General features: G+C 41.0%; 2 protein-coding genes across 2 annotated transcripts; both read left to right on the top strand.

Annotated features, from left to right (window-relative positions):
• Positions 1 to 21,852: 21,852 nt before the first annotated feature.
• LOC306780647 (uncharacterized protein) lies at positions 21,853 to 36,224 on the top strand (the record flags this gene model as incomplete). Its single annotated transcript, XM_079273082.1, has 17 exons — positions 21,853 to 21,902; positions 22,667 to 22,765; positions 23,530 to 23,628; positions 24,394 to 24,492; positions 24,654 to 24,752; positions 25,518 to 25,616; positions 26,382 to 26,480; positions 26,642 to 26,740; positions 26,856 to 26,903; positions 27,019 to 27,065; positions 27,340 to 27,939; positions 30,049 to 31,843; positions 32,971 to 33,147; positions 33,617 to 33,790; positions 34,381 to 34,427; positions 34,752 to 35,092; positions 35,873 to 36,224. The coding sequence occupies 17 exons, from the start codon at positions 21,853 to 21,855 to the stop codon at positions 36,101 to 36,103; spliced, it is 4,203 nt and encodes a 1,400-aa protein (XP_079129208.1). The 3' UTR covers positions 36,104 to 36,224.
• Positions 36,225 to 73,456: 37,232 nt separating this feature from the next.
• Positions 73,457 to 131,255, top strand: sema3bl (sema domain, immunoglobulin domain (Ig), short basic domain, secreted, (semaphorin) 3bl). The gene is made up of 16 exons (XM_079273776.1): positions 73,457 to 73,846; positions 89,648 to 89,808; positions 94,686 to 94,748; positions 102,994 to 103,113; positions 112,435 to 112,525; positions 115,172 to 115,288; positions 115,867 to 116,009; positions 117,326 to 117,440; positions 117,577 to 117,646; positions 118,240 to 118,384; positions 122,112 to 122,343; positions 122,481 to 122,572; positions 122,838 to 122,879; positions 122,993 to 123,218; positions 124,897 to 125,027; positions 126,369 to 131,255. Exons 1-16 carry the CDS (start codon positions 73,741 to 73,743, stop codon positions 126,879 to 126,881), a joined length of 2,367 nt encoding a protein of 788 aa, XP_079129902.1. The 5' UTR covers positions 73,457 to 73,740; the 3' UTR covers positions 126,882 to 131,255.
• The last annotated feature ends 12,924 nt before the right edge of the window (positions 131,256 to 144,179 follow it).

Here is a 144,179-nt window from a genome sequence, read left to right as displayed (position 1 = left end):
GAAAACCACGTATCTCCAAATTTGGTGATTTTGATTAGATTTCTTTGTAATAAACTGAAGGATTACGTTTTCCTTTATGGGTTGAGAAAATTCTTCTCCATCTTAAAATAATAAACTATTATACACTTCTTGGATTAGCTAAACAATGAATCAATGCATAGCTGAAATGGGATATTTGTCTGAGCCCATGAAAACTTTTGAGAGATTCTCACAGGACATGAAGACTACAAACATATGATCATATTGACTATGTTGCAATGCTGAAGATTAAACTACCCAACAGCATTAAAGTAGTTATATTGAGCACAACCATAACTATATTCAGCAGTAAAAAGGAACAGATTAATGCAGCACAAATATGTATCTAAAAGTATGATGTATTGTCAAACGTTTTTCAGTGCTTTATTTGTAATTTACTTAAGTAAAGTATCTGAATATTATCCCACCACTGTTGTATTGCCGCAGGTTGTACAGCGGTACTTCTAAGGTATTGTCTGACCTCATTGATATGAGGTCAATAAAACATCAAACATCATTAAGAGCAGTGCATTTCAACAGAAACAATAGAACATAGACAACTTTACATTTTTCAGTGTAACATTTTAATATGCAGAACAAACATGACATATGTTGTCTGACACTTTGTGTCCCACCCCTATCCCTGCCACAGCTATGCACATGCAGGTGCTATAAACATGAAAAGTATAATACAAAAGAAAAGAGGTAGCGTGGGAGGAATGTGATGACTCAGATTCAAATCACATTGAACTGTAATTATCTGTATTGAATTGAGTGTATTAAACAATATAATATACTGTTAAGACATCTACAGTATGGATATTTAAAGTATTAAGGATAACTCTCAACAGTCTACATTTAAATTCACTGTTTATTTATAATCCAGGAAATATGTAAAAAAGCTTGTGAGAAGCCAGAATATTGCACCGTTATGCATTCATGCAAAAATAAATCATAAAATCTAGAAACTGAAATGTAATTCAGGGATTTAGACAACCTGTGATTTTCCCTTAATATGACCAATGTCGACGTATTAGAAAGGCAGAAATACAACACGTTATTCTGTTCCACCGGTCTGAGGTGCAGGTCCTGTGCTCTCTTCACCCGGCTGGTGTGTGCTGCACTCTTCTTCGCTGACTTCTGATTCAGGCTGTGTCCTCTCTTCTATGTTGTACTCTCCGACACCGGCCTGAGGTTCAGATATTCTTATGTCTTCCACAGACTTTTGTGTGTCATTTGTTTGCCTTTCAGGTCTTGTGCTCTCTTCACCAGTTTTTTGTGCGCCACTCTCTTTTTCAGGCTCAGGTTTAGCGTCCTTTGCAGCTGGCTGCTGTGCGTCAGTCTCGGCCTCCGTCTTCCGACTGGCCGCTCCTCTAAAAATCCCAGCTTTGTGAAGCTCGCGGCGTATAGTTTTTACTGAGACGGTGTGAGAGAGGTGTCTGTTCAGCTCTGAGGTTATTTTTGATGCTGTATACTCAGGGTGCTCATCAACTATCATGAGAAGTGTCTGTCTATCCTTTTCAGTGAGCTTCGACTTGCGCCCGCTGTTCTTCTTTGCTGATGCTGTTCGTCCATGCTTGATGTATACAGTCATGACTCTGGAGACGGTTCCTCTTGCCACATTGAACAGCTGTGCCGTTTTTGTGACAGATGCACCAGATAGTCGTGCAGCAACTATTTGGCATCTTTCAAACTCTGTTAGGTCACTCATATTGCTTTAAAGACAGCCTCTTTTGGAGCCGACACACAATCCCAACTGGCAGGCAGGTAGCAGGCCCTGTAATTGCTCCTTAGGTGATCCAAAGTCCTCTGTCATATGATGTTTCCATTATTTTGTACAGTGGAGCAGAGAGATCCAGGGTACGTAAACATCCACCACTGTGTCTGGAAATGGATGAAAGGGATGATAATAAATACCAGAAAATAACATTTCAAGATATCACATTTGTTTGACACACTTAAAGTAAAGTAGATGTTCTGTGTTGAAAGGAATCCAGTAACGTTGACATCAGGACTCACACAACCAGAGCTAACATTTACTTAACAGCGGCTGTACGATGTAATCAAAACCATTAACACTACAGTGCAATTACCCAGCGGCCACTACACACACGTAGAGAAGCTCATGGCGTTTCTCCGGTTTTTATTGACAGTCACGGTTTTCAATCAACTCGATGATGTAATTTAGGCTAACCAGGTAGCTACTACATTAACGCTATCTTCCTTTAACAAAATACGTTTTGAGAGTGTAGTTACGTTATATGTTTACCCTTTTACTGCCACGTGAAGCACATATGGGTGTGCATTAATGACGGTGTTTTACTTACAACTAAAAGCATGCACCGCTGGCAGCCTGTCCACCGCGAACGTTACTTTGTCACCGAGATGTTTGGGTTTCACTGGGGAGAGGTGAAATAGTACTTCCGGTCAGAGGCTTTCAGAATAAAAGGGTCACGACTACAGCACATCGCTCCATGTATTTGACTTTGACAGCGTATTTTACATAAAAAGAAAATTGAGCAGTAGACAGCACTGCAATAACACTCTTTGCGATACTGTGTGTTGCACTAGAATGTATTAAAACATTTTCTAAAACTGGTGATGCAGGAAATAAGGTATTTCTCTGAGGGTCAAAAGTGAATACACGACTGGTCAGAACAGTGACTGAAAGGACAGAAGACAGACTAGTAGGAGAAGAACACAGATGTGTTTTCTCTTATTGAAACCATGTTCACGGTATACATGCATTGGAAAAATAAACAAAGTCACATATTCAGATCCCCATAAACATATACCAACATGGACCTTAGATTGCAACTAGTTGGTCACAGTCATCTTATAACACGGCTTAATGCCAGCACATAGGTATGGTCATTTCTCTCGCATTGGAATATAATTTACAGGTTTTCGTTTTATTGTATGTACATGCTACAATGACGGTGCCTTATTTAATACTAAAGACAAATCTACCACAATTCAGTGTTATTGTCTAAATGTGTTTACTTCCTCATCAATAAGTTGTACAAAAACATTTGAATGCAGCAGCCAAACACAGAGAGTTACTGTAGTTCAAGTAACCGATTCTTTAAACAATTTAAAAAAGCTTAGGAAAAGCCTGAGAATGTATTGACAGAATACCTTCAAATCAATTTTTAAGGCTTTCAAAAAAATAAAATAAACCAAAAAAACAAACAAAGTTAAAAAAGGGGCAAAATGTGGATTAAATGAAGGCGGTGGCTTCATGCAAACATGAACCAAAGTCTGAAACACAAGCACATAAGACTATGACCCCTCGTCTATGGTCTGGGATTCATGTCTCTTGCTCTCTTCATCAGAATTGTGTGTGTCGACCTCAGAGTCAGACCCTGGTTTCCCACAGGCAGCAGGTTTCCTCAGTTGCATCCTTTTAGTGTTTGTTTTGTGCCCACCGTTCTTCTTTGCTGATGTGTGTCCATGTGTGTTGTATACACTCATCACTTTGAGGACAGTTCGACTTGATACATCACATAACTGGGCAGTTTTTCTGACCGACAGACCTGCAAGTTGGGCACCAATTATCTGGCCTCTGTCAAAGTCTGTTAAGTCACTCATACTGGGAGTGGATGGGTCGACTGACTCATCTGAAGCTGGCAGACAATCACACCTGTCAGTGAAGAATATATAACAGAGCGGATGCCCCTGGAGCTGTGATACTTCAAAGATGAAGTTGGTTTTCACGAGGTGTTTCCCTTATTTTGTCCACTGAGGTGCAGATGGGAATCATTCGTCCTCGTCCTTCGTCCTCGTAAACGAAAACACAGTACAGTACAAATACCCAGAAGCAGCTATATATAATTTAGAGACGCTCAAAGGCGGTAGTTTGCTTTTTGTAGACTGTCAAAGGTTTTCAATCCACTCGACCGGTAATTCTCGGTGCTGTTATTTACGCTAGCTAGGTAAGTGAGCTAGTCGATTAGCTTCCCTCAACAAAATACGTTTTAAAGACAAATGAAACACATACGCGTCTGCACTTATTATGGTGTGTTGTAGTCTACTTACAACTAGTGTAACGTTGTACAGGTAGTCACGCTGCTCAGCCTACTGATGTGTACTTCCGTATTGTGAAGCGCGTATCGAGGCTTGTGTTGGTGACGTTCGAAGCCTCGCGAGCCAGCCGTACCACGTGACTGATTCAGGAAATGGTTCGCTGGTTTGGCGTGCGATTCGAAATATAAAGGGCAGCGAAACGCAATGGATCCCTCCTTCACATTTTGTGGACATGGGACTTTATTAGGCGTTTGTTTGCAATCTATTCGGGCTTCTTTTTTTGCGATGGAACCTGTAATAAAGAGATAGATTTCCCACCACCACCTTGGTAAAGGGTCTAAAATACTCGAGTGCAGAGGTCTTCAACAGGGGGTCCGCAGGGGTCTATGAATGGCAGTAGCATGGCCTCCCTACTCACTGTACCTTGCACATGTTTAAAATAAAAACATGAATATATGAACCTGTGTATTATTTGAATCGCTTAGTATTGGATGCACAATAAAGAGGTATGTTTATACATGGCACTAGGCCCAGGTTAATATAAAACACAATTGTATACAAAATATATGGTCGGGGGTCCCTGCTCCATCTCTCAAGCAGTTTGGGGATCCTTGGCCTGAAAAACGTTGAAGACCCCTGCTCTACATTACACGATTTAACCACTAGAGGGCAGCAGTGTTAAATATATAAATATATAAATATATATAGTGTTAAATAGTGATTTAACACTGCTTCCCTCTAGTCAATAGAGTCCATACTATGGACCATAGTTAGGACTGATCTCAAATGCCATTTGTGACATAATAAACGTGTTTTGAGGACAGCAACATCCATTGTATTTTCAATGAAAGAACCATCACTGTATTGATTCCTTGACATTAAGGAATATTGTGTTCACTTTAGAGCCACTAGAGTGCAGCAGAGGCAAAAATATGACAGACAGTTACAGTGTCTGACTAAACGCCGCCCTCATTCACAAACTAACAGGGATTATATACAATTCCTTATTTTGATAGAGACCTTTCTGACCCCACGAGGAGCCCGTCGCGTTCTCAGACGTCCCTTTGGGAAAGACTAATGAAATAAAAAGAAACAGCTCAACAACTTAGAGGTTTGTGCGTCTTTAAAGCAGCTTGTCACTACACTGGTGTTCCTCTGCAGCTGCTTCTGATGGCCATGACCCCAGGCTTCAGGTCAAAGGTCAGAAGTTCAGACAAAACAGGGCTGTACTTCTGAGGGCTGACCCATGCAGAGGGGTCAGAGTTCATAAATAACAGTCAGGCGAGGAGAACAGTGATCCCACATAGTAACAGGAGGAGCAAGAGAGAAGGGAAAGAGAGTATAGTTTTCCTCATTAAAATGTGTGTTTATATGCATTTGTTATGATTCAGCTAACTAGAGCACACATAGTGAGATGAAGTTGTGGCCTGCAGCTGGATAAATAACTTCTTTCCCTTCCATGACCTCTTCTTTTCTCCAAGGTCATCACTTCTTCGTCCCTCATCAGTGGTCTCCTGGTTTTCTCTCTGAATCGATATCTCCCCCCATCTTTTACCCATATTTATCCAGAATTCACTCTCTTCAGACATAAGCAGATACATGAAGATGTAAGGGATCGCTGCAAGCGTGCAGTTGTCATCTTAAAGTAGACTAATGTCAGTAAAAGGTCCACAGGAAAATACTCAGCTCTCGTTGACTGTTGGAATGTGCTGTGTGGATTTTCTCTCTATTTCCATCGCTCACATTCTATCTTTTGACTTGGGTCAAATACCAATCACAAGTTTCTATGCTTTGTGTGTGTGTGTGTCTGCCAAGTGTGGAAAGAGTTGTTTTACTCAAACGTTAGGACAAATCTATACATTTTAATTAAGTGTAACATTTTTATACAACATTTGAGGGAAAAGTTTACTGCAGATACCAGATAATTTACATTTTAGTTACTACAAGTACACTTCACTCAGTCATTATAATGTAGTTTAAAAAGGTATTTCCAGATGAGAAAAATTGAGAGGAGAGGAACCAGTGTTGTGCTGTGCACTGCCTTACCCTTACCCCTTAACGCACACTGACTGGGTTACATGCTGAAGCACTGCAGACTCTCTAAACAACTGATATGATATCACACATAAGTTGCTTCTACATCCATCGGTGTGGCTTGTAACAGGAAAGACTGTTTAATAAATGTGTGTCTGTGTTTCGTTTGCAAGACATGTTATCTTTTTGAGGATACAGGGCATGACGACAATGACACATTCTTCTTGTATAATCTTAAGTAGATTGGAGTTATATGCATTGGTACATTGAAAGATTAGGGCCTCACAGGTTTGATGTTGTCATGGGGCTGAAGAACAGGACGCTAGGGATGTATTGAATTGCTGCAGACTGTTACAAGAACATGTTTTTCTTACAAGCTGGGTATTGTTTTTGTAGTTTTGGCCATTATTCCTCGTTCCAATACCATTTTACTTATCAGTGACGTTGCTGAGATCTAGAGGTTTGCAGTCTCTCTGCTCCTAGAGGCATTTATCCTGTACCCGACGATAACGACGTCTGCAACATTGACTTACAGTAATACACACACTGAGGAGGTGGAGGGCAAGAAAGGTTGATCGTAAGAAGAAAGGTGAAAGGATGAGGGGAGGAAAAGAACATGAGAATAATAAAATGAACAGGGACAGTAAAACGAGGCGATGAGTACGGTAGTTAACTGAGAGCCATAACGTTGAACTTGTAAATGCCTGCTTATGTTGATTTGTTCATCTGAAAAAAATGACTCCCGATTCCTTTATTATCTGCTTACACACACGAGATCATGTACAACACCTGCTGGTAATTATTACAACACATTGGTCACAGACAAAACCAAAACACACCAAGCAATCCTCACTCAAACTAAGACAGAAAACAACTAAAACACGAAGGGATCGTGACCGCATGATTTAAAAAACAAGAACTTCCTCGAAATGAAAAGTCATTATTCCAAGTTTACTCAGGAGGGCTGCAAGGCTTTTGAACCGCCAATATTTAGCAAAATGTACAGATCATTTTTTGGTCAGCGGATCATTGAAGGGCTCTGAAAACAGCAGAGCCCCAATCTGTTCTGGGAATTGTGCATGACTAAGTGATAAAATAAAAGTCAAATGAAAAGTGAAAGTGACCTTTTCATCTGTGGGTTCCATGAGTTATTTTGTGAGTGCAGTGTTGCTCTTTCTCAAACTGTTATATTCAAAATGAGTCTCAATAACTCACAGAGCAGGTTTAAAGTTGACTTCCGTTACCATGACCTTGTATTTTAAGGTTTTCAACTCAGATTATGAATTGGGTGTGAAGCATTTCAGTTGATGATTTACTTTTTAAACATTTATTTTGGCTGCTGTAATTTTTTACTGCACAATTCACTTTTACAGCAGTAGTCTGCTTCACTGTCACACGGAAAATTATATTGTGTCTTGAGGGAATGTAAAAGTGTGTGTGTGCGTGTGTGTAGCAGACACTGATTTGCTGGACTTTGCTGGACCCGTTTCTCACACACACACACACACACACACACACACACACACACACACACACACACACACACACACACACACACACACACACACACACACACACACACACACACACACACACACACACACGCACACACCATTTTGACAATTAACTGGTTACAGACACCTGTTTTCACAAGACTCTAATGGATTTTTCACACCCTCACTTGACCAAAAGTGGGCCGACGCTCTCACAACAAGAAGAACTTTAAACACAGCCACTACTTTACATAATGAAACCTATAGAGACATGTTCTCACACAATGTTTTCCATCAGCCTTTCTTTCACTTATTAAACATCTTTTAATTTTCATGTGACAAAATTTTATGAGAAAGTAATCTAAGGAGTTTAAAGGATTAAGAATTACAAATGACGCCGGATTTAAGAGGGAACGGTTCAACTTGAGACACATTTGTTTCTATCACATTTGAACTGTTTAGTTCAGATTGATCAACATGAGGTGCAGCCTGCACCCACCAGAGAGGAATGAGCAAGTGGTTTGTTTTCATTCATGTTCATATACGGGTTTCTAGAGATCACACATCCCTTTATGTAACTGGAAATCAAGCGTATGTACAAACATGATTTTTTTCTGAGCAATCAATGCATTCAATGCTTTAATAATGTTATTATTTTGTATCACTTTTATTCGAGTATGATTCATAACCACAAGCACATTTTCTCCCATAGTGATAGAGTTTGATGTTCCATAATCGAGACAGAGTAACAGGTAGTATAGTCTGGGGAAAGTGGAAGGAGTTACAGCTACTCACATTTCACTGAACACAAAAATAGACAGGCTTCAGAAGAAATGGCTTATTTTCTCCGTAAGGGATGGTGAATGGTTTTGGATCCCTCCTTCTGTTGGGGTCTGGCCACAACACCTCATCCACATCACATGCAATATCATCCCTGTCCACTTCTTTGCTCTTGTCCTCGTCCTCCTCCTCTAGATCATCCTCTTCCTCTCGCCTCCATGTTTGCAAGGTTCTCACAAAAGAGGTGATCTATACCTGATGTCTAAAAGTTAAGGCTTTGGTGCTTTTGTCTACTAAGCATTCACTTTCAGTAAGTAAGCAATCGCAAAAATACTGTAACATGCGGCAATGTGAAGAGTGGCAGTGGTTTGGTATGTTTAGTGAGGCCAATCAGACAGTGGGTGACTGACAAGAAGAGTAATTACGTGATATCTCTGATCATAACACTCAATCTCCCTTCCTCTCTGTCATACTTGGCTACTTTTTTTCCATCCTATGCCATTCACGTGTCCGTCTGTTTTTTCCGTTGTTAATAATACTCATCTTGTCTCTCTCTCATCGCCAGTTAGCAACCCCCCTCCTCTCCTGCAGTGACAGATGACCTGGCAGCCATCGGACTGATAGGCCTGCTAGTATGGTATGGTGTGTGTGTGTGTGTGTGTGTGTGTGTGTGTGTGTGATGGCAGATTAATGGACATGATATGAATATTCAGGAACAAAGAAGGCCTTCACTGTGGGAATCCGACGGCACATCAGCCTGACATTCCACAGAGACTCCTGGACTCTGCGTGGAAACATCCACCTGACCTTTGTAAGCACTGCTGGGCGACAGCTTTGCATCAAATATCAGAATATTAGAAGAAGCTCCACTCTACATGTTTTCCCCATTTTGGCTACAGAACCACATTGAATGCCTTTTAAATCAGGTGATAACGTGCATCCAAGTGAGTTCAAGGAAACAAATGATCTTGTGAAAGTAGCAAACAAAGGCAGAGAGTGAGAGACGTGACAGAGGTGAAAGTGAAAAAGACGGATATGTCAGAGAGAGAGAGAGACCTGCTCCAGTTAACTTGGTCGATAGCAGTTAGAGACGCTTCACTCCTCACCTGTCAGATGCTGTTAGAGGAGATAAAGTTGTTATTAGCTGTTACTGACCCGATAATTGGACACACACACACACACACACACACACACACACACACACACACACACACACACACACACACACACACACACACGCACACAGGTTGAGGTCCTTATGAGGACCATCAGAATAGCATGAAAAAGTAAATTGAAGGTACAATGTCTTTTTATTTATATGTTTAATTACTTCGCAGCACTTAGCCTTTTGTATGTGTTTTCCTTTCTACTTCAGCGTGTAGCCCGTGAGGAGTACATATGCGTTTGTTGGACAGTCATATGCAACAGACTAAAGTAAAGGACTAAATTACAAAAACCTTACAATAAATAATGAAATAACAGTAAAGAAAAGTAAATGAAAATAAAATTTCACCAGGTAAATCAAATGGCACTTTTCACACTTAAAATAGTACTGCTTGCAATTTCTTAAATTGCCTTTTGAAGCAATTTCTCTTCATTCTTTATTTCATGAAATAGTTTGAACAATATCTGCATTACTTTATCTTTTCATATTTATTATAGCCTGATTTTGAATATTAAAGAAATTATATTTAGAAAATGTAATTAATATAAACACACTGTCAGTTGATCAGTCAAAAAAAAACAACAACTTTGTTATATTTGACAGAAATGATGTCTGAATGTATTTATCATTCACTTATTCAGTATAATGAGTATCTGTGTCCACCAGTGTGTGTGCGTACACAAATGGTGTGTTAGAGGCGCCAGTAGCTTCAGATAAAGCGGCTTTTAAATAACCAGCAGGCTGCCTTTCTTGTTTACTTTGAGAGAAAGGCTTGAAAACAGAGTAAACCATGAACTTACGTGACGTGGGCACAGCCGTCTGTCTGTGTCTTCAAGAATGTGCTCCTGCATAACGTGTGGCACTTACCCTGTCATTTACTAAATTAGATCAGGAGTAAAGTTTTCTACTGGAAAAAAATAATAAAGTTCACACATAGCTTCATGGTTCCTCATGCAGAGCAGATTGACTGTTACTTTAAGGTACAATTATTCTCTTTTTACTCCAAGAGTATAGTCAGGACTTTGTTTTTTCCCCTGAAGATAATACTGTTAATACTGTACGCGCTCAGATGGAGAAAGAACCGTCGTTAGATGCAAGACAGGTGCACTTCCATTGAGAATTGGCGGCTCTGCTTGACTCAAAGCAACAAAAGATGTAGCAGTCCTTCATTTTTGGTTCTTTCATCTTAGCTGAATGTCACAATTAAGTTAATCGGAGGCTCATTCAGATCCCCTGTTGTGCAGGATGTGGGGACTTGCTCCTAATTAAGAATTGAGCAGCTTGGTGCATTTCCTCTCTTGGCCAATCAGAGTGAGACGACATCCTTTCTTTGGGGCTTAAGAGAAGTGGGGAACTGCTCACCCAGGGCGTTCTGATCCTTGCTCGACGCAATGCAGATGCTTTTGGCCTGTTGGAGACTTCCTTGTTGGCTTAACGTTTTGTTATTTGAGGCACTTGTGAGATTTCTGTCACCAAGTAAATATATTTTTTTTAAGTTGTTGGGAGCTGCTTCTTGTGCTTCTTTCCAATCAGTTGAAATCTTCTCTTCTATCCACTCTTATCCTTTCATACTATAGCCTCGGTTTAAAAATTGCACTGTGTTAAAAACACACGAGGTCATTACCTTAAAATCATTCCATTTTAACTATGGTAACTACCCCCTCTCACATTTAAAAAATACAACAGATGAGTTATTTCCAGGTTTCACAAAAAGGAAGTCCCCACTTGTGTGAAGCATAAAAGTCACCTCCAGATCAGCACATACTGTAGCAACATCTGGGAGAAATTACTTGTCTTTATTTAATTTTTTTCAGTTGTCAGGAAGCATAAAAGCTAAGAAACGAAAGCTACAGCACTGCAAAAAGCATTTACAATACATGTCAAACACAAGAAATTCTGAGAAACAACCAACACTGTTGAATCATTAATTCTGTGTAAAGTGACATTTTCAGCTTTCCTGATTTTTCCATCAGACCCTTTTTTATTATGTTGATCACATCTCTGCAACAGCAAACCTTTAAAGATTCATCTACTGACAGTTATTTTGGTCAACTGTTAGTGGATTGGTGGACAATTCGTGGATTGTTGGCCCCCGTCGGCCCATTCTGCTGGCAGGCTACTCGCCTTTTTCGTTTTGTGTGTGTGTGTGTGTGTGTGTGTGTGTGTGGGGGGGGGGGGGGGGTGTTCCCAGGTGCCTGAAAAAGGTTTGAGTGTCTAAATGTTTCCAGTAGAAGAATTTAACCTCTGAACTCCAAAGGAAAGTGCTTTTCATTCATCAGTGAGAAAGTGGACACAGTCATACACGCATACAGTCACGGGCAAACACACTAACAAGCACATGTGGGAATACTACACACACATACACTTAGTAATAAGCTGCCATGATGATTCATGAGGACGTGGTGCGTGATCGTTTCCCTAAAGGCCGCACTCCGACCTTTGACCCCTCCAGCAGCGGCGTAGTACTCCCTCAGAGAGGACACATCAGTACAGTCGTCTGTCCTCTTCTTCTTTCACCTCAGTTTGTCCCATTCGTCGCTCCTCACCTTTACTTATAGCCTATACTCCAAATCTCTGGAGTATAGTATAGTAAAGGACGCATACCGAACAGAGTTGGTGAAAATGATGAGCTCCTGGGATGTGTTTCGGTTTGTCATCCAGGAATTATTGAGTTGACTATCTCAGAATATTTCTATTCTATGCCACATTATACTTGTACTCCACAACATGTCAGAGGGAAATATACTTTTTACTGCACAACATATAATTTACAGATATATAGTTAGGCCAACTAGTTACTTTACAGATAAACATATCATTTGAGAATGCATATTACTAATTTGCTTTGTCAAATGCAGCATGTTCCCAATGCCCGTTCTGTGTTTTTGTGTGTGAACACGCACAAAAAGTCAAAGTCCTTCTCTCTGGTTCCTCCTCCTGGTTGAAATTTTTTTTTTCTCCTTCTAGTCTCCTCCCAATTTGTAATGAAGTTGTCCACTGTTTCCTATCGGCTATCATTATCCCCCTTTATATACACACACTGACCAGTCCCAATCCCTACTTTCTTCCCCCTTATCAGTTGCAGCCAAATATTAAGTCTTAGCTACACAGATCACCAGCCAGGAACCGTTTCATATCTAATCTCTAATAACCATTAACAGCTGAAACCCACTTAGCTGCAGTAATTAGGGAATGGTGAAAGCCAAGGGAAATGGGCGCGGTGAAAGAGAGAAAGCTCAACAGTCTGCTAACGTTCCTCTATGCTCCTCATCGTTTTCTCCTTATTGCTCATTCAACCCCCCTTTCTCTATCCCGTCCATATGTCTCCAGCAGGCCTGGAAGACCATTAATGAAATGTAGACAAGACAAAGTCTCACCTACACATATTTGTGTTTCCCATTCATGGTCACATCATTAGTTTACAGCTAAATGCGCCAACACCAACAAGTGTACACGCTCAAAGTAGCTTAAACTCTGAGTCAAGGCATGAGCAGAAAAATAGCATATTTCACAGCACAACATGGGGTTCACCTTACTGATAAGCTTAGTGCTGTCACCATGCTGGCTGTGAAACTCTCCAGTTTGTTTGTTCTGCAGGTGGTCTAAAACTCAAGAGTGTGCTAACTTTAATCTTAATTGAATCTATTTTCTTTCCAACTGATGTTGTGGGACATAGTCTCAACATTTTAACAAGTAAACTTTAACAGATTGATTTCTGATTTCTATTATTGTTATAGATGATAAACTGCTTAATATAAAGGGTGTGAAGATGATGGTTACTATTATTCAGTGGTGGAGGAAGTATCCTTTACGATCCTTTTAAGTTACTGTGAGGCACTTTTAACTGTTTATGAAACATTATCAATTTAACACTGATGCCTCTATATGACCCACATAAGTAAACGAGACAATCAACGAGAAGATTGGCTATTTCGAAATAGTTATGTTTGATGCTTGTCATCAGTGCCACCGGGTCAGATTCTACACAAACTCAGATGAAATCATGCAGGTTCACCAGAAACTCCTTCAGCTCAGACTCCAGCAGGGTTTCCGGCTGCGACCAGTTCACCACGAACGGACCAAGATCCGCCTTTCGACCTGCAGTCGTAAACATCGTCGAGAGGAAGAGTACTCATTGCCAGAAGAGTCTCCTCCTCCAGCCACAAGCAGTGCTTTGCATTGATGCTCCGCCAGTCCCTGCTGGGAACCTACACTCACATCACACTGCTGGAGTACCAGGCCGTATTGTTGGGCCCGCTGGACGAAAGGGAGGCACGGGAGAACCAGAACCAGGCCTCAGCAGCAGACCGCCAGACCCTGCTGCTGTAAAATGAGAGGTTTTCTAAAGGGAATCTGGTGAACAGAAACACTACCATTTTTTTCAGAGGGACCGCCAAACCCAGCACAAAATTAAAGCTCCTTGTGGTTGCTTTAATTAAAAGTACTACCGCACTGAAAAAAGAAAAAGTCTTCCATTGAAAATGTTACATGAGTATAATCAGGAAAATGTACTTCAAGTCATTCTGTTACAATTAACCACAGCCCAAAGTGACATATTCACAATGCTTGTTTTGCCCAACGAACAGTACAAAAGAACTATGAATAAAATCTTAATCTGTAAAGTAACTATAGAAAAAGAAGAGTCAAGTAATGTAGAAGTATCTTGCATTTACATTTTTAAGTACAGCACTTGAGAAAATATAATTGTCTGCATGTACAAAGATATTTTTTTCAACAGATATTTTCCACTACGTTTTAAAATAAAACTGTCCGAAATTCACCAATAAGTGATTCTTTAATCCTCTGTCCAAGTGAGCAAGTTGTTTGTGAGAAGAAAAAGAACAAAAGCTGTCGCTCAAGATCATATCACAACTTCATACTCTGCCAAAACTTTGAGGACGACACCTTTTGCCACCTGAACTTCAATTAAAGATTTGCTACCACTAATAGCTATGTGTTAGTGAAATGTGTAGAGCTCCAGCTTGGGTTTGGCCCAGCCTTTTATGAGGAAAATTACATGTTTCACTTTATCTACATAGTCACAATAATACGTGTATAGAACAGTGAAAGATCATAGTCAGGGGCATCATGAATGTCTGTACACTTCATGGGAATCCATCCGATAGTTGTTGAGATATATAAGTCTGGATAAAAGGGATGGATCGACCCACGGATAGCATTGTCAACCCTGAAGCCATGCAAGTGGTAAAAATGACCTTCCTGCTAAGTGGAATGTTTGATTCTTGTTCATGAGTCATTTTACTGACCGTTGAGTCATGACACCACAATAACTGTAAAATATAATGATTAAAAAGTGGCTCATTAAAACAAATCACTCAACAAAATGTTCCACCTACAGTTCAAAGTGCACATTTAATAACCTCAGTTTGGCAGGGCACACACATTTATGTGTCTCAATTTGGATACTTCTGTTAGTACACTTGTAGTACACTGTGTACACCATTGACTTGCATTGTGCATACATTAAGACAGGGTAGCGTTGTTTCAAACCACACGGCTGTTGTGCATTTCCCAGAAATAACAATTGCAACGTTTGACCGCTTCTTCTTATTTTTTAATGGGAAATTGCTGCCAACATCTGACCGTGACCAAAATCGCCCACCAAAATATCTGCCGGATTATTTGCTACTTTGACAATTGTTAATAAAACTCAATAAAAACAAACAGGAGTTTACTTTTACTTGCTTGTGTGTGCCCCCTGTCTCATTTGCCGCCATTTTCACAAGTTTGGTGGTTCCTCCACTTCTGCTACGTAATCAAGATGGCGACCATTGAAGGCAGGGGCGGACTGGCCATCGGGGATACCGGGGGAATCCCCGGTAGGCAGACGGGGTTTGGGCCGGTCCAATACCGTACCACCTCCATCATCAACCGGCCCTCGCTCTGAGATGGCCGACCCCAACTGTATTCTATGCTTCACACGTAAAATTTATTCGAATACATAAAGCTCATAGTCACTGACGAAGATTTATACTACTCCTTGCGATCTGTATTCACACTCGTGGTTTCCATCTGCGAGCCGGCAGCACCCCTACACACACGCACACACACTCACACACCCAGCATGCAATCTGCCCCAATGAGGCGGGTCTATGAAGCAGTTTAGCCAATGATGCTTTAATGCTGATTAAAGATATAAATGAGTGAAATACAATTTAGCCAATCAGCGTTCTCAAATAGATTCAGCGGCGTGGAGCGACGAGGGGTTTTCTTTCATTTCATTTTTCCAAATTGTGTGTGTTGCGTTTGTTGTAAACTCGAATTAAAGGTAACCTGAATACAGTTAGATTGTATCGTTTCCTGTTAAAGGGAATTATTACGGTAACCCTCAAGTTATTAAAGGGAAATAGAAAACAGCCCTACCTACATGTGCACCAGCGCCACTGCGTATAACCATCTGATACTATCCCAGAGTTCAGCATATTCATCTAGCAAACGATACCTACCTTGGAGTGTTACAATAGCCAGTATCATTTTATTCAATGTGTCCATCCGGGCAAATTGGTGGATCCAAATGTTGTAAAAAAAACATATGGGCCATTTATTAGTAATGTTTGTGCTCCAAGGATATCTATATTCTTGGTGTTTAGTTATAAGGTTCCACAGAAATGTGTGATACGTTTCTGAACTCAAGCTTCAACATGGCGAAGGTCTATCGTCAGGTTCTTTTCTCCTGTAAATGCATCGGAAATGTGAACATGTTTCAGCATCCTGACTTCAGTAAGAGTTACAGTTTCCCAAATGTTGTGCAAACACACCATGCAGGATCACACCTGTAACCCTGCAATTCTGTTGGTCCTGAATGAGTCGACGAAAGTGGTGGTGAGAATTCCTCTAGAAAACCTCTCATTTTCCACAGCAGGGTCTGACAGTCTGCTACGCTCAGTCCTAGTTCTAGTTCCCCCGTGCCTCTCTTTACTCCAGCGGGCCCAGCTATACGGACTGGGTCTCCAGCAGTGTGGTGTCAGGGTTGGTTCCCAGCGGGGGACCGGAGGAGCAGCGAGTCAAAGCTCTGCTCCTGGCCAGAGGAGGACACACTGCTGCTGGGCGTGGAGCTATCCAACTCCTGCTAGAGCTTCTGAGGCAGCAGATCTGGGTCTGTCTGTGGCGGGCTTGGAGAGGGAAGTGCTTGTTACAAACTTGAGATGTGGAGTCTTAAAGATGTAGGTGTACACCAGGCACGGGGGTGACTGTTCAATAGAAACAAAATAGGATGTGTAGAGAAACTAAAAGTCAATATATCGGCTCTGCTGCATCGATTTTATACCATTTCTGTGAGTCAACTTTATGGATGAGTAATCCAAGGGTGGTACAGGCAGAAGTTTGAGGATAGCTAGCAGATGTAAAGAGACGAGGAGAGAGAAGAGGGGGATAAAGGGTAATGAGGGTTCAATGAGCTGCATGGGTAATGAAAAGACATGGAGGGGAGCAGTGGACAGGTGCTGACCATGTGTACACAGTGTAAAGGCAGTGAAATCACAAACACACACATGCTGGATCTCTGCCTCTCCCACACTCACGCTCTTGGACAAAAAGCAGCGCAGGTCTGCAGGGTCATGTGTGTGTCTGTCATTTTGTATGTTTGCATTGTGTGTACGTGGACCTCATGAGTGGCGATGCGTGACTGAGTGAGATTGAAGAGGTTCTAAATTCCTGCATTTCTATGGGGAGTCTTCTCAATTGTTTACCTTCCTTGCCTCATGCTTTTATTCCGAAACGCACACACACAGACTCTTAAAAGGCCTGACACACACAATACACTCTTCAAATTCAGCTTTGGAAACATACGTGTGTGTGTGTGTGTGTGTGTAAAGGATGGTTCTTCATTTTAGGGTCAGTGAGGATGAACCCCACCACCTTTAGAGGAGATGGGACCAAAATCAACTAATTTCATTGGACACGGCGCACTGGGATCACTTGTGGATCTACAGTAAATCATTGTATCTTATTATGAATACAATTTTGGTCATATTTGACACCTAAATTTGCCCTGTTGACCAATTGCAATCCGCTTTGAAGCAGCTGAAAACTGAAAACAATGAAGCCCAAAATAGTGGACATATTTTGGGCTCTTATTACACCATCCACTTATCACGATCTCTTGTAATTATACAGCATTCGACAAAAGAGAGGAGTCATGGTTTGCAGGTCAGTCATGAGACAGGAAGTGATGGTTCAAATAGGTTTACTTTGTTGATTTACAGAGAATCACTAACTACTTCATGGTCTAACTATGCACTCGACACACACTCTTAAGTTTACAGTTAGGCCAAAAGCATTAGTACTGCTTGGCTGAAACGCATTTGAACCTCTCTATTTTCTTCTTCTTTTGCACTTTTTTATGTGTTTTTATGGTCAAAAATAAACTGCCCTGGTTCCAGGAGAACATTTGACTGTATCATAGTGCATGTTGACCCACTAAATTCACACGAACATATTAAGCTGGTCGAATAAACAAGCAGCTTTAAAAACATACAATTTGGTCTGAAAAGAAAAGTGCAGGCGGCACAGAGTGAAAGAGACTACGAGTGAGTGGACATGCTAGCAGCACTGTAAAGGCTGGGCTTGCTGACATCAGCTTGCTAACTTGTCGACAATGACAAATCATACATGCACCTAACCCTAACCCTATTCCGGTGGTGTCGATGTAGCCCAATGTTACTATCTATAATGAACTATATTAGTTTAGTGTATGAGTGCACTGAATATCACTAAACGGCAAAAGAGGGAAGATCACAAGTTTAACATGCCCGACCACGGGACACATTATAAGTTTGACTTGATGATGATGTTGGAAAACACCAATTTCAAAGGATAGTTATAATCCATCCTGATGTGGCTCATAAATGTCTGTGCTGATTTGCATGTCAATTTATCCAATAGCTGTCCAGAAATGTCACTTAAAACCACAAATGTCAACCTCAAAGTGTGCTGGAGGAAAAGATATTTAAGTCTGGACTAAAGTGGTGGAACAACTGACCGACCAACATACTGGCGTTGCTATTCCAACAGCCATACTGCTGACTAAAAATAAGATAGGAAAGAAGATGACTGTATTCTTATCATGACAATTAACAAAACGAGAGAGCTGATGATTGCACTAGATACCAAATATACAATACATCAACTTCATGACAAAGTGAGGAAAACATTTTCTAGGCAGTATTCCTCACTTATTCAAAGTCCCAAAACATCTTCCTCCTTATTCTGGGCCCTTTTTAACACTTTTCTCTGAGGTTAAAATTTAAAATCTTCATCCCAGTTCGAGGTTGTGTGCAGACTGAAAGTATAGCTGTGTTTGGACATCATTCTGTCAAACCTGAGCATCCTCCCACTGTCACTGGGAAGCATTTCCACAGTATCCTCTTTGGTGTCATACTCAAAAGAATTCAAAAGTAATACATACTTCTCTTCTTGCATATTTCTCAAAGCCAGAGTATTTTTTAAACACAGCCCAATTAACAGCCCCGACCCCCACCCCCAATTTACATTTCAAGATAACTTATGGATTTAACAGCCAAAACATCACAACAGATTAATAGTCGTTCGTTGGATCACTTTGTATGTAAAAATGTGTTTATGTAAAACTACAAGGCACACGCAAATATATATTTTTCAATATAAACTATCCTAACTGAATATGTATGCTGGAGTGAGGTCACACAAGAGTATAAATAGTTATACGACCAAAAATACAAAACAATATCATCAATTCGATCATTGAATATTTTTATCATATTCAATTAATTTTCCATTATAGAATGTATATTTACAAGTGTTTATTGTCATACAAATTGTAACCCAAGTACCTAAGGAATTAGTACAGAAATATTCAACTAATTTGTGCAAATATTCATACTCTCATATGTATTGTAGCAGCATGCTACAATAGTCTCTGATTAACTGCAGTTTACTATCTTCAAAATGATTTAATCTCTAGAGGAAAGGTCTGCTTCCCACAGCATAGTGGCTGCACAGTTCACCTTCTAGTAACATGTTATTGGTAAGGAGAGTCAAGGAAGTTTCTTAAAACAGAGGTTACAAAGTGCTTCACATGGTTTATATGAAGACAAGAATATGAGGAAATAGACAATAATGAATTAAACACGAGGTACATGTGCTGATTTACAGAACCCGTATTGCTCATAGGCATTCATGACTTATTTCCTTATATAGTCATGTGGTTAGCTTCAGGGAGGGGAAGTCCGGTTGCTGCTTGAAATTGAAAGTAAAAGTGCCATCAGTTCTGCCATGAGCGACGAAAGAACAGTCAATGGATTGGATGCATTGTAGATGGCTGAGTGAAAAACAAATGGTTGAAGGATTTTAAAGTCACCTGAACTAGTAAGATTGATGCAGTCTGTGTACTTAATCATGTAATGTGTGTCTATTATTGAGTAACTTGCTTTCATGTTGGTTTGCATGTTTCTTTAGATAGGACAGATGTGTGGCCTACATGGTCACATGCGTGCATACGAATTGCACATCGCTTTCCATACTGGAACAAATTGCTGACGATCGCCTGATGACTTCTGAGAATGTGCTCACATCTTTGTGATGCTTATTTCCTGTGTACTTTATAATTTATAATCTACCATGTTCATCTGTAGGAAAGCTTAGTATTAAGGAAGGGCTGGAGATTTTGCTATATAGGTACCACGTGCCTTGCTCACTATCTCTGTTAAGTTAAACTAGTTTAGCTTTTAGGGGTAATGTTTGCCAGGCATTTCATCTTTAATCTTTATCACACCATATTTGATGAGTATCAAGCTACACATCAAGGTCAAAGTTAACGTATTATGTTATTAATCATTAACTGACTTTTTCCTCCCACAATAACATAGGAGAAAGTCATGAGATGCTACTCTTTAGACTTTGATCAGGTTCTGTTGATGTAGGTCAGCGTAACTGTAATAATTTCTCTGTTTTTCAAGGGAATTCTGCTCCTGTTGGTGACTGGATTTAAAGGCGAAAGTCATTTTTGTCATCCTCTCATGCTCTCGCATCCTCTCATGGTTCAGGAGACAGAACAAATGACTCACGGACCCGGGGATCTGCAGGTGGAAATCCTGCTGCGGCTGCTGGGTCCATAGTTATGGTCAGTCCGTTCTGTTATGATGTGGTGTGTTCATGGACCCGAATGCAGACTCAGACAGCAGAGTTCTATTTCAAAACCAAGATAGTTTATTTCTCTCAGTCAAGGGAAAAGACAGGGCGTCTCCACGCCTCCGCACGGTTCCAAGCCGGAAAGTGGCTAATCCTGCTGAGTGGCAGACGAAGCCGACAGGAAAAATGTCAAACAGCAATACGGAGGCGCGTCCTCGCGGCCCGCGTCCGCTGCTGGCAGGCAGGCCTGATCGTCGGTGTGACACCCGAGGCTTGACACAGGAACGCGATGACTACAGAGCTGATCTCCGAGGAACTAACTGGAAGGCTTCTTCAAACAGGTGAAAACCCGAGGCTCGACACTGTACGGTAGGCAAGTTGAAAAAACTAAATGCATCATTAGTGGCGGATCTTCAGAGAGTGAACAAATGGACTACTCACGGGTCGGAATACCAGGTAGGTAAACGGACGGACTGACAACTGGGTTGAGAGTGACAGGAGTATTTATGTCAGCTGGAGGCGATCACAGGAGATGAGGCACAGCGCCTACGGAGAGAGGCGTGGCAGTGGGCGGGACTCGTAGGAGGACACTACTGAGGGAAATACAGCAGAATTAGACATAAATCCTCACATGTGCAATATAAATCCAATGTATACACTGTGCAATATAATTAATCTGTTCAATCCACTGGGCAATATTAAAAACCATTCAGTCCGAATATATCATACTTTAGTTGTATTGTTCTTTAAATAGTTTTTTACATATTTATTATATATTACATTTACTGCGTAATTACGTATTTATTATACTTGTTTTTCTACTTATGTCTCTTGTTTGTTAATTTGCACTATCCACTATGCTGCTGTAATCCTGCAAATTTCCCCACTGTGGGACTAATAAAGGATTATCTTATTTTATCCTAAATATGTGATGATTCCATCCACCTCTGTTGTTGACAAAGTGACAGTCAAAGTTAGGTCTTAAATTAATTTAACCTCCCATGTAAAGACTGATATTAAACTTATTACTCCTCATCTGTGTGCATAGATCCACTGATGGCAGCAGCACCATTAAGAATTGCTCTGAAATGTTGCTGTTTAAAATGCTGGTGTGCCTGGGCGTTAAAATCGTTTAATTGTAATCATAATCTGTGTTAAAGAAGGTTTGAGCCAGAAAGACCAGTCTCTCCTGCACCCAGCAATGTTTCCATGAAAAGTGATCGGTCCAAGGATGATCCTCCTGGCTTCACAGAACCAAGGTAAGATGTGTTGGTTGTGTTGGATGTTTGATATAACGAGAAATTAAATTGAAGAGAATTACTGAAACAGAAAGAGAAATGTTGTAAATTACACTTCAGGACACAACAATGTTAAAGATGTTAAAAGTGTTACAGCTAGGGTTGGTCATCTTCTTCAAAAACATTTATTTAATTTCTGTTAAATTGCTTGTCTCTGGAGTCTTCCACAAGCTGCTACCTTGACAGCTTCATATCTGTTGTTTACATTCATTATGATATGTTATCGTTAATAATGATAATTTTGGTGGAGTGGCTTTGGATGGAGGCCTGAAGGGACGGGCTGTCAGTGCTCAAAACTTGGCAACTTTCTCTCTAGATTTAGCAACTTATGGAGCTAGTGCTGCTAGTTACTTTCATTGGAAAAGAGTTGGCAACACTGGACTGGGTTTTTCAGTTGGATCATTTATTTTATATCTAGCTTACGCTTAATAGTTTTTCGAAGTCAACCAACCCTCGTTTTAAATTATCTTCAGTTGATATTCAGAGCATTAATAGAGCAACTATTTGTTATGTAAAGATATTGTCGTGTAAAGTCCACCTGAGCAGAGAATGTAGTCGCTCTCCCTCCGATATTTTGGTTATGTTGGATGTTTAATATAAAGAGAAATACAAATGTAAGAGAATGTCTTACTAGGAAAGAGAAATACTATAACTTCCACTTAGAGGCTCAACAGTATTAAAGATGTTAAAAGTGTTAACATTTGTAATTATAATCTGTGTTAAAGAAGGCTTGAGCCAGAAAGATCAGTCTCTCCTGCACCCAGCAATGTTTCCATGAAAAGTGATCGGTCCAAGGATGATCCTCCCAGGTTCACAGAACCAAGGTAAGATGTGTTGGTTATGTTGGATGTTTGATATAACGAGAAATTAAATTGAAGAGAATTACTGAAACAGAAAGAGAAATGTTGTAAATTACACTTCAGGACTCAACAATGTTAAAGATGTTAAAAGTGTTACAGCTAGGGTTGGTCATCTTCTTCAAAAACATTTATTTAATTTCTGTTAAATTGCTTGTCTCTGGAGTCTTCCACAAGCTGCTACCTTGACAGCTTCATATCAGTTGTTTACATTCATTATGATATGTTATCGTTAATAATGATAATTTTGGTGGAGTGGCTTTGGATGGAGGCCTGAAGGGACGGGCTGTCAGTGCTCCAAACTTGGCAACTTTCTCTCTAGATTTAGCAACTTTTGGAGCTAGTGCTGCTAGTTACTTTCATTGGAAAAGAGTTGGCAACACTGGACTGGGTTTTTCAGTTGGATCATTTATTTTATATCTAGCTTATGCTGAATAGTTTTTCGAAGTCAACCAACCCTCGTTTTAAATTATCTTCATTTGATATTCAGAGCATTAATAGAGCAACTATTTGTTATGTAAAGATATTGTCGTGTAAAGTCCACCTGAGCAGAGAATGTAGTCGCTCTCCCTCTGATATTTTGGTTATGTTGGATGTTTAATATAAAGAGAAATACAAATGTAAGAGAATGTCTTACTAGGAAAGATAAATACTATAACTTCCACTTAGAGGCTCAACAGTATTAAAGATGTTAAATGTGTTAACATTTGTAATTATAATCTGTGTTAAAGAAGGCTTGAGCCAGAAAGATCAGTCTCTCCTGCACCCAGCAATGTTTCCATGAAAAGTGATCGGTCCAAGGATGATCCTCCCAGGTTCACAGAACCAAGGTAAGATGTGTTGGTTATGTTGGATGTTTGATATAACGAGAAATTAAATTGAAGAGAATTACTGAAACAGAAAGAGAAATGTTGTAAATTACACTTCAGGACTCAACAATGTTAAAGATGTTAAAAGTGTTACAGCTAGGGTTGGTCATCTTCTTCAAAAACATTTATTTAATTTCTGTTAAATTGCTTGTCTCTGGAGTCTTCCACAAGCTGCTACTTTGACAGCTTCATATCTGTTGTTTACATTCATTATGATATGTTATCGTTAATAATGATAATTTTGGTGGAGTGGCTTTGGATGGAGGCCTGAAGGGACGGGCTGTCAGTGCTCAAAACTTGGCAACTTTCTCTCTAGATTTAGCAACTTATGGAGCTAGTGCTGCTAGTTACTTTCATTGGAAAAGAGTTGGCAACACTGGACTGGGTTTTTCAGTTGGATCATTTATTTTATATCTAGCTTACGCTGAATAGTTTTTCGAAGTCAACCAACCCTCGTTTAAAATTATCTTTATTTGATATTCAGAGCATTAATAGAGCAACTATTTGTTATGTAAAGATATTGTAGTGTAAAGTCCACCCCGAGCAGAGAATGTAGTCGCTCTCCCTCTGATATTTTGGTTATGTTGGATGTTTAATATAAAGAGAAATACAAATGTAAGAGAATGTCTTACTAGGAAAGAGAAATACTATAACTTCCACTTAGAGGCTCAACAGTATTAAAGATGTTAAAAGTGTTAACATTTGTAATTATAATCTGTGTTAAAGAAGGCTTGAGCCAGAAAGATCAGTCTCTCCTGCACCCAGCAATGTTTCCATGAAAAGTGATCGGTCCAAGGATGATCCTCCTGGCTTCACAGAACCAAGGTAAGATGTGTTGGTTATGTTGGATGTTTAATATAAACAGAAATACAAATGTAAGAGAATGTCTTACTAGGAAAGAGAAATACTATAACTTCTACTAAGAGGCTCAACAGTATTAAAGATGTTAAAAGTGTTAACATTTGTAATTATAATCTGTGTTAAAGAAGGCTTGAGCCAGAAAGATCAGTCTCTCCTGCACCCAGCAATGTTTCCATGAAAAGTGATCGGTCCAAGGATGATCCTCCTGGCTTCACAGAACCAAGGTAAGATGTGTTGGTTATGTTGGATGTTTGATATAACGAGAAATTAAATTGAAGAGAATTACTGAAACAGAAAGAGAAATGTTGTAAATTACACTTCAGGACTCAACAATGTTAAAGATGTTAAAAGTGTTACAGCTAGGGTTGGTCATCTTCTTCAAAAACATTTATTTAATTTCTGTTAAATTGCTTGTCTCTGGAGTCTTCCACAAGCTGCTACCTTGACAGCTTCATATCTGTTGTTTACATTCATTATGATATGTTATCGTTAATAATGATAATTTTGGTGGAGTGGCTTTGGATGGAGGCCTGAAGGGACGGGCTGTCAGTGCTCAAAACTTGGCAACTTTCTCTCTAGATTTAGCAACTTATGGAGCTAGTGCTGCTAGTTACTTTCATTGGAAAAGAGTTGGCAACACTGGACTGGGTTTTTCAGTTGGATCATTTATTTTATATCTAGCTTACGCTGAATAGTTTTTCGAAGTCAACCAACCCTCGTTTAAAATTATCTTTATTTGATATTCAGAGCATTAATAGAGCAACTATTTGTTATGTAAAGATATTGTAGTGTAAAGTCCACCCCGAGCAGAGAATGTAGTCGCTCTCCCTCTGATATTTTGGTTATGTTGGATGTTTAATATAAAGAGAAATACAAATGTAAGAGAATGTCTTACTAGGAAAGAGAAATACTATAACTTCCACTTAGAGGCTCAACAGTATTAAAGATGTTAAAAGTGTTAACATTTGTAATTATAATCTGTGTTAAAGAAGGCTTGAGCCAGAAAGATCAGTCTCTCCTGCACCCAGCAATGTTTCCATGAAAAGTGATCGGTCCAAGGATGATCCTCCTGGCTTCACAGAACCAAGGTAAGATGTGTTGGTTATGTTGGATGTTTGATATAACGAGAAATTAAATTGAAGAGAATTACTGAAACAGAAAGAGAAATGTTGTAAATTACACTTCAGGACTCAACAATGTTAAAGATGTTAAAAGTGTTACAGCTAGGGTTGGTCATCTTCTTCAAAAACATTTATTTAATTTCTGTTAAATTGCTTGTCTCTGGAGTCTTCCACAAGCTGCTACCTTGACAGCTTCATATCTGTTGTTTACATTCATTATGATATATTATCGTTAATAATGATAATTTTGGTGGAGTGGCTTTGGATGGAGGCCTGAAGGGACGGGCTGTCAGTGCTCAAAACTTGGCAACTTTCTCTCTAGATTTAGCAACTTATGGAGCTAGTGCTGATAGTTACTTTCATTGGAAAAGAGTTGGCAACACTGGACTGGGTTTTTCAGTTGGATCATTTATTTTATATCTAGCTTACGCTGAATAGTTTTTCGAAGTCAACCAACCCTCGTTTAAAATGATCTTTATTTGATATTCAGAGCATTACTAGAGCAACTATTTGTTATGTAAAGATATTGTAGTGTAAAGTCCACCCCGAGCAGAGAATGTAGTCGCTCTCCCTCTGATATTTTGGTTATGTTGGATGTTTAATATAAAGAGAAATACAAATGTAAGAGAATGTCTTACTAGGAAAGAGAAATACTATAACTTCTACTAAGAGGCTCAACAGTATTAAAGATGTTAAAAGTGTTAACATTTGTAATTATAATCTGTGTTAAAGAAGGCTTGAGCCAGAAAGATCAGTCTCTCCTGCACCCAGCAATGTTTCCATGAAAAGTGATCGGTCCAAGGATGATCCTCCTGGCTTCACAGAACCAAGGTAAGATGTGTTGGTTATGTTGGATGTTTGATATAAAGAGAAATACAAATGTAAGAGAATGTCTTACTAGGAAAGAGAAATACTATAACTTCCACTAAGAGGCTCAACAGTATTAAAGATGTTAAAAGTGTTAACATTTGTAATTATAATCTGTGTTAAAGAAGGCTTGAGCCAGAAAGATCAGTCTCTCCTGCACCCAGCAATGTTTCCATGAAAAGTGATCGGTCAAAGGATGATCCTCCTGGCTTCACAGAACCAAGGTAAGATGTGTTGGTTATGTTGGATGTTTGACACGGAGCGTCTCTAAGACAAAGAAATAATTTGAAGACAATGATTTGTCAGAATGGTAAAATGAATATTTCCCACCTTTTTAAGGTCACCGTTTTCCGAGGATGATCCTCTCGACTTCTCGGCTGGGATCAGGTAGGAAAAAAACATGCCGCAAACTGTTAGTTATAACAGAGAAAAAGACAAAGTAACGATATGAGGAAAAATGTATCTTTCTGTATTGACACAAACATGTCTCGTCTGTGCCCAGTCGCACTTCAAAGGAAACTGACCAGGATGAGCAAGACATCAGGAAAGGTATACAAACAAGAAGCAACACAAAAAATTCACAAGGTTTTCATACAATCCAATTTTTCAAACCGATTCATCAAAGTTAAAGACAAAACATTTAAAATTAATATTTATATTTTCTTTATTGTCCTGCTATTTGACTCTGGGCCTTAACTGCTGGTAGAACACAATACATCATGTTACACTGTATTATATAGCTCATTATATTGCGTTGAAGTGTAAAATGAAATGCAGTAATTGCACTCTGCTTTCTTTGTCTTTATCATTTCTTTCGACAAAGTCGTGAAGAAGAGAATCCTCAATCGGTATGAAGAGCAACTAAGAGGAAATGAAAGCGACACAAAACTCTACGAGATACAAGCTGTGGAAAACACTAAAGCTAAAGGCCAAAAATGTGGTGAATTATTTCGTAACTCAAAGAAAGAGAACGTGAGAACAGTGCTGATGAAGGGAGTGGCAGGTGTTGGTAAAACATTTCAAACAAAGTCGTTCATGGTCGATTGGGCAAAAGGAAAATCCAACAAAGGGATAGACTTGATAGTTTCATTTCATTTTGGTGAGCTGAATTCAAGAAAAGAAGTTCAAAGCCTCAAAGATCTGATCTGTGATTCCCTCGATGACGATAAACACAGAGTTGACAACTACGACACGTGTAAAGTAGCTTTTGTCCTTGATGGCTTGGAGGAATGTAAACTTCCTCTGGATTTTGCAAAGAACAAGGACCTGACTGATATCCAAGAGCCAGCCTCGATGGATGTGCTGCTGACTAACCTCATCAAGGGGAAATTGCTTCCCTCTGCTCTGCTCTGGATCATCTCCCAACCTTCAGGAGTTGACAAGATTCCTTCTGATTATATTGACAAAGTGACAGAATGCCGAGGTATGAAACTATGACAGAAACATAATTTAATATATATTTATCGTCAACAACATTGTTTATTTTAAAATGTTGTTTTGGTATTGTACTATGAATAATTTTAGCTGACTATGTTCAAAACAATCACTTTTATGATACTTAAAAATAACTGATTAATGCCGCTTGTGTCCTTCATCATTAATAACTTTATTCTATTCATTCAGAGACCTCAAAGCGACGGCAGAAGCTGACCTTAGCCCTGCGAGAAAGATTTCTTCGAGAAACCACTCAAAAAGAAGACGTACATCATCCTAACCAGAAAAAAACAGAACATGTCATGAGAGAAGACCGAAGTGGTGAGGTCAATGACGAAGAGAAAATTGGACATACTGAAGCGAAATCTGTGACACGAGTCAAAACAGGATCCGACATCTTCAAAGATAGAAAAAGAAAAAAGATCAGAACTGTGCTGACCACCGGAGAATCTGGAATTGGAAAATCCTTCCATGTGCAGAAATTCATAACAGAGTGGGCTAAAAATGACAAGAAGTCACTGAGGGATCACGTCATAATTCCACTTAACCTCCTTAAGCTCAATTTGATTAAAGAGGAAAAAGTCAGTTTGATGGGACTTCTTAATCGTTTATACGAGGAAACTAAAACATTTGTGATCTCTAACTTTGAAGATTTCAAAGTTTTATTTGTCTTGGATGGTTTGAATGCTTATCAACGTCCTCTTGACTTTGACAACAAAGACACCTTGACTGATGTCAGAGAGCTAGCTTCTGTGGATGTGCTACTGACAAACCTCATCAGAGGAACACTGATTCCTTCTGCCCGAATCTGGATAACCTCCCGACGGAAGTTGCCTGATGCACGTGTCGACAGGATGACAGAAATACGATGTAAGCTTATGGGTGCGGATTCATGCTGTTAAGGGAAGTGGTTTAAATAGGAATGCAATCAAACACAGGCCTCAAAATGCTCAAATATGCTATAAAAAGGAAAACTGGTCTTTAATATTGAGTATCTGCTGAAACAGAGTCCGACACTAATATTTTCTGTTGACTAAGTATGTGTCTGACCCAGTGAAATAATAGACTGAATCTTATCTGACTCACCTTGTTTTTACCAAGCTTCTTGATCCAAATACCTGAGGTCCTAGTTCAAAGCTTTCAACAAAGTTTATCATCTTGAAGTACTGATATGATATAACTGGGAGAATTGGACTACTGAAATCGATGCAACCCGATCTGTTAGGGAGAAGACAAGTCACTTGAAGAAGATCTTTGACAAGTACAGACACTGGTTGCAAAGATAAATTAACCAGACAACAGAGACGTTTAATTTCGGCCATACGTTTCTTATGGAATTAATGTAAATTAGTATTTTTGCCACCATTTAATCGCTGAGAAGCTGCTTCCTGAATGCTGCTCTTTGCTAATAAGAAAGAGAGAGGTGAAATGACAAATGATTTTGTGTCCGAGTTTAGTAAACCTTGCATTTTGCCTACTCCACTGTCAGTCACTCGCGCCGGTACAGCCAAATCATTTTTACTTGCGTATGTCGCAAAATGTTGGCACTGTAGGCCGTGGCAAAGGAGGGCTGCGGTGCGACAGTAGAGTAGGCTACAGTAAGGAAAGGATTACAACTTGATCCACTTTATTTTAGCCGATAACAATCCATTTCCATATGTCTGTATCAGCACCAATTGGGACATGACTAGTTTTAATAGCACACGTTTTTTACATATTCATTCAGTTGCTGCCAGTCAACTGCCAGATTGTACTTTAAGGAGGAAAGCAAATTTACCATTTGTCCAAAATAAACCACCGTGAAAACAGACCAGCAGGATAAGGGGGAGAAATCAGGTTCACACTCAAACCAACAAAGTAGCAAGTGTCATGATTAATGCTCCTATTCACCCTCTTCTTAGGCTGATTCTTAAATGTTTTAAGCTCTGCTTCATTTTTAGTTTGCCAGTGTGCACCTAAACAATCAAATACAAAAACAACAACTTACTTCTTCATGCTATGGTTTATAGTTGATAAACTGCACTATGATTGCATGCATTTAATCACAACTATTGTCAAATTTCTATCCTTAATAACTTAAATACATATTTTTCTACAGACAAGGCTGATCTTGCAAGTCAACAGAAGCTCAAATCTCAGCTGAAGGAGCAATTTTCCCATGTGCATGAGGGAATCGATGAAACCTCCACTCTTCTGAATGACATCTACACAGATCTCTACATTATAGAGGGAGAGAGGGGAGAGGTCAATGTTCAGCATGAGAGCCGACTAATTCAAGACGCAAAGTTCAAACCAGTGGGAGAAGAAACATTGATTAAATATCATGACATCTTTAAACCTGCATCTGGAGAAAATCTACCCGTTAGAACTGTGCTGACGATGGGATTGGCAGGCATTGGAAAGACGTTTGCCACAAAGAAGTACATGCTGGACTGGGCTGAGGGTAATGCTAACGAGGACATCTTTTTTATGTTTCCACTTTCTTTTCGGGAACTGAATTTGAGAAAAGAGCAAGATCACAGCTTGGAGGAACTCCTTCATCAGTTTTTTCCTGGTATGACGACATCAGAAATAACGGACTATGACCAGTACAGAACCCTGATTGTCCTGGATGGTCTTGATGAATGTCGCCTCGATCTTGACTTAAATAAGAGTAAACATTGGGCAGAAATGAGAAAGCCAACCTCAATCAATGTTCTGCTGACAAACCTTATCCGCGGAAATCTGCTTTCTAAAGCTCAAATCTGGATCACGTCCCGACCTGCAGCATCTCACCATATCCCTGCTGATAAAGTTGACCGGGTTACAGAGGTGCGAGGATTTAATGATGAGCAGAAGGAGGAGTACTTCAGGAAGAGATTCAGTGATCAAGATTTGGCTGAGAAAATCTTGTCGCATGTCAAAAAATGTAGGAGCCTTTACATCATGTGTCACATCCCTGTCTTCTGTTGGATCACGGCAAAAGTCCTGGAGGACTTTGTGAACAGAAACGAAGAAGGGAGGATGCCCAAGACCATGACTGACATGTACATATACTTCCTTGTGTTACAGTGCAGACAGGCTACTGTGAAGTATGGTGAAGATGAGACAATTGAGAAGTGTGAGACAGATTCCTGCTGGAATACAAGAAACAAGGAAACAATCATGTCTCTGGGAAAATTGGCTTTTGAGGGGCTAAAGGAAGGAAACCTTCTATACACCGAAGAGCACCTGACAGAATGCGAAGTTGACATCACAAAAACTGCTGTCTTCTCAGGATTATTCACTCAGATCACACAAGAAGGCTGTGGGCTGTACCAACAGAAATTGTTTTGCTTTGTCCATCTGAGCATTCAAGAGTTCCTGGCAACTTTTTATGTCTTTCACACATTCAATAACACAGGTGAAAATCTGCTTGCCATGCCTGCTTCAACTGTTGGAGACGTGCCTGCAGACTTCTACAAGACAGCGGTGGACAAGGCTTTAGATAGCAAAAATGGAGAATGGGATCTGTTTCTCCGCTTCCTGTTAGGCCTGTCTCTGGAGACAAATCAGAATCTACTACAAGAGCTGCTGAAGAAGAGAGAAGACAACAAGGACACCGCCAACAAGGAAACCATTGGGTACATCAAAGAAAAGATTAGGGAAGGGAATAGCGATGCTGATAAAAATTGCAATCTGTTCTACTGTCTGAATGAGCTGAATGACAACTCCCTTGTAGAAGAAGTGAAAATGTACCTGCAATCAGAAACACTCACATTCGAAACATTCTCCACTTCCCAGTGGTCAGCTCTGACTTTTGTGCTGCTGACATCAGATGAGAAGCTCGATGTGTTTGTTCTGAAAAAGTACCTGAAATCAGAGAAAGTTCTTCTGGGAATGTTGCCGGTGGTTAAAGTCTCCAAAACTGCTCTGTAAGTACTTTAAAATGCTCTTTCAAATATAATTTTGTTATATTGCTATCTACTACATACTAAGTCTATATATTTATTCAAAACTGAATCCTGTTTACCATTTCCTTGAGGATCCCAAGTGGATTGATATGATTCGTCTTCTTTGGGCAATTGAACTGAGTTCAACTTAGACCCATTTTTACCTCCTCCAAGGAGGTGATGTTTTTGGTTGGATTTGTTCATTTGTCTGAAAATTCTGGCCCAATTTTAATTAAGTTAAAAAAGTGGAGCAGCGGCCAAGGAAAAAACATTACATTTGGATAGTATTTTTTACTTGAACAGCCTTGATAGAGGTCTGGGCTATCTGAATGCCCTTTATTTCTGTACCAGTTGCTCGACGTGTTGTCTAAAAGATAAGATTGCTGTCTAGCCAAATTCCCAGGTTTTACAAGACAATTCAATTTCAGTATCTTAACTCATATGAATGGCAGGGAGATTTTAACTGGAATTTTAGGTTATTGAGAATAGAACAGATTTTGTTTTGTGAATATTCAGTACAAATTTGAAACTGTGCAGAGATGTCTGAGGAACATTAAAGGCTTGATAAAGTTTGAGTTGAAGAGGTGTGAAATGTATTCAAGGCTGTGTCATCTGTCTGTGTTGTAGTGATAATATTGTTTATGTATGGTGTAAATAGTAATGGACCCAGCACAGATCCTTGTGGTACCCCCTTACTTATCCCAAAGGAGGTTATTTTGAGACTGTTAATACAGATCTCCTGTGTTCTGTCCTTAGAATAAATATATGAGTAATATAAATGGTGATAAAAGAGCACTAACATTCAGGAGATGGCTCTGGGATGATATCAACATTCAACCTATCAAATTAGTGTCTAGCAGAGACAAAGTGATGATCTGAAGTGTGTTTGTTATCGGAACAGTATTCATATCTTATCTGCCAATGCAGTGAGGTTGAGTGATTTTTGTTAAGACTTTTTCCAGTTTTCAGAAGGAAGTTGCATTACCATGACTCATAGCACTGTGATTTAGCACATTTGAACAACTTGGTCTGGTGTCTAAACATTTGCCAATATAATCAAAAATGATTCCGTGGAACATGTCTATATTTGCCTACAAATATTTTCACAGGCTGAGCTGGTGTGACCTCTCTGAGGAATCCTGCAGAGGTCTTGCATCCTCAGTTTTCCGCTCCCCATCCTGTAATCTGACAAATCTCGACCTGAGTCATAACGACGTGCTGGATTCAGGTGTGCAGATGCTTGCTGTAGGCCTGCAGAGTCTACACTGTAAGCTGGAGATTCTCAAGTAAGTGTACAGTGCATTTCACTTTACATTTCAAAGTGAACTGCAGAAAACCCCCAGTATTAAGTGCAAAAAAGACTCCAAATAGGGAAACAGCTATTAGAAACTGAACCCTTTGTAAATTTGACAAAGATAAGATAAGCCCTCTCTTCTTATGTTTAATCTCAGCTGTCTAAAAACATGCGCACAGTTCAGCTCTCTGTCTTTCTTTGTGGGAAATGGCGTTTGTTGACGATAACAAACAATAAGCAACAGCAATAAAAGAATTTGGAGAAACATTTTTCTCAAAATGTGCAGCCAATAAAACAAACATTAACTAGGAAGATAAACTTCCGAAATCCTTTTGTGCAAGGGTTAGGGATATGCTGGTACTTTTATTGTTATGGTCTCCAGGAAATTAATGTAATGTCCCAAAAAGTCATGAAAACACGGTGTGTGTGTATGTGTGTGTGTGTGTTTGTGTTGTCTGCAGTCTGTCAGGTTGTCAGGTGACAGAGAAAGGCTGCTCCTTCCTGGCCTCTGCTCTCAAGTCCAAACCGGCCTCCCTGAAACAGCTGGATCTGAGTTACAATCACCCAGGAGCTGATGGGGGGGCAATGCTTTCTGCTATAGCTGCAGATCCAAATATGAGCCTGAAGACACTCTGGTACGTTAAGATGTCAGGATGTCGTTTATATGTTGATGATATGTATATGTTGATGTGTTTAGATTTGTATCGATATAGCTGGTTCTCCGAGTTATAATAAGACTACATGTACACTGAGGCAAAATCTAAACTAATTATTTTATCTTATTAGCTAGCAGGCTAGTTACCAAACCACTCAAGATGTACCTTGGTGTTAAGAGAAAATAACATGTATTAATCCCAGGTATAAATGATAAAGGCCTGTGGATCAGATTCAGATCACATGTTAATATCAAGTGAATCTCATGGGTCAAGCCTTTTTTTCTGCTGTATTTATTCTGTGCATATCAAATGCACTTTCCCAGTCCTTGTCTTTTGACATTGAGTGAGTTGCCTACACACACACACACAATTACCGCTCCCAAACACCCAAGCAGCAGCCCTACAAAGAAAAGTCAAGTTTGGCCAAGGAGCAATTATATTTATTTCATTAGTTATATGTCTTTATTTCTTTATCATAGGCGCTTTAACATTTAAAAAGAGGCTTTTCAAAGCATTGTATTGAATTAGAAAATTTCTGTCCTTGATAACACTGTCCTCATTTTGCACAGTTTGGACCACGGTGGAGAGCATCGGTTAAAGCCAGGGCTGAAGAAGTGTAAGTTTTTACTTTATTTTTGTATTTTATTTCATTGTTTGACGTGTTATCACTTCAGTAGAGCATTCGACAATAAGCTCATGCCTGATTATTTTGAAAAGAATGTCCAATAATATGCCTTCACCTTACCTGCCTTCGCAGGTAGTATAGCTTCTGATAATGTATGCACATTTTACACTGTGAGAGTTGTTACTTGCAACATGCTTAGATTTCATATTGAATTCATTTTGTTTGGATTTCATCTGAACAACGTACGATCCATGTTTTGTAGTCTTTAAACTACATCAAAAAACCTAAATGATGTGTTCTTTGTTGCTTTTTCAGATGGTGTTGATCTGAAGCTTGATGAAAGCACTGCAAGCAAGAGGCTTGCTCTGTTTGATAAAAACAGGAAAGCAAAAACTGTAGAAAAGATAAAGGAGAAAGTGCAACGATCAGAAAATGACGACAGATTTAAGAGGACTCAGATGTTTTGTGAGGAGGGCCTAAAAGACTTATGCTACTGGGAGGTGGAATGGGAAGGGATGGTCGGCATCGCAGTGGCATATAGAGCAGTGGGTAGAAGTTGGGACGGAAGTGGTGGCCTAGGATGCAATGAGAAGTCCTGGAGTCTGCTCTGCTCGAGGACTGGATACACTGCCATACATGGGAAGACATCCAAAGATGTTGAGCCCAAAGATGTTAAGCCCAAAGAAGGGAAGACGTCCACAGATGTTGAGCCCAAAGATGTTAAGCCCAAAGAAGGGAAGACGTCCACAGATGTTGAGCCCAAAGAAGGGAAGCCATCCAAAGATGTTAAGCCCAATGACGGGAAGACGTCCAAAGATGTTAAGCCCAAAGAAGGGAAGCCATCCAAAGATGTTAAGCCCAACGACGGAGAGACATCGAAAGATGTTAAGACCAACGACAGGAAGACGCCCAACGACAGGAAGACGTCCAAAGATGTTAAGCCCAATGAAGGGAAGACGTCCACAGATGTTGAGCCCAAAGATGTTAAGCCCAAAGAAGGGAAGACGTCCACAGATGTTGAGCCCAAAGAAGGGAAGCCATCCAAAGATGTTAAGCCCAAAGAAGGGAAGACGTCCACAGATGTTGAGCCCAAAGATGTTAAGCCCAAAGAAGGGAAGACGTCCACAGATGTTGAGCCCAAAGAAGGGAAGCCATCCAAATATGTTAAGCCCAACGACAGGAAGACGCCCAACGACAGGAAGGCGTCCAAAGATGTTGAGCCCAACGACGGAGAGACATCGAAAGATGTTAAGACCAACGACAGGAAGACGCCCAACGACAGGAAGACGTCCAAAGATGTTGAGCCCAACGACGGAGAGACATCGAAAGATGTTAAGCCCAACGACAGGAAGATGCCCAACGATGGAAAGACATCCAAAGATGTTAAACCCAACAACAGGAAGACGTCCAAAGATGTTGAGCCCATCGGAGGGAAGACGTCAAAAGACGTTAATTCCAAAGACAAAATGCCCCTTTGCAAAAAAATAGGAGTATTTCTGGATTGGGAAGCTGGTACTCTGACTTATTACGATGTCACACCTGAAAAGCAGTTTCTCATACACACCTTCCATGCCAAATTCACAGAACCTCTCTTCCCATGCTTCTGGTTTAAGAAGGGCTCTGTGACTTTGTGCGAGATGAACGTCTGTAGTGATGCGCCACACTAAATTTCAATAGATTAGCAAAAGCTTACCTGCATCAACTCCTGATAGGTTTAACAACCGGAGATCATTTTCTGCCCAATGTTAATACATTGACTTTTAAATATATATTTTACATGTTCTCATTTGTTGTCCGTTGTCTTTGCATGACATATTATGTACATTTGTTTTTTCACAAATCTGTTAACTTGTATATTGTGTTCACAAAGCTATTGATACTGCAGTTGACAACTATTCAAACACTTTTCTTTGGTCACTTCACTCTGTACTCTTTGTGAGCTGATCAAAGTTTCGAGTCAGAGCAGAAGGTACAAACATACTTCAGACATATGAGCATATACAACATACAGACAGGAGGAAATGTACAGCATTTGGTCAGCTTTACTCCTGTCTGATAGATTATTTTTGCACCGATACAATTTGAAGGAAATTAGCTGCTTTTACAATTCAATATGTCTCATGTGTAAATGTGGGTTGGACTGTAATGAAAGTGGAACCTGTCATAGAAGAGCTGTCTGTACGCTAACCCACAGACCACTGAACTACTTTCATAATGTCGTCATTTGTTTATTTTTTTAAAATGTAATGTAGAGCATGTTAGAAGGACTTCATTTTTGGATCATGTGTCAATAGTGTTAAAGAATGTTTGATATGTAAAACACATTATATACTTACTTATAGTCCCTCATTCAGAATATTGCCATTGTATGTTGAACATACAAGGAATTTGACATGAAGGGAGGTGCTTAACATTTAACAATAATCAACAATCAACAATCAACAATGCAAAGTAGAAACAAATTAAATTTACAGAAAATATAAGATAAAGTAAAATATAAAATAAAGTGGAATATAAGATAAAGTGAAATATAAAATAAAGTAAAGTAGAGTGCACAAACAAACAGATAACAGGACTATAAACCAGTGAGATGTAAGTGTAGTGTGAAAGTGTCGAGCGTAATAGAAGGGATGTGCGGGGGAGTGACCAGTGGGAATTTGTCCTGGGGATGACAGTCAGTGGGGGTCCCGGGCTCTGTTAATGAGCCCGACTGCCGACGGGAAGAAACTGTTCATGTGTCGTGAGGTCTTGGTCCTGATGGACCTCAGCCTCCTACCAGATGGAAGGGGCACAAACTGTTTTTGTCCAGGGTGAGAGGGGTCGGCTACAATCCTTCTTGCTCGCTTCAGGGTTCTTAAAGTGAACAAGTCCTGGAGGGAGGGCAGATTGCAGCCAATTACCCTCTCAGCAGAGCGAATGATGCGCTGCCCTTGTCCTTGGCAGTGGCTGCAGCGTACCAGACCGCGATGGAGGAGCAGAGGATGGACTCGATGATGGCTCTGTAGAAATGCACCAACATTGTCTTTGGCAGGTTGAATTTCTTCAGCTGCCTCAGGAAGTACATCCTCTGCTGGGCCTTCTTGGTGATGGAGTTGATGTTGAGCTCCCACTTGAGGTCCTGGGATATGATGGAAGCGGAAGGACTTCACCACTTCGATGGGGGAGTCACGCAGAGAGATAGGGGCATGTTCTTCCTGAAATCCACAACCATCCCCATTTTAGCTGAACGTCACATTCCCCTGAGTTGGCTGGAGGCTCATTCAGATCACCTGTTGTGCAGGATGTGGCGATTGGCTCCTAATTGAGAATTGAGAGCAGCTTGGTGCATTTCCTGTCTTGGCCAATCAGAGTAAGATGACACCTTTTCGTTAAAGGTTAAATTTTTATTGAGATCCCTTTTCATACACATTTCGTTTTCATCAACTGGGCATTTTTTCATTGTGAAGGCAATTGTGAGACTTTTTTTCTCCAAGTAAATATTTTTTTATCAGCTCAGCTGAAATCTTTGGCTTCAGTATCGCCACAACTTAATATGTAAATATGCTAACTGATGAGATTCTGATATAAAGACATGGAAGAGAAAAAATAAATAATTACAACTTCTCTAAAACAATCTGACTTGTGTGTGTGTCTGTATATACCATGCATCCAAATCTCATTTAGTGCATTATTATATTTATTCTTGTTTATTCATCATATGGGTACGAGAGGTGTACAGACATCATTATTTGTTCAACCAATACAATTATCTGTTGATGTATTTCAGATAGAAGAACATAAGTGGGTGTATTTATACCAAAAGTCACGCTAAATCGGCCAAATATATATATTTTTTACCTAAAATTAATTCGCAATTTAATTTTGATGCCCTGAAAGCATCAAATTGATTTAATAATGGCATTTACCAAATTATGAAATGTATTTCCACATTTTGAAATGAAACGTATGGCTGATGCATACAGATTTTTACACTTTAAATACAAAATCTTTTTTCTTCTTCAATATTTCAAGTGGGTCTTTTTAAATGGAGGAAATCAATTACAGACTACAGGTTTATTTAGATTTTATATGTTTAAAATTATGGTTTGTGCTGCAGGTTGACTGTGGGGGACTCAATAATCCTTTCAATGAATATGGTAATAACTGCTCACACTTTTGGACAGTCCCTCCTGGAAGAAGTGTTGCACTTGTTTACACCTCTGCACAGTGGGCCAATCGCAGTGTCTTCTTTCTGCCTCTCTTCTCGTGTCTGTCTTCCTCACTCTGTCAGTGCATTACTTGGCCAGGTCGTCTGTCTCTTCATCCATGTCAAATATCCTGAACATTATTTAAAAATTTTAGCTCAATAACAAACACTGGTCCTTGTCCCGGGGTCCTAAACATACAGGGTGGTGTGCTTCAAATAGGCACAGGATTCAAATAGGCACACACATTTTAATATCATAGATTACAAAAGCAGTAAAAACGCTTGATTCCTACAACCAAGTGTGTGTGTGTGTGTGTGTGTGTGAGCATCTCAATGCAGGCGGTAATGAATTACACCCATGAAGGACAAGCCTAACAGAAAGCTGGAGCGCAGGAAGGGGATAACTGAGTTCTGAAAGGAAATGTCCTGGACGATATATCACCCAGCCCACTGAAGGCCTGTCTGTACACGCTGCCTCATTGTTTCGATAAAACTAATTCTTGACCAAATCTTTCAAGAAGTTGAAAAACTGAGTGAAACATTTAGTTCTGGGTCGACATCAGAGACCGCATAAAAACCACAGACCTGTTTTATTCATTCAGGATCTTTCCTGTTTCGGCGTCTTTCACTCCGTAACCATTGAGCAGCTGCTAATTGACAACACATTCAGAACGCCTCACGCTCTTTCTGTCTTGCTCTGCCTCTGTCTCTGAAGATTTGTTTTGATTAGAGAGCTGCCTGTGCAAGCCTCGGGTTGGATGAATGAGTGTTTGTGTGGGTTTGCTGAATGGGGACGAGGCACTTTGTGTGTGTGTGTGTGTGTGTGTGTGTGTGTGTGTGTGTGTGTGAGAGAGAGAATGTTACTGCTTTAGAAGTGAAACACTTTTCCTCCTTTAGCAATCAAGAAATGTTTCAACACCCTTTGTTAAAAGCTTCTTCTGGTTTTCATTTTTTAGTCATTAAGATCATTTAGTTATGTCTAAAACATAAACACAGATGTCGATGGTTTCTTACATTTTCTTAGAATAAGATTAGAGGTGGTCTGTGATTCTCACCTCATAGTGCTTATTGGATTTCTTACCCCAACGCAAGAAGAAAAAAAAATCCAAGATGTGAAAGCAACGGCTAAACAGACCCAGAAAGGGCATACGCATTCATTAGTTTGATCAGTAAAGGTAGCACAGCGCAGTGCAAACTCCACCAGGGTGAAGACATTTTTAGCAGCTGGAATACAGAATCAGTGGGTGGACTTCAATGATGGCCAATAAAATGAGCTCCTTTCATCCGTTTGATAGCATCAGGCATTTGAATGAGCCAGAAGGACTGTCCTCTGAGAAGATCTATCTGATGTTCTTCTTTGTAGCACACAACGTTAGAGGGCACAAATATACAGCACTCTAAATATGCCGATTTACAAAACCGAGCGACTGTGTAGAAGTCAGTGGGTTTTTGGTTAGATGCCTGAAATAAGGTCTAATTAACAAACGCTTCAGAGATTTTATCATATTCTTCTACAAACCTAAAAGACGCCGGATATCCCTCCAAAGAATTTCGAAGCCTTAATGCGTCTTTAAAAAGGGTGGTTGCTAAAAATAAAGGGGCCAAATGAAATGGCATCCCGACAAGCACTAGTCTGCCTTTAGCTTAGTAATGGTGACATGAAGTCATGTGACCGTGGTGTACTTTGTTTAAGCCTAACTACTTTCCACCAACATGATATAAAAGGCTATTGAGTGAAAGTCATTTTTCAGGTTCTGTCAGAAATATTAAGCTCCTTGTACTTAAGTAAAAGTATTAAGAGTGCAAGATAAAAAAAAAACTCTTGCAAGTGAAAGTCCTGCAAAGCAGGGTCCTCACAAAGATTGTGACACACTACATAAAATGGCCGATGCACGCAGAAACCTCAAAGATATAACTTTATAGCTGTGTTCTCATCCAATCCAACTCTCATTTACAGCTGCTTTCTCTTGTTTTACCTGTTTGGATCCAAAACTAAATATTTAAATGTTAAAGTTTCTGTGAATATGAATCTAAATATTCACTGAACAGTGCTTTGTGACTTAACTGTCTCTTATTACCAGGCTATTTGGTTCCCCAACGTAAACCCCATTCACCGGCAGGGTCAACGTTGTGAGGTCCCCATGATTTACATCGTCGGGAACATCAGATCTGCTCCAACAGTTCAGAAAGAAGCTGTTATGGCGCTGTGATTTAGTAAAGCGAGTGCAACTCAAGTATTTAAAATATTTCAACTCTTAACATTGTGTGAATAAAGGAAAATAGGGGCTTTCAGCACCCTTCACTTCCACTACTTCATAGATCTGCCCCGCAGCCTGGACAGACAAAGTGAATTAGACTCTGATAGCTGCTGCTTTTCAGGTATCACTTGCTTGTGTAATAATGTGTGTGTGTGTGTGTGTGTGTGTGTGTGTAGCTCTAGGGTGTTATGTCGTTTAATACTTTGGCCAACAGAAGAAACACATTTTGTGTTTGCCTGTATGTGTGAGTTGAATCAGCACAGTTTTTAGAGTTGTGCTATAGTGTGTGTCTATACTAGCTGTCATTTAATCCATCCTCAGGTTGCGCCGCTCCCACCCTGTGCGTTCACTCTGCCTCTCGCAGACCAATCACATTCCACATTCCTCCACCTTCCCAGGATCCCGGGGACCCAGGGTGCATGGCTGCGGGGCGTTACCATGGCGTTGGGGTGATGAGGTCACCCCCCCTTTGGTACTTCAGTAATTAGATGAGAGCTGATGCAGTAAGATAGGAAGGGATAAAGAGAGAGGGGGAGAGGAAGAGCAGTGTAACAAAAATGCTTTTCTTTTTATTGCACACACATACATGTTTGTCTATTGTGAGAACCCTCATTGACTTAATATTTCCCAATAAAATGCCTTACCCCAATCCTAAAAGCTGAATTTTTTATCGTTTTACCTTTTTATTTAACCAGTCAACCGGTCAATTGAGAACCAGTTCTCATTTACAATGCTGGCCAAAAAGACAGCAACAGGAGGCAAGTCAACAGAAAACAAAATCTCTGACACAAATGACATCACAATATGTACAATATATAACACAACAGTGTTCCTGAAGAAGATTCAGAACCTACTTTTAACCTTAATAACCCTAAAACTAAATCCTGACCCTCAAACAGCCTTTTCTGGGAGTGAGAGATCTCCAAAAACTTCAATACCTACCAGGGCACCTGCCTTCAATCAGCTCATCGCCTCTCCTTGTTCCACACACACCTGCAAACAATCAGCACATCAGCCCTCCAGTGTACCAACCCTTTTCTTCTTAACTTCACCTGCCTCTTTAGGTGCATCCCAAGTCTCTTAATTGCATCCACGTTTCCCTCACTTGCTTTCCCCAGAGATGCCTCCTTGCTTCTCGATCCTCGCTCCTCAAAGCAGAAATAAGAGCTGTAGGGAGCCAGAACAACTTTCAGTTCAAGGGAGGACAGAGGAGCGCGGAAATATCAAATAATAGACTGAGGGATGTAACCTTTGCCTGTGTTCTGGGTCCACTTTTTGATCACCTATCAAGCGTCATGTAAACAAACCGTGATGATTAACATCAGCAGCCATCCATTCGCAGCCAGTAAAGAGAAATGTGAGCATGTCAAAGGACAGATCCTTAAGATGGTCATGGTTTAGCTCATCGGTGTGTCTGGGGTGCAGTACTGTGTTCTTTAAGACTCAATAAAGAAGAGCTAAGTCACTGCCACCATGATTTACATTTCCTGTTGAGACTGTAATGGAACTGTTGACAGGGTAAAGGCTGCAAGATGTATTTAAGCCAATGGCTATTTCCCATATTTAGGGCTCAGTAATTACACAATTAAATGTACTAACTGAATGATGAGGGAAAATATTAGGCCACATTCTCCATCTTCCCTCAACCCCAACTTAAAATCCTTTATTTAACCAGGTAAAAGCGTTGTTGAGATCAAAAAGTCTTTCAAACAGGGACATATCACTAAAACATACATACACATACATTTGGGTATCTGGAGTGCATTGCACCCACAACCTGTGAAATAAGAAAACCCCAATCTGTTTCTTTGTGGGCTGCTTCGATCAAAAAACATGTGATTCAACAAGCCATTCAGATTTGGCTGCCCTCCCTCTGTCACACAGGCTCATTACAATATATTGGCTCCATCTGAGTATCTCCGCCCACGGCTTTAGAACTACATTTGCAACGGTGCACCATATTTATTTCACAAGCCAGTCAGAGCAGACGGATCTTGGGCTTAGAGAAACAAGGTCTGAACAGATGATAAAAGCATAATTTTTAAATAGCATATATACATGTTCTATTAGAAACCCCAAAACACAAGCATGCACCTGAGAATGAGCATGACATGTCTCCTTTAACTGGTTCCTTTTTAGTGCGAAGAAGAAGCAGTTGTGCACTGATCTCCTGATATCTGAGCTCCTCTCCCTGTCCTTGAACATTGCACCTAATGAAGATTTACTTGAGTTTTAATCAACGCATCACACATACTTTAATGTCTGGAAAGATCTATATGATGATTGACTCATAATGAAAGGGCTGCATCTGCTTCTCATCTCATTCATCTTCTCTTTCCGATTTAGTTTTAGTGTCCTGTTTTCTCTGTACATTTATGAGAGAGGTTATCACCGAGCCAACATGTGTTTCCATGTAGCAGCTCCCCCTTTCATGTGAGGCACACGCAAAGAACATACAGCAGTGACCTTTTATTTATGATCCACCATCAGCCTGTTTTCTCTCTTTCTACAGACAGACACACACACACACACACACACACACACACACACACACACACACACACACACACACACACACACACACACACACACACACACTTGTTGAGAGAGTGTTGAAGGATATATGACCAATCCTGTCACAGCAAATCCACACATAAGTTATAGTTACCAACAAACACGCACACTATTGCATGTATGGGAAATGTCATGTTGTGTGTGTGTGTGTGTGTGTGTATATGCCCCACACACCAAAAATGTGTATTTTTACTTTATATCTTTATATAAAATCTCACTTCATCTCAAATCTAAAATAAAACAATGTGGTTCATGACAATAAAATATTTGGGGACATATTTAACATTTTGTAATATAATTATATAACAACAACTGTACACGACTTTCACTGTTCATTCATAAGACACTATGTCATGGTGAGATCTTCAATGTTTACAAAAGATTTTAAAAAAACAATGAAGACTCTTCGGGAGGTTTTATTTGAGGAGCAAGGCTATTATGAAGCCTCAAATGTGCGCAGCAGTGTCATATTTATGCACATATTCTGTGCTGAGCTCGTCTGATTGTCTTTGTTGTGACTGCGCTCATTTCATCCAGAGATCTCTCACACATGGCCAAGACCTATCAGCGACCCACACGAATGTCTCCTGGGGAGAGACGCAGCATATACCGTCTGGCCAAGGACAGGGAACTCTAGAAAGAGATCACTTTAAAGTCACGGAGTCACGGAGGAGAGACGTGATGAAGAAAGATAAATGGTGCATGATATTCCAAAACAACACGAATGCACAGTGCAAGCTTCAATTAATCAGCTTGGGACCAGGTTTATCCATCAATGGGTCCATCAATGTAGTCTCTGTGTGTTCACTGGAGAGAATTGGCTTTTGATTAAATGTCATTTGATTGCAGCGTCAAAGGTTTACATTACACATATACATTATATTTGACCCTATGACTAAAGATGGGGTAGGTCACCAGCGTCTGCCAGGTGTCTTCTACCCAGACTGGAGCTTGTATCCTTCCCTCTGCTCAACGTATCCTCATACAACGGTTTGTATGATATCTCACGAAAAGGACTTTTCTTTTTTGTTTTGTGCATTTTCCTACCAATGTCCAGCAACATGAGCAATCGGTGTGCCTGTGCAAGCCCCTGCGGCATTTAGGCAACCAAACTACTTGGTTAGGTTTCAGAAAAAATCATGGTTTGGGTCCAAATAAGTAGGGAAGTGGCATATACGTTATGTAAGTTATGTGACAAATAAGTCATTGTTGACTTCTGGTTTCACACGGGACAAAAACAGCGTTCTTTTGGAACTCCGGTGATTTTAGACCCACCCGTCCAGTTTGTTACTTTTTATACTACTTCACCTGTCCTGGCTCACGGTTACGTGGATGCGTAACACAACTTGATTACGTGGGTTATACATAAATTATGGTGCATTACTTTTTTGTAGATTTAGCTACGAACAGTGTATGAGAAAAGCCTTCTCTGCTCCAGGCAGACTCGATGTCTGTGTGATCGTGAAATGCATTCAGTCATTGTTGATTTCAAGATGAACCAATCTCTTTGTGCAGAGTCGGGTTCCAGCGAGGCCGAGTCAAAACAGAGTCAGAGCAAACTAAGTCAGTGTCAACAGGAAAACCAAAATAGTTGGCGAATGGTTCAAAAGTGTGTGTAAACCGGACATGTTGTGATTCTGAGGCAATTCTTTGAACTTATTTCTTATTTCAAGAACACAGAAAATATCAAAGACCAGACCAAAATAAATTTGGTTGGAGACAAAGAACAACCCACCACATCCAGGCGGTCTGCTGTCAAGAGTCTCGTTGCGTGCGCTCGGTTTCAGTGATCTGTCTCATCTCCCCTGTGGTCGGACATGATATCAGCTCATTTACACAAGCTCAGCCTTGTTTCATGGAGTCATAGTGAGGACGTCTGTGTTTGTGATGTCAACACTTTCCACTTTGTGTATGTCTGTGTTTCCTGCAGATAGTTGACATCAGACTTAACAATTAGTGTCTTCCCATGGCCACTGCTTTGCGCGCGCACACACACACACACACACACACACACACACACACACACACACACACACACACACACACACACACACCTACACACACCTACACACACACACACACACACAGGGGTAGTGTCGATTACCCAGCATGTTAGTTGAGTGTCGCCTGCAGGTAAAGAGTAATCACTTCCAGATTTTGTGTTAATATCTGTGTCTGCTGGACAAAAGTGCAACAACACTTAATAAACACACTTAATGGTGGCTGATGATGTAACAACAACTGTTAACGTTTTAAAAACGTTTTTCCTTCCTTTTTGTAATACTGCTACATTAATTACATATTTTTCTCTCCATCTTCCCCCCTTTTTTTACCCCTCTACCTTTCTTATCTCCGCATGCCGTCAGTCTAAATCTATTGTATCTAACTTGCTTGGTTTTGTTTGTGTATTTCCTGCATTTTGTGCAGTCTAGTCATCATTTGAGAAAATTACAATTTCTAATTCATAAAAAAACAATTGTATCTATGTTCTTTATTCCGTCCTACTTTCCTCTACCTGCATAAACTTAATGGATGTCTGTATCCACATTATCTTAACTTACTACCATTCCGCTTATTTTAATAAATGTGACCCGTCAGCTAACCTTAACTGGGTAACTATCATGCTAATCCTTCACCCATTGAGCTACACTGAACCATAAAGTTAAATCCCAAACCTGTCACTTCGGGAATCATATTTGACTCGACCCAGACTTTTAACTGACCTTTGTTCTTCCTGTTAAACTGTGACCTTCGGGCCTGTGGATACACACGTGTCAAAACAACATTCATCACCTCTGAAACGGCTGCTGTTCCCCCAGCGCGGTCCTCGTTTCTTTTCATCCGCCCTGTTGCCTTCATCTCTCCCCTTTTTGTCCATTTTTTTCTTATATTTACCTCCATTTTTGTCTTGCCCTCCTCTTATGTTCATCTCTGACCTTTTCCTCAAACTGCAACGAAACATCTTGTGATTATTATGTGAATGTATTGCATTATTTATTAATATCACTTTCCTAACTTAATTAAGAGTCAACATTTTGATTTCCTATTCATAAAATCTCTTCTCTTTATACGAGCTCTGTACTCATTGTCACACCTGCCTGAGGGAATCCGTGCTATTGCATGAAGCTGATGGTTGAGAGGAACTGTTGGACACAAACTCAAACTTCATCAACACAAACTTCAGCGGTCCTCCATTCTGTACCGCATCTCTTCATTTTCTTCTAATCGTCTCTCCACCTTCTGCTCAACAAACCGCTTCTTCTTTCAATTTCACCATTTGTGTTTCCTTCTCTCTGCAATGTAGTCACCATCCTCTTCTGATGTGTTTCACGGTCCCTCCCATCTTTCCCTGCTCTGCTGTGAAAAGATGGATGATGGGGCGATAAATCAGAAGAAGTGAAGCGGTGTAAAAGAACAGCGTTGAGGGTCAGCGCCTTGGGAACCCTCCTCTCTATTAGTCCCATTGGGACCCACTGATTCAATATACCATCAACATGTCTCTGTCTCTTTTTTTCTGTCTATTCATCTGTTCTACTACTTATCCTCTTTTCTCTCCTCAGCTGATTTTATCAGTTGAAGACTGCTTTCTTGAAAATGGTTTGATTAAATTCTAAAGATATGTAGGCGGATAAAGATTTTGTTCAGGCTCAGTTCATTCCAGCATGAAGTGCAAGAGAAGACAAAAACCAACACCAGCTCATGTCAAGCACAACATTTCAAGGGCAGAACATGAAGGCATCGTAAAAGTTCCCGTTAGCAGCTGGATGGATGAGTACAAACATCACCCCGACTTTTTATTGTCTATTTTTTTTCACAAATTTTCAAAGGTGCAGCTGATTATCATATTATTTTGTTATGTCTCAACTTGAAGATCATCGAGTCATTCTACAGTGAATATAACAGGAACATGCACATGATGTAGTAAGTCAGATAAGAAAGTAACATGAATTATTTCTTGAGTGACTCTGCTGGGAATCAACTAATCTTTATCGTAAGAATGCCATGATACATGTTTTGAAAAGCCTGATCTTCAAAATGAGACGTCTTTAAAGGCTTGACATGCAATCAAAGCACTCTCAAAGGGGAACATCATGACAAATGCCTGCAGTTATTTAAACAAGAACTGAATTTACTGAGAAAAGAAATGAAGACATATTCAACACATACTTAATCCAATAAATTCTGGCCATATAACATTTATTAAAGTACAAAATACAATGTGAACAGTTCAGGAAAGACGCAGAGATTAAAATCAGAGTTGACCGGCACAAAACCCTTGGAAACAAAAGAAATATTGAGCAGCAGCAGGTCCATATGTCCAACACAAGTTCTCTGAGTTTTGGGGCGTAAATCAGCTAAAACAATCACTGGTATGCAGGACTAAAATCCCACAAAACCTTTTCCAAACCTTTTTTTTTACAAATTGCCCCGCAGGACAGACCAACATACCCAGGGAAGGATTATCGTGTTTCTGAAAGTGTGATTAATGTTCAAACATACACTGCAAATCACTCCCATTCCCTGCCCGGCATACCTGCAGGCTTAATGCAGCAGTGGGTGCTGGAGATGGTTTGCTTATAACTGAGACAGTGTGTGTGTCTGGAGTGCATAATACAGTATATGCCTGCTAGATAGGTGCAGGAGCGAGATGGGTATTTTCATTTGTCTCTAAAGTGAGAGAAAACATACAGAGTCAGATTTTTCTGTGATGGAAAAATTACAGCGAATAGCTTTTCTGTTTTTGTGTAAAATCAGAAGCCAAATAGAATCTACCGGGCTTACAAGGAGAGCTGTGAGACGATCCTCTGCTCCTCTGGTACACAAATAAACACCCGGGGCGGTTTTCTGCCCTTCTGCAATGCTGTGTGTATATAAATGCTGCAAGGGCTCAAAGGAAAATAGCAGCTGAACTTAGAAAGGCAGATACCAGCTTTGAAATGTGTTATTCCTGTGTCTTTGGGACATACCGTTCAGCCTCTGTGAACATGAACAGCTCTCTGCCAAAGCCACAAGCCAGATGAGGGGAGCGGAAAAAATAGTAACATCACTAAGATGTATAACCTGCTGGAGTTCCTCTGCTGATGCTAAATGGGAGACTGACTCTGTGGGAAATGCTTGTCTAAACTTTACATTCAGCGGGGCGTCCGACCACAGCTGTACTTTCATTTTGGAGACGATCCACAGAGAATCATCCTGTCATCTTTCAGAGTCGCGTTCTTCCTAATTAATGAGTTCAGTGGGTGAATTTAGACATCATACATAAACACTAGTGAGCTAGTGAACTATGTTATTCTCTATGCAGCAGAACTTCAGAATCAGATGAAATATGACATGAAACATCACAGATAAAGACAATCTCCTCATTCTTGTTTACACATTGGGAGATACTGCTACAAAATAAAATGAATACAAAATGATAATAATAATAAAAATAATAATTCACTCTTATGAGATTCAGAAATGCTAATGTGATAATGTGCAAATATTTCAGCCTACAGTCAAAAGAGATCACTGTAAAATGTATGATACATCCCAATCCCCTGGAGCACACAGAGACTAAATGCACGTTTCTTAAATGTAGATTGGATTTCCCAAAGAAATCATTTATTTACACATGATATTCCCCAAACATCACCCGGAGCTGTCAGGTTTTGGCATAAATTGTATGTTCTAAGCGTTTTCCCTGTCAATGCCAGGCAGTGTGTAATGCTCAGTGTCCGTGGATGCTATAGGATGTGAAAGTAGTCTTTTAGCTGGATTTTCCCTTCTAAAAGTCCAGCCATGGGAAACCGTACTGTGACAACAGACTCCCCGCTGAGCAGACCTAATCAGAGAGCTCTGTTCCAACTATAGCATATGTGTGTGTGTTTTGCTGTGTGTGTGTACCTCTCCCTGTGTGTGCGTACAATTCACTCATATAGACAGGACTCTGGTCTGGATCATTTTTAACTTGCATTCCTGCTGTGATCTGTGTATTGGCTGCAGGTTCGTACGAGAATTCGGGATGAGAATCAGTTTGGATCATCTGAGGCTACTGTGACATTCAATCTTCATAACACACAGTGGGCCTGTGTGTGCGTGTGTGTGTGTGTGTGTGTGTGTAAGATGGATTGCCTCTTTGGCAGAGAGATGTGTCACTCAGCAGGGGAGCGCATGGTTAAAACACAGACACACTGAACAGAGTTGGGTTCACTTCTGGAGGCGATGAAAGAAAGAGAGGGGAATGAAGAGTGTGCTGCAGGTTATGACGGGACCCTCTCTCAGGATGTGTGCATGTGTTTGTAACATGTCATGGAAGGTTGGGTCTCTCCGAATGTATTTACAAAAAAAGTGAATGCTTGGTTTTGCATGAGAATACTGAACAAATGTGTGTGTGTGTGTAGCTTGTAATGTGTAGTGACAGTAGCACATGGTGGAGTGAAGGGGGTGTAATTCTTGCTGTCACACTGCCAGACAAGTAAGGAATCCCCTTCATTGGCAAAGTTGACAATAGACACACACACGGATGCGCTAAACTCTCCTATGGCCATATCAGGACTTGTTTCACATGACTGCAAAGCTGAATAACAGACTTTAACAGACTTTTATTGTGAAGCAACTACAGGAAAGGTGATGTATTTACTGGGGGTTGTCCTTGTTTTTGTTTAACAGCGTATTTTCAGTCATTCATTATCCAAATCGCTTATCCTGTTCAGGGTCGTGGGGCGCTGGAGCCGATCCCAGCTGACATTGGGCGAAGGCAGGGTACACCCTGGACAGGTCGCCAGTTCATCGCAGGGAACATATAGAGATAGACAAACATTCACGCTCACACCTACGGGCAATTTCGAGTCTCCAAATACCCTAAGCTGCATGTCTTTGGACTGTGGGAGGAACCCAGAGGGAACCCACGCTGCAATGGGGAGAACACGCAAACTCCACACAGGACCACCCGGGATCGGGGATAGAACCCGGGTGCCTCTTGCTGTGAGGTGACAGTGCTAGCCACTACACCACCGTGCAGCCCCTTTTTCAGTCAGTGAAAATGAATTACAACATGTTAGTTGCCTAAAAATATCTTACTTAGTGTTCCACCATCTCGTGTCACTTCTGTTTGCAAAAACACAAGATGGCGACTGGACTATGGTTCTGAAGCCTCACGTTCAGCATTTTGGCACAGTCTCAGTCTGTGGCATATTGTTCTTTATAACTCCTTGTGAAGAACATGCACTTCTTTCATCGTATCAGATTTAAACATGGCATAGAGTTATTGTACAAGGAGCAAATGGTGGTTATCTTATATTTGGACTTGAAAGGAGATCTTTGAAAAGACTGGTGACCACTGTCATAAAATAATAATAAACACTTTGAAGGACTCTCTGGAGAAATCTTATATTCTTATACACTCTTCTAGATGTTTATATATCTAACCCATAAAAGAGTGATACACATCTCCGAAGTTTGGATTTAACTTTATAAATGTGTTAATGTGCTTCTGCATTGTAACTTACTGTACACCAGACTCAGTTTAGATAATTATGTGATAAAGGAGTGTAAATCATCCAAAACCATCAAAATAAAACAGTGGAAAATGAAGATGCTCTTCACCAAATGCTGCAGAAATCCTTTAACAATGTGAATTAGTGTGCGTTTTCGTGGGATTGCACTTGTAGTGATTATCTTGCTCTAAAGGTGGGGATTACACCCGCTGACCCCAAAGTGAAGACACATCCATAATGGACAACACGCACACACACACGCACACACTCGTAGGTTTAGAAGGTTTATGTAGAGTCGACCTGTGGTTCGACTCTGAAGTCAATCCAATGGTATAAACACACTTAAATCATCACATGATCTCATCAGCACCCATGGAGGGAGAGGGAGAGGGAGGGAGAGAGCGTGCATGGTCTTATCATCACTTAGGCAGCCCACAGGAATTTTATAACGGAGGGATCTGGGAGAGAAGGAAGTGAGGGGGTTTAGAAAAGAGGGGTCCAAGGCGATCAGAGAGGGTTAAGGCAACATGTGTGTTGAGAAGAGAGAAGGAAATGAAGCTGGGGGATAGCGGAGAGAGGGATGTATTTTGGTCTGTTATTTCATTACATTACAGTCATTTAGCAGATGCTTTTATCCAAAGTGACTTACAATTCAGAGTCTATCACATTTCTACACCGTAGGCGCAGCTACAGGAGTCATTTTGGGGTTAATTGTCTTGCTCAAGGACACATCGACATCGACATGCGACTAGCAGAGCCGGAGCCGGGGTTTGAACTGCCGACCCTCTGGTTGAAAGACCCTGCTATCCACTTAGCCACAGTCAATGTCATAAACATCCAAATTGAAGAGCAGGGACAAAGACCTAACCTCAGCTCCATCTATCTACCTTTGGGCGGATGTTCCACTTCATGACCTGAATTCATAGTCCGTCACAGTAACGTCATGTGAAAAGGGTGTACCAGTTACGAGTGTGAATTCTACTGGGGAAATGAGCGCACAAGACCCTTGTGAGAGCAAGCTTGTTATTTCCTCCTCAAAACTTTTTCGCCAAAACAAAACTCCTGAGATTTCACAGCATACTTAGCAGCTGCTTTAAGCTTGTTGTTTTATTATCTGAGCACAAAATCAAATCAAATGCTACACTTTACTGTTTTACTTAACTCGGTGGACCAAACCAGAGGTATAAAGCTACAAGAACGGTGGACTTAAATACCATAGAGACCATAAAGTCCATAAGAATGCCCCATTATTATTTTGTTGGAGCTTCCATGCAATAGGGCCATAAAATCAGCAGAATTAAAAAAATTGAGTGTGGGTTGCAGTTGATGTTTACACCACGATTAGCTGGAGGGAAATTCTGTGGTCTGGGGACGCTGTTGGGTGTGCAGCTGTAAACTTTTAGTTGTGCTTGCAGGAGATAAGTAGATCCAGATCAGTAGGACGATGTTGCTGCATAGATTGAATGAAAAGTGAACATCATCACATATGGATCAAATAAAGGTGATAAATAAATAAAAATATAAAGGTCATACAGGGGAACACAGCATTTGCATTCCTTCAGAGAGGCACATATATCAGGAAAGCTAATTTGTGTCACAGATTAGCTTTCTATTCATGGCATTCCAGACAGATGAGATTCAAAAAGGCAGACACGTCAGTGATCACCGTTTAATAATTAATGACCGTCTCGGATCTGCTCCATGAGGATTTGAGGGGAAAAAAGTATTTTCTCTTCTTATGCAAATCAAGCCGAGATTGATTCATACATGTGTGTGCCGCTGATGGAGGGAAGGGCAGCAAGGATTTGGGAGTAGAAAAGGGAGTCAGCTAAGAGGGGCACGGATGAAAACAAGGGGGAGAGGAGAGGAAGAGGAGGGGTGGAATGGGAGGAAAGTGGGACGCTCTCCTGGAGGCCCTATGTCATGAGATTCACATTATTTACCTCCATGGATACCAAGAGACCTCCCACTGTCTTAATGTTCTCATCTCTCATTATTCTTATTCCGTCATTTTTTTGCCTCCCCAGTCGGATCCCGAACCTTCCCTCTGCACTCATTATTTTTTAAACTCTTCCATCTTTTTCACTTTTTCTTCTTTGTTTTGAAACTTCTTTCCTGACGTCATTCTTGCTGGTTTTTATTTTTCTCTCCCCTCCTTGTTTCCTTGTCTCTCAATAGGCTACTGGCAATGAGGGTGTGGATTCCTACTTATCACGTTGATGCAGAATGGTAATCACTTCCAATCACGATGTTTTAACATGACCTGTCGAATGGTTTGCTATACAGAACCAGCTGAGAAGCTGTTTGGAAAAGGCAAGCACTTTCAATAAATATTTATTAATATATTATTAATATTTTGTCTTTTCCATCGAGAAAAGCCTTCGTGCCATTCTTCGCTCTTCTTTCAATGAAGAAACTCTCTTCAGTTCTGATATGAACTATGCTATGCTATTGCAGCATCAACGCTAAACTCTTTAAGAGCAGCCATTGTTGTATAGAACAAACTGTCACGTCGCTCACACACCTAACTCAGATCTGGCTTACTGGACGAAACGCATTACCGGAAGCCTAGAAAGATGGATTTTGGTGTGATATGCAAATCTGAAATCCTCACCTGATCTCGTGCCAAGATTTCATCAAATCAAAGTCTATCATGGTAAAAAATCAAGACAATAAAGTTCTCAGAAAGCTCCTAATGAGCCATTTTAAGTCTTTGCAGGTTATTTTATGGTTGGTGAAATGAAATTGTGACATTTTATGATTTTCCTGCTGTTAATGATCTCTTCTTCTGCGTAGATGACTTGTTCTTCTCATCTCAGACTGAAACTAAATGTAATTTAGATTACAGCTTCTAGTTTCTGTCTGTGAATGACATACACTGCAGTATGCTCGGCTAAAAACAGGCCTAACCCAGTCTGTTTCAGGCCACATTCTCACCTTTGTCATGGCTCAAATACTGACATCCACAGAAAAGTTGTGGTCTCATTTTAAACTGGATAAACTGCAGATTAACAACATACCGGATATGTTTTGATCCACTGAAGTGGGGCACAATACGGGATGGATAAATCCCTGTTTTTGTATTATTTGCTACCATCTTGGCTGTCTGGAGCTGTGAGGGACAAATGAGTGAGATTCAACTCTGGTGGAGATCTGCTTTGTACTGAGTGCACTTTACAAGTATTTATATATGTTTTGCTCACACACAAAATGTTTAATTTTCTGAGTAATTTGGAAGGTTCACAGAACAATGTATGTGGAGAGTGTGCCTGTGTTGAGCTCAGGCTTTATCACAGACCACCAACAGGCCACCAAGGAGGTATAATGCAATGATAATCCTGAAGAAAAATGCGTCGATACTTGTTAGTAAACCCTAGCCCACAGGGCAGATTTTCTTCTTCTTCTTCTTGGGCATTGTCCAGTTTTCAAGGCAAAAAGGTAATCCTTTAAAATTGGAAGGGTATCCCTTTCTTTCTTTCGGGGCTAAAACCACTAATCCTTTAAAAGTGGACCGGCTCTTGTTCTCTCACTCTTCATCTTCACGTTTTTTAAGAAGGAAGTGTAATCTGCTTTTAGTTTGGTGCTGGATTTCTCCCCCAATTGGCATCTGGGGATCTGAGAGCAGTTCTATATGATGGATGGAGTGCATAAGTGGACGAATTGAAAAGCCTATTGTAAAGGAAGGAGAGAGCAAGAAAGAAACAAACACAATGAGAGAGAGAGAGAGAGAGAGAGAGAGAGAGAGAGAGAGAGAGAGAGAGAGAGAGAGAGAGAGAGAGAGAGAGAGAGAGAGAGAGAGAGAGAGAGAGAGAGAGAGAGAGAGAGAGAGAGAATGTAGATGATTTTGGTGAAACATTTCACAAAACACTAAGGAGTCAAATAATGAGAGAGGGACTGAAAGAATGACAAAGTAAATAAAAAAAAAGGTTTATGGATAAAAAGACAGAGAGGAAAAGAAGCAAACATCTCTGAACCAACATACCAAACCACACAGGATATTGAGTTGGTGGTCAGCGGGAGGAGAGTGATTGTTACGGTATGTTGAAGCGGCTAAACAAGGCACACACACACACACACACACACACTAGGAAACTAAATCTCTGAGTAGGAGCCAGTGTGGTTTTACCCTTTGACCTCGTGACCTCGTCTTAGTTACGGCGCAGTTAGCTTAGCCGCTGTGAAACCATCAGATACGTGGTAAAGTTGTAGCCGGGGAGTGATTGCGTGTTGTTAAACCACCTACCTGACTGAAGTGCTGTTGAGTGTAGTTCATTTTACACAGTGCATTGCATGTAGAGGTGTTTTTTCTTCTTCTTCTTTTGGAAATAATATGAGTTCTGCCGGCTCTCTTCCAGTTTATTGGTTGAAGCGTTTAAAACTTTATTGCATATTAAAAAATAAAAATCTACTCATCCTCGAAAGAAACCTTCTTCATAGAATAGAAGGCAAACAGGCTTGATTTGTGTTGGCTGAGGAGAACAACACAGAAAGCATGTGACTTCGTTTAACATACCTGTGAACTGGGAACCAAAGTCGTGACTACCTCAGCAGCATGTATGCTACTCTGGCAACTTCAGACTGAAAATCTTACAGTGGGCCAAATTTTCCCCGCCCATGCATTCCTGCAGAGCCTTGAGAAGATATTACAATATGGATCAATGATTCTGCTGATGCGTCGGAGCCTAACAAAACTCAGAAAGCATTGAAAGGTGTTCCCCTCTTCTCCACATGGATTCCTTCAGATGGCAGAAGAAACAAAAGGTTGAAGGTAGAGCCCAGTGGTTTCAGTAAACCCTCTGGAGACAAACCCCCTCACCTCTCTCTCAGTTTCCATCCCTCATTTCTTCTGTGTGTGTGACCACTCTGAAGTAGATCGCCCTCGACTTTCAGTGACTCGTTTGAATGAGACTGCATGTGGCCAGCGCAGGGCAGAAGCACTGTCTGAGGCTGTGTGTAGGTATGTGAGGGGATTAGTGGCTTTGGCAGAGGCTAATCTGCGAGTCCCCAGGGAGTCTGCAGAGCCCACCACTGGATTGGGTTTGCTCAATGAATTGAATGAATTATGTGTGTGCGTGAGTGCGTGTCAGACCTACTACTGTGCACACCCAGCTGCTCCTCGCACTCTTGACTGCTCCATTGAGTTGTGATGAAGACTTACCACATCAGGAAGTGGAATACCAACTCTGTTTGTGTGCATATAGTGTGTGATGTGTTTGTGTAACAGTGGTCTCTATTTCGGGGTCATCAGAAGTGTCTTTGCTTAGCAACAGACCGTATTTTGCTCTTTGATGTTTTGAATCGAATGCATTTGAATCTGTTTCATGAATGCTGGAATTTCTTTTCTTCTCTCACTGTTGAATGTGCAGAGTAGTCAACACTGAGGAGCTGCTCAACATTCCGCTGCTAGAAGCATTTCATCTCTGTGGAGACTGTGGAATAATAAGGTAAAAATGGCGGCTTACTGTATCTGTAAATGCTTTTCTTTGGTGTATCTTTTATTGCTCTGAACTACTCTGAACTGTTTCTGTGATTGATTCTTAGATCAATCCTGGTGGCTATTGTTACTCACTTCATATATTTGTCTTAAAATGTAACATGTATTACCTCCTTCTCATTAGATAACCACAGACCTTAAATTTGGCTTCCTCGTGCCACCAATAAAAAGACTGAATGGCTCACATCATCAACTGGTGTACAGTGGCTGTTTGCATGGACACACTGGCTGCTTTGGCACTCTCAAGAGGAAGTTGCCTTGTGCAAGAGCAAGCACAGACTGAGTGTGTTTTAAATCCAAACAAGAATAAGAGCCTGTATCGATGATTGTGAGCTGCATCAGACATGTGTTTATAAGTCATAATGGCTGAGATTTCTTATATTGAATTACACATTAAAATAATGTAAATGCATATTTCCATTTTGGTGCATGCCCATCTTTATCCTTTTTAATCCACATGTCATCTTTTGTGTGTCTCGCCCCAGCAACTGTAAAAGCTTCACACGCAGGCTAATGGTTAAATTACTGTTGTGTGAATTCAAACATTGCAATGTTTAAAAAAGCACAAGATCATTTATGACTTTCAAAGCAAAGTCCTTAATGATATATACCTAAAATGACCTCATAACCCGAACACATCTGCATCTGTGAGGTCGAACGGGCCGTCAGGGCGTCCTCGGGGCTGCTGGTGGGAAGGCTGCAGTCTTCGTGTGTGTTTGTGTGTGCAGGAGTGTGTTTGTGTGTGCAGGAGTGTGTTTGTGTGTGCAGGAGTGTGTTTGTGTGTGTATGCTTTAGCTTGAGGAGCGATTTCAGCAGAGTCAAACCAAGGATTAGAACAAGGCTGCGCATGGAAATAGTAAATTAGCCTGAGGGCTGAAGAAGGGTTTGTGTGTGAGCATTCATGGGAATTGATGTGTGGGCTGAAACGTGTGTGTGTGTGTGTCTATGTGTGACTAGAAGCTGTTCGGCGACAACTTAACTGTTTTGGTTGAGAGTCACCCCTCATGCATGCTGGCAGCTGTTTTCATTGAAAAAAGCTCTAAAACCCACTGTACACCAACGACTAAAAGGCCGAGGTCGTGAGACAGTGATTATAGTGGAGAATCTAGAATCTAAAGAGCCAAATATTTGCTTCAGGATTTGTTAGTGACCAAAAACTGAGCAAAAAGAGATTAAATATTGGACTTTTCAGGTGGCCATAAACACGAAGTTGCTCCGTAGCTGCTGGATATGTGAATAAGCAACTGTTCAACAAGTTCAATACAAAATGTGATGTTCTGTCAATGCTGTGTTCATAACTCGCTTCCAATGCCATCAACTGGCAAAATAATCTGTTATTAACTTCACAGAATTACCTTTTCTGATTTGCAGTCCAACATAAAGTACACTGGAGCAAAACAATTTTCAGTCTATAATTGAGGGGAATGAGAAATACTTTAAATGCATTTGAAAATGTTGTGCAAAAATGAAAAGCATAGTTTAAATTATTATGGATACATCTTGCTAAACCACTGGAAGGTCCAGTATAGACTAATTGCTTGTAAAGGCCACTCATACAGGCTCATCCACCCCCTGTTCACTGCTCCATACATTACCACACTTCTATCCTCAATCACCAATGCAGAATAGTTGCACATGCGTTGTAGCAGACAGCCTTGGCTGTGGTTGTTTTTGTTGCACATATGGAGAGTGGTATGGGTCTTATGCCTGTATGTTTGATGTGGATGTTTGTGTGAGTGCTCCGCAACAGTCGCTTCATCACGTGACTTTCTAACGGGGATTAAATAGGCCTCATTCATAGGAAGAACACTTTCAGCGCCCGGGCTGTGAGTTATGTTGACTATAAAAGCCAGCCTTAAAGGTGAGGTGTTGGGGCTATGAGGGATTAAAGGGGCGTTCTGTGCTTCGTCAGGAGTGGCAGGATCAGAAGGAGTGTCAGAACCGCAGAAAAAACAAACCCATATTTATATAGTTAAAACCTGCTGTTAAAAAGACATTTATGTGGGTAATGCTGCTCATTAAATCACACTCTTGTTTAATGATGATGGTTTTACCCATCTCAACAAAACAGTGATGCTCATTGTATTAAAAGCAGTCATCAAAACACGTACATCTGTGTTTATGAGGGTTTAAAACCACCAATTAAGGATTAAACGCTGCTCATTATCAGAACCGCCATCAACTAGAAAAGAGTTTTCTTTTAAGTCGAGTCTTTGTTCACACATAATAATAAGTTCCAGTCACAGTATTAGATTCAAGAAACGACTGGCATAACAGACTACAGTATTGTTTTCGACATACTGTATATCCCTCTAATCAGCAGGTGGAGCTGTGCAGTAAAGTTTCACCAGGTGCAGTATAGATGTTTCCCCTTTACTTTGATTTCATTCTGTAAAAGAGGTACGTACCGAATAGTTAAGAAAAGGTATACAGAATGTCCTTAAGGGCTAAATAATAATATGCATTTTGAGGTAATTATTCACCATTGTATTTCTTGTTTTGATCCAGAAACCCAGATCTGTTTGTTTCCATCATTTAAGAAAATGAACAAGAAGAATAACGATGGAATGAAATATTTGGTGTTATTTTTTACTTGATTTATGTCGCTCTACATTTTGTTACTGTTAAACTTTGGCAGCTGGAACCTCAGGGATACAGAAAGTCGAAAATGGAAACCTCTGGAGCAGCTGGAGAAAGGTGTAGGTGGGGTACAAAAGTTAAATGACGACTGATAATAAACCGATCAGGAAATGTTTACTGTTCATCCATTTGTGTTATCAGTTGTGCACGGGAGCAGAAACTTACTTCATCTATTAAATCCCAGTTTTTACCTCCATTCATTTCTTTACTTCTGTTCCTCTGCTCTGCCATTCCTCTCGCCGCCCTTCTTTACCTCAAGTTATAAACATTGTGACCTAGGTCGCTCAGGTGTAGTGAGAGGTGCAGTAAAGTTTGAGGAGTGTGTGTGTATGTGAGCGAGAGGGAAAGAGAGTGAATTGAGGATATAGACGAGTTAATTGGACTGGACACCTATTGTAAATCACTGAGGGTTTAAGTTCTCACAATGGCAGTTTATTTCTTTTTTACCATCTCACTTTCAGAGTCTGAATGTGACCCCCTCTCCCCAACAAACACACACCCACACACACACACACACACACACACACACACACACACACACACACACACACACACACACACACACACACACACACACACACACACACAGTGTAATGTATCAGGATGGTTAAATGGATTGACACCATGTGGAGCAAATTATGCAGGTGACAGAAGAGATTGACAGAGAAAGATCAGAGATAAAGAAAAGAAACGCTAGATGTGTCAACAGAAGCAGAGGATGTTTTAGATATACATAACAAAACTGGAAACTTCAAATATATCAAGTCGTGTGTTTTCATTTTTTACAAAGAAACAAGAAAAAGCAAGGTAAGGTAAGTACACACACACACACACACATATTTATATATATATATATATATATATATATATATATATATATATATATATATATATATATATATATATATATATATATATATATATAAATAAAACAAACATACTGGTGAAACAGAAAATCAATCAACAAATGAAATGAATAATATATTGACCATTCAGTTATATAAGCACTTTCTTTAATTAATTCCTGGTTGCCTTTCAAACATTGTTCATTCCGCTTTTTATAGTCACTATGAGGTGGACAAGTGCAAGTTAACGGCACAGTAGATGGATTATATGTCTATGACGGTAGAAAGCAATTGACAGAAGTGCTCCCACAAACGTGTGTGTGTGTGTGTGTGTGTGTGTGTATCCAGATAAGGCAGACAGAGCTGGTGGATGTTAGATGGGAGAAGAGGAAAACATTGAGACAGGCTCATAAGAACAACAAAAAAAGGAAAGTGGGTAGATAAAAGAACAAGGGGAGGACAAGGGGGAACAGACAGAGGAAGGAAGAAAGCACCGAAGACACCAGAGGGCTAGCTTGTGATGAAAGGAAAGAGGGAAGCAAGAGATGAATGGGGTCATAGAGAGGCTGGCAGTGACAGAGAAAGAAAGAAAGATTGCTTTAACAAAATTAAAAGGAGACAACGGGAGATAAACCTTTGGCCCCAAAAGAACAAATTAGAGAAAGACAGATATATAAGTGAGTGAGCCAGATGAGTGGAAGAGCTAAAAGTGCAACACGAAACATTAAAGCTAACATATGAAGCCAACATATCACAGCAATGATACAATTTGTCACGTAACATCCAAGTTTTCTCAAAATGATTGACACATTTTCCTAAACCCTGTTTACATGGTGACATGTAACATGCATTACTTTTGAGCTGATTGTTGTTCAGTTAATTAGTAATTGTTGTAAACGCACAAGGCCATTGAATTCATGGAAGTGGTATGCTAACATGCTAAAGTTAGCGTTCAGGCTCAAAGCATATAGCTGAGCCGAAGTACACCGAGGATTGATGGAAGTGTAACTTAACTAAATAAACATTGAATATATGTATAGTATAATAATGATATTAATATTCAATGGCCAAAGAGAGTCCTGCACCTTACTGTGCAGCTTTTATCAATATCAGCTTGACTTGACTTCTAACCCCACTACATTGGGTCTTGCCTCTTACATTGACGAATGATGTCAGTGTGATGGCAAAACACGAAACGCTGCAGCATCCAGCTCTGAGTCCGGCTCCAAAGTCAGACGAGGAAACGGCCAACTGTGGTGAGCTCACATACACAGAGTTATAATAAAACTAGTCAACTCTTTAAAAAAACAAAAGGAAATATGTTCCCTTTTCCCTTTTTACTCTCAAATAAGTGCATGAACAGATAACATCAAAACTAACGGTGTGCTTCTTTCAAATTCAGGTTTCTTCTGAGAATATTGCCAGCCTTGGGTAAGGGTCACGCTTAGTTTACTTCTCTGCCACAACTTTTCCCCTGAGATACATACAAATGTCCTCAGCAAAATTGTGTTGTCAGAGAAAGAGAAAACATGTCACATTGTGAGCAGTTAAACATTGTTAACATAAGCAGCGTTGACTGTTGGTTGCCTCTGTAATGACAGCAACAAAGGAGCTGATTGAGCTGTCATTGTAAATCCGCATCGCGAATAGTGCCAAACTGTTCAAAAAAGTGTGGCGTCAATTGTGGCAGGAAAAGTAGAGGTGGTGACTCTGAGCTGAGCTTCAGAAACTGTTGTCATTTGAACTTTTCAGTGAAGCTGTGATCTGCCAGGCAGAAACCATTGGGGGCTGTAACCGGGCTCCGCTGGGCACGCTCTGTAGCATCCGCTGGCTCGCTCTGTCGACAGCGAAGGGCGGTGCTGCCTTTTGAGAGGAGAGGAAAGACGGGGGCGCTCGACTGAGTGTCAACGAAGCGTGGAGACTTTGATTTAAGGATTTATAACTGAGAAAAGAGGAGAGTCAGAGGAGGGTGGGAAAGTGAAACATGAAGACATGGAATTGTGTTTCTTCATCAGATCACCGTCAGTTTACCGCTATCGTCCAGGAGTCTAAAAGCAAAGTGTCCAACCCACCTGAAGAGCATGTCTTTGGAATGTTACTGCTATTTAATGCAAACTCCACTCTGCCCTGTATTCTATACTGTGCCAACCACTGGACCTGCACGATATGGAGAGATGAAAAGTAAAGACGGAGATGATTTAGTGGAAGACTGACTGGTCAAATGTCATATGAAGTTATGGTTTGACAAATTGCTCTGGAATAATAGATATATTTTTTAATGTGGGTGATAGTCTCACGCAAATTTGTCTTTGTTATGAATGTTTCCACTTTTTTGCATCTGCCTTTTCACGTGTTGTGCAGCACACTAGTCCTGCAAGAACCACCCGTCAGAACAAATTCATTCTTAAGCGACACATTCAAGAGATAAGAGAACTTGTGGCGTAGAATTTTCTCTTGGGTAATGACTTAAGAATACATGCGTTATGTACATTTACTAAACATGCACATGTGGATACATTACCTATCAACTAATGTCAATATGAGGGCATTTCTTTACATCCTGCTGTGTTGATATTGTTTTTCCATACACTCGAAGAGCATATTTGTATCATATAATTATTATATTTTCCATGTATGATTTGTAATATTCTTTTCTGTAATATTTTTCCTAACTCGACTGTGATCATTTTTAACATCCTGTATAGGTATTGATCTTTTTTATTGACATTACTTGTCTGTCTGAGATCAGGTCTCATGCTCTCACGCTGCAGCAACAGCTCAGTTTCCTTGTCGAAAATATTAAAAAAGATTACTCCTTTTATAGTCATAGTAATAAGGGTATAAATGCATTTCACTAGCTTAGGCCCCCACCTCGGCCGGAGCGAGCCTTCGTCAGTTGTTTGGAGTGTTGAGGAATGGTTGATGGAGATTTGGCCTGGTGCGGTTTGGGGGAGGCTTAGCTGGGGATCCACTGCGGCTCCCGGGCCTTGCAGAACCCCCAAAATAAGCCCGTGCGCTGGTCGGCAAGATCAAGTGAGGATTTGTGGGTTTAAAGACGGCGTTGGATATGGCCGAACCGATGTTGGACGGGTGTCAGGAGGGCTGAACTTCTGGAATAGGAAACGAGAAAGCCATGGCGTTGCGGTGGCCCAGACGTGAGCTGCATCGAGGACGCGCCCTGGCGGACGGGTGTCGCAGCGTCATGTGATGATTGGGTAACCGACTGCTAGGTTGTCAGGAGTTTTAAGGGATGGACTTGCTGGGCCATCCGCGGCCCCACGTGATGGCCGTGGCTACTATTGGTCCGATTTCATAGCATGAGGGGAAACGACTTGGCATCTGCTTGCCAGATCCGAGGCTGGTCTACGACAACGTCGTCCGTCATGAACAACCCCCCAAAAGACTGCAGAGGGAGCAGCATCGTTGTTGGCCAATTGTGTGGGTTCGTCGCTGGAAGTGGGCGGGGTGGCGGCACTGGCATCCCGGTGCCAGGTGTCCCGGTTATGGTCACTTGCTGTGTTTTGTGAAAGTAGGCGGCGGGGGGCCCTGGCGTCCTGCGTTCCGTTGTTGCTTTGCGTTCCGTGCTTGCTGCGTCCCGTTGCCTGCTGCGTTACGTTGCTGCGATGCGTTGCGTGGCTGCGTCATTGCGTCGTTCCGTTGCTGCGTTCCGTTGTTGCGTTCCGTTGTTGCGTTCCGTTGTTGCTTGGTGTGATCCGTTGCTGTGATCCATTGTTGCTTGCTGCATTGCTGCGTCGTTATGTTGCTGCAGTCCGTTGCACTGCGTTGCTGCATCCCGTTGTTGCTTGCTGCGTCATTGCGTTGCTGCGTTACGTTGCTGGGGTACGTTGTTGCGCTGCATTGCTGCGTTCCGTCGTTCCGTCGTTGCGTGACTGCGTGTTTGCTTGCTGCGATGCGTGGCTGTGATGCGTCGCTACTGCGTTCCGGCGTTGCTGCGTTCCGTTCCGGCGTTGCTGCGTTCCGTTCCGTGGCTGCGTCGTTCCGTTCCGTGGCTGCGTCGTTCCGTGGCTGCGTTGTTGCGTTCCGTGCTGCGTTGCGTTGTTGCGATTCGTTGTAGCGTTCAGTGGCTGCGGTGTTGCATTGCTGCATTCGGTGACTGCGTTCAGTGGCTGCGGTGTTGCATTGCTGCGTTCGGTGGCTGCGTGGCTGCGTGGCTGCGTGGCTGCGATGCGTAGATGCGATGCGTGGCCGCTGCGTTCTGCCGTTGCTGCGTTCCGTTCCGGCGTTGCTGTGTTCCGTTCCATTCCGACGTTGCCTGGCTGAGTCGTTCCGTGGCTGCGTTGCTGCTTGCTGTGGTCCGTTGCTGCGTTGTTGCGTTGCTGCGATGGATGCGATGCGTGGCTGCTGCGTTCTGGCTGCTGCGTTCTAGCGTTGCGTAGCATGGCTGAGTCGTGCCGTGGCTGCGTTCCGTTGCTTTTCTTCTTCCTCTCTCTTCCTTTCTATAGTAAAGGGACAGTTTAGAGGGGGGGACAGCTTAGAAAGGGGGACGGAGGAAAGAAGACCTGGCAACCCGGTGCCTAGGTACGGGCAGAAGAAAGGTGGTGTAAGAGAACAGTGAAGGGCGGCGTCTTTGGGCGCTGCGTGCCGGGCAGCCAGGTCGTCGGAGGCTCGTTCCCGAGCTGGGTCTGGAGAGAGCTGGATTTACGTTTCCGTTGTCTACGTCAGGAGGTCTCCCTCTGCCGCCGAGGTGTGAGTAACAGGAGGACGGCAGTGAGTCCGACTCTTCGTATTGTCAGATCTCTTCGTATTGTCAGATCCTGGCGGCTGGATGCAGCTGGTCGGCGAGGTGGAGATCGCGGGGTTGGCTGCCCGGACCCTCTCGATGGCGGTTGGCGGCGTCCTCTGCGTGGTGTTCCGGTTGCGAGTGCAGTTCCGGTTGCGAGTGCAGAAAACGCGAGCGTGCCGAGGCTTAGAGTGGGTAGGTATTTATAGGAGTGTGGCCGGAAGTGGCGAGTGGCTGAGGTGTGGTCCTGCTCCTGAAATTCAGCCCCCCCCCCCCCCCCCACACACACACACACACACACACACACACACACACACACACACACACACACACACACACACACCTTGTTCTCGTACCTCAGCCGGAGCACTATTTAAGTTGTTTTACATGGCTTGGTGATTATTTTGATAAGCCTTAATGATGATGGATTGACTGCAATTTAAAGGAAAGAAAATTGAATGTCTCATGAATTTTAAGGTGGCACCTTGTTTCTCCTTGTTTCAGAGGTTTTAAAACCATTACGCAGTGAGGGTTATGGGACATTAAACAGCCCGCCTTTAAAACGTGGTGCCTGAGCGCAGCAGCAGCAGGGCTGGTGTTTATCACCTCCAGGACAAATAACATATCTCAAAAGAAATGTTAGACATTTGGCTCACAATTTTCATTTCATCGAAAGTGAAAAGTTTGTTCTAAATTGAATGTTTTCATTCGTCAATATGCTTGGCGACTTTGATTTAGTTGGCCAGTCAACCTCTGGCGGTGTGTTGCGTCTGGAGTGTGTGCTGCTCACTGTTGGAAAAATGTGCGGTGCAACCCAGAAAAACATTATTTCAGCCAATCCACTTTAGTTGTTAGTTTTGGATATAGGTGACTTCCAGACAGCCGGAAATACAGCAATAAGTGGCATCACTGCTCTTTAACAACAGAGCCAGTGTTGGTAGTAGACGGTCTAACATATCATATAAAGCAAAATGCTTGTTAAAGGTTAAATATCCCCTAAATTAATAGCTGTAGATGATGTACCTTCAATTATTTCTGTTGGAAGCAGAAATCTCTCATTGTAGAGAAAAAGTAAAGGTCCACAAAGGGAATGTCTCACTGACATCCTCTTATATATATTCCTCTGTTCAGTGATTATTGCTGAGTGCTGGGGATTGTTGAAAGTAATTATGGGAGATGTATGAAATCACTGATTGAAGAAGATAAGACAAATTGATGAAATATACTGTATATAGGCACACAAGAAACCTACATTTGAAAGCAAGAAACCGACATAAAGGTGCAACACCAGTCTCGAGAGTGACATTTGGTGCTGTTGTCTTTGTACCTGATATGAAGACATTGCACAATTTTATTAGAGCTTAATAATGACAACACAGCATATCAATCAGCAACCATAATGCTACAGTCACACACACACACGCATGCACGCATGCATGCACGCACGCACACACACACACACTCCTCCTCCACTCTGGCAGTGATGATGGATGGAGGGAATCAACAAATAAACATCTGGCACCGTGATGCATGGGTCAAGAGGTTATAGACCGTGGCCAGTGTCTGTCTGTGTGTAAGTGTTAATGACGCCATCATGCTGATCAACCACATTAAGGGATCCTAACCTCTGGTGCGGGGTCACGACCTCGGCGTGCTGTAGGAACCACACAACAGTCATCACTTTGTCCTCAGAGTGGACGCACACGACCAGGCTGTTTGCTTTAATTGAATGGTTATTGTTTAAGTCTTTTCTGTTCTAGTCGATGGTTAGCAGTGATAAGTGACAGCACCGACTGGAACCACTGGGAGGATCGCGTGAAAGCGATCGTATAGAGGCAAACATAGAAATATATGGCAAGCAACTTGCGTTTTTTCCCAAATAGAGGACTTTGTTGTGAAATATTGATGTTATGCTAACTATTACGACGCAGCATTTATAATAAGGGACTACATTAATCACTGCTGCAGTAAGCACTCCTGCAACAGAGATTTAAATGATTTTGTGCTGAGGAATACATACAGGAACATTTCTCCCAATAAACCATAAAGACAATTTATGTTGGCATTTCTGTTGATAAGGAAGTCACTGCTATTTTGTCTCCTCACAAGCTGTTTTATACATTAGACTGGAAACAAGCAGTGCTCACTGCAGGGGAGAGGAGAGGAAAGAGAGGGTGGATGATTCAGATGAGGGAGAGGAGGGTGAAGACAGGAGAGGTTGCTCAATTTGGGATTTGGGTTTGCCGTTGTGCTTGTATCCTCAGAAGAAGCAACCCCACAGAGGAATTAAGACATATTTGGTTGGTTCTCACTTTAAGGAGCTATTTATAGATGGGACTGAAAATGAGGATTAGATGTTGTTTAGATTGTGTTCGGGACAGGACAGTCTTCCAACGTGTGTGTGTGTTTTTGTAAGCGTGTCGGTGTTTGGCAGCAGAATAGAGACGTTGGTCTTTCCTGACCTGACTTTGTTCCTCCCACTACAGGACACAACCCAGTTGGTTTCTGGAGTGAGTTATAAATGAAATAGAGATAATCATCTCTAAGAACAAAGGAGAGAGGCATAACACTTAGAGAGAATGTAGAGAGGCAGTAAAAACGCCAAAACACAAGCACACTTTAGAAATAATTGTTAAGAATGTTTCCAATGGTACAATGAATGCCAGTAATTGAGTTAAGATATAACAATCCACTTATATTAATTTAAACAACTTTTTATTTTTATAACACAACAATTGTGCATGACATCTTATGTATTAGATTATCTTTGCACTTTGAAGTTATTGAAAAATATTTCCATCACAGCGGCAGAGGATTTTTTAAACATTTAATCGGAGCCGTTGAGCAACAGCAGCAAACACACAATGCACGCAATGAGGAACTTTTATGGTGCCGACATTTGTATGAAAATGACCACACCCACACTATTTAAAGAGCATTAACTCATTAAAGGAATACAATAAAGATACAACCAATGCAGACGGTATATTTGAACAATAATTCAAATGAAACAAGGAAAAAGGGTTCTGAAGATGAAACAACTGATGCAATTAATTATTTAACGTTATATTTCGTAGGAGTATCAAAGGTCAAAATGTCATTTTAGTAAGAAACTTTTGCACTGCAGTGAACAAAATGAGCTCTAAATGACTTCCTCATGCGCACAGATTCGTTTTTCTCTTTTTTCTACATAATGGGAAGTCCCCATGTGGTCTCTTGTACGTCAGCTGTGTTTTATCCTGGTCTGGGAGTGTTTAGTGTCCAGTGGTCAGTGGCAGGGTCACATCTTAATCAGGACAGGCAGGAGTCCTGTGTGTGAGAGTTCACTGCTAAGGTCAGGCTCTAATCAGTCTAAATTGTAACTTGGGGCATGTAAAGCTCCCAAAAGCGGTCTCTCTCTGTGTGTGTGTGTGTGTGTGTTCACTGGCACAAAGGTCCCAAACCCAACCAAATTAAAATGTCCCCCTTTACTGCACAGACCACATGTGTTAAAGACCAAATGTGTGTGTGTGTGTGTGTGTGTCTCTTTTCTCTCCTCTTAACTTCTCATGTACTTCCACACATCAGCTGTATATATTCGGTTCATCGTATGAGGCGACTTTAGTTACAGGTCTCTTTCCTTATTTTGGGTGAGCTGCATCTGAGTTATGTTTTCAAATTATGGATTTTATCTGTTTCTCTGACATAACATTTTCTTTAGATATTGAAAAAATGCAACTCATTATATCGTGGTTTTAATAATGTAGATGCAAAATTCCTGCTCTGATACGAAGAAAAGAAAAAGAAGGAAAAGTGAAATGCTACAACAGTAGGAAAAAACATTATTGCCTCAAAGTAAAAGAAAAAAATAATAAATAACACGATTATGAGTTCAAATATTAGTTTAGTGTGCTAATATGCAATCAATTACAGTGAACCGAAAGTACAGCTGGAGATGGGATGTCATTAGTTGTTCAGGGGATTCATCCTCCGGGGACCATGCATGTCTGTACCAAATTTCATGGCAATCCATTCAATGTTTGATATTTCACTCTGGACCAACCGACTGACCGAATGACATTTCCACTCTAAAGCCCCGCTGCAATAGTGTGGCTGAACCACATGTGCAAATGATGGTGGTGGTAACATCTGCAGCACATGGAGCATGTAGACAGTTCTTCCCAGAGTAAAGTTATGACCTCTTGTTCGATTTCCTAAACTTGGATGACGGAGGAGAAAATTATTCCAGCTGTTTGTTTTGGAATTTCTTACATTTTATGGCACATCCCTGACAGCTAATAAAGTTCTCATAAAGGCCGAAAATCCACAGAGGAAAGAGATGGAGGTCTCTGGTCCTTCTGGTGTGACTTTATACACATCTGTGCAGTGGTAACGTTAAGTCCAGTCGAATATCTAAATATTGAATCACTGCTGGCTTGTAAGCCTCCATATTTCATCACATCCAATAGATGTCCACTCAGCTGTTCTTAATCTTGTTCTCTGTATGCATTTGGTATTAGAGTGGAATACATATTAGTAACAAAAACCTCACATAAAACAACTTACAAAATAACAAACAAACAAACAAAAACCATAAGAATAGCAACAGAAGTATATGGCCAAACTGTGGCGGTACACCCCATCCCCCCCCCCCCCACACACAGACGCAGCAGCTGTTTCAAAAGTCTTTTTTTTCAATTGATTTATTTTTCTTTTTTTTCAATTGATGGAATGTAATCAGTGTTTGATTGCTAAAGGGCTCCTTGTGAAAAGTTTTCTGAAAAACAAACAGCAACATTTGACTGGAACCTGAAGAAAAGGCCAAACAATGTGCGGCCTTGCTTTGGAATTAAACCATGTTCTCACAATTTAAATCAGAATTGAGTTTCTGACATATTAGCTACACATTAGCTTCTCTTTTGCTACATTTTAGCATTTGACAGAGACATCTCGGTAAAACAGCAAATACACTCACTGTACGCTGCTAGAAAAAACTGATATTTCTTGTGTTGGGTCCCATTGTAAAGGAAAAGGATCTAATGGAACTTTTTCTGTTGGTGTAAATAAAATATAAATGATGGCTGAATGGCCATTTACCGGATTCAGTTTCAGGGTCCCGGTATTATGCATGTTGGATTGCTGTCACGACTTACTGGGACAATAGAATAGAACAGAAGCATTGTTAATAATGTGATGAGTAACACCTGTGCTTTTCCTATCGTGAAAAGTCAAAATGTCTGCTGTGAAAAGGGCCTGCTGCAGCAACTAGCTCAAGAGAATCTTGGGAAATGAAGGGAAATTCAAAGTGACAGTGCAGTTTTTCCAAGGATACTAATACTGTTTTACCAATTTCCCTGAAAGGATAAAAATAAAATAAAAATAGAGGCATACGGAATCTAATTGTTCTCTGTTTGATGTAATGGAGTCACCTTCAAAAATGTTGAAAACATGAAGGATTGTGTTCATTTTCTCTGAGCTTGACACACACCGGGTCCTCAGTGGCACAAGCTGGAAATAGTCACATCCTCCCAATCAGAGCGGACTACGGCTATTGTCGTTCCGTGCATTGCACTCCAGGCTCTCTCTCCACTTGCTCTGACTTTCCTGAGTCACTTTGTCCTTGACTGTGTCTCCACTCATGTCAACTCCACTATCCTAGGTTTCTCCTCTTATTGCCAAGAAAGATGAAACATTTATGAACCCTGAGGCACACACACACACACACACACACACACACACACACACACACACACACACACACACACACACACACACACACACACAAACGCAGCAGCTGTCTGCTTCAGAGTTGTTCTCCACCTACCGCCCACATTGTGAATTCATGAACCTCTGCCCTGCCATTCCCAATCACCACTCAAGGAGCACCAGTCTGATTTGTCAAAGTGACGCAATGTCAAGATGCTGGTAAGTGGGTCTTACGTTTCATCTCCACTGACAGCTTGAAGAGCATAATTCAGGCCCGGGAGGATTTTGTGAGATGCAGAGAAGGTCCTTCGCTCAGACAGTACAATTCTTAAACAGAGGGAATTCTGAGAAGTATGGCTTTCCTTTCACAGTGAATTACATTGTTCAAGAGATTGGATGACGACACTGAGACACAAAAAGATGCTTCGCTGGATTTTTAAAAGCAAGCACCAAGTTTGCAACCTGTATGATTATGTTGATTGGTTACGACAGTGAGGAATTTAAAGGGAAAGCTAGAGAAAGAGAGTAAAACACGGCAATGTAAATTCATTTTGCTTAATCAGCCCATGCTCCTCATGTTCCTCTACAACGGTGCGGTTAGAGAGGCCTTTCTTCCTCTCAGGTCATTTCCAGTTAGCAGTACAATCCAGGGAACATTCATTCACAAGGATGGTGTTTTGACAGATTAATGAATTCAGCTCTTGAACACTCTCTCTCTCTGTGGCCTCTTCTGCTGCTTTCCCACGTCTGTTTGTCCTTCAAAAAGAGTCTGCATGTAGACAAGTGCTGTCCAACCATGAGCCGTGAGGACTGAGAGCACTTCACTCCAACAAAAGCACCAATCAGAACAACTTCAATCACAGGTGGTCGCTAACTTCTGAAATTGTTTGTTTTGGATAAAATGCGTTAAAAACAACATGCATGTGCAAATCTTTTTGAATCATTCAAATTTTACTGTCGCTAAATACTTTTGATGAATGCTTTTTATAACGGAGAGTGAGCGAAAAGCCACATTTGGTTTTGTTTGCACTGCACTGCACTGTACTGTATAATCAACAGACTAAATGCAACTGTTAAACTGCAGTAAAAAATCTGATTTTTGCCTTGAAATGAATAATCTTTATTTTTAAGCATTTTGATAATGATTAAAAGCAATCTGGATTCATCAACGTTCACATTTATTATCTCATATTTTTTAACTCTTAATAATTCAAGTAACATAATTGTCACAAAGTATTGTAAAAAAACATCACTCACAACATTTACCATCATGCACCACTGTGTCTGAGTTTGTTAGAAATCTGCTGTATCGCTTCATGGGACAAACCAACAGTAAACACGGATAATATTTCAGAGTTTCTGGCAATGGCATGTAATGAAACGAGAGAATGGCTGATGGAAAAATTATTTTGAACATGTCTGTCCTCTAAAATATACAAAAAACATGTGCCTGAAGACAAGGACAAGTAGCAACATCTTTACTTCATCAGTACGCATCAGTGTTTACTCGAAACATGATCTTAATTTAAAGAAGCAAAAATACCACTGGAATGAGACGGAGGCTACCCGTTGTCAGCGCTGTGGTTTCATTTGTCTGCAGTCATCATACAAAGGTATGTTGATCAGCTTCTCACCAACAGTATTAATGTTAAAAATACTTCATATAGCACTTTGAAGGCACTCCTCGATCTCCCATAAAGTAAAACAAAATGAATTGACTGAAATATAGCCAAACTATACAGTGTATATTCAAGACATGCGATATGTTGTTGTTTGACAATTACAAAGTTGGGATTCTCCAAGATACTAAAACAAAACTACATACGTTTTATCACAATCAAAAGCTATTACAAAACTTAAGAGGTGGAAATCTAATCAATGCTAATTGGCTCTTTAAGTCACTACACTGATCTGCCTGGACATGACAAATGTTTCTCGATGAAACCAGAACTTGAAGTGCACGGGAACCCCTTCTCTGTCACAAACAAGTCCCCAACATGCCCAAGAGACACAGTGTCATCTCAAGCACCCAGCATTCACTCCTTCCCCCATTTTCTGCCTCTCAGTATATGAAACATGTATGGGAGCCTCTTTCTTGGTACAAACAAATGCTCTGCAAGGACTCTGGGTTTCAGAAACACTGACACCTTGAGTGGCTCTCACTCACCAGACACATACAGGGTTCTCTCTGTGTGTGTGTGTGTGGGAGGGGGGGGATTTCCTACTACTTAATTAAAGTACTGAACACGTCCCATTTGGCTCTGAAGGGATTAAGGGAGTTCAAGTATGCATGGCTCACAGTGGAGAGAAATGTGGAGATTGAGATGTTTTTCATTCAGTTATAGCCCATAAATCATATCTTCTTGATGTCTTCAATATGTTGAAAACGTGTTCTTCAGTGCTCTACGACCTGCTTTAAGGGCCAGTTCACCCAAAACACAAAAATATATTTAATTTTTTTAACTTAGGTTTAGGTAGTATTTTTTGAGCAAGGATCTTTCTATAGTTTGTTTTTTGTTTACCTTAAATATCGAATTCAACCTCAGAACACTGACGTGCTATCCTTTCTCTATCTGTTCAGAATATCTTGGGCTGAATTTGTTGTATTGGTAAAACTTTGATTCAACCCCCACCCTTCATTTAGCATCATTATAAATATATACAGTACATATATATCGTTCCCTCTTTGTGTGTGCATATACACACACACTTAATAAATGGATTACAACAAAACATAGTTTTGTTATTTAATGATGTAGTAGCCAACTACTTCGTACACTTCAAATGTCCTACTGTCCACTTAATAATGTGTTACAAACTATGTATTAAAGGATTATATATACTGTGATAAATGGCCTCTATAAAAGCTAAATGATGAATGCACTTTACTAGATGTTGAAATGGTGCTATGAATCATCTGTAAGAACGTGCCTCCAAGTGCGCCTTGCCTGGGGAGTCTGCGTAAAAGAGGGGCAGGTCACTTGAAGCGCTACTGCTCTCTCTCTCTCTCTCTCTCTCTCTCTCTCTCTCTCTCTCTCTCTCTCTCTCTCTCTCTCTCTTAAGGCGTGGTATCTCTCTCCCTGTCTCTCTGACTGAAACAGACTTCTGTTGGGCAGTGATCTGACAGAGTGTCAGCCTTTGGAGCGGAGTAAGTGAATCACCTCATCAGCACGGGCAGAGCGGCACTCACTCCGCGGAGAGGACGCAGCTGTTCGGTCAAACACCCGATTACGCACCGGGGGAATTCCACCTGAAAACGCAAATGTTGCCACTCTAACTGAGAACAAGGATCCAACAACTGTCCCCCCTTAAATTGTCTTGGAATATACTGCTTGATTGTAGGCATCCTATTTCACAGTCTAATTAGGATCAGTCAAAAGCAGGAGGGCATCTCCTCAGCAGAATGGAGGGATTTACACCTTTCTTCAACATGATTCTCGTCGCACTACTTGTCGCCACCGTCTCATCGACCAAGTTAAATGTACCGCGACTGAGACCATCATATAAAGGTAATTAAGTAATCATCTATATATATCTATGTTCAAGCAGCTGTTCGCTATATCACATTTTCTATGCGCCCGCGCGCCCTGCAGGTGGCATTAATTGGTGATTTGTCCGTGATTTGTCCATCTCGTGCTTCGCATTTTTGGGTCTTCCTTCTCTTCGTGCGCTTTTAGGGTTATTTTTTACATGTGTATCTGAAACTATAAGTCTTCTCTTCTCGGTGGTCCGAGCTGGGGCCGTTAAATCCAGGTCGATGTTGTGGCTACTGTTTTTTGGGGGGTTAATGTGTTTTAGGATGCACGCATGCACGTTGATTTGCTGGTTTCCAGTTTGAAAGCGCTCTGCAGCGCAAGGCGGGGTGTCCCGCCAGAGGAGATTTTGGCTGGAGTTCATCGCTCTGTTCATCGCGTGGGACACACCGAGGTGCGATCGTCTCAATAAAAAGGTTTATTAGGAGCGGCAACGGAAATACCGAGGAAGAATGTTACATAATCATCGTTTACACTGCGGTGTATGGATGTAGCTATGGTGATTAGCATTATGTCATTAAAGACTTGACAACACAGGACTTTGAAAATAACCTCTAATGCCATATAAGCCTTTGCACTTTATGTAACCTTATGATAATGACCTTTCACCTTTTTTAACACTGGAAGTATATTACACTGCTTTTATAGGTTGTGGGCTTGATAACAGGCTTTTTACTGCCAAAACGTCTGAAATTCAAACATTGCCATATACAGTATAATTTTGGCCGGATCCCATTCCTCTCTCCTCTCTCTAATCTGAACCCTGTTGTTGGACATGACTCACTGCAGGTTTAATGTGAATAAGGCAGGGCAGGACACAATGTGTGTGTGTGTGTGTGTGTGGGTGTGCGTGTGTGTTAAGTGATGTTGACTGTGTTGGTGCCAGAACATCGTCATTGTTTAGTTTCACTCAGGCTGCAGCGGGTTCTGCAATCATCATCAGCGATAGATATCACACAGGATTTCCTCCCGTTCAGCTCCATGTTTTCAGGAGAAAAGTCACCAGCTGAGTGTACTGGTCTTCCTGTTGGCTGCACTGGAAATACTGCTCGGGAGAGAGAAATGAGAGAGAACAAAGGGACTGCATATATACATTACAATATATTTCTTCACCAACTATAGGCTGCTTTATACTTTATTAATATTTGTTTTTAGCAACAGGGCTTAAGGATGAACATGTTAGCGGGTTAGTTAATAACTTCATATTCATGTTCCTGCAGAGGAGGAAACGTAAAGCTTTAGGTGACCCTTAACCTTTCCGCAAGTGACACCATCAGGCAACAATATTCACTCGTGCACAAGAAATATCAAAATCTAATGGACACATCACCATTACATTTCCATTCATGATGCTCCCCAGAGGATGAAGTATTCCCTTCTTTATTAACAGTCAATGAGCTTTCCTCTCGCACTGCCCCTTTAGGCCAAAACATAAACTACCACTGCCATGGCAATTTACCACTTTGCTATCCAGCCCAGAAGAAGTGAGGCTTGAAATGTTACATTTGTTGTGTGAGTGGCGCAAGATCAAGGCCATGGGGTTGATTCAATTTACAAGGTTGTGTGTTGTCTGTAACATGTACTGTAACACTTTTGTGTCGTGGGAGTTTGGTGTGAAGAAATGTGAAGACAATCATATTTTATCCTCTCTTCGACCAAATGTGATGTTCTAGTTGTATCAGTGCATGATACCCTGAGACTAAGTTTAGTGTGAGATGATGTCAGATGTAATAACCTTGCCATACAGAGTTTACTGAATAATAGTTTTTTGTCATTATATGTAACATTCTGGAAATCCTGCAACACAATTGAGGAGTAGATGAGTGGAGGGAGCCTCATTTATTGAACAAACAAAGTCATGCCCTGGGCAAACACTAGAGGTGCAAGAGCAGTACCCAAGATTGTGAGTCGCTGCACTTTAGTGACCGTTTTCAAGCATTACTTGACACCATTTTCACTTTAGTCTAAACTACACCATATAAAACCAGTTTTCTTCATTACTTGCCATCAGAAAACGCTTTCATTTTGCAAGCATTATGAGGAGTGTGGGAAGAAACTCTGCTTGTAAGATTCTCATTTGTGACCAACCAATTTCTCGCTTCCTTTCAGATGACCTCAGATTTGACCCCACAGTTTGCCTTGTTTCACATAATTTCTCCCTTGACTCAAGTCTTTCTTTTTCCCGTTTGACTTTTCAACGGTAAATAATTCCTCATGTCTCCATGTGTCCCATCTTCTCACTCTTTAGTGTAATTTCTCACTCCTCTCGTCTCCCTTCAGTGTTTCTTTACCCTCTGTGTGCGTGTCTCTTCCTCGCTCCGGCTTTCATTACAACCCAGAGAAGCCCAGAGGGCGCTTGTATTCCCAGGAGGATGTGGACGTAATTTAGCGACAGGAAAAGCTGTCATTATCTCATTTCAATCAATTAGTGGGTAGAAGTTCAAACAGGAAGGAGGCCATTTACCTCCGAACTATTAAAGTACTCTCATCTGTTTATGTTAAGTTATAGCGTCACAGTCAGCATTGATTTAGTCATTTGCAGGGAAAAAACAGATCAAGGTAAAATTAGAGAGAATCTTCTTTCAACAATATTTTAATTGATTTAATCGTTCTTCCTTCCTAATTGTTTTCACCATTAATTAATTTGCTTCATTCAAAAACGTATGTATTAACATATTTCAATAAAATCCCAGTTCACATAAAAAAGTAAATGAATTTGCAATTCAATCTCTTGACAACCAAAGTCAGTGTGTGTGATGTGTGTGCGTGTGTTACCGGGTGACATTGAGGCGTCGAGGTATGTGATGTGTGTGTGTGGTTGGCTGCACTCCCAGCCTTCTGCCAAGCATCTATACCAACCTCCCATCATGCATCTCTCTCTGCCGTTCTCCATCTGTCTCTGTATGTCTTTCATTTGTCTTCCTCTTTCTTCAATCTGCCTGCTTCTTCACTCATTTGAATTCCCTCAGTCTCTTGGTGTGCGCTCTCTCGCACAAAAAACACCCACTGACCTTAGCCGCGCATGCTCCGTCTAATACAATATTCACTTTGTCTTGCCAAAGGCGGGGGGGGGGGGGGGAGGGGGCACTTGAAAACACCAACGCACAGATCAGTGTCCCATTTTGATCAGATTGCATTAGTTCTCAGAGTGAAAGGTTCTGTTTGTTTTCGCTAGCCTGTGAATTAATGAGTTTGTTTTCTCAGTCGGCGTGGCCCAGATGCGTACGTATCGACGGGTGTTGGTTGTTCTTAGGCGGAACGGGGTAATCTGTCACCGGGAGTCTGTTGGAGACTCCAGGGCTGCTGAAATGTAGGGCGTCTCCCATCCTTTCGTCACTCAGCTCTTTTCTTTTCTTTCTCCATTCTTCTTTTTCATCCATCACTCTCCCTCCCTGCTCTGCGTATTAGCTCGTTTAATGCAATCTGCCCCTCTCTCTCTCTCTCGCATGCTTTTCCCCGAGTTTAGTTTAAGTGCTCCCAGGCCTCCGGACCGATCTAAAACCCATGAAGGAAAGAAAAAGAGGAAACAAAAGGGAGAAACTTGAAGGTTCTAGTAGCCAAGCCAATTGGCTTTTCAGGCACATGTTTTTTTACTAGGATGTATATAAGCTTCAGCTCTAAATAATATGAGAATGAAGAGAGGTTTTAGTGTTTTAGTAATGGTTGACATGTGTTTGAATTTCTAATGTTTGTGTAAGGTCTTTAGCCCGCAGGCTCTATAGCCAATATTTAAAGTTTACAGTACATGAACAATAGTCCAAATAGTTTAATAAAAGGAAGAAAAAGGAATAATAAGAAACAGTCTGAAAATAAAGAAAGTTGTGATCCTTTATTGATTTCGGCTGTCTGCGTTAGTGATTAAGAGATGTATTTTTATGAAGTTGAATATAATTTATATATATATATATAGTGCTGCTTCGAATTTGTGCCTGACTGTAACGTTTACTGTAACGCGGGCATGATGAAGAACGACTGTGTGTGTGAGAGAAAAGAGAGAGCCACAGTGGTTGGATACAGATAACTGTGTGTGCTGAGGCCTTAGTGTGGAGGCGCTTTTGATCTATAAAGCATTTTTTTTGTGAATCTATGTGTAGACGTTCATACATACTGTGTTACATATAGTGTATAAAGTGCAAAATGTGTCTGTGTGTATTGCTTCTGATGTAAAAAGCTGTGTGTACTGACACTTTAGAGTGTGAGTTTGAATTGAACTGTGTGTGTGATTGTTTGTCAAAGAGCGAGAGAGGGAAATGGCATCCGATGTAGACTCAAGCTGTCACTTGTTTGTCGTGTCAACAGCATCTCTCATGTGACCGATCACAGACCAGGCCAGATCACAGACAACAACACAGGTGGAGGAATGAGAGACGGGTGGAGAGAGAATTGAATGTCAATGTGTGGGAGGTGGGGAGCTGGAAAAAGGATTGAGATAAACACAAGGCCAGATCAGGGGAGCTCAGATGGAGAGGAAGCTGGGGAGATAAGGAGAAAAATGTGCCTGTGATCTTTGAGACAAAGAAAAAGGAAACAAAATAATGAAAAAAAAGAGAGACGCAAAATAAATAATCTACGCATAAGAAAGCCACGAAGAGGTTAAAAATGAGAAGTCCTTTACTAACACAGTGAATGTGAACATCTGTCCTTGATTGTTTCTTTTTGCTGAACCACAGTGTCATCGTGCCGATAACGAATAATGCAGCTGCTGACTGTTCCTATTGTTTCTCTTACATACGAAAGGAAATTACATTATAGGTGAGGTTGAGGCTTATTTCTCGGCAGAGCAGATTTGAAATGAACCAGGAACATGTTGGTTTTTCAACTGTATTTTTTTCTCCAGCAACATGAAGTACAAGCATGTAAATAAGACTGCGGACTGCCGACGCAGACAGAACTTGTTTCTTACTGTTGACAAACTCATTTAACAAGTTGTAAAATGATGTCTGTAAGCTAAGAACCACAGTGAGGGGCTGTTTTTTCCCCCCTTAGAACACCAGCATGTTTCTACAGTAGCCCATGAGGGACAAACCATTCGGTTTTTCACGTTTTGGCGTCACTCGCTGTTATTCTCCTAAACAGTTGGCACACAGAGATGTCCAGTTGGTTGCAAACTCCCATCTAGATTCCTACAAAACTATGCTGCACAGCTGTTTAAGAAAATGAATTATCTGTTAAAAACATTGGGCTGAGTTCTGCAGAAAAAGGCGAGTGTGAAAGTACTAAGACATTGTGGGTTATGGTCTTATTATAACATTTTTTGACAATAAGACAGAGATAATAAGCCTAATCCTTTAAGATCTTCAGCCGTCACTAGATGGATGGGTGTCTCTGGAGGTAGTTTACATCCTAGAACATCTTAAAATATAGCTAAAAAGTACAGAGAATAAATTGTAAGGCTGCACTTCCTCTTGACACCTCTATAGCTACCCCTGGGAGATAAGTCTAACACCCACCACGCCCCCTTAAAGTCTGAGGATAGACTGATAAACCCCTTCTGGACTCAAACAGCTTAACACTGCTGCAAAACATGTCCAAATAAACACTGCATTGATACCCCTTAAAGGTCAGTGCACACAGGCCTCTACAAGGCTCAACTGGCTGAACCAGGACTGCACTGAGAATTAAAACATGTGCCCCTAATGCTGGCATGAATCAACGGACTGAAGGGTGAATGGGAGAGGGGAATGTCCATGAAAGAGAGGGAACATCAATGCATTTCAAAGAACAGAGATAGAAAAGGGAAATGGAGGGAAGTAATGAATGAAAGATCTGTGAATGTGGAGAGAAAACAAATGATGGATCCATGAAAGAGTGAATGAAGAGAGGAAAAAGGGAGCATTAGACAGAGATGAAAGTACAGATGAAAAGAGGTCATGGACCTGTGGTGGAGAGAGATAGATGGATGAAAAAACAAAGACGGACAGGGGCTAAGAAAAGGAAAAGGAAAGGAAAGACAGGAGGGTAGAGTAGTGACAGCGGAGGAGATGGAGGAATGACAGATAGATGGACAAAAGGAGGAGAGAGGCTAACCTGAAGGCTGAAAGACACTGGTCCCTTGGAGAAGCAACGGTTGAGGGTTCAAGTCCCAACAATGTGGCTTTGACCATCTGTCATGTAGATTACTAAGTACCCCACTTACACACTGGAGTTACGGGAGATGTGTGCGTCTCTGTGTATGTATGTGTGTCTTGCGCACACTGTGGGAGTATCCTGTGTCCTCGTCCTTTGTGAAATCATTATCTCTGTTCACTCTTGTGAGACCAGCATGAGCAAGTGAAAGAATAGATGTGCATGTGTGCGAAGAGGCCAGCCAAAAACCAACTCCACAGCGAGGGCCGTCATTTTAACAGGAGCGTTGCAAAAAGCACAGCAGTGGATGTTCACCAAGGGGGGGGTTCAAGTCCTGACAAACTATTTCTCGAAACTTTCTACACCCTGGCACGCCCAACTGCTCTCCTCGATGCAGACCTCCGGAGGTCTGACCCACCCTACGCTCTCGTACCGATCCGATCCATTGTTGTCTACCCTTCTCTGTTCTGGTCTGTGCTGGTCTTTGCTGTTCTGCTCCTGTTGTTTCCATTATATTTCAGCTCCAGATACCATTTAAAAGCTTCTCCGTGTAGGATTTTTATTTGACAACAGCGTCTTTGAAATGGCTCAGAAGGCATATTTTTGTTTGTAGATAAATTATAGTCCCGGAGCAACTGATACATGACATGTTTCAATACTGTTTTCCCCACATAGAAATTAAAATATGAGATATTTGACGTACCGCTTTGTTGTTTAACTTTGCCAAACTAAAACCAATTGTTATACAACAAAGGCAAAATAACAGACTGAACAAGACTAAGGTCAGATGTTTTTTGTTTATCAGAGAAGAGGTCCAGGCTTAGTCCTAGATGTGTTATGTGTTCATGGCCTCCTGTCCTGTGTTAGCGTCTAGTGTCTCTAACGTTCCAACAATCATTGAAAACCAGTGCAACGTATTGAACTATAGTATATAACTTACATGTTACTGCTCTTCGTGTCCACCCAAAGCTTTTAATACTTTCAACAAATCACAGTCTCACAATAACACCTTGTGAAAACTTTGTACTCAGTTGGACTAATGTTGAACTTGGCCTCCTCCTGTACGTCTGTGTCCGCCAAGTGCATGCTGGGCCGTGATGCTGGGATGGCAGATGCCTTGCCAGTGTTTTGTAGCGAGTCATGCTGTTCCAACTTGAGGGAGAAGCATCCCTCCACCGCCCTCCATGAGATAGATAAACATCATCAGCTCTGCTTGTGTATTTTTTCACTGGAGAAATTAAAGGATTACCAGGCATTACATACACAGTAGTACAGCTGGATCCTCCTGCAGAGAGCAGCAAGCATAGAGAGGAAGAAAAACAGAATAGAAAACCTACCCGGATGATAACACACACATACATACACAGAGTCGTGTTTTCATGACTTTTGGGGACATTGTCTTAAATTTATTTCCTGGAGACTTACCCTAACGATAACCACTAATAGCCGAATACTAACCTCTTACCCAAACCTGTACTTAAACCTAAACCCAATCTTAAACAAAGTACTCACCCTTAAATATGATGATTTACCGTAAGTCACGGGGACGTGCATTTTGTTGCCGTATTGTCCCCAAAAAGAAGGCGAGTCTCCAAAAATGTGAATGTGTAATCAGATTTATGTTCCCACAAGATGGCTTAAACATGCCCGCACACACGCATACAAACCCCAATTCAGTGTCTTGCCATTTTGTACTTTGGCTCACAACCAATGCAAAGTGATCGAGAAACAGGCCATGGGGTGATGGGATCCCTCTCTAATGCAGGACATGTCACACACACTGAGCTGCTGCTCCTCCTTCCACAGAAACAAACTGAATCAATTAGTTCCACCGGAGCTGCTGACAAAAAGAGCCGAGTACTAGAGACTCGATGTGGACTGATGCATCTATAGACGGCAGCTGACAAATGCAATCACAAACAAACATCAGCGTTAACTGATACCAGTGGAAAAGCTCTGTGCAGTGTGTGTGCGTGCGTGTGTGTGTGTGTGTGTGAATACTCTGGTGCTTCTGCCGATGTGTATTGAAACCAGTTGTCTCACTGGCCTCCCATGTATTCAGTGTATTTGCTGCCGATTAGGGCATCAGCTGCATGTGCTTTCGTTTAGCCCATAATTGAATCGTGAAGTAATTGCTGTTTTTGGTTTCGAAACACAAAATAAACAAATGAATTAATGTGACTTTATGTAAAAAAAACAATTAATAGCTTTGACTAAACTCAAAGAAGAAGAATTTAATAAAATGCGTGCCTGCACTTTGCTGGATTCAATTAACGTGTGTGTGTGTGTTAGGCAACACAGCCAACAGAACATTTTGTAGAGCGCTGGAGGCCTCGGATGAGGCGTTTAGGGAGGGAGGGATGAGAGTAAAATAATAACAGAGTTTAAGAAGAGACTGAGGGAATGAAATAGCATTGGACTTTCTTCAGACCGAAATATCCGTAGGAATGATGAAGTGAAATGAAGCAAGGTTGAGAAGGAAGGATAACATGTTTCTGAGGTTAAGAGAGGAAGGGTGAGATTAGAAAGGAAAGAAGCAGGGATGAAGAAAAGGAAGGAGGAAAGCTCGGGTTAAGAGGAGTCGGCATGTTGTGGATCATTTTGGTTGAGAGAGATAAAATGAGGGAGAGGTGTGTGTGGTACGGGTGAGTAATGGCGTAAGAGTAGATTCAAAAAGGGAGAAAAAAAGAGATGACAGTGGATGGAAGAAAAAGATGGATGGAAAGAAAGCAACTGTCCGTCAGGGAGAAAGGAAAATGTGGCGAGAAAAAAGGGGAGGGAGAGATGATGAGGGAGAAAAGAGAGACAGAGGGGGGTCAGGGTTGATGAGTATCGAGGGCGATGAGGTAACACCATGTGCTGTGTTTTGATTGGCCCGGCACAGAAGATCGGGTCCTGAGACGAAGAAGAAGTCTTGAATAATATCAGTTGTTGTGTGCGAGAGAAAGATTAAGAAATAAAAAAGAGACCGTATCTCACCGTAAAGTCACTAGATTGTTGTGTGCGCTCTCTTTTTGGCGCTCATCTCACTTCTCATGGTTTTATCACATGATCAAGTCTGTTAAGAATGCATGTTGCGTGGGGGGGAAATGACATCTCCAGTGAGGCGCCGTAACAGGTTGGCAGGAAATCCCAGGATTTACTCTGTCACGAGTTATCTGGCCTCTCTGCCAGGACACATCGCTGTGAATTTAAACAGTGGAAACAGATATGTGGAGGACTTATAGCTGTGAATTAACACTTTCTATATCACATATAATATACTATAAAACAATGTAGTATAAAAGTGAAATAGAATAGTGATGACATAGAAGCCTGATGTGCAGCTATATTGACATGCAAAATATCTCTTTCAAAATCTTTTTGGAGAAAGAAACGTCAATACAGCGACATAAGTACAACCACAATAGATGCACTTGCAACATGTTTGTAATGTACACAACATCAGAAAGAAACACCAGTTTCCAGTGTAGAAAAGACAACTATAATCAATTCAAACTATTTGTGTGAGAGTCTGCTCTTTGCTATTCAGTCAACTCGGTGCTCTGAGAGGCTGCAGCTGTGCCTTCCTTCATCTGCCGCTGTTGCCTTTTACACAAAAGAGGAACCAATATTCACCACTGTGACCTACTTCACAATGGTCACTCAAACAAAACGTGAAACCCCTCTTGGAGTCAGATGCTGGGGACAATGAGCTTGTAAAACAAAATCGTCCCAGTTTATTTGGAGTCTTTGGTTACCATCGTTTCTGTTTGTCTAAATCGTTTGTAGAAGAGTTTACAATATGAGAGGTTGAATTCAATGCCAGTTAGACCGGACTTGATTTTAAGAGTTTAGAGAAACGAGCCAAAGCTGCAGCTAAACATCAGCATGCTAACATGGTCACATTGACGATGATATCTAGATAGGAGTGATGTGGCCTAACTTCTACATAAAGAGAAATTGTCACATTTATCTTGATACAAATAAATGCAACAGTACAGTAAAAATAACTGTTTGCATGATTTATTCATTGCATTTTCTTATTTTTCTGTACTACAGCAAATACAGTAAAATTATAGGCCAGAAAGCCATCCATAATGAAGCCCTGATGCACATGTCACAACAAACCACAACGGCAAACTGAGGAAGATGTGAAGGAATATGAGACCTGGGAGAAGAGGGCGAGGAGGAGGAGAAGCAGATGCCTTTTTGTGCATGCGGCAGATTCCAGAAATACTTGACACGCTGCAACAATATACGGCTGAGTTCTAATGATACGCTGGGAAGCAGCGGTGTAATGAGTTTAATGGGTATTTATGTGTGTTTGTGCGTCTGTGTTTCACAGTATGTGAAAAGAAAATGTCAACAAAACAATATTTGGAGATAGCGGACTGTCAGTGAGTTTTATCAGCTGAGGTGGGAATAGGTGTGACTGAACCAGGGCCTTTTTAATTCATGATAGTGTGTGTGTGTGTGTACGTGTGTGTTTCTGGTATGCATTTTGTAGCACCGCAGGCCTAATAGGCTTCATATGTGTCCCCCTCTCCCACTGAGCCAATGATAACACTGATACTATTGTGTGTGCGTATGTGCCTATATTACATGCATGCGTGTGTGTGTGCGCGTGTCTGCAGCTTAACACAGCTTACTCTCTGCCTGTGCCCAATTTGTACATTCGAGGTGTCAGCATGAGATTTGGAAGTGAACTATTTTCATTCTCTGCTCAGTTATATTTGTTTATTTTCCAGACTTGTCTGAGCGAATGTCTACTTTGTAACATTTTCACCTTTTTTTTTTTAACCAAATACATTTCTGCAGTAATCCTGCCCTCAGTTTCATCACACTCGATCTTTTTTAAAAATCTTTAATCAGAAGTTTATTTTACATGTCATTGGGTGATGAAAGAACCATGTAAGCTCCCTGACAAAAATATGCAAATCAGCAAAAAGTTTGGACAGCAGCAGTGAGTGATGTTGCACAGTCTGAGTCGTCTGACTCTCGGATTTGACAGACACCGGGGGAACGCCTCAGCCTGACTAAGCGGAACATTGACAATGTAAACACATCCCAGAATAAATGACTGCAAAGCAATCTTTGAAGTGGTTGAGACTGCACGCTGCGATAGCTGAGGTTTGACACTTGCAGTGAAACCAGATGCTCCTCCGCGTGTCGCTTCGGTTTGGCTGTTTGTCAATGCAGCGTCGGCTCACTGCTTTTAAGCACATTGCAGACAGATGTAGAAGTTTCCCTATATGGAGGCTTTTAGGGATTTGGTAGATGTATATAGGCTCCTACTAGGACACAAGATGGACGAAGAGAGAGACGAGAGAAATATCTAGCAGCGAAGGGAGAGAGACAAAAAGACATGCACAGACATGAGAGATGAAATTGAAGACCTGTTTAGAAGTTAACTTCAAGAAAGGAAAGAGAGGAAGTTAAAGATGGATAGAAAGAAGAGACGGAGCATGATGGAGTGTAGAGAGAGGTTAAACGGAGAGACGGAAGAGATGTGAAGATGGATTTGACAGCAGGAGAGAACGGTTAGTGAGAGTCGAGGTGAGACAGTGGTGTGGTTTCCACGGTGAGGCGATGAGCTGCCGGAGTGATAACAAGCTGCAGATGGAAGCTGTTAGCTCACCTTTACCCTCTGTGTGTGTGAGTGGCTGTGGTATTTATGCGTGAACATTTCTTTTGTTATTTGAGGATGATTTGTGTATACTTCTGACTGATTTACATGATACAATAGAAAGAATGAAGAAAAACTGGATTCGAGACGGTTTGTCGGTCCACCACTTTGGTCCAGACTGATCTTTTGTCCAACAACCATTTGATGGACTGCCCTGATATTTTCTAGACACATTCACGGTCCCCAGAGGATGAATCCTACATACTTTGGTGATACCCTGACTTTTCATTCAGCACCACCATGAGGTTTACATTTGTGGTTCTGAATGAAATGTCTCAACAGTTCTTGGACGCATTGTCATGAAATTTGGTGAAGACATTTATGGCCTGAATTGAACGTGATACATGCATCTTAAACATTATACCACCAGACACCCCTAAAGTTATGAAAGTTTTAAAGGACATGATCACTTCTTTTGCTCACTTCCAACCCCAACCCTCTGAAACATTTGACATTATCCATCTTCTGCAATCTGTCCTGTCCAAACAAAGAGGTGTGGCGTGAACATTAGGTCTAAAACCTACAGTATCTGTTGAGGGTCTCAGCACACACACAAAACCACCCGTTCAACCCATCACACACACACACACACACACACAGTTTCGTCACTCGTCATTCTTCATCACTCACTCTCCTGCCAGAGGTCATCTCAGGGCTCAGAGCTGCGTGGAAAAAGTTGAACTTGTTGAGACAGGAAGTCATCAGCTGACGGTGTGTGGAGCTGCCTGCATGTTCTGCTGATAAACTGTGACATGAAAACACTTATTCCAGCGGTGACATCCGGGCCTCTACATGTCTGCCTGTATCAGTGCATGCGTGTTAATGTTTCATTTGTGCCTGGCGGTTATTGTACATATATCAGCTTTCATTGAAAAACACCAAACCATTTAGCAAATTGTTCATTGTCAAATGTCACAATAATGACTGCATTCAAACTGCACTGAGAAAATAAAACATTTGGCATGAAAATGCATATCATTCAATGGCACAGATCTCGAGCATTTAATGTAAAACAGATCTGAAGCTGATCTTGCTCGTCGGTCTCAATAAACCCATCATACGTCTCTACAATCTCTGTCTGTCTTGTGGCTTTCTCTGCCCGCCTATCTCTCTTCTTACTCATTATTTTCTGACTTTTACCAGCCGCTAAAAGCCACAACACTCCCCCTCCATTCCCCGTCCAACTTTATCTTCAATTCTCCAACTCCTTCTCTCCCCACAGAGCATCCCCAATGTCTTCCTGCCCGTGTGTCTGCTCATTAGTCTCTTGCCAGCAGCTTTAAATCTTTCTTAAGAAACTATTCCCCTTATAAATGTCTACAACAGAGCTTGAGTACAAGAAGCTCACCAATGCAAGATATAAGTATGCCATTCGCTTCATTTGCAAGAATGATCAAGCCATGAGGGCTGACTCCATGGCCAAGAAGCTGCTAAGCAACAACGTAGTTGATTTTTGGAAAGAAGTGAGAGCTCTTAACTGTAAAACATCTTTACCATGCACTATAGATGGAATTTCAGGAACAGACAACATTGCTGAGTTATGGCGACAGCATTATAGCACCTTATTTAACTGCATCAAAAGTGATTTGTACAGCGTGGACAGTTCTGAGAGTAATGAGTGAATGGTAATTACATCATATGAGGTGCACTAAGCTATCAATAAACTGTCTGAAGGCAAAGCAAGTGGCTTAGACCATATTACTGCTGAACACCTTAAATATGCTCGTTCGAGGTTAGCTCCTCTCCTCGCTATTTGTTTTACTGGCTTCATGATTCACGGCTTGTTACCAGACTCAATGCTGTCTGTTCTCTTTGTGCCAGTCATTAAAAACAAAGCTGGTAAAGTATGTAGCCTAGAGAATTACAGGCCCATTGCTTTGGCCAGCGTCCTGTCAAAAGTCCTAGAAAGAATTCTGCTGGACAGAATACAGGACTTCATCACCTCCACAGATAACCAGTTCGGCTTCAAAGCCAAACATGGCACTGACTTGTGTATATATGCCTTAAAGGAAACTGTAAACAAATACAGAGGTCAAAACTCATCACTTCTTATGTGTTTTATTGATGCCTCCAAAGCTTTGGATCGTGTTAATCATAGGAAATTACTTTTAAACTGAGCCAAAGAGGTGTCCCCACATACATAGTGAGAATTCTGGCTTACTGGTATGCGCACCAGAGTATGCAAGTAAAATGGGGTAAAAGTGTGTCAGCCCCATTTGGGGTTAGCAATGGTGTCAGACAAGTTCTGTTTAATCTGTATGTTGATGATCTGTCCAAGCAACTGAAAGCCTGTAATACTGGTGCATGATGGGTAATACTCTGGTTAATCACATCATGTATGCAGATGATCTGGTGATCTTTAGTCCTTCTAGCGCTGGTCTTCAGCAGCTCCTCACTATATGTACTGTGTACGGTGTGGAACATGACATCAAATACAACGCCAGTAAGAGTGCTATCCTGATCTGTAGAACTAAAGAGGACAAGTGTCTAAACTTCCCTGACTTCAAATTGTCTGACAATAATCTTGGTGTCTGTAGTGAAGTAAAATATCTTCGTCATTTTTTAACAGAACACATGTCTGATGATAACGACATTTCCAGGCAATGTCGTATGATGTATGCACAAGCAAACAGTCTCTCACGTTAGTCTGGTCTGTGTACAGATGGAGTGAAGATGTCTCTGTTCAGAGCATATTGTACTCCACTCTACACTGCACACTTGTGGTCAAACTACAAAACAAAGAGTTTCCAGAGACTTCAAGTAGCGTACAATGACGCCATGAGAATACTGTTAAAGAGAGCGAGATGGAGTAGTGCCAGTGAAATATTTGTGGCTGCACGAGTCAACACTTTCCAAACAGTTTTAAGAAATCTCATGTACAAATTCATCTGTCGACTGAATGACTCTGTAAATGGGATCATACTTGTTTTAAGGTTTAGCACCACACGCTACCAGTCCCAGCTGTGGCGACATTGGTACAGCTGTCTCTTTGTAAGGCATTGCTAGGCCTCTGTACTTTCATTGTTTGTGTCTGTCTTTTTATGTATCTGCCTGTATGGACCCAGAGTCTGAAATAAAGTCTATCTATCTATCTATCTACAGAGGATTTTGTGTAACAACATTTACAGTAAAAGGCTTTGATGTGCGTCGGCCTCAGCGGAGGACAGTGTTTCACCAGATGCTGGTTCAGGTTTTGATTTGGCTGCTGGTAACGAGTGTATTCACAGAGAAAACATGATCGATGTTAAACTGTTGAAAGTGTTCTCCACTTACTGTCAAAGTTTCTTCTGCACTGGTAATGCACTGTCTATCTGTGTGTGTGTGTGTTATTGCAGTCCTGTACTGTAGAGTATGCAGGTCTGTGTGTGTGGAAGCTTGTGAGTTTGAGAAACAGAGATTTCTAACAAAAACAGATCATATATGTGTGTGTCTGCAAGGCCCCAGTGATGGACAAGGTGATGCTGGACAAGGTGATGCTGCCCCTGTGCTTCACTCAGTCAATACCCTTACTGAGTGCTGAGTGACTCGGCCTACTTTCTCACAGTGTGTGTGTGTGTGTTGGAAAGAGTGAGAGAGGAATATTGAGCGCGACAGACGAGTGATGAGAGGTAGACGGAAAACCAATTCATCCCAAAGACTCCATTGAGAGTCTGGCATACCGAAGACGTCTTCTCACACACATATGTATTTAAATCCAGTGAACAATCTGAAAACCTCAACTGTTAAGCTACTGAAGTGCACAACTTCATGAGAGCACACACACACACACGATACACACATATAAGTGAGCATGTGTCAGTGTCTGTCTACACACCAGCCTACACCTGGCTCTCCTCTCTGATCTTGCAGCAGCTTTAAAGTCAAAAGGTTGATGCAACAACTGCAGGAGTGGGAGAGACCGGGTTGAATTCAAGTTCAGATAGACCGATGAGACACTCACACCGCTTCAAAAATCTTCCACTCTCTCACACAAACACCTGTTATATCTGCCTCTCCTACCTTCATGACTCTCTCTCTCTCTATCTCTCGCTCTCTCTCTGCAGACCTGCTGTCCACCAACAGGTCGTCTATCTTCAGCGGCTACCATGGCCAGCTCTCTCTCACCGCCGTCTTCCTGGACGAGTACCGTGACCGCCTCTTCCTGGGAGGACAAGACATCCTCTACTCTCTCATGCTGGGACCTGCCAGCAGCGAGTCCAAAGAGGTGAGGCGTTTTGGAGACAATAAATAGCATAAAGTTGAAAGTTATTTCCGTATTTGAGTGGTATTCTGCTCCGGGTAATTGATGTTTTGTGAAAGGTTAGTCACTGTACGGTCTACATTCATCGCTTCATTTTGATTTATGCTGCAGTTTCAATCTCTAGAAGATAATATATGACTTGAAGTGATATGTGTACAATTTTTGTGTTTTTTCCAGAATTCTCTCTTTGCAGAACATATGTTAAAGCCTTCTTACACTCATAAATCAACTGTTAATGTGGTGACTCAAACCTGAACAGACATTTTTATTTTCTATTTTACTGCTGTTGCATCATCACTGAAATTGGAACAGAAAACGTTGCTGAAACTATTGAACAAAAGCGTAAAGAAAGCTTATTTCTTTTTTTATAAATAGATGACACTTGATTTCGTACTGATCAATTATACTACCGTATATACATATACATACAGTATAGATGCAAATGTATGGATACAATGCGTTTATTGCAGTAAGATATTTAGGGTTTGCACCTCTTGTTCTATAAAAAGTGTTTGTTCTAACCTAAACAAGCAAGTTTTACATCTTGCTTCCTTTGCCAAAACATTTCTACAAACTCACACCTGTAAAAGTGCAGCGAGTCATGAATCAGACCTCGTTTTTACATATCTATCTTTAATAGGTTTACATATATACCTTTAATCGGTATGTTTAATTTATCATTCAGGCTTGTCAAACACAGTGGTTATGCTGCGAACGTGACAGTTTATTTGGCTTCCAGAAAGACGTGAGAGATGAATTATGATCCAGAAGTCCGATCTGTTCACTGAGCTGCAGATTTCCACTGTCAGCAAACACTGAGAGTCAGACTAACAGAGAGAGAGAAGAATGCTTTTATTATCGCTTCAGCATTTGGATCTTTCATTTAGAAACTTAACTGTTTAAATGAAATCTATTCATTGAAACAATCAGTGTGTATGTCACTGTGATGCAGTGCTGCAGCAGGATAGCAGATACAGTATGTTGACAATGGTGACAATGTTTCTCAGATTAGAGTGGAATTCAAATGTCATGTCATTTTCCCAGTAAAACAAAAGACATAGATACGTTTAGCTGTGATTCATGGAGTTAGAATACCTTTGAGTTATATCTTGTGAGTCTTCAGAGAGGATTTATAGGAGGACTTTGAACCGAGGGAAATAAACTGATTTAGATTCAAACATTTCATCTCCATATCTGTAGAAGAATTGTTCTGGGAAAATGTGCAGCATACATCAATTCATATTCAACTTTCCAGCAGGGCGGTTATACTCGATGTTTCATTAAACTGGTTTAGTAAGCGCAGAACAGAAATAACTCTCTAAAACAGAAAGAACCCTGAGTGCTTCTGCACTTTAGCTAAAATCATCAGTGTGCGTGTGTGTGTGTGTGTGTGTGTGTGTGTGTGTGTGTGTGTGTGTGTATGTGACAAAGTGCATGAGTGAACAGGGAATTCATGTACAAAGAGAGCCAGATGTCGCCCATCTCATCGTCCCTATTATTCCTGCCTCCTCGCACGGCTCTCTGTCTTGGCTGATGATCACATATGAAGCTTGCCGATACTCTAGCTTGCTGCAAGCTGTTTGAGCCTTAAAGCCCGGCCTTCTAACGGAGCCAGCCGTCAGAAAATGTATCCGTGAAGCCAGTTCAGTGAAACAAAGGTTTAAGAGATGACACACATCTGTCAAATACTCCATAAACCAACGCTGAAAGGAAAAATAACAGTATAAACAGTGTGAACAGAACAGTGTGTATGTCCCAAAATTGTTAACTGTTCCTTTAAATCTATTTAGTTAAGATGTTTGTTGTTTGGGTTGAATGTCAGTCCCTTCCTTGTCTCTACAGCTGCTGCAGCAACACACACTAATACGTCTAATCATGTTATGTTCATTGAAATGTTTCTACTCAGTTGTCCAGCTCAAACTCTGTCCACCATGAGTTTACAATATCTCTTTGGCATAAATAAATACCTATTGTTTGTTTGCCACCCTTTCCACGAGTGTGTAGTACAAATGGAAATGGGAGTGAGGTGTAATTCTAAACACAAGGCTTTGGTTGAAAGCAAGTCAGATGGCGTTAAATCAGTGAACCTTGCGTGTTTCCGCTCAAACTGGATCCAGTTCTTCCTGAATCAAATCTGGAAAGTGGAACAATTGGCCTTAATGGTAATTACCCAGGAAAAACAACAGCAAATAGTGATTTAGTTCATGTAAATGTTTTACACGATGGAGTAAATATTAAATTTTCTCCTTAAAAACATAAGCAGAAAGCTTTGATTATTGTTTAAAAAAATGTTGGTTTCTTTTCACTTTTGGCGTGGAAATATGGTTGGCACCTCAAATATGTTTCAGCATGTTCAGACAGCTGGTTGATTTCGCTCAGTGTTTACTCGCCTGCATGCAGTGTATGTTGTGTCGCTGCCCTTCCTTGGTGTGTTTAGAGATGGCCTCTGGCCCTCACTTGTTTCCAGCCTCTGGATAGATTTCTCTGCAGTTGAAATAAACACCATTCTAAGTTCAAATATCAAAGACGTAACTGAAGTGAATTATGTCTGAGGGGGGATTCAAAAATAAAAGAGCAAAGAGTCACACTGATGGTGTGTTAAACAGAGGAAGGAACGTGGATGGCTGGTGGAGGTTGGCCTTATTTCCTAAAGCGTGCGGAGCCAGACTCTTGGACGATGGATAGAATGTTGCAGTACACTGACTCAGATCATTGCCAGCCAGATCTGAGGCAGGGCCTGATGATTCCACAGTATATCAGTATCAGTCAGGCATGCTAGAGGTCAAACTGAGTGTGTGAGCCAAGCCTTTTGACAGGCGCACATTGATATCAGTCCAGCATCGTGCCAAAGAAACTGGTCCAGAGATTAGGACTATTTGATGCCAAGTTTTAGACCGGCTCTAATTTATTTACTCATTTCAGTCAGGCATGAAACAAATTATTGTTTCTAATGGATTCCCACATTTACAGGCTGGCTTTTAGACAACAGTACTGTAGGGTGGGTGTCAGACGGACCCTCCAATCAGATGATGAGTTTTCACTGAGCTAGAAACTTGGTTTAATTGTGTTGCCTCTTTGTACCTATAGTCCTGCCTATAGGCTACAAATATGTGCACTTGTACCACTAGTTGATATGAAATACCTTCCTTTGAGCCAAAGGCCAGTTTGCATCGCCATAAAGACTTCTTCAATGCACTCTCAATTTGATTCATATCCTATCTCATATTTCATTCATTTTTTACATTGAATCGTTATTAAGAATTGTCATTTTCTATTACCTGAATTACCTATTACCTGGGGGTTAACGTATTTCCAGGTGCTCCAATGTCACATCCTTCATCCGTACAGGACTTGTCAGAGAATTTAACTCTTTAAATCGTTGTGAGCCAGGTTTCAGTCATCCTGGTTTACAGTGAGTCCATTGTGCTGCCTGTGATGCATTGGAATTATGACAAAAGTTGTCTCAGATTTTACTGCTGATATGAAATATCAGGGAGGAGAAACATTCACTCATCTTTTCATCTCTCTATTTTGGTTTCTAAACAACTTCCTATCCGCACACAGAACACCACAGCTACCACAGTGGCCCCTCGACACACACGATCTCCATACGCACTTAATCACACATTGTAATGCAAGTCAGGAGCATTTGCTGTTTTCTCTGGTTTCTTTTCTCCCTGTTGGCCAAAACAAAGCCAGTTCCCAGACAAAGAGTTATTGTGTACAGACTACCAGCAATGCTCTGGTAGTCTGTAGGAAACTACAGTATCACACACGTCATAGTCTCAGTACTGAGACAGGCTTGGTCTTTCCTCTTCAGTGGCAATTGGATTTCATTTTTCATTTTCTGAAAGCAGTGTGAAAACTAGTCCCATTGTTTCAGGTCCAAATTATATGTCATGCTGAGATTCACCTCTTCTCCTTGTTTCACTGGCAGAATGAGAGAAAGACTTCGGTACTTTCCTAATCAGGAAATCTTAGATCTATACTGTGAGAATTTGAGTTGAAAATTGATTTATTAATATATTTATTTGCACTTTTTGTTCAGCTCCAGATGGTCTTGTTAGGATACTCTGAAGGTTTGGCTGAGCTGCTTTCCTGCGTGGTTAAAGCTGTAATTTTATTTCAGGCACAAAACAGAAGAGTGACAGTGACGGGGACGGGGCCTGTGCGTCAAACCTTTTGAAAAAGTTTGTCATAGCATCACAAAGATTCCCTTTATTTCTGTTTTTTTATGTTGTTGGGTATGTATAGTCCACATAGGCAAATAGAGGGTTTTCCAAGCCGATAATTTCACCGAAAAAAATACTGTAAGTGCAGGCAGAAATATCAGACAGATATTCTCCCAACCTGGACATATAAAAACAAGGTTAATCTGCTCGGCTACCTCTAGAGGTTTGTTAGACAATTTGTTAGGTTTTTATTTGGAAGAACCAACACTTTTATATAACTGGAATAACTGGAATGATAAATGACTGGAATGTCATGTCTCAATCAAAGTTTCAGCTTTAGAAGCCAAAAGTTAACTCCCAAAGTCCTCCGCTCTTCACTCCCTTTGTTTCATGTAGAGCATCTGCTCTGCTCAATTTGCCTCTAATTGCTGTTGAATTTGCAGGGAAAATAATTCAAATTGAACCGCACATGGGCTGATTCGTATCTTTTGATTGCATTACCATACTCACATAAAGACTGTCTGGGTTCAACAAAGCAATTACATGTTTCAATATGTCTGAATAAGGTGGTTGTTTGTATTTCTTCAAAGATATGAGGTCATTAATCATATGAGGTCATTAATCATCACACGTTTTTCTTTGTTCCTCTATCTCTCTCTTCCACTATAGATCTCCTGGCCTCCATTACCTGGCAACAGAGAGGACTGCATTCAAACGGGGAAGGAACCACAGGTAACTCCTGATGCTTGCTTGTTTTAACACATTCAACAAATTAAACCTCATTTACTGTTCTTTCTCATATATTTCGAGAACTTATTCTTCATTTTTGTGCGTTTTTCTATGTCAAGCAAAATGTGTCGATAACAGTTTTAAAAAAAAACTCCTGTCATCGCTGGAAACAACTTGGTTAGGTTTAGGCAACGAAACTACTTGGTTAGTTTTATGAAAAGATTGTGGTTGGGGTTAAAATAACTACTGAAGTGGGGTTATTTAAGTACGGAAGTTACATACCAAATTAATCAACACCGTCTTACACACAAACAGCAGCAATGTTTTTGGAATCACCCATCAGGCCCAACCTATGCTGCCATAGTCGCTCTCTATAGCTTAATGTATGTTGTATTTCCTGGTTCTCGATTACATGGATTACATACAAATCTATTTTGTGTCATATATATACAAATTATAGTGGATTACTGTTCGTAAGAACAGCCTAAATCATGAGTCTTAAATACACCCGGAGACATTTTCTCTGTTCCCACTTCCAGAGTGTCTTTTCTGGAAATTTTCATACCATGTCCTGTTTCACTGGCCTTCTCACCTGACACCCATACACCAGCCTACCAAGCTGCTACTCATTGAAGACGCCTTGGAGTAAACAGAATATATATAGTAGAGGCCAGTTTTCAGTCAGTCTTTCTAAGATTGTCGATGTGGCGTTGCTGCTGTAGCCATCAAGAGCAGTTTCCTGCCTGTACTTGATAACCAGCTCCGTTGCCAATGTCCTGTCTGTTTGCTGATTGTTGAATTTGTTTGCTTGGCCACCTGCCTATTTTGGCAGCATTATTCTACCAGCTGAAATTGGTGTCTCCACTTGGATTAGCATTACTGTTTCCAGTAACTTGAACTCTGACAGACGTGATCAAAAATGAACCCAACATACTCTGTTTTTTCCATTAATGAGGTGAGTGCGTTGACCTACACCGTCGAGCAGCTGTTGACAAAACGCCTCCAGTTAAGAGCAGAGAAACGTCTCTCCACAGGTTACTTGTGTACTCCAAACTCTGGCTTGTCAAGTTGGTGTATGTGCTTTCAGAGATTCTGGCTGAAACATGTTTCCACATCGGTCTCTGCTCTGTTCTCAGTTGTTCGTGGCCCCTTTTTAACAACAGTCCTCAAATGGCACGTGTGTGATGGAAAGTGCAGAATATACAGTATAACAAACTAGTGTACAGTAAATAGCATACAAAGATAGATAGTTACTTTCTTAATAATAGTATATTACTGAGACAATTAAGTGCCATGTTGCTCCCACAATAAACTATTAATGACTGAAGAAGTCTGAGTAAGGCCAAATAAAGACTTACTGGTTCTGTGAAAGAGGAAAATTGAGGCAAGACTTCCTCTCTTAATGAGCCCTGGAAATACAGCGCAAGGAAGGAGGAGATGGAATTAAGGAAAATAAAAGGAGATGAGGAGGGAGGTGTCAAGTACTACATACAGGACGAGAGGGGAATATGAGAGAAGAAAAACAAAGTTAGGAGAGTGTTCATGTAATTATGACCATGTTTACAATGAGAGAAAAGAGGAGAGGGGGATTCTGAATCCAATACCTCAACTAATGTAAAGAAACAAACTATTTCGGAGTACAATTTCAGCTTTAAAAAACAGTATCATGAATGGAACCAGTGTCCAGGAATCTTGAGTCATTTCACCTCCTCACAAGCTGACTCAGCTTTCTGTTCATTAGCCTGGATGAGGTATGTTGTACTTCACAGCAGATGAGGAGGGGAAGAAAGCAGAAGACGAAGATCATCACGGCTATAGGAGCATCATAAACATGAAAGAAAGACCTGACATAGAAAGCAGGCAGTGCAACCGTCTGCAGGAATGAACCTTGAGTCATGCTCGTGGCTGAATGCCAGTCTGTAGGTTGATCCACCACTTAGGTCAAGACTGAGATATTTCAGTGAAATTTTGTGCAGACATTCATGCTCCCCAGAGGATGACACCTATTGACTTTGGTGATTTCTTGAAATGGATTCAGCGCCATAATAAGGGTTAACATTCGTGTTCTTGAGTGAAATGTCTGGTTAGGGTGAATTGTACTAACTTTTGTGATACCTAAACGTGTCACCCATCATCACGTCAAGCTGTTTGTTTGTAACTAATCAATCTCAGAATCCATGGGCTTTCGGGGCAGGGGTCTTTATTTCTAGGGTTCCGGTGTAGCCAGCAGAGATTCGGGCCAAGACTTTCTTTTCCGTGCACTGCTCATTGTTTACGGTCCAATTAGCAACTTTAGATATAAGATTTTACGAGCTAATTTTAAACCAATAAAACTCTAAATCATGCCTTCCATCTCTTTTGCTCTCCACGCTGACTGTTAACCTGCATTCAACCAAATCCTGCTTCAACAGGAACTGTCAATACTACTTAGACCACAAACGGAAACCAGAACGCTTCAAATGACAAAATCTTGTCCCCATGCCTGCACATTCTACAAGTGAATGCAGAATCTGTTTATTGAGATCAATAACTACGTGCAACTGTAATAGCTACACTAAGACCAGGACCGCTAGGACCATTGTGTTTAAGGTCATTCTCACAGAGCTGCTGAAATGGCTGTTCGACTCTTAGTCTTGTCAACATGACAACATAAACAAAGAAAGCAAACAATGGACAGAAAATGGAAATTAAGAAAGAAAGAATCACAGAAAGAAAGGAGGAGAAAGAAGAGATTTAGAAATGACGTCTCTTTTCTTTGATGTATTGAGACGTCGTTAAATTTGGTCCCAGTTGGAGAAAAAGCTCCCTGTGGCTTCAGTGGAGCTCAGAATACATAAACTGGAACCAATTACTGGTTTACACACACACACACACACACACACACACACACACACACACACACACACACACACACACACGATGAAGACGCTGTTTTTATAGTTTTAAAATGACTGTGACTTTTCGTGTCTTCTTTTGCTCATGGCAAAAGAAGTCTGACAGCCACCGCCATCTGGAGCTGGTAAGAAGGTGTGTGTGTGTGTGTGTGTGTGTCTATAGGTAGGCTATATGTTCTGTGTTTGAAGTGGCAGGTGTGTCTTGGGTGTCTTATATCCGTTTTATTAGGTGTTTCCTCTGCGCGGGGCTCACACAACGCTAGGTGTGTGTGTGCTCGTGAGCGCTACTGTACTGTCCATGGTGATGTGTGTAACTCGACCTTACTGGTGCCAAAGGAGTCACAAAGAGTGTGTGTGTGAAATTGTGTGAGTAACAGATAGAGATGTTTGTCTGCTTTTGTTAAACTACACGGGCATCTTTCTGCATTCCTTCACGTCTCTATGTTACAGAGTTTTTTTTGGTGTCAAACTAGATGGATTGCTGCTGTATCCACTGGCATCTACAAAGCAACAGAGGCACACATACACACACTCACGTTCCATCTTCTTTGTTTGCTGTCTGCGTCTGTTAAACATAACTGAGTTTGACGAAATGTGGTCGAGGTTGAAAGGTGAAAGGTCTTCACATTGTTTTTTTTTTACTTTTGTGTGTGCGTTTGGTGATCGAGAGAAAGACATATGAGACAGAGACAGAATGAAAAAGAGAAAGTTCCGGTCCTCTACTGCAGCTGCATGACCATCCTCATAGCCTGACACTAAAAGTGTGTGAAAAATATGTTAACCAGTCCTTTTTTATCTCTTTAATGAAAGCCTCTGTCTCCACAGCCTACTGCTGACAAGTGTCTACCACCTTAAACATGTTCTTACTGATAGCGTTTCTTCCCAGAGTCACAACCTCGTAACCTTCACCATCATTAATTACAGCTCAGACAAATAAATAACATGCCGAGGGGAGGCACTCAGTGACTTCAGCCAAGCATGCCGGGTCTTGCTCTGGCTGTTAACACATTCTTCTGCTGCATCTATCTGCTAACAATAGGACTGATTATCTAATCAGGAAGTTTTTTGCACAAACAACACCTTTTGAGCGCACTGTAGGGATCGTAGCAGAGATCGCAAGTTCAGCATTTTTGAGTGTGTGAACAATTCAGCTTTGAGAAAACGAGCGAGGAATTGTGTGTGCATGTCAGAGTTCCGGTCATTTCTTCGAGAGTTTGTTCGCTTTATTCTGTCGCGACAAGCTTGATAGTGCCAGTAATCTGGCTTCCCGTGGTTTGGCTTTATCAGCAGAGCTGTGATCAGTTCCACTTTCTTTGAATCGAGTGTTTTTGGTGTTTTTGGCAACTCCCCTTTATATCAATGAGAAAAAGATGTTTGCAGAGGTTTGCAGAGGACAGAGACACAGAGACCCTGTGTGGTCTGTCTCTTGCTCTTTTTGTTGCCAAAATGTTGGTAAATGTTGGTTGCAGCTCTAATGCCTGCCAGGAAGCTAAGTAAGTGACTGTGGGTTTTATTTTTTTATTCTAACATGAATATTTGATTGGTTACATGTTGGGGGGTTGGCTGGTAGATGTTCGGAAAAAATCCTCTCACACACTTTGGAGAGAGTTTCTTGCCATGACTGAATGTTTTCAGTGCTGTCTAGAAGTCAGTGTTTCTTTGTGGATCAAACAGCTGCTGAGACCAAAGACTTTCAAAGGCCAGCTGTCCGGCTTTGAACTGCTTTTACGATATTTACGTGTGTCCGTGGTTGTGTTTGTGTACGGGGTTCTGTTGACTGTAGTCTCGTACAATTGCACATCTGTGTGTGTGTGTGTGTGTGTGTGTGAGTGTTTGTGTTGGTCCAAATTTCCTGTTAGTATTACAGAATATGACTTCTCTCCACTGAACATTGGCTGTTTATACTGGAAACTGCTCTCCATGTCCAAACTTTCCTCTCCCTGCCCGGGTCACTCTTCATAGAACATGTTTGGCTTCGCTGTTAGCTCCATGTTTGCTCTACCACTGTGCTCCACGGACATAATCGACTGGCGAAAAGCAAAGTCCTATCAAGTAGGATTAACCAAGCAGCAGCTCTGTGGTGTCCAAACTTCCTCACTTCCTCTTTACTATCAGATTTAAAACAAAAATCGATTGGCATTATGCAAAATGTAAGAGGTGCAGAGAATACCTTGCCAGTTAGTTCATTGTTTCTGACATGGCACATCAATAATGGCATCTTTCCCTTTAGTACTTTTGGGTCACATAGCAATTAATCACTGCACTGTTTTGGCAAACCTCTTTAAATCCCTTAAAAAAATTCCGCAACATGCATCTGGGTGCCAAAGAGGTTGAAAGTCCTGAATTATTGGCCTGCCCAGGACAAACTTGGCGAAGAACAAGTATGAGAAACATTTTCCTGGTCTTTGAGCAAATGTCTTGACTGCATTTAGACATAGCATGTTTCAAAAATGAATGTCGCCGCGCCAAATCCCGATGCTGTGTTATACTTACCGTAAACAAATCAGACCATGCATGATTAAAATGATCTGTAGCCTGTGGTACTGTCACTGCTCATAGTTCTCAAAATAAAGTCCACATTTTGAAAAAAAAAACAGTTTCTCTCTGTCATGAAGAAGACTTTTGTCCGCTCTCTGGAGTCACCCTCTCTACTGTTTTCTTTTTTGCTGTTGTTGTTTCACACCTTCTTCTGCCATTGAACTTTGAAATCTTAAGCTTTCTTTGGAACCACAATGTCCTCCAAAAATCAACATACCCCATGAGAAATCAGGCTGATTTGTCAAGGCCAGGAGAGGCTGCCAGAGGTCTTGGCATCGTTCTTGTTTGTTTATGTTAATGACACATGTGTCTCAGAGCAAATGCAAATAATAATTTGATCTTTCAATTTCTATACATACCCTTTTCAACCCCCAAGACGCAAAGCTGTGGTTTCCGCGGTCAGTTTAAAAGTTTCAACAGCGTGAAGCAGTAGCGTGGTATTACTGCGAAGGAGCATTTGTGGTCAGCTGACCTCCCCTTGATGATCAAAGGTTAATAAATGGACATTGTGAGCTTTTGTGTCCACCAGTTAGCCTGACCCTTACTATATATGCAGTGAATAAATGCTGGCGCGATGCTAAGACTACTCCCTGAAATCTCCCAGTGAGAGAAAACCAGATTCAGTAATCAAACCACTTCATATTCTGTTTAAGACCACTCCCTTTATTGCCACTTAATCTCAGTAAGACCACACAGATGCTCAAAACCCCAGATCCCAGGGTGGGAGAGCAGAGACATATTTCCTCTTTTCAACATTTCATTCCACTCTTTGCTCTCCTTGGCCACACAGATCTCTGAGATGACTCCCTGAGTACTAGAACGGAAGCATTGGGAGAGACGCATTTCTGTTCATTCTCAGTCGACTTGTTGAGCTCTCCGAGACCTCGTACATGTCTTCTGTAATGACATCGAGACATAATGTAACGTCCAGCCCTTAACTTTTTCCCTCCAGGAGATGATTAGTAGGCCGGTTTGTCACGAGTTACGCCATACAATTCTAATTTGGGATAAATAATTTGACAGAAACAACATGTCACATTTGCTTCATGATAGCCCCTCTTTCTCAACAGAAACATAGAAGCATATGAGAAACCCAGCTGCTCCTTCTTTTTCATAGATCAAATATTTAACCGCAAATTGAGATTTGCTGAAAGCATTCTTAATACAAATGTGTTTCTGTTTAGTTTATTTCTGGTCTGATCTTGTTTGGGGAGAGAAGCGAGCCAGCAGGAAAGGGCAATATGCTGATGTAAACTATTTCTCGTATACTGCAGCGACATGGTTTACATCAGGTCTGCAGCGCCGCAAAGCACTCGAGGAAATGTCTGACTGCGCGTGTGAGAGGGACGTGGGCCACACACAAAATTACGGATTTCCTCGACTCATTCACGCACAATAGGCTACGTGTATTTGTAAAGGCACAAAGAGACGAGCGCACCAGCGTATAAATCAGGAATTACCAAACAACACAGAAATGCTCAAAATGCAAAGAACCATGCACCAATCCACTTGAATCTCATTTAATTCGACATCAACACACACCAGGCATGCACACATTTTGAACAGAGACACACCAGACCGCTCATCGTGCAGATATAAGTTTGACCTCGTCGGCTTGAGTGAATGACACCCGGCTGATCCCTTCCTTCGCCGCTGACACCCGTTTTGTCAGCCGCTTCTGTTACAGACAGGAAGTAGTCATGCCCTCTGCTTCCTCTGGGCCTCTGTGTAGGACAGAAATGTCTTGATACTTGTTTCCTCCGTCACCACTTATTTTGTTCTAACTCTCATGGTGTTTGAGCGTCTGGCCTTTTGACGTTGTCCACTTGAATATCTTTGTTTCCATTTTTAGGCCTTCTGTCTCCAGTTTTAGCTCCACATACACAGCAGCTGAGTATGTTAGGGAGTTCACCGAAGTTATCAAAATGAAACTCAGCGTTATTGTTGGTGTCTTCATATCCGTTATGACCCAAAACTCACATCTCACATCAGGATTATCCCTTTGCTGATGCTTTGACCCGAATGTGATGAAACTTGTTTTACAACATCAGCATGTCACGTTGGCTGAAATCCAAAAAATCGGAGACTCAAGTCCTATGCGGGACACTGAGGATATCACATTTCATCTAATAAAGCTCTGTTCTTGGCCTTCAGTACAAACATGTGGGCTCAATAAGCCTGTTGAGAAATCATTTTTGTTTCTCTTCAGTACCCTGAACATTTACTTATCTGCATTTGGATGACAGGTAACTTTGTACTGTGAGATTTGATTTATTTAAGGGCCCTTCCCTGGTGTGTGTGTGTGTGTGTGTGTGTGTGTGTGTGTGTGTGTGTGTGTGTGTGTGTGTGCCCTATAGTATGTGTGTGTAACATGCATGTAAGAGTGAATGTTTACATCCTGGCAGGGCTCAACAAAAAGGATTGCCCCTTTTCCCCAGGAAAGTAAAATGAAACATCGGGCTAATAAATCAAGTAAATCGTCATTCTTTCCAGAGCTGGTGGTGGAAGTAGCTAAGGAGTGAGTCACCTCCCTTCCTTCTCATCTCTGCTGAGAGTGCCGCATGTGCAGTAGTAAAATGGTGTGGTGGGTGAAAACAAAGTTTATGAGCTGAGGTGCAAACGAGTATTTCAATTATCCTACAAACAGGAGCTTAATTGAGTGGTGATGGAGGATGTGGGCGAAACTCCAGATAAATTTACTCAAAGATCAAACATGACAATTGACTTTGAAATTAAATTTGATGACCGATCACATAAAACAATTTGTATATAACATATATTTTACACTTTCACATATTTGTACCTGTGTTTTGCAGACGGAGTGTGCCAACTTTGTCCGCCTCCTGCAGCCCTACAACCGCACCCACATCCTGGCCTGTGGCACCGGTGCCTTCCAGCCCATGTGTGCCTTCGTCTACGTGGGGCACAGAGGAGAGGTAAGCCGGGGTGAAGACAGGCTGTGTGTGTGTGTGTGTGTGCGTGTGCGTGTGTGTGTGTGTGAGAGGGGACAACTGCTGGGGGGAACTGCGGGGGCCCACAAAGTATCATGCGAGGGAGAAGGTCTCAGTACATCAGTCATGCACAAAAAAACAGACAGATAAATACATCCACAGAAACTGTTTTCCAGTTGGTGTTTTTGAGGAAAACTATGTGATTTAGAACTGTAAAATAAATGTCTTAAACAAACATTTATTTTATTGTATGCATGCTGACCTACTGCTGCACTTTGACTCCATTTCCTAAAGGAAATGTTTGGAAACTGTAAATTGTATTCACTTTTTATGCACTGTGTAGCCATTAGAGAGACTTTTCAATTTGGACTGTGCAGTTTACCTTGACAGCAACTGACTGTAAGTTGAGTTCTACTGTCAATCCTTAGAAAGTGTTGTTGCACTACCATTATCATCAGTCACAAACTGGTTTTTGGCAACTATGAATGTAATACTTAACTAACAGTGTGATAATGTGTCCATCCACCTGATGAAAGCAGGTTAAATATTCACTCTCATTTCAGCTGTGGTTTGGCCTCGACCAGCTCCTGAGAAAATAGTATTTGGCTGTTTAGCTGCGAAATGCTCCACTGTGCTCACCAGCTAGTCACTAACTTTGTCTTTCTGTCGTTTGGTGTTGGGTCAGTAAAGTGCACAGAAACGGCTGCCTACATGGATTTATTGAGGATTGGTTTGAGCTGGAAAACTGGACTACAAAGCAAATGTGCAGACCTGAAGGCCCAAACAGTGGGCTAAAAGAGTTTAAAAAAACTAAGTTTGATGATCATTTTCTGTGGATTCAGCATTACAAGAAATACACAAAGACATTTAGTGTTGTGCGAAAAAGAGAAGAAACAGCATTGTGCATGAAAACCACCACAAACACTTGTTGGGTTTTTATGATTACATTGAGTGTTACGTTTAAATCAAACATTCCTCAATGACGTATAAAGTGTTACAGTAACACCATGTTGGTAAAGTACATTAATGCTGACTAAAGTGAAAATTCCAAGAAATGGCTTTCTAACTAGTTCACAGTATGAACAAGTCATGAAGAAATGTCTGCGTTATTATTGTAGCATAGAGACAGGATGCCACTGTATCATAATACACATGAAGTACTGTGCATATGATATGATAAGGGAATCAATGGGTGGCCTCTAAGCAATCCTCTGAAGGACATTGGGGTAATGGGAAAAATATGGTTGGTGCCAAAACACAACTCCGACTGGCCCTGCTCTGAGCCCAGATCCTCAGGGTTCAAGGTTAAGCCTCAGCAGGCAGCTCTGCTATAGTCTTTCAGTAGGGCTACTCAGCCGCAGTGTTGGGTCCTCTGTACGTCTTTTCAACCGCACAGGCTGGCTCTCGACACAGCCACTTAGCTCAGTGGGACCCTCTGTCGAGACTTGCTCCTGGAGCCATTTGAAATACAAGAATCAATGAATGGAGCCATTAAGACGGACTCGTAGCTCGCTGTTTCACGGCGGTCCTCCAGATCGCAGCCCAGTGTGCCGCCCTGCCTGGCCCAGCAGGGGGGGGTCAGACTGGGCACGAGGAGAGAGGAAAGCTGGATGTTGGCAAAGAGCTCAGGAAAGGGAAGTGATACATTGGGGTGGGAGACTGCCAACCTTTGTAGTGAGAAGAGTGTGTGTGGTGGACTGTGTGTGCACATAAAGTCCAGAAGGTGCATTGCAGCAGATTAAGTTGCTCGTCACAGTGTGTGTGCTCGCCTTGGTGTCATTTTCTGCCTCCCTCTCAATCTGTCATCCTCTGTGTGGTTTTTGGACCACAGGGTTTATTGCACATCATGAACAACAGCGCACGTCTTCCTCTGCTCATGCTGAATAACTTTATGCCCAGTTACAATACGCAGCACAGCATGTCTGCATGGTTGTAATAAGGAAAACAAAAAAAAGAAACAGAAATTAGTCAGTGGAATCCTTGAAGGGTATTGGGCCAAAGTTACAAAACAGGCATGTTTTAAAAAGTAGGTCACCTGTATGAATCCTCCAAGGTGATCTCATACTATTGACTCGTATTTTCAAGCTGCAGGTTCACATGTGGTTGATAGTGGTTCGGGTTTAGGCAACACAACTACTCAGGGTTTGAAAAAACAAGGTTTGGCTCAAAATATGTACACTTGTAACGTAACGTATAAGATACAGACGTACAGAAACGCCATGTGACTCATTGGCGGCGTGCGACGGAACATCATGTGACATAACGTCAGTAAAAGTCACGTTGGTCCCCTCAGTGAAAGACCAGTTGTTTGTGAGACCCACGTACCTCCCCTCACTCCCGCCCTTGGAGGACTTCTCGCTCTTGATTCTACATCTGTTGCTCTGAGCGTCTCTGTTGCAGATGGGTTTACATTGGAGTTAGTTGAAAGCCCGGTGCATCTCATAAATACTAACGGGTGCCTTGTGCGTTGGTATCAAGACGCACGTTGGGAACACAAGAGATGAACTAACCAGTTTGCTGGCAACCAATCAAACCCTGTGTGTATTTGTAAATACACTTTTCTAAAAGTTTAGGTTTGCTGTGGACCGTACCCGCAAATATCTGTGGTACAGGAGGGAAAGACTAGAATGACATGGACAGTTTGAAGCAACCCATCATCTTCATGAATCAAGGAGTTTCAATCTGTTGTTCAAAAGTTTATGATGGGGATGGTAGTGCAGCTTTCTTCCCAAACACTGCTGCATTTGTTTCAATTTCCCCAGGCTACGTGCTTATGACAAGAGAGATAGCGTGTTTGTATCTGTGCATGCCCAGGTATGCATGAAAGGAGTCCCAGGTTGTGTCAGCTGTATGTGTGTTAAAACTGAAACCACCTCAGCTGATGTTAAGACACCAGTTGACATCCTGCTTGTGTGGGTGTTTGAGTGTGTATTTGAGTGTGTGTGTGTCCCTCCATCACTCCGACCACAACTGCGACCTTTCAGCGAGTCAGAGTGTCTGTGTGAATGGATGACACCGCAGGGAGCCTGTCCATTTATTTAACCAATCGTTAACTGGTGGAGAACACACACCCGTCTGTTTGTCTGACCTCTCGAGGGAAGCGAGCCTGCGAGCCCTTGGACCAGACTCTGGGTGGGATGACCTTTGAACTTCGGTGTTACAACTCAGTTCGGGGCACACAGACACACACTCTTTCTCGTGCCAGCTTTTCTCTGTCTCAGTCTTGCCGTTGGTCACACAAGTTTTATGGAAAACCTATGAATGTAGCAGGAAATACTATACAATATAATATAATTTAATATGTGAATTAGGCTCATTTTACATCGGCTATTTTGAAGTGAAATAAATACGCTCCCCTACTGTCAAACAGTGTTTTGAAAAATGTCTGTCTTGGAGTGGTTACTGTTCTCTAGTGTCAGCTAATCTTAACTATATTTCGTGCTGTCATCCAAAGATGAAAACAACGAAATGCATTTAGCAAAATTCTAGGATTTCCAACTAATTGACATGCAGTTATGATGAAAAGGAGCATCAGCAGTTTTCATATTTCCTTGAAGTCTTCAAGAAGAACATTTCAGAATCACCAAAAAAAATTTCGGGCAATTGTTCTTTATGATTGAATTGCAGCGGGTTAACCACAAAAAGCCTAGACCACGTCAGAGTTTATCAATCAAATGTGGAGGCATTTCTTTATTGTCTTTCTTTGAGTGTGAAAACAATGTTTAAATTCATTCTCACCACATGGTGTTCATATTACTTACATAGAAATATGAACTTTGGATCTGCCTTGGGTCTGTGTGTTTCTTCATCACTCCTTCTTTGTCCCACACTCATACACACACACACAAACTGGAGCGCCCTTGGTGAGTGACACAGCTGCCTGAGCAGTGTCCTAGATGTGAAAATAAACCATATATATACAGTGACGCCATACAGAGGACTAGACCCCACACGCACACACAAGCATGAATACACACACACACACACACACCGTCAAACATAACATATGACACAAACATATACATTTTTGAGATACAGACAGAAACACACACAAACATGATGACAGACATGCACAGTCAGGCATGAACCTAAATATATAGAAGCAAATGTGTAGAGACACACAGATTGACACACACACGGGCAAGCAGATTTATTTAACAACTGACAGATTGAGAAAAAAAAAATTCAAAGCTGAACACACAAACAGCAGACCGGCCCTCTCAACATTGTAGACTAAAGCAGTTCAGATGCTCCATTTCTCAGTAAAAGCCCACTTTTACTTCGCAATTCTGCTTTTTGGCACTCTGATTGTAGCTCCCTGAGTAACTCACTTCCTCTCAGAGTTCCCTGGCGACCTTAGCGAGTGCTACACATCATGGGATACTTTGTAAGTACTCTGGGAAAATAAGCTATTGCATTAAGGTGGATAAAAAAGAGGACTAAAAGGATTTAAAGCATAATCAAAAATAAATTGCTTATAAATCATCCATTTATTTGTCCCATATATGTTGCCTTTGGATCCAAGCCCCACAAACTGGAGATAAATGGAAGCTTATTTTACGGCTTCAGCCTTTTCTGTAATCTTTTCTGTATTTACATAATCATTTTGTAATTGTTACCATAACTCTTAATCAGCTCTTGTCCTGTCTTACTCTGTCTCGTGTATTTTCAATGGAGAAGAATGAAGAACAGAGAAGATTTACAGAGAGAACAAGCTTCACCTGCTTTGAGTGGTGAGAGAGGGAGCCCATCCATTATTTGACTGGACAGTGAGGAAAAGGCCAAGTACAACAGCATTTCCAATGGGGTCTGTTGGTTGGCCAAGTTGCCTTTCAGATGCTTTCAGAAGTGAGTCCAAACCTGACTCGACTTTTTGACAGTAAACTCAAACGTGTATCCAGTTTCAAACTGTGAATAATAAGCATGGATAATTTAAAAAAAAGCTGAGACCATTGACGTATGTTATGAATAATTCACTTTAAAAGGGAAACCCTGGTTCAGAATTGCATACCCTCATGTAGCATCAACCGCTTCTTCATCAAAACATGAACAGTGAGGGAGGAGAAGAGAGGAGAAGAAGATGAGAGGCTGGAAGGAGCTGGGAGACCAAAAGGTGGATGTCTCGACTCACTCAAAAGAAAATCCCATGTGAGATGGTACACATAACTGCATCTCTGTTGGGTGACTTGTAACAGAATAGAAGCATTGTACTCTGTTGTGTTAGACTTTATTATATAGTAGGGTGGAAAACAGAGAATTTACATTTGTTGGCTGGAAGGTAAATAGTTGGTTTCCCACCCTGCTGTATGACTTATAGTAGTTACTTCTTTCATTTTGTTGAATTCCTTTGGAAAAAACACAAAGACACTTCTGGACAGCTTGTATGCAGTCAGTGGTTGGAAAATCTCAGTTATAAGAGGAAGTGAGTCAAGACTTTTATGTATAAGTGCAACTTTGTCTTGTGGCTGCTTTGCATCTTGTCCATTAGTGGCATCTATGACTTTTCTACAGTGTATGACATCATGTTGTTGCAAAAATCGTGAATCTGGAAATAATTCAGAAGAGGCTCTTTCATTTTTGGAACTGATACCAAAAAACATCCATCAGCAGTTGTTTTTATGTTTTCGGGTGGATAAGGAGACCATGAGCAGGGACCACTGTGGCCCCAAATGACAAAAATGTGAGAATGCTAAATGCTAAAACATGGTGTAACATTACCACAAGAAGTGGTAACGTTGGAAACAATAAGCTAATGGTCATACCAGGCTTGCTAAGGCTGTAGCAGTAAAACGTCTGGGTGTATTAAATTGAGCAAGGGTGCATTTTATGGCTCGTAAATTCAAACATTTCTTTCGAAATAGGGGAAGTGTGTTACTTCAATATCACTTTAAGGCAGCTGATTTAGGGTGAAGATTGTTGCCAGCATTAGGTTTTGATTTTGAAAACTGGCAATCTTCGAACCCATCTGCTATTGGTCTGACAACAATAAGCCTCTGTGGATAAGGGACTATATCTCTGGGGGTTCCCATGCAGCCAGTGGATATCTGGGCCAAGACTTTCCTTTCCGTCCGCTGCTCATTGTTTACAGTTCGATTAACTTGGGATGCGAGAGTGGGGTTGGAACTGAGAGACTACATATACGACCGGAAAGTAGCCAGTTTACACTTTTAAATAAAAATCTAAATTACCGCCAGATGATTGCCAGTGGGTTCTGAGATCTCCACCAGGACTGTTTACCTGCATTCAACCAGTCCCTCTCGACGTGATTGGTCAATACTTTTTCCCCGGGCGCCTGTCATTGGCAGCCCACTGCTCCCTATATACAGGGATGGGTCAAATGCAGAGAAAGATTTCCCCCTTAAAGGGATAAAGATAGTATAAATTATTATTATTATTATTATTATTATTATTATTACTACTTGGACCACAAATTCAAACCAGAACGCTTCCATAACGATACCAAAATCGGTGTCCTGTTGCCTACAGATTCTGCATATGAATGCTGAATCTGTTTATATAGATTAGTAAATGGTAAGGTTGTACAATGGATATATAATAAAGGGGTAGAAGCTCATGAATGAAATAAAGTCAACGAAGTTAAAAATGATACCAATGTGCATGTGTGACACGTGTGTGTCAGTAGTCACCTGTCTGAAGGGTTTGGCAGAGGGGGTCCTGATATATTTTGCTTGGCACAGCTGAGTACAAAGTGGCCTGGATGTCTTCTCTCTCTGTGTATCGCAGCACTTGTGTGTATTTATCTTGGCAGAGTTTAGCCAAAGTGACTCTGACAGTCTAATCAGCTGCACAGGCAGCCACACCATTCCTCCGGATCATAAGAAGATAACACACACACACACAACCCCCAAACTGCACAGTCTCTTGAACGTATAAGATGCACAAGTGCGCCGTGGAAAATTGGGGACAGAAGTGCACAAGCACACACTCACATCACACGCACACACACTCAGATGAGGAACACAGCGATACAGTGACGTTCACTTCAGTAACAAAAGAGTGAAGAGGTGCTGAAGGAATAAGGAAGACTAACGAGTAAACTAAAAGACCTCGACAGAGAATGAGAGGGAGATCATGAAAACAGATGGAAATAAGAGCAGGAATTCAAGATAGAGGGAGAATGAAAGGGTTAAGATAGATGGAAGTAAGAAAGGAAAATGTTTAGTATTGGTATGATAAAAAAAAAAGAGTGGTATTTGCACAAAAGCCATCCTCTGCTGCTGGCATGTGATTTCGAGCCATATCTCCTAAAAATTACGTTCCCCCGAAACTAAAATGCATTCTCAATTACGTTTGACCATAAATGCATTTTCTCCCTGAAAGATATTTTCTCACTGATTACGTTTGTGTTTGACGTATTACAAATACGTTTCTAATCAACATATCTTTGCCATACTCTACTCTTTATTATTTTTCTGTGATCTGCCTTGCCTTTATTTACTAACCCTAAGCCTGTCCTTACTCTTACCCTAACAAACCCTAACGCATTTCTGCCGGAGACAGGCTGCGTGTTGCGGTAGTATTCTGACCGCATAATAGGGAGGAGAGGCGGTGGTGGAGAGTGGAAAAAGGGTTTGTGTCAAAATGTTGATTTGAAACGTATTTTGGAATACGTCAAACACAAACATAATCAGGGAGAAAATACGCTTATGGTCAAACGTAATTGAGAATGCATTTTAGTTTCGGGAGAACGTAATTTTTAGGTTACAGGGTTGGTGATTTCACAGTAAATAGCGCTTTTCTTCAAATGATGCGTTTCCAATTCTGAAAGACATGTGGTCCAACTTAAGAAATAAATAAATACATAGTCATACCGTGCATAAAGAAAAGTGAAAACACTAGTACATCACATTGTGTAAACCTTTTAAATATCCCTCATCATCTCAAATTCAATGAAGTGTGAGTGTGTGACGTGTATAAGTGTTGCGTGTGCTGGTGGGCTGTACATGTGCACGTTGACACCTGTAAAACTCATTCAAATCTCTTTACCAACATTGAAAAAGCCACATGTGGATCAAATAAGAAATGAACTGCCTCACCTCATTTCCTGAGACCTGTTACAGTGTATGTATGATCTTATTTTGTGTGTCTGACAGTGTGAATATGCCGTGTCCACGTTGCTCTCCACGTGTGAGTGTGTGTTGGTGCACGTACAGAACTTGATGTGCGTGGGCTTGCATATTGTCCACTGTGTTTCGTAACAGTATTTTTACACCACTGATTTCAATGTCATCATCTCCCCTGTGGTCTCTGCTCAGTCGAAGACTCACCCTCCCAATAACAATACTCCATTGTCTATAAGAGGAACAGAGTCTCACACACACACACAGTTCACTGTAAGGACACTTAAATCATTAACGTGGAATCAAACAGGACGTCTCACTGTAGGTCCTGTCGCCTTGCGTTCCCTTTTGATTTTTGAAAGTCGACTACGTTTGGACTCACATTGTTCAGAAGCAGCAGCCTGGTACACTGATGTCGTTGAAGTGGGAGTAGAAGGTCTCAGAACAAAATGTCTTTTGTCCACAGTGACCCCGCTTTGACCCGGCAAATCACACAATCCAAGGATGTGGCGAGTGTTCGTCAGGTGAACTTGACTAACTGGTGAATGACGAAGAAAGAACCGCTCTATTATTTGAATTGCTTCCTCGTGTCGTCACTGAAACAATCTGCAGTTTGATGTTAGATGCAGATCCATCAAGGTTTATCCATGAACTTCTCCTTTGGCACTTTTTAACTTCTATTTTCAGTTTTGATCAATCTGACAACTCTGCTCTTGTATTCTTCCAAACAGTGTTGCTGCTGTTGAAAACATAAATCACATCACTTCCTGTCCAACAGGGAAAAAAACAAAAGATGGCGCTCAACAAAACAAAAACATGAAAGCAAATGAAAATGGTTTCCTGAATATGTTTTGGATTCTGTCAAATTGGCCTGAGAGTGGAAACATTGCTGTTTTCTTGGTCAGTTACTGTGTGTGTTGAGTTACTGTGAGGTTTCATGAACACTAAGGTTCATGAAACCTCCGTAATACACAGTTCAGCTCTTAGGGCTGATCGGTACTCGGAACCATGTGGGGAACTTTTTCTGAACTCTGGCAACTGCACTGATCCTGCATTTCCTCCTCTCTCAGACGGTCTTAGTTCTCAGACTGACGCGGAGTTCAATGGGAGGACAAATAAATCTGAAACATAAGATAATACTGAAAACAGTTTTGATACATTTCATCTCACAGACCACATGCTGAAATGAATGATGTATGATCCTCCATGTCATTGTCTTCCTCAGCATGTGTTCACCATGGATCCTACAAATGTGGAGAATGGAAGAGGCAAAGTTCCACATGACCCCAGCCTCCCCTTCGCCAGCACCTTCAGTGGTACGTCCGATGTTGGTTTGTCTATATTTATGATTCTCGAACAATCCTCCGGTGGTTTATGGAGCTAATATGATCAGGGTTGAGGTCCAGTTTCCAAAGGTAATTTGGCCGATATTTATAGCATTTTATTAAAAAAAACTGTTGCATGTCATACCCCTCTCTCTTCTCTTGTTTCATGTCTTCCTATTCACCGTAGACTGTCAAAATAAAGCAGAAATACCCCAAAAAAGAGAGAGAAACTCAACACTGAGAATCTTACATCTAAAAGATCTTCAAAGTCTTCAAAGCTACTTCTATGAACTTTCATTTTGTGTTGGTTTGGCCGGTTCCTGTGGTCTGCCCCACTCAGTCCGGGTTCTGGTTCTCTTATGCCTCCCTTCCCTCCACTGAAAGGCCCAGCAACACGACCTGGGCCTCCAGTCGCGTGGAGTCGATGTTGGCTCCCATCAGGGACTGGTGGAGCTCTACTTGTGGCCGGAGGAGGAGCTGCTGCTCCCCACGCTCTCCTTCTCTGGCCGGAGCTTCGACTGCATTTCGAAGGCTGCAGCAAAACCGGGTTTGGGTCTGTCCGAGCTGAAGGACTTTCTGGTGAACCTGAGAGCCGTAAATCGTTTTGTCTGATTCCGTGGGCAATCAGGCCTGATGACAGGCATTGATAACAGCTTTATAGAAATAGCCAGTATTCTTGCTGATGGTCATGTTTACTTATGTTAGTCATAGAGGCATCAGCATTATATTGACTCTCTCTCATAACTAGTCAAATGTTGCTTATAGTGACTTTAATGACAAAAAATACAATTTTCACAAGTTGACCTGCTGTGACATAGCTGTCATATTACCACTGGACATTTTGTTGCTTGGTATTCTTTATCTTCCACAACAAACTATTTAAAATACCAAATACAGAAGGTCTGTATCTACACATTTCACCTCTTGGGGCGGATCTCTGCTTTGTTTTCAAATGATAAAAACGTAAAGAACACCTACCATAACCTTCTGCGGCTCTTACACTGCATGCACACACTCTGGAGTTGTGCTGAACAGGCTAAACAGTTCTGGGTGTTTCTCTCTGAATGTCATTAGGTATTTGGTTTGCGAAATAACGCTGATTTATACCAGTGACAGACAATCCAGGGAGCCACTGAGGCAGGAGGTGTGTGTGTGTGTATGTGTGTGTGTGTGTGTGTGTGTGTGTGTGCGCGCGTGTGTGTGTGGAGCCCTCTATCCCACTTTCCTCTATTTGCAGCTGCTTTGGGTGCTTTGAGCATCAGAACTTATCCCACAAAGCATTGTATTTGGCTGTAAAGCATTCAATTACCGCCAAGTATTGAATAGTTTGGACTTCAGCGGGAGCATACATGGAAACAATACACAGATAAAAAACAATACACAGAAAGCTGTTGAGGAATGTCATTAGGCCTTAAAAAGTATATTCCAGAAAGACTGACTGATAAATAGACATTTTGAATGCTGGGAGAGAAGGGTTTGTTCGGCTGCACCAGTTTAAATGATACTTTCAACATATTAAAAGTGGAAAACGCTGACTCAGCAGATCTGTTGGCATCCTCAACCCTTGCAAAAAGCAAAAGGGTTCCTATTGGCCCATGCGACACTCCCATTTTCATTCTTCCTCCGATGTAAAGTACTTCAACCTTGAATCTAATCTGTAAAATAAGAAACAAATAATGAGACAACAGATAGAATACTCCTACATGCACGGACATAAATACGCACACAGGCATACAAAAATAGAGCTTGCCCAACATATTACAGCGTGTGATGAAACATAACAGAAGAGATGCCATGAATGAAATGGTAAAAGATGATGAAAGTCCTATTCTTCAGCTATCAACCCAATAATTTCAGGATCTTCTCCCAAAATACACAAAGCTCAACAGGCCCTGTCATCCCCAATTACTGTGTGTTTGCGTCAGTAAGGTATAGAAGGATGTGTGTGTTTTTAATACCATGATTGCAGCCAAATAAGATAAGAATACATGTACCCCATGAGATTGCTGTCTGTCTGTAGTAGACTCCTTTTATACAGTGGTCACTGTGCTGGGAAGAAAATAAAACAAATAGGCTTTTTCCTCAAAGAAAGTCCCTCATAATTCTTCATTGTCTGAGTTGGAGGGATTTCTGTCTCCAAGCTAGCTGAGGTTGCTGTCTAGCTGATAGCCCTGGCTGCTAAAGGTTTTTCCAAGTGCCAGAGGAAAGATTTTGTGTATTTTGAGTTGCTGAAACATCAGACTGAGTCCATGCTGGTCTCAGAGGAGGATGTACTCTACAAAGTGCGATTGAGTTCTGGTTTCACATTCCTCTCTCGATGTGTTCTACAGCATACTGGACTTGTTATATTTCCTCATTCCCTCCCTTCCTCATTTGCTTGAACCACAATTGTTTTTCTCCATCACCCATGATTTCCTAATTTTTCTTCTGTGCCAACTTTTTTCTTTTTTTCTCATCCCTTCCCTTTCATTGCTGCTGTTTCTTCACATCTGCTCCTGTCTCTCCTTTTTATTCCCTTCCACCTTTTCCCTCTTATCCCTGTTGTACTTATCCATTATTTTTCTCCGCTACCTCGCTCTGATTAAACTCTAAAACGTATTCTCCATCTCCCACCACCTCTGCCTTGCCTCTCTCTAGGTGGGGAGCTGTATACAGGACTGACTGCAGATTTCCTGGGGAGAGACTCTGTGATCTTCAGGAGTATGGGAGGTCGCTCCACCATGAGGACAGAGACTGACCAGAAACTTCTGCATGGTAACGTTTCACTGTTTTATCAACCTGTTACATTCAAGACAGAAATAAGACGATGTAAATCAAACTACATTATTTTCCATATTAGGACACCTTGGAGTGCATTATCTTTATCATATTATGCCTTTTCAAACTCATCATCCGGTCCATTTTACCAGTGAGGGTTAATCAAGTATATAGCATGAAGCAAAAGCACAATACTTTGTTTAAACAGAAACTATCTCCTGCTCTGTTTCATTTGACTTATGTGTCATTTTTTTGCAGGAAATCTTCTGGAATGAGACACAAAACAGACCTAAAATGCTTACAAAGTCTTTGTTGAAAGGATTAAAGACAATGATGGCAATAACTACATGTTTATCCTCATCATATCATTCAGTGTCATGCAGGGACACGAGGGGGACCACATTGGTTTAGTCTCAGAAAGATACAGGGTCGGTTGTAAATATATATATGTTAAATTTTAGCAGCAAGCTGAGCTCTGCTGCTACGACAAGAGTTGTTTATGATATTTAGGTTAAAATTGATTACTCTCTCCTTTCATACTAACTCTCCATCCATCCTCACGTCTTCCTCTGCAGACCCAAAGTTCATCGCTGCCCACCTCATCCCAGACAACGACGACAAAGACAACGATAAAGTGTATTTCTTCTTCACTGAGAAGGCCACGGAGCCGGGGGACAGGGAGGGGGCCATACACACGCGTGTCGGACGAGTGTGTGCGGTGAGATACTTTCTAAACTCTTCATGCAAACACGTTTATTTTGTAGTACATGATGTTTTTATTGGAACAGGCAACTGCTGTTGAAACACTTTTACTTGTAGAGGTTTTGAGTCTTGTGGCGTCACATGAAAAACTCAAGAGAAAGTTGCCTCTCCAGGGACACTGTCCCACAAACTCAGGTTGATCCAAAGACTCGAGTTAGATGTACACAGAAAGATTGAGAGATTATTACTCCAGTCACAGGAATGAGACATCTGCAGGCGTGTTTCACTTGAAGAAGAGGTTGTGATCTGGGAGAGTCTGGGAGTCCTGTGGGGCTTTCTTGTTCTCTGGAAGACACTTTAGGGATCCTACATGTTGAGTCTCCACCTGGCCTTTCAGTCCAGGGAATAGATTCCCACTCCCACTGTAGTCCACTGGAAGAGGGTTATATGACAACATGGTCCCATTCAAATGTTTGCTTCCAAGGACATGCAGGAGGTAATGGTTTTATGCGTTTATCCTGCTCTTGTGACAGTTCCAAACCCTCTGGTAGAAAAAACAAATGTCTTTTGGAGCAATATAATGTTGATATTTCCTTAAAGCACTGTGAAGGCATCGTGATATTCAGAATCATGTGAATTGTTTCTCCCCCCAAAAACCCACACAGCTGTCGAATTGGCCAACTGTAATCCCCATCTGCTCTGCACACTCCGCACACTCTGTCACATTCTTTCACGCATTGCTTTGTTTTAGAAAACCATGTGTGCTTTGTGCACCATCCACACATATAGGTATGCATAGAAGAATACACACAAATACTGACAGCTGTGTCTTTCCTTAGAGACTGTTTGATTGCGCCAGAAAGGTTTGCGCAAACTCTGACACAATCCCATCTAAACCTTCAAATTATATCCTTCTTTGGCACCCTCATCTCACCCTCTTACTCGTCTTTCTTCCCATCTGTCTCTCTTTCCCTCCCCTTCCTACACATATTGTTGTATTTCCTCCTCAACCCTCTTTTCCTAACCTGACACCCTAGAGGGTTTGTTATAAAGAACCTTCTGAGAAGCTGTCACTGGAGACTTTTTGAAAAAGTGCGTGGAATATTAAAAAAATACAATGCAGGTGATTGGATGAACCATCTGTCAATCACACTCTTACCAAAGCGAGTCGAGAGAAGAGCAAAAACATATTTTCCATTGAGACAAGCCTTGAGTGTCATATCATCGGGCTCACAGTGTGCTCGAGTGCAGAGCCAGAACAATAAAAACGTGTGTTTGGAAATGAATATGCAGCTGTGTTTTATAGATTGTGTGTAATGTCATTTCTGCCAGAATGATGTCGGAGGCCAAAGAGTGCTGGTGAACAAGTGGAGTACCTTCATCAAAGCCCGACTGGTCTGCTCTGTACCAGGACCTCACGGCATCGACACACACTTCAACCAACTGGGTGAGATACGCACACGCCTTTTTTAACAAGGTTTTACTTTTGCATGCATTAGAGTACAAGCTCACGCACTTTAATGTCAGCCTTCAGTATCTAACACGCATACTAAATGGCCTTTTAAAAAAAAAATACAAAACAGAGGATGTTTTCCTGCTGAGGACCAAGGATGAGAGAAACCCAGATGTCTATGCGATCTTCAGCACCATCAGGTGAATAACCATGAAGCTTCATATGTGTTTACAGGTTATCTACACATTAAATATTCTGCCTTATTTTACCTTTATATTATCTACCTTGGAGGTCCTCCGAGAAAGTACAAAGCACTGAATTGTTCAGTTGTGGTTTTCATCCGGTGAGTTTTCTACCACTGAAAACGTTGAAATGTGTTTCCTGGCTGATAGAGCTGCTGAAGACTAAGTCATTTAATATTTGCTATTTTGAAAGTTGTAAGTGTCCCGTGGTGGAAAACTCCACTATCACATATGAGCGCAATATATCATCAGCTGTATTTCTGTACTCGAGGGTGTATCAGCACACAATGGCATCCCTGTTGAGTGTGTCTCCAGGGTCACCATCAGTGATGATGGATTATCAGCCTGGTTTGTTATCATTTGTTGTTTTTGCTGAACATATTATTGTTACTGCAGCATACCACTTAATTTTTGCCTTTATTTTCAACCATTTCTTACAAGTTCATGTTTCTTGGAAATGTAACTCAATCTTCCACATTTGTTGTCAAATATATAATACGAATAAAAAAGTGGAAATGTTCAACTGTATATCCGCCCTCTCTCCTCCACAGCAATGTGTTCCAGGGTTTCGCCGTGTGCGTTTACCGCATGGCTGACATCAGAGAAGCCTTCAATGGACCCTTCGCTCACAAAGAGGGCCCTGACTACCAGTGGGGGGCCTATGAAGGCAGGGTCCCTTATCCAAGACCAGGCGTGGTGAGTGATTGCACATCACCTCGAACCCAAAATGTACTCCGATGTTATGATTGCCCAACCCTAACTCCTAAACACACTGTACTTACCATGACCACAATATTTCCCATATAACACACTTCTGCTTGGCAACATTATAAGGAAACATAAGCTGTGCTACCTTAGTATGCTGATGACACACAGTTTTACATTTCTATAGTCTCTGCTGAATTCAGTCATAAAAACAATCTGGTAAACTGCATCAACAATGTCAATCATTGGATGTCTAGGATTATTTTTTCAGTAATCAATTAAAGACAAGATCCAGATACTGATGTCATTGGTTCTTAAAAAACACTAATCAACTCAACTCAATCAACCTTCATTAAGGTAGTTTTTTTTTGCAGGAGATATTTTAGCGCGGTATACCTCATAGTTTAAACACTACCATGCCCGTACCTAAACCACGTCTTATGTAGTGGTTGCTCAGGCCTACTGCGTGTGCTAAAACAGAAACGGTGATAAGACCATGAAAAATGAGGTGTAGGAAAGTTTCATATCAGTCAAATAAACTACTGTATGTGGCAGTGCAGCTGTGCTGACTGTACACAGTACAGAGCCTTCTCCTGGTTTACGTCCCGACTCTCAGCGGAGCGCTGTCACGTTCTCTCAACCACATCACTGTAATTCAGACCTGTTATACACACAAACACACGCGTGTAAGGCAACACACACACACACACACACAGACAAACATGCAGCGCGTGCAACTCAGTCTCATTACCAGAGTGCAGGAGGGCATATGGAGGCAGAAGAAATATGAATAATGTGAGAACAGAAAAAAACACCTCTGTGGTTTCACTCTGCTGACTCGCTGATTAAGAAGAATGTCTTGGCCCAAAACTGAGAGTGTAAGAGAGAGAGAGGGAAGGAAATGGAGGAAGAGAGGAAACAGGGAAAAAAGTTGATAACTCGGGGTATAGGCGGATGAGGAGGCACCGATGGGAAGGAGAGAAGAGTGAGAAGATAGACTGTTTCTTCTTAAAGTATTCATTGTCAGTCATTTGACGAAGAACGGCTGGCTATCTTTCATGTTTGTTTAACTGGAGTTAAAATAGTCACCTTATTCTCTTGTAAAACAATTATAATGACCAAGGTTTTTATTGTCTCACTTGCGTAATGTAAAGGAAAGATAATCGCACACTAGTAGCCACGTTAAAAGAGATATTTAATCATTTTATCATTTAATTAGTCTCGACATACCAGTCTTCTCCAGGGTATTGTCTCACTTGCACCAGACAGAACATTCACTTTTTTTTTTAAATACTGTCCTGGATTTTTCATTGCAATTTTATACTTTGTAATATCTATCATGTCTCCTTACTCACCTGTCAAAACGTACCCTGGAATGGAAAATACAAGTTCAGTTCACGTGAGAGAGGTTTAGCAGATTTATCCTCTCAAGATATTTATCTTGGATTGAAATATCACTGCACATGGTGTCAAAACTCATCCTGTAATGGAGGAAATGATGGGATATCCTAGACGGCAGATTTATCAAAGCTTTATTAGTAATCCTACCTGGACTGAATTTGTCTGTCTGCCTCTTTCATCCACACAGACATCTATTTTCATCATGAAAGCTTCATGTTTGACACTTAAATGTCAAGCTTTTAGGTTGTTACCATTATCCTTGATGATCCATACATCTTTAATGTATCTGGGTGTTTCTCTTGAGATTGATTTCTGACATGAAAATGACTAATACATTACTTTCGCAGCCTACGGTATATCTTTTTCTTTGACTTTTATCCTTTACCCATTTCTGTTTAGGGAACGTCAACTGACTTCTTTGGTTTGAGTTAGGAAATTAAAGGATATTATCAATGTTCTTAATTCAAACAGAAGATTCTGCTAACTTCTTTATATGTCTGTTTGCCAACAAGGCAAAATCCCTTCTTCCCATTTTGAGTTGTTTCCTTCACTGCACTGACATTTAAGTGTCAGTAGCATCCAGTGGGTATTTTATTGGGCCCTGATTCATGCAACATAACTACATTGTAAATCACAATGGATTCTGTTGTGTTTGTGTACAGAACAATTACAGCAGAGTACAAGCACAACTAGAGGTTCCTGTAAAAATGAGGACATTCACTTTCCAGGATTTGAACCTCAGCTAATCTGCCTTTCCTCTGCTGGGTCCATTTGTTATAATGGAGTAATTTAATTTGAATGCAATACAAAAGGGCTTACACAATGCACACTGTACACACATACATGCAAACACATTTACATACACAGTTATAATGGGCATGGATAGAAGTCTGCCAAACATGCTTACCTCCAATTGGCTCTCAGATTGAAAGCAGTCGACTTGCTGCAGCAAAGTTTGGATGAGTTGACAACAGCTTTTGCAGCTGCTCCATTTTAGGTTTTAAGTGCTGTGCAAACAGATGAGGGGTAGTTTAGGGAGCAATTTAAAACACTGACATATCAAGAATGTGCATTAGAAACTGTACAACTATGAGTGTTGAGATCTTATATAAATACATCTTGACAAAGAATAGTCCCTTCAGTTCCTAATGGGAAGTACAAAAGATTGGGTTGTTTTTTTCTGTCTAAAAATAACAGTAAACAGCACAGTTCATGCAAGAAAAGTCCAACTGTAAATCTACATTTTAAGGAAGCATTTTAAAGAAGCATTTGAAGTCAGCGACTTGGATAATGAGCTTGGATTTGCTCACACAAATTCTACACCTTCTGCAATCAATTGTAATTGACGCCATTTAGTAAACCGTACTCAGAGGAGTGATCATACATCGATGGTTTGTGCAGATTTGAGTCTAACGTCCCTGCACAGTTCAGATCCCCCCCCCTCTGAAATTGAAATTGAATCCAGACCATTAAAGAGCTATTGTGTGGATCAGTTTCTGTTGTGATAAGGAGTAACAATATTTCTACCATATGGAAGCACGGGCTGGAATAGCAATATTAACATTTATACAAATACCGAGTAGTCAAATGACAAACTGCTCTCTCATGACTCTCAGCCTTAATTTATGATAATTGTCAGCTCATGACTTTGACATGTGCTTTTCATTTTAGGCAGTCACTGATGCTGTGTTACTTTTCTGTGCTGAAAAGTACAGTAAAGTAGCACCGCATCCAACTTCCCCCTTAAAAACTGTTGTTAAGCCTCTCAGGTAAATGTTAAGTATTTCAAAGCTTTAGTGACATTATTAAGAGCAGCTAAGAGCATCTCCTCGTTATATTTCCATGTCAGCCAATCAATCCAAAAACCAGATTTTTTTGGGTCTCTGGCCAAACAAGACAAGATGGGAGTCTTGCAAACCCAGGCAGAAGCTCTGTGAAGATTCAGTTTTCTAAAGAGGGTAAATCAACTTTCAATGGAGGAAGAGTTCAACAATCCATCAATTACTCCTAAATAGAACGGTCGACATTTTCTTACCCATAGTTTAATTATGAGGGTTCTCCGAGTAGGCTCTAAGACCATGATTAGGCCAACACAGAAGATGGTCATGTTGGGGATGGCCAGAATTTTGCTTCCTTCTATCTTGCTTCTGTTCGTCTGTCTCCAACTCCATCCATTCTCTCTCTTCTAGTGTAGCATCGACATTTATCCAGCCAAGGATTTTACTATCATACTTTTACCAACGTTATTTTTTAATGACCCTTCTCCCTTTTCCTTTGTTTCTCCACATCTTTCTCATCCCTCCCTCCGCCTCTCCAGTGCCCTAGTAAAATCACCAACCAGCCAGGCAGAGAGTTTGGCAGCACAAAGGACTTCCCTGATTCAGTGCTGCAGTTTGCCCGCAGCCACCCATTGATGTGGCGGCCGGTGTATCCTGCTCTGCGCCAGCCTGTGCTTGTAAAGGCAAACATTCCTTACAAGCTGAAACAAATCGTGGTGGACCGGGTCGAGGCAGAGGACGGGCAGTATGATGTCATGTTCATTGGCACAGGTAATATGAGCGTGTAACTAAATTAGGCCTTGTGGGGAACCTGGATTATTGTGTCAGAGGATAATTTGCGATAACATGAAACGATACGTTCGTGTTCTGTAACCCTGTCACTTATGATACGCGGTTGTGTCTTTCAGATGTTGGCACGGTATTGAAAGTCATAGCCCTGCACAGTGGAAACAGCTTGGAGACAGAGGAGGTCACACTGGAGGAGCTACAAGTCTTCAAAGTAAGTTTTACCCCATCATGTGTCTTTTTAATTCTCCCTGGTCTCTGTTTTCTCCCCAATAACAGTTTTTTTAGGCCATATTGAAGACGCAGCCATTCGTCCTAGTTCCTTCACTAAGTCTCTTAAACCGTCTTTGTAGTTAACAGATAAGTAACTACAGAGATGTCTTATAAGAAAACCTTGTCGCATTATTTTTAAACAATAATTCTGTTCTTAAATGCATTGCTTTTCTAATTGTAAGCCTGAATAATTTCTATTATTGCAGGTGCCAACTCCAATTACATCGATGGACATATCCGTGAAAAGGGTACGTTAATATGAACGCTATTAATAACTTTAATGCTCATATCTATTAACTTATTGTTACCAACATACTATCTTACGCCCCATCTTTTCCTCTACCATCATGATTTCAAACAGCAAGCCCTGTTTGTAGGCTCTCCAGCCGGTGTGGCGCAGGTTAAGCTGCATCGCTGTGAGACTTATGGGAAAGCCTGCGCTGAGTGCTGCCTGGCCAGAGACCCTTACTGCGCCTGGGATGGATCACTGTGCGCATGGTACATGCCCAACAGCAAACGCCGCTACCGCAGACAGGACATCAGGCACGGAAACCCTGTGCTGCAGTGTGTTGATCAGAATCTGGGTGGTACGTGTGACCTATATCAATTATTTGTTTGTGCCTTGTTTTTTGTTATGCAGGGCCAGTTCTTGCTGAACTTGCTGTTCGTAAAGTCTGTAAGGGTCAGTGTATTAGTGCCTCTCTCCCAGGATGAAATCCAACGAGTATGTGAGAAGTCAGATTTGTACTGGCAGTTTATCCCAGCTGTGTGAAACAGACGTGCAGGATATTAGACAGAAAATACATGTTAACTTCCCAACAACACATGGATATTTACATGATACACATTTAGTGCACTTAGAAGACAACATTGTACATATTTAACAGAGATCTCCAAATTTGTATCGTCATCCTAAAGAACGTTGGAAGATAGGAAGACAAAATGAAAGATAGTGTGTGTGTGTGTGTGTGTGTGTGTGAGAGAGAGAGAGAGAGCTGAGAAATTGACAGATTAACTCAAACTGAGGTTATCTAAAGCCACCAGCGATCATATTAAAAGTAAGAACAAACAAAAAAGTAGAAAGATAAATGAGCAGGAGAAAATGTATAAATGAGATATGCTACAAAAAAGAATGACAAAACAGAGAAGAACAAAGCTGTGGAGACGCAGCAGAAAGGATGTGTGCATTTGTTGGATGCGTGTTTGCTTTGCGTGTAGGTGCGGTGCTGAGGCGATGAAATATGCTTGTCCAAGGCCTTTGGATGAACCCAGGTTTCATAAGGTGTATTTGTGCCAAGGTGTCAAGTTGTTGTAACAGTAAAAGTACCAGAGGTATGTGTTGTCTTTGCTAAGATTGAAATGTCATCCTAACTTCAGCCGTCAGCTGTTTGTTGAAGATTTACTCTAAATGTCTACTCGCACGGCGAGTAAACCTTTCACAAGGTACAGGAAAAGATACTGCCTGGTTTACTAACGATGTGTCCAAACCACTTTCATATCCGACTGATATCATCTGTATTTTCTGAGGTTTGCAGTTCAAATTGCAGCTGGACGTTTTTAGCCGAGTTTGATTCTACTCTAAATGTCTGCAGGCTAAATATCAAGGTAAATCCAGCAGCCAATTAGCTAAGCCTACTAGAAAGACTGCAAACAGTGGCACTAAAAATATTTTCCTCGGGTATCAGCGCCTTTAAAACTCGCTGATTAATATTCTGTTCCACTGGGGAATACTTACACGTTGAGTGTGGGACTATTTCTTGGCTGGGAGCAGTGACTTCCTGGTAGGTGTATTTCGTTACCTTCGGACAGAGCCTGGCTAGCTGTTTCCACCTCTTTCCAGTCTTTATGCTAGGCTAAGCTAACTGGCTCCAGGTCCATATTGAACATGCACTGAACAGAGAGTGGTAACGAGCTTCCCATTAAACTCTGCAACAAAACAAATAGACGTATTTTCCAGATGTCAAACTATTTGTTTGAAATCTTTTGTCAGAAATGTTCTCTTGACTGGCTTTTGTCTTTTATTTTGTTAACTTACATGTCTTCACTTAATTCAGTTGGGGATGTGTGAAACTGTCTCACATGCACATTGTTCACTGTGGTGCTCTAGAGGACTTTAGGCTTACTCTGTGGATGCTTACATGTTATACATACAGTAGGTGTCTATAGAGACGATCTAACCATAACAGTAGTTAAGTCCTCCACTTTTGGATTCCTTTATAGCTTTCATACTTTGACATTCTTTCAAATAATCTCTCTATCCACCAGAGGACTTTGATGTGGCAGAAGACAGGGTGGTGTATGGGACGGAGAACAACAGCACCTTCCTGGAGTGTGTTCCTCGCTCCCCTCAAGCTACTGTTACCTGGCTCGTCCAACGAGACGACCACAAGGAGGAGGTAAGATGATAAGTAAAGAGCCATCAGATCAATCATACAAGAGTGTGGTAATAAAATACCACCTTATCCTATATAAATATATGATGGGGGGGGAGTTGGTGGGGAAGCTTTGGGAGACAGAAGAGGGGAGGACCGGCCAACAGTGGCCAGTCATTTCCTTTTGAAGAGAGATTTGCGTGTGGATTTGGCACGTGGTTGACACATTCGACAGCCATTTGACATATGGTTGAAATTAAGCAGTTATATTTCAAAGGAAAATGCACAACCACCTTTTCTGTTGGATAAACAGTGAATTGAAACTTTGACCGCATGCCACGGAAAGCTGACGTGTCACTCAACGTCGATCTGCCACTGTGACTTAAACACAGCGATGCAAAGTCCTTTTAAAGCGCTGCTTAGAAAATGATGTTGCTCCGGGTGCCCACACCCTCAGTAATCATTCATTTGTTTTAGGTATGTTTATCCAAGCTTAACCGAGGCCCTCGGTCAGCCATGCAAGTATAAAGGCATTACCACTCCTCTCCATTTCGTGCAAATAAACATTTGGCTGCCACTCCAGCTAACAAGGCTGCGATGTTTATGTTGGCACAGAGGGATAGTTCGACAAGGGATGGAATCCGAAGAGGGGGGGAGGAAGGAGGTAAATACAGAAGAGAAAGGTGTAAATGAATAGATGAGAGATGAGAGTGGGGTAAGGAAAGAAAGAGAGACTGAGAGGAAAGAAAAAGGCAGAGACAGTGACACATTTCATGGTACATTCTTGCTGTTGCTATTCAAGCTGAGAAAACAGCACAAAGACCCCAGTTTGCCCTTTTTCTTTTCTCATTCTATGAAGTTGACGATATGCTCTTCTCCCAAATAGTCCTGATAGAATGGGCTGACAGCAACAAGTTGAAAGCACACTTTTCACAAGAATTTATCCATAAACAAAGATGTCATCAGAATAAAGAAGAGAAAGACTGTTGCTTTAAAATCCATTTTTTTGTCACTGGGTTCTTGTTTATCCACTTAAAATCTCTGCATTTATAGACAAAAGGAATTGGAACTTTTATATACACCACAAAGGCACATTTCTTGTAAATGTAAATATTTGCAACATTCAGTTTTGTTTGAATTTGCAGACTTTTTGCTGCTTAAAAGGTGTAAACTACTTATTTTTTACTGCATTGCAGCAATGTGACTACATAACAGTGAGTTACAGTAACATTTAAATGAATGTTACTGATTCTTCCACTGATTCTTTTTTTTTCTGCATCATGTTTTAAGATCGTCACAGTATGTTGTTCCATCATGTATAAAAGCTAAAACAACAGACACATATTGTCCCTCTGGCTCACTCAGGTAACGCTGGACGAACGTGTGATGTCTACGGAACAAGGCCTCCTGTTTCGTCGTCTCTTCCGCCCGGATGAAGGCGTGTACATCTGCCGCTCTCGAGAGCATGGCTTCACACAGACCCTGGCCCGCCTCACCCTCGAAGTTCTCCAGGGGGAGACTGTGGACGAGCTCATGGCCCGAGACGCCGCTGGCCCCTCCGACTCGTTCAAAGACCGGTCCACAGGGAGCTACAGGGCCTGGAGGCCTTGTAGTGCCTACAGCAGGGGCGGCTCGTCAAGCCAAATTGGCCAATCGCGTATGTGGTTCAAGGATATCATGCAGCTGATTGGACCGTCGAACCTGCCGCACGTGGAGGAGTACTGCGAGAGGATGTGGTGCAACGACAAGCTGAGGAGGAAACACAAGAGCATGCTGGAGAAATACCGGCAAGCGCAGGAGAGCGCCAGGAAGGCACGCAGCAAGAGCTCCGGCGAACGCAACCGGACGCCGAGAGATCTCAGCGCATGGGAGGAGTAACGGAGAGAACGCGAGTGGGAGGGAAAAGAAGGAGAAAATAAAAGAAGGGACAAAGATTACAGTACAGGAAAAAAAATGTATGGGGAAGCCAAAAGGGTCAAGAGCAGCTTCAACGTTGAAAGAATGACTTGGTCCAATGCACTTGGATTTGAAAGAATGAGGTAGATCCCAACAGAACATCTGCTTTGGCCATTAAACCGAACAAAATGGATTTTATGATATCAGTATATGTGTAGACCAGGTGTTAAACACAGAAGTGTTGTCTGTCTTGAAAGACGGCACAAAAAGAGACTGCTACTGAACTGAACAGGTTGTTGCTATAAAGAGAGACAATCTTCCAAATACACTCTGAGGATGCTTTTTTAAAATCTTGACTACCAAGGACTCCTCCTTCTCTCACACACTTCTGCCCTTGTATACTATTACAGATGAAAATGGCAGACACTGTTTTGATCACATCGAGTTATATAAAAGCTTCACAAATCTCAGATTCATAAAATGCTCACAAGCCTATGGACTGACTTTTTGATGAACACTTTGTGTTGGCTCTTGGCTAATTGGGGCTTGAAAAAGAGAGCAACGTCGCATTTTCTGACTTTGCATCTTTGGACTTGTGAGCGTATGTGGCCATGTGTGTCAGAGCAAGTGCAGCTCCTACACACATGAACACATGCACTTAGTTTCCATTTGTTTTTGTCACATTTCAGACAACACAATCACTGGATTGGTCTCCTTCTCACTTAGTATTTAACGCTCCATTTTTCTTGCCGTGTTCTGCACTTGGCTATTTTTTAAATGACATATTCATGTGTGACTCTAGCTCAAGACATAACTGAGTTTGCAGTGTATTTATAAGAGGCTTATGCAACTAATGCACCCAGGCTAAGACACTTATGGCGCATTTCCACTGCATGGTACGGCACGGCTTGACTCAACTTGCTCGGAACCATTCATTTGGGGTTTTCTAAAGTCGTGGCTAGTACCTAGCGCTTTTTATGCTTCCACACCCGTTACCAGAAGTGAGTAGAGTCGAGTCGAGCCCAACTATGCAGTGGAAATCAGGCCTTGCTGTATCTGATCTTGCCACTGTTCATGCACACACACACACACTTACAGAAACTGAAATCCCACTCACCCGTTACACTGAATGCATAAGCTCAAATAGCTCAAACTGGAAGCCAACATGAGACGACTGTTGATGGTTCAACAGATTAAAGGCACATTGCTTTATTGTTACTGCTGTGGGTTGAACTTTCCATTAACACCAGCTACAGATCAAGATTCCCCCTTCCCCGACCCGTAAAGGCATATTTCACAGTGGCTTACTGTCATGCCTTTGGGCACATACCGCAACACCTCCTGGAATGCACCTAATGGCCCTCTTCAATCGCCGATATTTGCTTCCATTGGAATGCTTCTGTACCTCAACTCGGTTGTCTGTGAGACTTTAACACCTATCAAGCCTAGCAAGTCGGCCTTCAAATATTCATTACTTTCAAATTGTTTGTTCATGCATTTGTATTGCTTGTGGCTGTTTTTTCGATCTAAAATTACTCAAAAATCATCCATTAAAGTAGAAATGACATAACCTGACCTCTCTGTTATAGCCTCACCTCACATGTCAATCATCCACAAAACTCATTTTCCCACAGTTCCCGTAGAAGGGTTTATCTGAAAAGGCCAATTCCTCTTGTGCTTTCTGCTTTGTAAACACTGGTTTTATGACGGTCCATGGTTTGAACACATGGTAATCCACATTGTTATTGTCTTCACTTTTGTTGTTAAAATATAACCTTCACGGCAACAGATTCCAAAAGAGGTTTCCCTTCTACAGGAACAAAGTGGAGAAGAGAGCGGAGGGTTGGATTTATTAACGAGACAGGAAAAAAGCAGATGAAGAGACAGGACAGACAAAGAAAAGACTGACCTTTGATCGGGTGAGGTGTGGACATTGTAACTTTGTAACTGAAATTGCTTCAGATGGAAAAGGAAAGACAGACGGATGCCCAGCTTCAGTCAAAGTACGGAGTGTTTGTGGATGGCAGTGAGATATTTTGGAGGTTCAGTTATTTAATATAATATTAAAAATAATCATAAACTGAAGAAATACATTGTGAATATTTTTTAAGACTAAAAAGTAGTTTTAAGAGTTGATTTTAACCCCTTCTAACTAAATCCCACATGCAACTAGAAGACATTAAAGGAGGATTTGGAGTTGAATCACTCGTCCAGTTACCTCTGGCTTCTCTGGAGGTCAAGAGGAGAGCTGTGCAAATTATTGGTTACATATCGTGCACCTAATAAACAAACAACAAAAAGATACGTCTATAATGTGTCCATAATTAAAAGTTGCCAGATTAATTCCTTGATATTTATTTTATCTTGCACCTTTCATTTTTGTCCCTGCACAAGTCTGCGTACGTAAGAAATCCAAGCTGATATTATCTACATGTGTACTGTGATCGATTACATGTTGGTGGTTGAGTGGTGAAACTATCAGTTACAGATTCATTTGGGGATACAAACAGTCAGAAATACAATCAGCTGTTCACAAATAGCCTGTTGCTTCTGAGGACCTCCAACAGAGGGTGGAATCCATATGATATTTGTACATATGGAAGATGGTATCGATATTCTGGGAGCCCTCTCATTGTTTAAACGTAGCCAGGAAACAACATTAGCACCAGTGAACTTGTTGACCTTTTTGTAACCTTCATGGCGTGTGAATGTCTTCTTATAGGACAACAGAAAGAGAGGAGGCGCGAACATGTGGAGAAGAAAGGAGAGATTTAATGAAATAAGGTACTATAAGCATCTTGTGAAGGCTGTATTTGCGAAAAATTGTAATACATAATAAAACCCATTTTCCTACAATTCATCAGTATGCAGATCAAAGGGTGACATATTTTTACCCAGTAAGTACAGCCCACTTAAGGACGTGTTTTAGTTAATTTTCTTAGTTAGAGGATTGTGAGACTGGTTATTAGATTTACAAATATTGCTTCTGATTTGTATCTAAATGGAAAGAAAATGATCGGAGTTTGTATGTGTGACGGGAGGATAGTATGCATGAAAGAAAGAGACCGTTGGCAGGAAAAAAAAAGATGAAAAAAAAGTTTTGTCTTTAAAATAACCCTCCTAAAAAGTCCCTTTTCTCCTAGAATTGTCACATAATTTTATATTTTAGTCTTGTAACGGAAAACGCTACATGATTACTCTGTCTGTTCTGCTCTGGTCTATGAAGATGATATTCTGTGTGTGTTGATATTCTTCCTTTGTAACGTCACACCATGTATTGTATTACTTTAATCAGAAAATGGAAAAAAAAACTGTATTTAAGATATAAATACTTAACTATGATTGTAAACATAAAGCGTGTAAAATTGTCAAAGTCAAAATTGCTACTTTCCATTTTACGGCAACTGTCATTATGGAACCGAAGAGTAAATGCTGACCCTTTTTTTGACAGTGTTTTGAGACTCAACAAAAAAACTTCAGGAGGACATCAGTAATTTGTGCATTTCTTTCATGTTCAAAGAACACATTGTAAAGCCTTGAAATGCAGTTTTCGTACAGTTATACAAAGTGTGTCGTGGACGTGCGTCTCAATACTATTTGGACCATACTCTCAATCTGTCCACTCTCTATAGCTAGTTCAGTGAAGTTTGTCAATACTTTTTAAATTTGATCTAAAATGTTGAATTTGCAGCACTGTTAATGTCCAACGTTTTACAGTGACAACACTTCATTGATTTATCATTTGACAAAGACTTTAACACTCACCAATGTGATGGATGTATTGTGATACTCACTACATTCAAACTACACCAGCTGATTTCACTGATGACTTGCTCCTCCTGATTGGAGGGCCGCTAATTACTAAATGCCTGCACATGCTCTGCTCACCACAGCTACTCTACGTCAAGCAGACCGATATGTTCAGTCAGCTCTTGACCGTGAAAGTAGACGCTGCAGGGAAAACGGTCAGAAAATCTATCGTAGCTATTCAGAACTATGGCAACCATGAACTCAGTCAGGGAAGTCAGCAGTCCAACAAATCACACTAGCCATCATGACCTTGAAAGGTTCAACAAGAATGGTTTCCACACAGACAACACGTCTTACTGCACATGCAGGCAGCAACATGATCAATGTAGAATTTAGGCTAAAAGGTTTAAGGATCTTTTGATTTAAAAAAAATGGCATCAACTTGGAGACCTGTCTCTTTTATTGTACTGTAAAGTTGTGCTGGTTGTCTCTGACGGAGCCTAATTTAAATGCATATTTATGTTTTTATTTAAGTGTCTTTCTACCATGCTTGCTATGTACTTGTATGCAATTTAACAGAATTAAAAGGTTTTTTTTCAAACAAAGGAGGTGATCCCTGACTGGGTTTTTTATCAATAATTTGACATAAAGTTTCAGAGGGGTGGGACGGAGTCTATTTGTTTATTTTTTCGCAGACTAACTGCACCGGTGACACAGAAACGACAACAGCGGTGCCCTGAAATGAGCCGCTTCTTTAAACTATCGCTTGAAACCAAGACATGCTCTATTTAATACTGAATCAACAATATGCAGACTGCACACCTGCAACTAGGCTGTTTGGCATTTCATTTCAGGGTTAAATAGATGAGCTTTATTCCCCATGTCTGCTTTCACTTATTGTTTCTGTTTTTTTGTTTGTCTTTCTTTCTTTTTATACATGTGAGGGCAAACATGTTCGGTTTATTGTAACCTACTGGAACCTTGGGGTTTAGTGCAGGTGTGTCTCCAATGACCATATAATCTTTCCAAAAACTAAATAAAATGCATGAAGCTGTTTGCCCGCGTAGCCGCAACTCTGGACGTTCCGTTAGCTGTTAGCGAACACAACAACAAACGTGTCCGTGCAAAAGTTCTGGTATTTCTCCTTGCTCTGTGCGGGTGTGCACACCCTCAAACGTGTTCTAAGCAGGAGGAAATGTGAATGTGTGTGTGATTGCAGATTTATGGACCCAGTGTTGGCCCATTACGTTACCTAGTTACTGGGTCTGGCCATGCATGTGATTGGAGGGTAATTGGGCACTAAACATCTGGGAAAATGTGCAGTAACAATGGCTGCCTGTCGCGTCAGCAAACAGACCATCTCATAAAAACCTGCAACCTGCAACCGAACGACCCACTAAACGACTTCACACCCTGAGAATTACAGCAGCCACATAAATGCACACAAATGCAGGATGAATGTGCGCACATGCTTTGCACACACAGATTCAAGGTTGTGTATGTATTAAGACCCACAAACACACACGTGTTCACACACGCTGGCCTATAAAAACCCTCAGAATACCAATTCTGGAAAGGAATTAAAGTGGACACAGTGTTTATGTTGTCCACGGTATGGGCCAAACCTCAAAGTAATTAGCCATGAACATTAAGGGGGAAAAACCATGGATGACAACTAGATACAGCCTTCTAGGCGGGGCCCTGTTCATTGCTATGAAAGTTGATCAGTGGTGCATGAAGTAAAAACAAGTTTTACTTCCTCGGTATAAAATTACCAGGAACTTTTGCATCCATGGGCCCATAGATCAAGCACACTGGATTTTCCTTTAACCCCACCGCTCGGTCTCAAGCTCATTCACATGAACGGAGGATTTAGCTATTGGTGCATTTCACAACTCTTAGGACCTAATGATTTCATCAGGGCTAACTCAAGTGCTCGTATTTGGGAAGGACAAATTATCCGCTGAGTTAAAGAAGTCTTTGTGCCAATGTAAATCTATGAGGAAGTCTTTTTGGGACTGCAGCTGCTGGACTAAAAAAAACACAGACTCGATGAGACATTTCCTATAAAGCAAATCTGGACGAAACAAAGTTGATGCCTGCTTCAGCCATTTGCATCTGTTCATTTATCTCAGTGCACTGTGCTAATGCAGAACGACCTGTCGCTTTGATTGTAATAATTAGGTGTGTGTGTGTGTGTGTGTGTGTGTGTGTGTGTGTGTGTGTGTGTGTGTGTGTGTGTGTGTGTGTGTGTGTGTGTGTGTGTGTGTGTGTGTGTGTGTGTGTGTGTGTTAGTCAAACTTCATTGGGAGCCATAGGCCTGAGTTGAAACCGGTCTCTCTTATGTTTCAAATATACAAAGAACTTTTGGAAAAAAAATATGTTTCAAAAAGATTTGGAAGATTGTCCAGCAAGGTTGAATCAGATCAAGGATCCTGTGTGTAGTGCCAACATTAATTTACAAAAGTATCATGAAGCTGGAGTGCGGGACTTCTACATATAAATGAATGTCCCTTACATTCACGCCCATGCCAAATGAGTTCACACAATGCTGATCAAGCCTACAGTATCTCAAGCAGGGTTGTGAAGGGGGGAGAACATATCGACGTAGCAGCAGCTAGGAGTATGGCATACGCTCGAAATCCTTCATCCCAAGAATCACCCAAGAAAGGTTACTTCAATGTATGTTCCAGATAAAAACAACATTCAGAGAAAATATTAAAGTCAAAAAAAGAAAGCGATCCATGGCGAAAACACTCCTGGGGGCGGGGGAGATGCGGCGACCTCACCTGGAGCCATGCGTCTTAAGTATCCATTTACAGTGTTTGTTACAGTGTGTAATTTCTCTCACTGTCACAGGTTTAAGTAATGGTCACCATTATACAGTATTCTCTCTATATCTATGGTCTCCACAGGATACATCTTATTTTTGATGACCTCTTAAACCGTTTGCACCAAAAAGCACCTTTTTTTTCTAAAGGTATTTACCAATAAACTAGAGAAAATATGTGCAGTGAAAACTTCAAAACTGGAATCTTTTCATCTTATACTATCAAGTGTTTTTATTTGCCTCATCATTTTGTTACCATATCGCTAAACCTCAGAATATTATTATTATTAATAACCAGAATATTGGACAGACTTACTGTGTTCATCAGTGCAGAAAAACACATCATATGCATTAATACCAACGGTATAGACGCATATCTTCGGTGTTTATGAGAACAATTAAACAACCACAGCTAACACCGCCTCCAGCTGGCAGGCACAGAACACAGAGCTATCCCACAATCCTCAACTCTGTAAAACGTTTTATATACATACACAAACGCATGTGTACAACCACCGACACGTAAAAGTGCACACAATTACTTCTAACCAAGTTACAGACAAACACACCCTACAGTTAAGCTGCTGGTTCCTTTCCCCTGTGCACTCAGTACAAACGTTACTTCTCACTATTACAAGAACATTGCTGTGCATGACGAGCCCAGGACCAAAGGGCAGTGCAGATGACGTCAATAATAATGTACACCACCATTTGATGGATTACATTGAAGCTGCTTCAGAGGCTGATTGGAGCCCAGTTTGGGTTAGGAGGGGGATTTCCTGTCCACAATCCTGAGGTTTCCTGTTGGGATATTTAAAATTCATCACAATTGTATGCGAAAGAAAACTAAAACAAAACAAAAAACACACACATTTTTTCAGGACTTTTTTAATGCTGGACTGTCATGTTTGAAATATGAGCATTTGACTTCACTTTGATATCTGCAAAAGCTCCTGACAATCTATCACTGCTGTGCTTATCAGAGATTTGATAAAGTGTTGCTGGTGTAAAATTAATATATATATATATATATGAAAAATTACGAAATGTAGTTGGCAACACAACAACACACAGTTGAGTTGATTACTCAGTGGCTATCATAGATGTTTCAGTCCCACAGTATTCCTTGCCTTGTATCACAGCTGGACAGCCAACCCATTATTTCTCCATACAAGAATGTAACGAATATGTAACGAAGCCACAACTTAGTTTGAGCTGTAAATATTCTGTAAGTTTGAGATGTTGGTTGGGGGACTTGAAAGTTTGGATCCTCTGCTTCTAAAAGATTGTGGTCTTCCACACGATCTGTCATGACACAGTGATGTATGGATATGTTGAAGGCCAAATGACTTATTGCTGCACTTTACTGCTGTACTTCTTGTGGGATTTCATCTTGTGTGGAACGTTTAGTGTTCAGGAGGTTCGAGAAGTTCATGAAACTGCACTACAAGGAGTACCCTCACACTGGAATCACAGCTCCCTTTTGATTTTATTTGGCCCCGATCACACCGAGACGCGCTGTAGAAACGCGTCGACTGCAAAACCACTGCTTTCCTATGGTACAGCGTGCCTGGCATGCGCAACTCTTTTGCCATGTGCCGCGTCTTTCCATCATTTTTCAGCGTCAGGAGTGGAATCACACTGTTCGTCGATGTCACACCTATCCTGCAAGGCTGCAATTTACTGGTATTACTTTTTTTTGGGTGTGCACATGTTTATTCTAATTTATGTTCAGAGGTTATGGTTTAGGTTCAGGGTTTGTCTCCAGACTTTTTCCAGAATACTAACAAACTCTGCTGACTTCCTCTACTCAGTTAAGTTGTTGTTAGTTCTTTCTGTTAAGCAGCTGAGTTTGTTTGTAATTGGATATATACATTACAGACTTTTTTGGACTTTAAAGGAGAGACCAAACTCTAATGGGGCTATACATCCGGGTCTTATTTAAAGCCTTCGGTGGTAATGCACAGTCCTCTTGAGGCTGTCTAAACTATAAAAAAAACATGAGGAGACAAACTTGACCAGTTTAGTCACGTGTGAACTGCCAAAGGGAACAGAATATGTCTCATTTATAGGTTTAATGATATAAAATGAGTCTGTTTGAATACATTAAATCGACATAATGGCCCAAACTGAATACTTAAACTTAAATTACTTTAATGACGCCGTATTCAGAGCATTCCAGAGCCTCGGGGCCACTGCCTCAAAGGCTCGGTCACCACGGCTCTTAAATCGTGTGCGTGGGACTGACAGAAGACCTCCAGCGTTTGACCTGAGAGTGCGGGCGGGTGAATAGGGGCGAAGTAGATCAGCTACATAAGCCGGAGCCTGACCGTGAAGTGCTCTGTAAGTGATGGTGAGAATTTTAAAGTGTATCCGAGATGCTACAGGGAGCCAGTGGAGAGATCGGAGTACGGGGGTGATGTGAGACCTGCAGACGGTTAAGAGCAGATACACTGAGTGATGTGAAAAGTGAGTTGCAGTAGTCAATGCGTGAAGAGATAAATTTGTGTTATAATGTGTGTTAAACAAACACATAATAATGTTTAATATCCACTGAGAAGACTGCTGCGGAAAGCTGGATGTTCCCAGGATAATAAACCTCTTTTGAAAGTTGTACAAGTGACAAAACATGCAATTTCAAATGTTGCATGTACATATTAACTCAGCAGTGGTTCACCCTTCTTCTTTTCTCCTCCGCTGTCTCCTTTGCTCAGACCAAAAATATGTTGTGTTCCTGTCTCTGGTGTGTTCCCAACCTCACAGCAGTGTTCTTCCTCAGAGGCAGTTTTCCCACTCGGCCTGTTGGCATCTGTTGGTGTGTTTTATTTCGGGTCGACTACAAACAAGTTTCCTCTCGCTCTGCTTCTTTTTTTGTTTTGTTCTGGTTAGGATTGTACCCACTGGCGCGGTCTGTGGAACTCCTTGATCTTGATTGGAGGCATGAGGTTTTCCTTTTATGTCTGTGTGCTGGAAAGAATCAGTCTCACACTGACTCACTGCAGACCTGCCTTGTCCTTTGTTGTTAGAATTTGCACGCGTTTCATTTTTTTTCCCATTTGGACTCTTATTTTTGCAGCTCAATTTTGGCATGTGAGATGATAATTGTGAGTTTTGTCTCTAAAATCATCACATTATAAGTCATTTGTTGTTAAAAATCTGAGAAGATGACTACTTGCACACGGGACAAAATTCAAAACTTCACTGGAGGTTTTTTCTTTTTCTTGTTTACTGGAATTGTTAGTCATGATGTTTGACATTTCCATGTCAATGTTCTGCTGCTCTGAAAGCAGTGGCTGTAAGAGCAGTGATTGAAGCAAATAAAACCAGTTTGAATTGATCTAGTGGATCAGGAGGAAACTGTGGGAGGAATAGAGTTAAAATAAAAAGAAGTCTATAATGTTTCTACATTAAATGTCTTTCACGTCAAACACTGATCTAATATCAATATGTCTAAGAAGTCTAAAATCTAAAATTCTGTCTTTACTCTGAATCATGTTGTAAACAGTTTGTGTGCTGTTATTAAGGACACCGTTCCAATGCATCCATCAATGTGAAGCGATGTCTCAGAAGTATTTTCTTTTGCTTGTTGATCTTTAGTTGGAAGAATGTGACTCATGAATTTATTTTTTATTTCTTATTTAAAGTAATGAAAAAGTGTTTTTCATCTTACAACTTGGAGCAAACTAGCCTTATCGTATGCCTCATGCAGGAGAGGAGGAGAGTTTGGTCATTAATCTCCTATGTTTGGTCCCACTCGTCCTCTGGGAGAACACAATGAACAATGTATTGGTTAAAGCGTGTATTGGAGTCTGACTAATACAACTCATTACTCATTAGATAGTGTCAGTGGACCCACAGTCCGTACTCGAGCTCAAACATTATGTGACCCACTTTAAGCAGGACTGTGTATTATTCATCTTTCAGTTTTAAGACCAGCATCATTTATAACTCTCTGACCCCGGGATGTTCCTCAACAACCACAGAAGCCTCGCTCTCCTTCATAGTGAAGGTCTGAATGTGCTTCGTCTCTTCAGTCTTCTTTCACAAAAACCACAGAACAATTCCTCGTGCAGCTTAAATTGAGGCTGAATTAAAACTGTGTGGAAATGTTTTTAAATCCATCATGATCGATCCAAATTTCTTGATGTTTTTTTCATACCCTTGAGAGAGAGTTGTTTTGTTGACAAGAGAGTCCCATGAAAATAAACGATTTCAAGATGTTCTTGCAGTTCATAACAGATAAATAATCTAGCTTTGTTCAAGGGTACTGTAGGAAAGACAAACATCAACATCTAAAGAACAAGATGGAAAGAAATACTTGGTTTCTGAGGAAAACACTTTTGAACGTGACATTCAAAGTGACACAAGTGAAAAATAGGAAAACATACTCTAAATCTTGCCACAAATAAATAATATATTGATTTCAACTTCTCTCATCTAATAGGATTTGTCAGTCAACAGCTGTTCACAAATGTTAGACTTCCATTTGAACTGATTAATAAAAAGAATATTGGCTCGAAATCTATCTTCACAGCAACACAGCTTTCATCAAATGCTTCAGCAATCCTTAAAAGCATCCATCGATGGAAGATGACGAACTATCGCCATGAAAAACACATCTCAGCAGCCAAAATGTTTCCTGTTTTGACAGAATTTCGTATCACCAAATTGGCAACAGCTTCACAGTGACGACAAAGTCTTGAATATGATTCATGTTTTGTGCAAAACCACAAAGCCGAGCGCTCAACTGTTTTGCATTGTTGAGTCCTCTTGAGGCTGATCATTTACAATCGCATGAAAAACTCCATGTCATAACATGGAGAGACAGCGTGCTCTTGTAATCAGACTCTTCCAACCCTTTAAATAATAGACTTATAAATATATAAATATGCCAATGCATTCAGATTTAATTAGCGAACATAATATACTTCATTAAAGATGAACATCGGTATCTAAACGTGCAATGTTATGTAGCAATATGTAATGCAAAAGCTTCAATGCTGAATGTATGTTCTTGATCAGCTATGGTGACTTGTGTATAAAAGGCAACACAATACTAGTTTTTGTTGTATGACCAGACACCCGTGCGCATGAAATGCAAAAGTAAAATGAACTGTCACAATGAAAAGATGTCAAATCTGATCAGACTATGTTTGCTCACATTCATGGTGAATTTGCTCAGAAATGGGAACAAGAAGAAAGTTGATACATTTTTTTCCTAAACCCTTTTTTTCCTAAACCTAAACCATTTTTTATTTATTTTTATTTTTATTTTTTTATTTAAACCTTTATTTAACCGGGTGAGTCCCATTGAGATTAAAAATCTCTTTTTCAAGGGAGACCTGGCCAAGACAGGCAGCAACATGAGAAACTCAGTTACAGGCAGAAAACACAGAACAAGACAAGTTAAAAGAAACTAAAAGTTAAGAGACAGTGACGTAACCGAGTTCATTTAAAAGACATTGACATTTTTGGGAACCTGCCTCTATTTCTTTCATTTTAGATTTAAAAGCAGTAAGTGGTAACATAAAATGACTCCAGTCTTTTATCTTTTTCCCAAACTTTGTGGGCTGGCTCAAAGTCAAAATAGCATCATTCTTCTAGGATAGAATCACTCTTTTTCCTTAGAAATCCTTTTCTGTCAGAGTTGTTGATGATTGCAGGTGATTTTGTTGAGCGACTTTAAAACATAGTGGATGAACACGTTATACCCTCCACATGTAAAACGCTTTAACAGAGTAAGCCAGTGCCATTTTCGCTTTTAGAACTTCATTGTAAGACACTGGGGGATTTTAACACATAGTATATAAAGTACCAGTGTCATTCAAAGTCCACTCCTCATCAAAACATCCTTAACTTTACCCAAATTAGAACAAGCTTCAAAATGAACATGTTGACTCTACCTGTTGTATGCTGTACAGATTGTAAAGCCCCTTCTGAAGATCTGTGGTATTCGGCTACATCAATAAAACTGACTTAACTCATCAATATCTTTACATGTACCAAAATGTAACTGTCCTTTTTAGAAGAGTTTCATGCTTACTCCACTTAATTAAAGTACATATGAGGAACTTATAACTGGTTATTGAGCAGTCTAAATGTAACACTGATGCTACTGTATGACATACATCAGTAAATGAGACCATCAGCGAGAAGATTGGCTAATTGTTAACAGTTATTATAAATGATTACCCCTGCTGCAGTAAAATGAGATTTTTTTTTCAAAAGGGACTCTTGGGCTCGGAATACAGCTCTTGCCCACAGGGATCGCCAACATCAACACAAAGTTCCTTGTAGCTTTTAATGTATGGTTTCAAATGGTTACCAACTTTTAACTTGATATTAACTTTCTCTCAACATGCTTCTTGTAAAGCCACACACTCTATAGAGCATATTGAGGTTTAGAAGTTGACAATCAGATGATTTTTGCTGGTCAAGGACCCAGACTGATATATTTACCTTCTCCCCCTGTGCCTTATTTATGTAAGTCGTGAGCAGATGTTTCTTGCAATGCAGAGGATAACATGTGTTTTCATGTTGTGTTGCTGAGAGAGTCATCCATTAGGTATTAGGAGGTGATGCAGAGAGAGACAAAGTGGTGCTGTTTTTACCCAGAGCGGAATAAACAACTAAGAGGAGCACGGACACCTGGTTATTTAAAGGTGGAAGTAAACCATATACGGCAACACACAATTACATGCTAAATGTTGACTGAGTGCTGCTGGGAAGCCGGGTGGATAACTTGCAGACCACAGGTTGTTTACCATTACACACACTTATGTTTCGCTTCCTTTTCCTGTTTAGGAACAGCGCTAAAGGATTTAGTCCTTTCCCAGATTGCCTTTATTTTTTCAGAGGTAATGACCTGCCTGAGACTGTGTGTGTGTGTGTGTGTGTGTGTATGTGTGTGTGTGTGTGTGTGTGCGTGCGTGTGTGTGTGTGTGTTAGCTACAACAGTTGTACTGGGTAACAGAGCAGGCACCTCAGGAACAATGTAGCTAAAATTGTAAAAATGTTAATTTAATGTTCTCGTATGCAATTTAATGAAGCTTTATTGGCATAGCTTTTCGATCAAAAACATGTTGCCATATATTTGAAGACTGACTCTTTACATTCATGAATAAATATGAGCAAACAGAAAAAGACAAAAAAAACTGAAACGTGACTGAAATCTGAAACACACACACACACACACACACACACACACTGTTGTGTGTTAGAAATGTCGTCACATTACATTGACTTACATTCATTTCCTGGAGACTTACCGTAACTGCTGCAGCCTTATCCTAACAATTACACGAACCTTAGATGTTCCTAACTTCACCTAACTTAACCTTAACTTCAACACACCTAACACAGACTTCTGCAGTGAAGAAATGTGTTAGAATTCCAGTGATTAGTCCTGCTGTGTGATTTTCAAAGATAAACCTTCACTTACTTTGTGTGGGCAGGGTTATTATGTCTGCGTGTGTCTAAGTCTGTGAGTTAAAGTCATTTGCTTAAAACATCTCTTGTGAGTGTGACACGTTTTGTTACATGATGTACGTCATCTTTACTTTTTGGAAGTGATTCAAATCAAATTTCTTTTTTTCTTTGACAAGAATATAATTTCTTCATCATTTTAGTTAAAGGTTCTGGATCAGTTTTGCTTTTCGAGCAATTCTAGCTGCAGCCATGACCTGTTCCCTAACCTTAACCCAATAGTTTAAGTTGCCAAGTTCCCTTAGATCCATATGAGGTGGCATGAAACTCTCATATGAATCATTTAACAGTCGCATGGACTGATTCGGGAGGCACTGACAAACGACCTACAGTATTTTGTCATTTAGGCATGATGAGGCATGAACTCCTCAACTCACCCTAACTTTTCTGTGTAAAGATTAAATAACCTGATTTTGCTCAGGGGACATCTCACTTTAGCACAGCACGTATATTAGCAGTCCATTTACCTTATATTAAACAGAGCCCAATAACAGTCTGATATTCAAACTGCCCGCTCGCTACACCTGACATAACAGAGACAGGGAGGCGCTGGTAGTTGACGAAGCAATGCATTACCCTCTTTGTCTTTGTAGTACAACGCTTAAACCTCTCATGAAATTACTTGGCTGGTGGTAGGTCGTAATTTGAGATAATTTATGTATGTTTATGTATGAATAGGATAAGCTATCCAATACTGTTGATTTTTTCTTATTTGTGTCTGAGCTATTTGTTTTTCTATTGAAATTAACTGGGGGAGTGTTTGGGTTTTCAAGCTGGTAGGGCTCCATCAGCTCAAATCAAGCTGTGGTCAAAAGTCTGAGCGTGTGTGTGTGTGTGTGTGTGTGTGTGTGTGTGTGTGTGTGTGTGTGTGTGTGTGTGTGTGTGTGTGTGAATGAGTGACCATGGTTAGTTAGTGAGGGAGCTCTGTCTCCTTTGTGTCAACAGGCTTTCTGGCTTGCTGAGGCTAATCACTGAGGTAATTACTGTTAATTAGGATCATCAATCATTAGATCTGTCTGCCTGTTTCACTGCCTGGTAGCTGGAGTGTGTGTGTGTGTGTGTGTGTGTGTGTGTGTGTGTGTGTGTGCGCGTGTGTTTGTGTGTGTACACGTGTATTGTATAGGTAGGCAAAATACAGGAAAGATAGGGTTGATCTAAATTTTGCTTTATAAGAGTAAAGACTACGTAAATACATTTTTCATGGCTCAGCTTTATATAATATTTCACCACCTCACTGGTACCAAGTTATAAAAAAGAAAACCAGACACGGGCATCCCAAGCAACCAAAAACAACTTATCAACAACAGTATTCCGGTGTTGCATGATGCATCTTTACATGTATATAGATTTTTTTTATGTCTGCATTTGTACAGAAGCAGAGTAAATTAATAATAAAACAGTAACTGCTCTGAGAATGAAATGAAGAAAGCCTTCAATCCAATATTTTCACATAACAGAGGAATATTCAGAATTGATTTACACATGCTACAACTCATCAATGAGTTCAATATAGTGCTGCAATGTAATCAGTGGCATGGTAGCAGTCATATATTTTAATGGTCCATTGAAACTGTTTTACATTTACCATATGTGTTTATTGTACAAGACAGTGATGCAATCACAGGGATACACATTCTCCTGTTCCCCAGTTCAAACTCAACGTAAACAATCCAGCATGCAGTGGAGGAACAGTGTTTATTCATTCAGCAAAAGCAGTTGCAACCTCTGTGCAGCTTTGACTCTCAACACTGGGTGATGTATGGGCACACTTTGAATTTAAAATATTGGATATCATCTCTTCCTTTGTCTCCAGTCTTTTTGCATCATTTACTCTGTCATGACATCACAAAGTATCAGATTTTGAAGCAAACCTTTTATTGGAGGGGTTTTATTGAGAGACAAGAAGAACACAACTTGAATTGTGGTTATTGTATTGGTGAAGAGCTATAGAATTGTGTACCATGGTACTGTGGTTGATATGACGACCAAGCTGTATACAGGTTTTCGGGGGATTATGTCCAACAATGTCAAGGTGTCATTTCTAAAATGAATGACTGAGGTTGGCCACTCCCTAAAGCAGTTAAAGAGTTAATATTTTCACTAAACACTTATAATAGAAAGGCCTTTTTTAAGCCTTTTTTGTGACAAAAGCTTATTTTACAGTAGCTGCTGAAAGGAAAACAAAGATGGGGCCAAAAGACCGTGTAGAGTTTTTAACGAGTAGCGCTCTGGAAAAACGCACATTGAACTTATACATTCCTGTAAACACATTTAATACTTGTCAGTCTAAGTGCACTGCAGTTCCTACCACTTTCAACCTAAAACATTCTAACAGAAAACAGCTGTGTCTTATATTTATATGTCAAAATAACACTTTTTGTATTCTAAATAATTTCATGAGCTCACTGACAACTGTATTCGTCCGGCTCCATATATGTCAATGTTTAACATTAAAATGAAAGGCATGGGAATGCCTTGAATACGCCTTTTCTATTCTCATCTGGTGCGTCAAAATATATGTAAACATGCCAGTGTATATAAAAAGCATTGAGTGTGTGTGTGTTGAGGTCTCAGTGATATCATGTTTTATACAGAGGCCACTGTGTGCCAAAGTTATGATACACTCAACTATATATGAAAATATGTTCTCTTTTCTGGGCAGGAGAGAGAGAGAGAGAGACACCTGCAAAACACACACACACACACACACTCTCTCTCACACACACTCACTCACACACTCTCTCTCTCTCTCTCTCTCACTCTCACACTCACACTCACACTCACACTCACACACTCACACAAACCTACCTGGATAAGGACACATAGAGAGGAAGATTGAGTTACATATCAAATACTTGTGAGGACCCTTGCTGATGTAATTTCTCTGACTATAAGATGTACAGAATCTCATGAATACAATGTATTGTAGTGTGAGCAGTTCTGCCATTGTCTTTCTCTGTCTCCTGTATCTTGTTGTGTTCTCTCTGGATACAAAAATCTCCCAAACGTGCTCCGACTACAAGCATGATTTTATTTGACCTATACCTTTTTCTAACTTTAACTCTAAAACAAGTCTTAACCATTCAACAGAATTTTGAAGCGAGAATTTAAGAAATGTCCCCACAAGCTGAGTCCTCACAAAGATAGAAGTACAAGAACACTAACACACACATTAATGGCAAGTGGTACCCAGTAAAATCTGAATACGGAAATGA

This window comes from Melanostigma gelatinosum, assembly GCF_949748355.1.
Source record: "Melanostigma gelatinosum genome assembly, chromosome: 8".
Classification (NCBI taxonomy): domain Eukaryota; kingdom Metazoa; phylum Chordata; class Actinopteri; order Perciformes; family Zoarcidae; genus Melanostigma; species Melanostigma gelatinosum.
The sequence above is the reverse complement of the archived record's forward strand: the minus strand, read 5'-3'. Positions and strand labels throughout refer to the sequence as shown.

Excerpts from the sequence above, each read along its gene's own strand:
- sema3bl (XM_079273776.1), top strand. The coding sequence starts at position 73,741 with ATGGAGGGATTTACACCTTTCTTCAACATGATTCTCGTCGCACTACTT. Across the intron at positions 117,647-118,239 it reads GCGATCTTCAGCACCATCAG|CAATGTGTTCCAGGGTTTCG; the intron begins GTGAATAACCAT and ends TCTCCTCCACAG. Across the intron at positions 123,219-124,896 it reads TGTTGATCAGAATCTGGGTG|AGGACTTTGATGTGGCAGAA; the intron begins GTACGTGTGACC and ends TCTATCCACCAG.